The sequence below is a fragment of the Salvelinus namaycush genome, chromosome 9 (assembly GCF_016432855.1).
Source record: "Salvelinus namaycush isolate Seneca chromosome 9, SaNama_1.0, whole genome shotgun sequence".
NCBI classification, from domain to species: Eukaryota; Metazoa; Chordata; class Actinopteri; order Salmoniformes; family Salmonidae; genus Salvelinus; species Salvelinus namaycush.
In genome coordinates, this window is record NC_052315.1 from 47,989,327 (window position 1) to 48,111,162 (window position 121,836).

General features: G+C 44.5%; 2 protein-coding genes across 2 annotated transcripts; one reads left to right on the forward strand and one right to left on the reverse strand.

Moving 5' to 3' along the window:
- The first annotated feature begins 536 nt into the window (after positions 1-536).
- On the forward strand, positions 537-77,197 carry cttnbp2 (cortactin binding protein 2). The gene is made up of 22 exons (XM_039001582.1): positions 537-791; positions 6,429-6,536; positions 47,683-47,910; positions 51,395-52,850; positions 54,989-55,195; positions 56,016-56,115; positions 58,340-58,490; positions 59,480-59,710; positions 64,027-64,144; positions 65,752-66,045; positions 70,375-70,470; positions 71,376-71,455; positions 71,775-71,961; positions 72,446-72,613; positions 72,817-72,998; positions 73,214-73,398; positions 73,570-73,775; positions 74,447-74,629; positions 74,714-74,765; positions 75,271-75,382; positions 75,488-75,589; positions 75,760-77,197. Exons 1-22 carry the CDS (start codon positions 711-713, stop codon positions 75,997-75,999), a joined length of 4,767 nt encoding a protein of 1,588 aa, XP_038857510.1. The 5' UTR covers positions 537-710; the 3' UTR covers positions 76,000-77,197.
- A 650-nt stretch (positions 77,198-77,847) lies between these two features.
- On the reverse strand, positions 77,848-120,076 carry LOC120053520 (cystic fibrosis transmembrane conductance regulator-like). Its single transcript, XM_039000654.1, has 29 exons — positions 119,759-120,076; positions 118,965-119,075; positions 117,465-117,576; positions 115,861-116,076; positions 114,346-114,435; positions 112,273-112,436; positions 111,027-111,152; positions 108,013-108,130; positions 104,642-104,770; positions 103,518-103,610; positions 102,293-102,469; positions 99,807-99,998; positions 96,746-96,840; positions 93,577-93,663; positions 92,642-93,194; positions 91,995-92,255; positions 91,596-91,724; positions 90,005-90,042; positions 89,508-89,794; positions 89,190-89,269; positions 88,954-89,104; positions 86,349-86,576; positions 85,618-85,718; positions 83,113-83,340; positions 81,930-82,085; positions 81,748-81,837; positions 80,892-81,064; positions 79,562-79,667; positions 77,848-78,738 (listed from the first exon to the last, which is right to left on the reverse strand). Exons 1-29 carry the CDS (start codon positions 119,809-119,811, stop codon positions 78,523-78,525), a joined length of 4,560 nt encoding a protein of 1,519 aa, XP_038856582.1. The 5' UTR covers positions 119,812-120,076; the 3' UTR covers positions 77,848-78,522.
- Positions 120,077-121,836: the final 1,760 nt, after the last annotated feature.

The following is a 121,836-nucleotide window of genomic DNA, read 5'->3' on the forward strand; positions in this document are numbered from 1 at the left end:
TGACCTATCCATGCATGTAGCAATCCCACGGCTAGACATCTCACTTACAATGACAAGTCTATAGGCCTACCTTTAATAATTAAACACATTATAGGCTATAATGTATGACTGGCAGGAAAATCTAACCTGTAAAAGAATAGTGGGTATCCATTTGCTGGATATTTTATAATGCACTAGGGGGCCTATGCTATTCTGTGTAATCCGAATAGGCCTCTCGGCTTTGGCTGTTGGCTGTTGGCATGCAACAACAATAAATCCTCAGGTTTATGACTATGTGATTCACAAATCCACAGTCATGGGAAGGGTAAATAGGTAATTTAGGCAGTAGACACGGTGGGGTTCCTGTTCAGAAATAGGGCACAGCCTTGGCTACACTCCTATTTAGCTTTCAATCACTCTTTAACGACCGCGCAGCGCACCTCATTTCAAGTTGCGAACGCATTATTCGCATCTGGAATACGCCTTGGGTCCACGCCTACTGACCAATTTCCCCCTCTACCAACCTGCGTGCCCGAAAAACGCCACGGTCCGGTCTAGTCTAGACTGTCTCGTACGCGGAGGCACATTTTTCTCTCTTGTGTTATACAAATTTGAGGCTACAGTCGTATGTGAGATTTGCATTCAGCAGCGTAATAGTTAAAGCGGTACCGAATGCGTTGTTTTATGTTCTGTGTGGTGCCCTTACTCCAGCAGACCGCTACAGTAGGAAGATGGCGTCGGAGGGAGCGAGCGGGGAGCAGCCTCCTCCGGTACAAACACTGGCAACCACAGTGCTTGGAAGTGTCGAAGCGGTAAGACATTTTTATATTATATCCAGGTCTATATGTTTATATCGTTGGTTTCCCCGTTTTGGAATAAACTAAAGGGAATAAGGAATTAGGAAAGACGGCGCATTTCTCTACGAACCCGAGTGTTCATCTTGAAGCAACAGCAATATGTTATTCTTGTGAGAGCAGCAGAACAAGGGTTCTCTGATTTGTGTAGACACAGACTATACATATGATCAAAGGCTTTTATGGGAATTAAAATCCTATAGAAAGGCAAAGGAATTGGGTTTATCTATCACAAATAGGATAATAGCTCAAATGTTGTTACGGCACATATGGGGAAACGTAGTTAGGCTATAACGCACTGATTTGCGATGGTTACAAAGGGGGTTTCAATCTGTACTTACATTTGAAACACAATTTGGGCTATAGGTTTTCGCTCTCATTGTTGTAGGCCAGTCGTCTGAATAGATAACGAGCTGCTTTTGACATGGCTGTTCGATGCATAATCTTGCCCTATTTCAGTACGTCAACGCTCCAAATTGAAACAAAATATGTTGATTGCTGTGTGTCAGTGAGGCTTTGACGTGAATATATTGTTATCAGATGTAGCCTAGTTGGGCTCTTGTGTTTGAAAAATCTTGCCTTTACGGTTAAAGAGAGAAGGCCCCTAAATATCCTTTTGAGGACCCCAAACCTCTTACAATCTTCCATTAAGCAGCTCTTGTCTGACCACAAAGCATAGCCTATCTGCAGTCAAGAATAATGTTTCCTATTCTGTATAGGCCTACTAATACTTCTAGATTTGACCTGTGACCAATAGAACAATATTAGAAATGTTGAATCTCAGTGAAACTGTTTTGTTTGTCTGCAAACTCCCCACTAATCGGACTGAGCTGCAATTGTTTTTTTAAGCTCCTCTATCTGGGACTTCTCACATTGGTCCCTCGTCTCGCAGACAGGTTGCAACATGTGTGCCAGGGCACCGGCTTGCTACCCCTCTGTGCAAATGAATCAATCTTTTTCCCACCCGGAGGGGGCAATGCAACCTTTCCCTGGTTGTGGTATGCTTGGATGGTTCCATGTACTCTGTTCAGTCAGACCATTGCCAAGTACCTATTCTGCATGAATTTACTGACTGGTCAAAAGAAAGCAATCTCCCATTTGCCACTTGACTTTACCCTTAACTACATCATATACTACACTCGTGTATATGTAATTGAGCATTCCTATAGGACACAGGAAATATAAAGAACTGTTCTGGGTTTGAGGTTCAAAGGCTATTGAAAATATGGACTGTTCTTGCCTGGAAGATCCCAAGGGACAGCTGTTGAAATGGGAGGAAAATAAGATATGTGGGCGGTAGAAAAAGGCAAGAAAATCAAGGCAAAGTAAAATAGCGATGGAAAGGGGGCAGAGTGAGAGCAGAAAGAAAGCAAGCGAGATGGACGGAAGGAGAGCAGTGAGAGAAGCGGGGGGGGTATGTACACCAGAGACATGTCTAAATTGGTCTTAATTTCAGTGACTCAGCTGGCATAGCTCAGAGTACTGTGTTAGCCAAGCCAGCCCTGATCTACTGAGCGTGTTCAGTGCACACTGGGCTCCTTCCTTGCTGAACAGGTACCTCGACCGCAGCACAGCAACCAACCGTCCTCTCTGACTCGGCCATACATCTCTGCCTGTCTCTCTCACGAACCGTCTTCCCAAACATGCCAGGACAAGCCAGGCCAGCTAGCCTCTCTGTAGGGGGCTTCTGATTCTATGCCCCAGTTAAATAAAGCTCTTTGCATACCCCTGCAAGACCCTCCTTTGTTTGCTCTCGGCGGAGGAGTTTCTCTTGTGAAGGGTCCTTGAGGACCGGCTCACTTGGTTTAGAAAGGGGTCAGAGGGTGAAAAATGGTGGTGGTGTGGGGCTAGTCACCTCCCCCAATTCACCCTATAGCATTAGTTAGTACGCATACATTTTTTACTATTTGTTCTGTTGTACAGGGATGTGTAAGTTATTTGAATGTGGCAACTAATCCAACCTATTAGGCTATAGGACAGAGACATAGCAGTCGGCTCTCCCTTCCCTCCACATAGTGCAAATACACACTCACCCACACAGAACAGCTATTTTGAAACGCACGCCTCATGGAACAAATTAGCATTAGCTTCCCTCACCTGCTCACTGTGCAGAAATGCAGGAGGGTGAAATGCCACCCGAGCACATTGACGAAGACTGGGGGCTCACATGATAGGCTTTGGTTTGGATAGTGTCGTGCAAGCCTTCCGAGACTCCCAAATCCGATTCTCCAAATGGCTCACTGGCAGCACAGTGAGGGAGAATGCTGTGTGGGGTTGGTTGAAAATTGATTCACTTTTTTCTTCTTCAAGCTTTCAAATCGATCGCTGGATTCTTTCCTTTCAACCCCCTGCTGTCTTGATTGGTGCTGTTCAGAATGAAATAGAATGCCGTACTTTCTAAGGGCTTAAATCATACTGTAACCTGGTTTGCTTGCACTACTAGTTATTTGACAAATATGTATTAGGCTAAAACCTGTCTCATTGTTGGCCTATGATTTACGCAAAATTTGCCATAATGGTATCTCAAGCCCTATGAGTGTCTTGTCATCAAGACATAGTATTTGAATGCCCAGTATTTAGGACCACTTTGAACTACAACAGTTTGCTAAATGATCAGACCAGCTGGTTCCATATTCCATATTTTGTCCGTGATTTAAGAGAGGGCTTTGAAGGAGGCTGCTGGGTCAATGATGAAAAATTGAGAAACCTTGGCAGGGATTGAAACGTATGATAGTAAATCACGCATCTATGGCAGGGTGATCGAATGTCGTGAACAGGTACAAATGAATGTGCCTATGCGCAGATCGAATAGAACACTTGTGACTTGAGGCAAGGAGGTCGTCTCTCCCTCCCTCCAGATTATCTTTGGTTTATTATGTTTCATTGAACAAATAGCCGTGCAAAAAGGAAAGCTCCTCGGCTATAAATTAAATTGAAAAATGGAATTGGATGTGTTTCTACTAGAGGTTGACCGATTAATGGCCGATTAATCAGGGCCGATTTCAAGTTTTCATAACAATCGGAAATCGGTAATTTTGGACGCCGATTTTTCCCGAATTATTTTTATTAAATGTTTTTATTTAATTTTTTTTTTTTACATCTTTATTTAACTAGGCAAGTCAGTTAAGAACACATTCTTATTTTCAATGACGGCCTAGGAACGGTTAGTTAACTGCCTTGTTCAGGGGCAGAACGATAGATGTTTACCTTGTCAGCTCAGGGATTCAATCTTGCAACCTTACGGTTAACTAGTCCAATGCTCTAACCACCTGCCTAACGAGGAGCCCGCCTGTTACGCGAATGCAGTAAGAAGCCAAAGTAAGTTGCTAGTTAGCATTAAACTTATCTTATAAAAATCAATCAATCAATCATAATCACTAGTTATAACTACACATGGTTGATGATATTACTAGTTTATCAAGCGTGTCCTGCGTTGCATATAATCGATGCAGTGCGCATTCGTGAAAAAGGACTGTCGTTGCTCCAACGTGTACCTAACCATAAACATCAATGCCTTTCTTAAAATCAGTACACAGAAGTATATATTTTTAAACCTGCATATTTAGCTAAAAGAAATCCAGGTTAGCAGGCAATATTAACCAGGTCAAATTGTGTCACTTCTCTTGCGTTCATTGCACGGGTATATGCAACAGTTTGGTCCGCCTGGCTCATTGCGAACTAATTTGCCAGAATTTTACGTAATTATGACATAACATTGAAGGTTGTGCAATGGAACAGGAATATTTAGACTGATGGATGCCACCCGTTAGATAAAATACGGAACGGTTCTGTATTTCACTGAAAGATTAAATGTTTTGTTTTCGAGATGATAGTTTCCGGATTCGACCATATTAATGACCGAAGGCTCGTATTTCTGTGTGTTCTTATGTTATAATTAAGTCTATGATTTGATAGAGCAGTCTGACTGAGCGATGGTGGGTACCAGCAGGCTCGTAAGCATTCATTCAAACAGCACTTTTGTGCGTTTTGCCAGCGGCTCTGCTGTTTATGAATTCAAGCCTATCAACTCCCGAGATTAGGCTGGTGTAACCGATGTGAAATGGTTAGCGGGGTGCGCGCTAATAGCGTTTCAAACGTCACTCGCTCTGAGACTTGGAGTAGTTGTTCCCCTTGCTCTGCATGGGTAACGCTGCTTCGAGGGTGGCTGTTGTCGATGTGTTCCTGGTTCGAGCCCAGGTAGCGGCGAGGAGAGGGATGGAAGCTATACTGTTACACTGGCAATACTAAAGTGCCTATAAGAACATCCAGTAGTCAAAGGTATATGTAATACAAATCGTATATTGAGAAATAGTCCTATAATTCCTATAATAACTACAACCTAAAACTTCTTACCTGGGAATATTGAAGACTCATGTTAAAAGGAACCACCAGCTTTCACATGTTCTCATGTTCTGAGCAAGGAACTTAAACGTTAGCTTTCTTACATGGCATATATTGCACTTTTACTTTCTTCTCCAACACTTTGTTTTTGCATTATTTAAACCAAATTGAACATGTTTCATAATTTATTTGAGGCTAAATTGATTTTATTTATGTATTATATTAAGTTAATATAAGTGTTCATTCAGTATTGTTGTAATTGTCATTATTACAAAAAAAAAAAAAAAAAAAAATCGGCCGATTAATCGGCACCGGCTTTTTTGGTCCTCCAATTATCGGTATCGGCGTTGAAAAATCATAATCGGTCGACCTCTAGTTTCTACAAGAGAGGGTTTCTCTGCAGATGTTCTTGCCAAGTAACTTTCTCCCACCCAATCTTACCTCTGTGTATCTCTGCCTGTGAGGTTCTCTCATTTTCATTGTACACTTATATGAATTCAGTTCAGTTAAATTCCCAATATCTTCAAAGCTGAGGATGCCTAGACAAGTTCTTCTTATTCAATCAGGACAACGAGTCTTCAGTCTGTCATCTGTCAGTCAGTTTTTTACACTGTTGTCTCTGTCATGGAATGTAGACGAACCAGCCGCCGTTCCAATGTCTTCGCTCCTCACCATACTAGCTACCATTCGGATAAACCCAGGAGCAACGTACAGTCTGACATTTTCTTGTTTTAAGGATGTTTTATTTCGCTTTTTAAGGGCAGCAGTCAGAAAGGATGAAAAAGCTTTTTAATTGATTGAAGCAGCAGTAGAAAGTGGTCTGGTCACTCACAATTACCCTCATCCTCATTCTTTCTCCCTGTCCGTTCGCCCTGCGGGTCCGTCTGGCAAAATCAGCGTTTAATGATGTGGCTTAATGTAATTGGACCTTAATAGCCTCAAGGTTCGGCCAGACATTTTAGGTTTCATTAAGGTTATGAAACTATCTGAGGAATGAGTTATGTTTGTCATCATACAACTTGCAAACCCAACTGTTTTGTTGTTGTTGGTGGTGCAGTTTGCAGTAAGTTGGTGCTCTGAAGTTCTACGTATGTCCTTCTTTACCCCAAAATGTGGGATTTCCCAAGGATTAATAGAAACATGTTCTATAGAACATGGTGTCAAATTATTTCAGGAGAAAAATGTGTTCTAGGTATATTAAAATGTTTCGTATGTTGCAAATATAACTTATCTTTCTGTGTGTGCGTGTTGCAGAAATGTGAGTTTAACATGGATAATCTGAGCAAGCCGGAGCTCCTGACCCTGCTCAGCATCATGGAGGGAGAGCTGGAGGCCCGGGACCTGGTCATAGAAGCCCTGAGGGTGAGTCTGGACCACATACACACACACCTAAGTTTTCAGTACCCTCATGAGAAAATGCAATTGGGAATTGAACCGCTGTTACAGATGATGCAAGCTGTAGAAATCTATATGGACTTGCTCAATAGATATGCGGACTGTGATACGTCAGTGTTTACTTGTCAGCGATATGGATGAAGGATGCTATTTGTGTAGGCTTGTTGTTGTAAGGACCACTTTGACCAAAATCTGGAAGTTCTACAGTCAGGAAGAGGTTACTCTATTTGGATTGAGAAGGTTCTACAATACAGATGCGATGGATGATGTGGTTAAATTGGATGCAGACAAGGTGACATGGTGTCCGTTACTCTCGGTTGTGTGCCCTGGCATTGAGGTGACTATCTGTCCTGCTCGGGGGCTAAGTGGCGAGTTATTTCTGTGAGAAGAACCTTTCAGGACACTCTCCCTCTCTACCCCCCCCCCCCCCCCCCCCCTCTCTCTCTCTGCTGTATTTAGGTCAGAATCACACCACTGTATTTCGCTCGCTGCTCCACTTCGAGCTGTCCTGTCCTCTTAAACTTTTTTAATAGGTTTCTTAATGTTGAGTAGTTCTGGGACCAGGGCTGGAGATGGGATTGAGGCCAATCTCTTTTCTTAGCCGCTGGAAAGTGATATTGAAATCAGCACGTTGTTCTCTACTGGGAAGAAATGCGGTTTGTACTGTAGATATTGCAGTTTTTCTTTGATGTAGTGCGTTTTTTTGTTGTCCTTATCGACCTGACTGGCCTTGAACAGTGTTTTCTGGCATCTTTTTTTTCTTCCTTGTGTCTAGGCACTGGCTGTGCTTGGTTTGGATCTATATGGTGCATTTGGAAAGTATTCAGACCCCTTGACCTTTTCCACATTTTGATACGTTACAGCCTTGTTCTCAAATGTATAACAAACAAAAAAATCCTCATCAATCTACACACTACCCCATAATGACAAAGTGAAAACAGATTTTTTTTTAAACTTTTTGCTAATTTATATAAATGAAAAACAAATACCTTTTATTTACATAAGTATTCAGACCCTTTGCTATGAGACTTGAAATTGAGCTCAGGTGCATCCTGTTTCTATTGATCATCCTTGAGATGTTTCTACATCTTGATTGGAGTCCACCTGTGGTCAATTCAATTGATTGGACATGATTTGGAAAGGCACACCTGTCTATATAATGTTCCACAGTTGACAGCGCATGTCAGAGCAAAACCAAGCCATGGGGTCGAAGGAATTGTCCGTAGAGCTCTGAGACAGGATTGTGTCGACACAGATCTGGGGAAGGGTACCAAAACATTTCTGCAGCATTGAAGGTTCCCATGAACACAGTGTCCTCCATCATTCTTAAATGGAAGAAGTTTGGAACCAAGACTCTTCTTACAGCTGGCCGCCCGGCCAAACTGAGCACTTGGGGGAGAAGTGCCTCGGTCGGGGAGGTGACCAAGAACCCTGATGGTCACTTTGACAGAGATGGTTGTCCTTCTGGAAGGTTCTCCCATCTCTACAGCACTCCACCAATCAGGGCTTTATTGTAGTAGGCCTTTACTGTCGTGTGCCTTTTACCACTCCTCAGTAAAGGGCACATCACAGCCCGCTTGGACTTTGCCAAAAGGCACCTAAAGACTCTCAGACCATGAAAAACAAGATTATCTGGTCTGATGAAACCAAGATTGAACTATTTGGCCTGAATGCCAACCATCATGTCTGGAGGGGAAACCTGGCACCATCCCTACGGTGAAGCATGGTGGTGGCAGCATCATGCTTGTGGGGATGTTTTTCAGTGGCAGGCACTGGGATGCTAGTCAGGATCGAGGGAAAGATGAACAGAGCAAAGTACAGAGAGATCCTTGATGAGAACCTGCTCCAGAGCGCTCAGTACCTCGGACTGGGGCGACGGTTCACCTTCCAACAGGACAACGACCCTATGCACCTAGCCAAGACAACGCAGGAGTGGCTTCGGGACAAGTCTCTGAATGTCCTTTAGTGACCCGGACTTGAACATCTATGGAGAGCCCTGAAAATATCTCTGCAGCGACGCTCCCCATCCAACATGACAGAACTTGAGAGGATCTGCAGAGAAGAATGGGAGAAACTCCCCAAATACAGGTGTGCCAAGCTTGTAGCGTCATACCCAAGAAGACTCGAGGCTGTATTCGCTGCCGAAGGTGCTTCAACAAAGTACTGAGTAAAGGGTCTGAATACTATTTTTAAATGTCATATTTCAGTGTTTTATTTTTTTATGCATTTGCAAACATTCATAAAAAAACAGTTTGCTTTGTTTTTTATGAGGCATTGTGTGTAGATTGAGAAAAATACAATTGAATCCATTTGAGAATATGGCTGTAACGTAACAAAATGTGGAAAAAGTCAAGGGGTCTGAATACTTTCCAAATGAACACCCATCTCTCGTTCCCTCTGTTTCTCTCTTTCTCATTCTTTCTCTCTGGCATTCATGCTGGCTTTTAGTGTTCTTCCCGGCTCCCTCCCTGTGGAAATTATATCGCTGCAAAAAATAAATAAAGCCCTCTTTACTGTCGTGACGACTGTCCCAAACACAAAGACCCTACTTGTTCTCCCTGAGATAAGCCTGCTCAAAGAGGGAGGAGAGCGATGGATGGATGGATAGAGGGGGGGGGCTATACCCTGAGAGAAAGGGGGTGTTTCCCGTTTTGTTTGTCTGTTTCACTTGCTTTGGCGCTGTAAGCATATGTTTCCTATACCAATAAAGCCCATTGAATTGAGAGGAAAATAAATGGGAAGGGAAATAAAGAGTTGAGGACAGAGATAAGGGGCCCACATCTTGACGTCTTGAGAAGGTGAGAGGGGTGGAGAGGCTGACATCCTCTGTGAAAGTGGGATGGACTGTGTGCCAGAGAAGATTTGGCTGGCAAAATCCCCTCAAATCGCCAGAACGAACGGAGCCATAAAAAAAAGTGTCATCTGGAGACCAGCTGGCTAGAGCCATTGATATCACACAGTTAGACATGTCCTCTTCTTTTAAACCAACCACTAGTGCTGTGCCATTTAACCAAGATTTAGTTTTGTTGTAAACAACTAATTGACCGACGTCGGTTTAATTATCTGAATTTCGTTTATTTTTGTCTTTTTTTCCTGTGCGCTCAATGAGCACCACACAGTTTCTCTAGAGATCCACCAGATCCAGCCTGAACTGTGCGATGTAATAGGGAGTTGTAGTTTCCAGCAGGCCAATATTCTACATAGTTTAGGGCATAAAACGTGGTAATTAACTACAATGACCCTTGTCCGGTCTGCGTTTCTTTTACACGAAGAATCCAGGTGATATAGAGAGCAGCTGTATCTCTACCTGAAAGTACATGATCTAAGTGATCGATAGTTGGTATTCAGCAGTCATAAAAGTATGCCATATTTACTTTAAAGAACTACTAAAATAGTGATTTTTGTCAGACAGCGTAGGTAGCAGCTCTATAAAGATGATGACTTGGAATGAAATAGTCATCAAATAAAACAAATGTATTACACAACTGAAATATTTTATTAAAGTAATTTGAATAAGTTATTATTAAGTGATAAGCAGTAATGAGCATCATGGGACTTGTAGTAATTGTTTTATTCTCAGTTACAGCATTCAACGCACATAATGCATTGTAATAAAATCAACAACAAAAAATTGACAACCGTGATAATTTAAGAATTGAACCGAAACCAAACCGACCTCAAAAAGCGCTAATCGCTCAGCACTACCAACCACACTACGGTACAAAACACCAGACACCCCGAGCCACCCACTGTTCTTAATGTCGCCACACATACAGACCTCTGAAATGTTGACAGACTAAAGTGTGGTGGGCCGTTTGGCTTGGTATTGGCGTTTTGTGTTTGGGTGTTAAGAGGCTTTTGTGGCGACGACTAATTAGCATGTGGCTAAAACTGTCTGAGCCAGCGAATCAGTTTCATTTTAGAGAATAGAAGGGCTGTAAACAGATTAGCCAAACGAGACCAGTCACATGATTAGTGCAGCAGTACGGCAGAGCACTCTCATTCTTATGGTGGCTGAGCGTGTCTGTCAATGATCAACTGTCAACAACCAGGGTTTAGTAGCAGTTGGTCCGGGCAACCACTTAACCTAAGACTGGGTAATAAAACACAGTTCGTTAAAGGTGCAATATGCAGAAATCGCTCCATCATTTCCTGGTTACTAAAATTCTAATAGTTTGTCTAATTTCAGTTTGTGACAAAACAAGAGGTCATTGTGTAGAGAATCATTGTAACATCTAAACCGCTGTGAAATATATTTTCCATAACCCATAATATTTTATTTTCAGCTGTTTGAAGCTGGTATACAAAACCGAAAGTAAAATGCACTGGAAGCATACAAACGGTGCATATAGATCAGATCTACCACTTATTAGAGGCTTTCAATGAGAATGGCAGATCTATAACTCACATTTCTATGTTTTGGTCAGGCATCCAAAATGTGACATATTGCAGCTTTACAGTGGAAGCTCTTTTTTGGAGTACATAAATCTCCCATGGGGATGTTTGTTCATTTATAAAAATTCTAACTATATGGTGGATCCCCTGATTTGACCTATGCAATTGTTAGATCAGGGATTATTTCATGGAAGTAAGGAAGGAAGCATTTTATAGGCTAAGTATTCCATAAGGGCACAGGTCCAGCAGACCAGGCATATATTAATTCCACCCACTACTGACTTTGGTTCATTCTCTCGCATGCTCCCAACAACAGAGCTGCGTGTGATCTCTTGTATGAGTAAGATGCTATGATACCCTTATCCTTGAGGCATTATGTAGCCAACTTTTATGCATAGCAGGATGCCCCAAGCAAGTTTTATTTATTAAAAAAAATATATATATATTTAAGCCTTGAGACATGGATTGTGTGAGGGTGGTGATGATGGTGGTCGCTATTCAAAGCAGGGTTGTAACATGACCCAAAAATCTCCATGAGGACTCCATCGCCATGCGCGGGTGGGGGGGGGGGGGGGGTCTGGTTGCTATGTGGGCATCAGAGCCAGGTGGTTGGTTGGATGCTAATTTGCTAGTGTGGCGGAGAGAAGAGGGTTAAACTGAGACTTAAGACCAGCCAATGTAGACCAGCCTCCGTAGCCATCCAGTTATCTATATATACATACACCCGTCACTCTGCCTCTCCGGTGGATTTATGTAATACATTTTATCTCCATACAGGTTTCTGTTTCCAAAACTAGAATCTGTAGACTTTACCCTTCGACAAAGTGAAGTTTTTTTAAAAAATGTGTTTAAAATCTATTTTGACACTGATAGGGGTGGGGGATTTGAAGCCCTGTCAGACTGAGACAGGTTAGTCTCTGGAGAGAATGGAGTCTGACTGTGTGGTTGACCAAGTGTCTGTCTTGAAGAGGGTCAGTGCACACTGGAGTCGTCTCTCTGTCTCTGTGTCTCTGTCTCTCTCTGTGTTTTATGTTTTATTGTCACATACATTGGATAGGTGAAATGTTGTTTTACAGGGTCAGCCGTAGTAGTACCTTTCGGTTACTGGCCCAACACTCCAACCACTAGGCTACCTGATGCCTTATAACACAGAGGGATTGGAGAAGAGAGAGGGTTAGGAGGTAGGTCTTAGGAAGCTGCTCTCACTCTCTCTGGTGACTGGCGGGCTACAGGGTGAACTGTCTCCCGGATGATTGGATGACGCAGCACAGGCCTGTTTGATGTGCGTCAGGCATCACTCTAACGTTGCGTGAATGTGGTCGTTCCACCTTGATTGCCAAATGAAATGGGAGAAGAACACCGAAATAGCCCCCCTCTCTTTCTCAACCTGGCTTTGATGTCTGTCTGTCTGTCTGTCTGTCTGTCTGGGTTACTGTCTGTCTGGGTTACTGTTGGCCGGTAATTGCTGGTTTTTGTATTTTTTAATTTATTTTTTAAAGCCAATAAATAAAATGGTTGTCGGCCATATTGACCAGAAGAAAAAACTATCCCATTGCATAATAATGCTTTTTTTCCCCATTAATGGAAATACCAGTCGATGGAAATACATTTGACCGTCATGCTTATCGGTCTATAGGTTCATTTACATAATTTGGTGGAATTATATTGGGGCATGTGTATTTTCATTAGTCATCATGTATCTTATCACATACAGAGCCTATTTTGAGCGGAATATCACCTCCGCTCTAGATCCTCATCTCGTTGCTGCTCGAGTTAAACCTGCTTTTAGAAGCCCAGTCATTGTGCAGCAATTCTAAATGCAATCGCATGTTAACTGTTTTTGCTGGCCGCTAGGGTTGCAAAGGGTCGGAAACTTTCCGGTAAAGTTAAGCCCCGGAAATTTGGGGAATTTTGCTTAAATTCATCAAAAAAGTTAGCTTATAACAGTGAACCATTTTTTTGTGGGATACACAAGGCAATTCTAGGTCTTGTGGCATATTTTGGTTAAACTATCCCCAATTCAATGGAATTGCAACCCTCTGAATCCACAGTGCACTCTTCCATCACGTGTACAGCTGATTCTCAAGATCTTTCACACTAATGAGATGCTATTGAGCCCACACCACTACACTGTCTGAGCCAATGACTACATGCTTTCTGGGAAGTTTTGATTACCAAATCATATGTGAAGAATGCAACAAAGATGCAGAATCATCTGGCCAAGTGCATAAAGTTCCCTCAGCGCTCACAACAAGCAACCTCTGACAAAAGAATCAGATTTTTTTTGACTCGATGGAGGAACGTACTCAGAGAAATGCTGATGAATGTCTTATGCAACTGGTTCACCTCTGATTCTCACAGGCAATGTGTATTGGAAGAGATTTCTTTATGTTCTTTGCCCAGCATACACCCCTCCAACCAGACATGCTTTATCTACTCATTTGCTGGATGCAGAGTTCAACAGAGTTCAAGTGAAGGTCAAGCAAATCATAGAGAAAGCTAACTGTATTGCAGTCATCTCTGATGGGTGGTCGAATGTTCGTGGGCAAGGAATAATTAAGTACATCACCTCCACCCCTCAACCAGTATTCTATAAGGGCACAGACACAAGGGACAACAGACACACCGGTCTCTACATTGCAGATGAGCTGAAGGCAGTCATCAATGACCTTGGACCACAGAAGGTATCAACAGCCTGATCAACTCTATGCGAACTAGAGGTAAATGTTGGTCACACCAGATACTGACTGTTTTTCTGATCCACGTCCCTACCTTATTTTGTAAGGTATCTGTGACCAACAGATGCATATCTGTATTCCCAGTCATGAAATCCATAGATTAGGCCTAATACATTTATTTAAATTGACTGATTGCCTTCTATGAACTGCAACTCAGTAAAATCATTGAAATTGTTGCATGTTGCGTTTTATATTTTTGTTCAGTATAGTTACAAATTTAGAAAACTGTTGTACATTTGGTTAACTAAATAGTTAGAAGGTATCTAGCTGGCAAACATTCAGTTGGGAATTCCATACTGTAATTAGATCACCTGGCGTATGCTGCACAATAGTGAGTGACTCACAAGGCTCCGGTCTCTCACTGTTGTGTGCTTGTAAACAAACACCATGTGACTGGGGATTACGGTAAACTTTATAATAATGTGATGGGTGAAATGAAGAACAATGTTCTCACAAATTAAGTAGCTACAAATATTCTAATTCCTAAAATAATATCAGGAATAGTTTCAACGGTTTTGGAAAACCATCCCGTGGCTTTTTCCAAGTACCCTGGTATACAGTATACACCCCCCAAGCCTATTTTCATATCAACTTTCTTTCATTGTCCAGAAGCCAAAGGCACAATCCTAGTCATATTAGTAACCCATCCTAGTTGTTGCATCTTTAGATTCCCCCTCTTTCTACGCTTTTAACAGAGATTTTTTTCCTCTGTTACATATGGAACCGCTCACATCCTCTGCGCTGTTTAGAATGGTGTTTTCCTGCAAATTGCGTTTTGGCAAATGTTTGAATGTCATTTTTATTGGCAGCTTCATCACAGAAGTGATCTAAATGTTATTCCTGTCATTCTGAGCACCGTTGGTGGGCCACCTAATGGGTTTACGCGCCCAATGCATATGGGTCCGGTAAATTTCTCAACTGGCCGGTAATTTAAAATCTTGTCCAGCGCCACATTTTCCTAATGGAAACCCTGGTGTGTTTGTGTGTATGCTCTGTTTTTTGGCTGTGTGTGTGTGTGTTGCCTTTGTAGCAGTGCCCCAGGTAGGCTGGGTTCCCGAGTGGCGCAGCTGTCTAAGGCACTGCATCTCAGTGCTAGAGGCATCGCTACAGACCCTGGTTCGATTCCAGGCTGTATCACAACCAGATTTGGCCGGCGTAGGCCATCATTGTAAATAAGAATTTATTCTTCACTGACTTGTTTAGTTAAATAAAGATCAAATAAAAAAAGCCTAAGAGTGTGTGCCTGTTGGAGTTTGCAATGCCCAAGCCTGCGTGCACAGTAGGGGTGTGAAAGTTTAAATGTAAAAATATTTAAATAAGATTGGGTTCTGAAGTTGCGAGACATTGCAAGCCAAGAAATTGTGAGGTGGCCAACCTGACTTTTACTCTCTCCGTCGCTCGCTAACTAGCTCGCTATGAAAAATGTGTGTATTTTGTTCTCTGAAGTATGGAAACTAATTTGTCTCCTCCGTTCCAAAAATACTGAATCTTAGGAGTCTTGGCACTCAGAAATGGGAGTCGATGTGTAAGAAGTCAAGGAATCAATTCTTTTGGAGTCGATTCTCCACCGCTACGTCATTGTCGTTACCAGTTGGAAAAATGGCAGAGAAAGGCAAGCGACAGCAGCAATGTCCTGAATGGCAGTACTTTGAGAAGTTAAATGAGAAGGAAATGCAAACTTTGTGGGGTGGAATTAAGGTAGAGTAATGGTAGTACATGGGCAATGCTTAACCATCTGACAGAGCAGCTACATTGTGTATTTATGTGGAATTTTAAGAATTTTTCTTATTGTTTTAACGGAAAAACATTTTTTTTTGCTGTTTTAAACTTTAAAGGGATATTTAGGTTTTTAGCATGTTAGACCTCATTTTCCACATACTTAGTGTTTAATACTTAGTGTTTAAGCATCATCCAGACAATTGTTTAGGTCAGTTCCATACCTGAGATTTCTTTGGCTTGCATAGTTGCTTGCATGAGTCATGTAGTGGCCAGACTCACAATTTTTTTTAAATAATCTGCAAACATCCGCAATTGTGCTTTTGAAGAAAATGGACAAGCTACTTCAGCCGAAGTATGTTGGCAGTGTTGTTTTTCCTCTCTCCTGAGCAAGAAGTCTTGTGCTCAGGAGTAGGCGTGTCATCTCTCGCTTGTCAACAGAGCACGTGGCTACACATACAGGAATACGGAAAAGGAAAACAAGCTAGCTTGTAGCTAGGACAGGGATTAGCATACGGATAGCCTAGAGGTCACAAGCTAGGACAGGGATTAGCGTACGCATAACCTAGAGGTCACAAGCTAGGACAGGGATTAGCATACGCATAACCTAGAGGTCACTAGCTAGGACAGGGATTAGCATAGGGATAGCCTAGAGGTCACTAGCTAGGACAGGGATTAGCATAGGGATAGCCTAGAGGTCACTAGCTAGGACAGGGATTAGCATACGGATAGCCTAGAGGTCACTAGCTAGGACAGGGATTAGCATAGGGATAGTCTAGAGGTCACTAGCTAGGACAGGGATTAGCATACGGATAGCCTAGAGGTCACTAGCTAGGACAGGGATTAGCATAGGGATAGCCTAGAGGTCACTAGCTAGGACAGGGATTAGCATACGGATAGCCTAGAGGTCACTAGCTAGGACAGGGATTAGCATATGGATAGCCTAAATGACAAGAAGAAGCTATTTAGGTAGTTGGATTGCTGAAGTAGTAGTGTACTTATTCAGAAGTGTATTTTTTTACTAGTTGTATGTGTGTTTTACTTTTACACCAATAGAAAGATGCCCAGGGTCCCTGCTCATCTGCGTAAACGTGCCTTAGGCATGCTGCAAGGAGGCATGAAGACTGCAGATGTGGCCAGGGCAATAAATTGTAATGTCCGTACTGTGAGATGCCTAAGACAGCGCTACAGGGAGACAGGACGGACAGCTGATCGTTCTCGCAGTGGTAGACCACGTGTAACAACACCTGCACAGGATCGGTACATCTGGACATCACACCTGCGGGACAGGTACAGGATGGCAACAACAACAGCCCGAGTTACACCAGGAACGCACAATCCATCCATCAGTGCTCAGACTGTCCGCAATAGGCTGAGAGAGGCTAGACTGAGTGCTTGTAGGCCTGTTGTAAGGCAGGTCCTCACCAGACATCACCGGTAACAACGTTGCCTAAGGGCACGAACCCACCGTCGCTGGACCAGACAGGACTGGCAAAAAGTGCTCTTCACTGACGAGTCACGGTTTTCCCTCACCAGGGGGGATGGTCGGATTCGCGTTTATCGTCGAAGGAATGAGCGTTACACCGAGGCCTGTATTCTAGAGCGGGATCGATTTGGGGGTGGAGGGTCCGTGATGGTCTGGGACGGTGTGTCACAGCATCATTGGACTGCGCTTGTTGTCATTGCAGGCAATCTCAACACTGTGCGTTACAGGGAAGACATCCTCCTCCCTCATGTGGTACCCTTCCTGCAGGCTCATCCTGACATGACCCTCCAGCATGACAATGCCACCAGCCATACTGCTCGTTCTGTGCGTGATTTCCTGCAAGACAGGAATGTCAGTATTCTGCCATGGCCAGTGAAGAGCCCGGATCTCAATCCCATTGAGCAAGTCTGGGACATGTTGGATCAGAGGGTGAGGGCTAGGGCCATTCCCCCCAGGAATGTCTGGGAACTTGCAGGTGCCTTGGTGGAATAGTGGGGTAACATCTCACAGCAAAAACTGGCAAATCTGGTGCAGTCCATGAGGAGATGCACTGCAGTACTTAATGCAGCTGATGGCCACACCAGATACTGATTGTTACTTTTGATTTTGACCCACCCCCTTTTGTTCAGGGACACATTATTCCATTTCTGTTAGTCACATGTCTGTGGAACTTGTTCAGTTTTTGTCTCAGTTGTTGAATCTTGTTATGTTCATACAAATATTTACACACGTTAAGTTTGCTGAAAATAAACGCAGTTGACAGTGAGGACCTTTCTTTTTTTTGCTGAGTTAATTTACATGGTAATAGCCATAGACATGTTGTGTAATACATTTTGGTGTCATTATGTGTTCAGTCTTTACATGTTCTTGAGAATCAAGTGGTTCGGAGAAGCAGGTGTGTCCGTCCTCAGACTCCTTTTCTACGGATGGCCTCAACGACGCAGGACGGCATTACCTTTTCCAAGCTTCTCCCTTGAGTGCCAATTCCATCGCAATGCGAAACGCAACAAGACAGTATTGACTATGGAACAGGGGAAAAGATCAATAAGGGATCATTATAGGAAACAGATAATACATTCAAATTGGTATGTATACGTTATTGATAGCTTCAATTTGAACTGTTTACTTACTCTATGGACAGCTGTCCGTTTGGTCCCTCTGGACGTGGTCACTTTTTCTTCAGTTGATCTTAGGCATGGAAAAATGTTTCAATTACTCCTGGGTTGATAAGGGCTGGGAAATCTGCATGATCTGTCACACAGACGGTTGTGCTGTTAACGACATCATCAGTGTCTTCGGCAGTTAAGTGTTGGCATTATCAAGTCCCATGGGAACAGCAAACACACTACATTTCGGGTTGGTATTGCCTTGCATTTTTCTCCGATTTTTCACATTCCCACCACCAGTTCCCTGTCTCCGGACGCTGTTGCTGGTCTGCCGATCTGCCCGTCTCACCTGTTGCCATTTCCCACGTCTTCATCAGTATATTATGGCTCATATATAAATATGCTTCTCAATATGCTCATAATAGTGGAAATAGCCAAGTGCCCACATAGACATGAGATGGCTGTAGAGTTTCTTGTGGGGACGTTTTGAAGCATGTTATTTTGTCTGCCCACTACCACTATATGGCCCATGCAAGCAACTAAGCCAGCCAAAGAAATCTCAGGAATGGAACTCTGACTAAAACCACTGTCTAGATGATGCTTCAACACTAAAATAAATAAGTGGAAAAGGAGGTCTAACATGCAAAAACCCCGAAATATCCCTTTAAGAATGTTTTTCCATTTGTCACATCCCTAGTGCGCAGTATGGTATATTCCACAGAGTTATATGTTATGTGCGCACGTTGCGTGAGTGTTGAGTGGAATGGACCCTCGTTAGCAGAAGGAAATTAACCATACACACACACACACACACACACACACACACACACACACACACACACACACACACACAACACACTGTTAATTCACCGTGGGTGTTTTGCGGTGGGGTTTGTTGCTCGTGACAGAATGAGAGGAGCAGCTGCGAGCAGTTGTTACGTCACCAAGCAAGGACTGCTGTCGGCGTCGCCATGGATAAGAGGTCTGATGGGGGAGCGAGTCCGACAGAGAGAGGAGAGTGACAAAGTGAGATCGAGAGTCAGAAAGCCCAAGAGAGATGTTAGAGAGACAGACTGTAGCTGTACTCCAAATCTCTCTCTCTATTTTCTCTATCTGTATTTCTTTACCTCAACCCTTACCTATCTCGCTAGCAAAACGCCCCCTGTCATCTTGGGCTGGGAATAGCCAGGGAACTCACGATATTATCATAACACTTAGGTGCCGATACAAATGTATTGCTATTCTTTACTGTGACGTTGTTGTAATTTGATGGTCCAAACCCAGATAACATGCAAACCTTTGGCCGACCTATCAAGTTGCGTGGGGAATGTGTAGTTTGGAGAGCGTTTGCACATTGGGAAAATGTTGGTCGAGACATCAGAATAGAATAGACATCAGAATGTTGATGTCTGGTCGACGTATAAACGTTGTAAAACTGTAGAGTTTAGAATGTGGGCATTCTACATACATCTGCAAGACGTCTTGCCAACGAGTAAACGCTGTCTAAACTGTATCTTCCCAATGTATCCTGTATACATCATGCCTACATTGGGCAGACGTGTGTGTGTGCTATCTGGGAACATATTGCTCACTATATGTCTGTTGCAGAGAGCGCATGAGAAAATGATCAGTCATGGAAATGAATATGCTGAAAACATGTTGGCTCACTTTTTAAGAAGAGGAACAAGCTATAGGATGAATAATAGCAGAGTTTTGGAGCAGGTACAGTCGACTAGCGCAAACTAACGCTACCTAGCAACAACAACAAAAAAGATTCACACCCCTGGACTTTTTTCTCTCACACTTTGTTGTGTTACTGTCTGAATTTAAAATTGATTAAATTGAGATTTTTTTTTCTCACCGGCCTACACACCATAATGTCAAAGTTTTTCATAATTTGTAAAAATGAACTTAAAAGGAAAAGCTGAAATGTATTGAGTCTAACTATTCTTTCCCCTTTGTTATGACAAGCCCGAATACCCCCAGGAGTAAGAATGTGCTCAACAAATCACATAAGTTGCATGGACTTTGTTTGCAATAATAGTGTTTTAACATGATTTCCGAATGACTACCTCATCTCTGTACCCCACACATACAATTTATCTATAAGGTTGAGCAGTGAATTTCAACCACAGATTCAACCACAAAGACCAGGGAGGTTTCCAATGCCTCGCAAAGAAGGGCACCTATTGGTAGATGGTGTATCAATACACCCAGTCACTACAAAGATACAGGTGTCCTTGCTAACTCAGTTGCCGGAGAGGAAGGAAAGCGCTCAGGAATTTCACCATGAGGCCAAGGGTAACTTTAAACCGTTTTAATGAATGTCATAGGAGAACTGTAGTTACTCAAATAGTAACCTAAATGAGAGTGAAAAGGAAGCATGTACAGAATAAAACTATTTCAAAACATCCATCCTGTTTGGAACAAGGCACTAAAGTGATGCTGCAAAGAAATGTGGCAAAGCAATGAATTTTTGTCCTGAATACAAATAGTTTTTTGGGGGGCATATACAACACATTGCTGAGTACCACTCTCCATATTTTCAAGCATAGTGGTGGCTGCATCATGTTATGGGTATGCTTGTAATCATAAAGGTCTGGTGAGTTTTTCAGGATAAAAAAAACGGAATAGAGCTAAGCACAGGCAAAATCCTAGAGGGAAACCTGTTTCTGTCTGCTATCCACCAGACACTGGGAGATGAATTCACCTTTTCAGCAGGATAATAACTTAAAACACAAGGCCACATCTACATTGGAGTTGCTTACCAAGAAGACTGTGAATGTTCCTGAGTGGCAGAGTTACAGTTTTAACTTAAATCTGCTTAAAAATGTATGGTAAGACTTGGTTGTCTAGCAATGATCAACAACCAATTTGACAGAGCTTGAAGAATTTAGAAAAGATTAATGGGCAAATATTGCACAATCCAGGTGTGGAAAGCTCTTAGAGACTTACCCAGAAAGGCTTACAGCTGTAATCGCTGCCAAAGGTGATTCTAACATGTATTGACTCAGGGGTGTGAATACTTATGGAAATTAGAGATTTCTGTATTTAATTTGCAATCAATTTGAAAACCTTGATAACATGTTTTCACTTTGTCATTTTGGGATATTGAGTGTAGATGGAGGAGACAAAATTTATTTAATCTATTTAGATTTTAGGCTGTACATAACAAATTGTGGTCAAGTGGTATGAATACTTTCTGAAGGCGGTGTGTGTGAGTATACAGTTGAAGTCGGAAGTTTACATACACTTAGGTTGGAGTCATTAAAACTCTTTTCAACCACTCCCCAAATTTCTTGTTAACAAAGTATAGTTTTGGCGGTTAGGACATCTACTTTGTGCATGACACAAGTAATTTTTCCAACAATTGTTTACAGACAGATTATGTAACTTATAATTCACTGTATCACAATTCCAGTGGGTCATACGTTTACATACACTAAGTTGACTGCCTTTAAACAGCTTGGAAAATTCCAGAAAATTATGTCATGGCTTTAGAAGATTCTGATAGGCTAATTGACATCATTTGAGTCATTTGGAGGTGTACCTGTGGATGTATTTCAAGGCCTACCTTCAAACTCAGTGCCTCTTTGCTTGACATCATGGGAAAATCAAAAGAAATCAGCCAAGACCTCAGAAAAAAATTGTAGACCTCCACAAGTCTGGTTCATCCTTGGGAGCAATTTCCAAATGCCTGAATGTACCACGTTCATCTGTACAAACAATAGTACGCAAGTATGAACACCATGGGACCACGCCGCCGTCATACCGCTCAGGAAGGTGACGTGTTCTGTCTCCTAGAGATGAACATACTTTGGTGCGAAAAGTGCAAATCAATCCCAGAACAACAGCAAAGGACCTTGTGAAGATGCTGGAGGAAACAGGTACAAAAGTATCTATATCCACAGTAAAACGAGTCCTATATCGACATAACCTGAAAGGCTGCTTAGCAAAGAAGAAGCCACTGCTCCAAAACCGCCGTAAAAAAGCCAGACTACGGTTTGCAACTGCACACGGGGACAACGATCGTACTTTTTGGAGAAATGTCCTCTGGTTTGATGAAACAAAAATAGATCTGTTTGGCCATAATGACCATCATTATGTTTGGAGGAAAAAAGGGGAGGCTTGCAAGCCGAAGAACTCCATCCCAACCCTGAAGCACGGGGGTGGCAGCATCATGTTGTGGGGGTGCTTTGCTGCAGGAGGGACTGCTGCACTTCACAAAACAGATGGCATCATGAGGGAGGACAATTATGTGTATATGTTGAAGCAACTTCTCAAGACATCAGTCAGGAAATTAAAGCTTGGTTGCAAATGGGTCTTCCAAATGGACAATGACCCCAAGCATATTTCCAAAGTTGTGGCAAAATGGCTTAAGGACAACAAAGTCAAGGTATTGGAGTGGCCATCGCAAAGCCCTGACCTCAATCCTATAGAACATTTGTGGGCAGAACTGAAAAAGCGTGTGCGAGCAAGGAGGCCTACAAACCTGACTCAGGTACAACAGCTCTGTCAGGAGGAATGGGCCAAAATTCACCCAACTTATTGTGGGAAGCTTGTGGAAGGCTACCTGAAACGTTTGACCCAAGTTAGACAATTTAAAGGCAATGCTACCAAATACTAATTGAGTGTATGTAAACTTCTGACCCACTGAGAATGTGATGAAAGAAATAAAAGATGAAATAAATCATTCTCTCTGCTATTATTCTGACATTTCACATTCTTAAAATAAAGTGGTGATCCTAACTGACCTAAGACCGGGAATTTTTACTTGGATTAAATGTCAGGAATTGTGAAAAACTGAGTTTAAATGTATTTGGCTAAGGTGTATGTAAACTTCCGACTTCAACTGTATGTGTGTATCGATATATTGTCCAAAATAATATCGAACTAACTATCAATTTATTCCCTCATCACTACTCTCATCCCCGTTGTACTCTCTCGATCTGTCTCTGTTATTATCGCTTACTGAAGAGTGCGGGATAGCTCTGAGCACAGGGCCATGGTTCCCGATCGATGACTAGGCATCTGTGTGAGGAGAAAGGCCTGCCAGTGTGTGTGTTTGTGTGTGTGTGTGTTCCTCTTGGATATAATTAATTGAGATGTCTCCCACAGACTTTAGTAAGAGTAATTATGATGAATAATAGGGTTTTAGACTAGAGGAAGGTTAATGACAATGAATAATGACATAGAATATGATGACTTGTCATTCACCACATTTCAATTTCATCATTCCATTACAATTGAAAGAATGATTAACTAACTAAAAGGTGGTTAAATAATTATTCCTACAACAAGGCAATTCACAAACCGCAATGACAGCAGAGACACTCTGGCCAGCGCTGCCACAGACCCCAATGACTACTTAGATAGAACTTCTATCGTCACCCTGTCAGCAGAAATCAGACTGAGGCTAGCCACAATGGAAATAAACCGTCAGGCTTTGTGTTAATCCTCCATAATTGTTACGTTTATGTAAATGTCGTCTCCAGCTGGAGCGTCTTTATATGTATTTGAATTATCATATGAATTCAATCAAATCAATCAGTCCATGGGAGCTGTGGGGATGTGACTGGAGCAGTTGGAATTGGGAAACGCCCAGTGTGTGTGTGTGTGTGTGTGTGTGTGTGTGAGAGAGAGTGAGGCTGTGTGGGGATTGAGGAAGGGCCTGGAGGTGATGGGATGAGCAGTGTTTAAGTGCTGCTGTGTCTGTGCTGTATAAGGCCTGGCTGGCTTTCATTTGGACTGGTGCCCTGTGCCCCCCACAGCAGACAGTAATCCCACTACAGCCCTCTCAATGAGACACTCCGTACTGGACGGTGACACCTGGCCGCTGTCTGCTTTTATTACATATATGTAGTCATAGATCACCCCCACTACCGGCTTCCCAGACAGTGGTCAGTAAAGCTGTAGAGTTCGCTGCCACAATTCAAGGCAAGGGCTTAGCAATGTTAACGTAAGCCATTTTCAAATATTTAATCGGGAGGACTTGCCCTGTCCACCCCGGTAAACTGTTTCCTAGTTAAACAATGTCTGTGTATGTATGTGTGTGTGTGTGTTGTCAGTTTCATATCCACTGAAATTCATAAACTGTCTGTAATAAAACAACCAAATGAGGTTGTCCTCTTCTATATCTCTGTCTCAGTACAGTCCTGCCTTGAGGCTGGGGCTGCGTCTAGGGGTCGTCTGCCTTGTGAGGAGGGGAGGTCTAGGGGACTGTGTAGTAGTTATACAGCAACCGCTTTGTCCTATAGGAGAGGATAGCAGCTCTTCTCAACACTGGCTCTTCTGTTGTCCCGCTCGTGGTTACACTACTGTTAGCACTGCCCTCCTACCTGCTGTCAGGGGACACAGGGCTACCTACCTTTTTTAGGTTCCCACATTTGGAACCTGGTTAGGTCCCCTTAGTGTGACTCGGGGGGGGGGGGGTATTCTCAGCTGAAGAGCTCCAAAGTCGGGTAGCTCTGGTCTTCGAGGGGCCATTGGTGTCGCACGTTTGCCCTCTATTTCTCTACAGTAAAATGCCATCGCAAGTCAGTGTCATTCACAAGTTACTTCAATGCCGTAAGGACTTTCCTGGCCCGTCGCAGGCCTCTTCTGTTTCATTCTACTCCCAACATTACTTAACCACCCACCTCATCTAATTTATGGCCACATAGTGTCTTTACAGCCTCCCCTCAATCCCTCCTCCATTTGGTAGGTTTGAGTTGGCGGCAATATGCCCAGGCAGGGGACTTTAATTCAATCTGAATGGAGGTGGTTGTTTTTAAAGGATGCAGTGTGGGCTTATTTACAGTGTGTGCTTATTTTATTGGAACCCGCGGTATGTACACTGAGCTTCTGTGGGGAAGGCGAAAGCTGCATGGTTTAGGGAGAGGGCAGGGGGGGGGGGGTGTGTGTGTGTGTATTGAAGGTTTTTGGAAGGTAGTCTCTGAAGCGGGCGGGTGGGTTATGTACCTAGGACGGTCTGCTGTGTGTGTGTATTGAAGCGGGTGGGTTATGTACCCAGGGCGGTCTGCTGTGTGTGTGTATTGAAGCGGGTGGGTTATGTACCCAGGGCGGTCTGCTGTGTGTGTGTATTGAAGCGGGTGGGTTATGTACCCAGGGCGGTCTGCTGTGTGTGTTTAAAGGAAACCAGGGCTGTCAGTCTATATTTGGCGTAAATGCATGGTGATGAGCGGAAACACAGCTTCCTTGCGGTTTTGAGGTTAAACACTACGTTTGGTCCTCACTAAGAGACCAGAGGCAAATCAGCCCACTCAGACACACGCACAAACACCCACACATGAACACACACACACACTTTTTGAGGAGGTCCGCTTGACGTTCAGCCCTGTGTCGCCTCCAGGGAGTTAGTTAGTGGTTGTTAGTTAGTTAGCCAACATGAGTTTGACCGCGTGATGAACAGTGTGTGTGGTTGACATGATCTAGGAGGCCCCTGTCCAGACTGACCATTAAAGAGGAACAGAACATGTGTTTTAATAGGCGTGTGCGTGCGTGTGACTGGGCAATTCCACAGTAATGGAATTATGCTTTAACTCTGTTTTTTTTTCTTCACTTTAAAATATATGCTAAACAAAAAAACATAGATTTCAAAGTTGATGTGCAAGTACTACGTCTAACAATTTCCACAAAATGTACAAAAACAAATTCAGCGGATTATCTTTGCAGGTGCGAACTTTGGTAACGCCATGCGAGCAGATACCCATAGACTTCTAGTCATTGCACTAACGCTAGTTAGCATTGGCCGGTGAAACTACCTAGAACTTCCTTCATACTGGACACAGAGACCTAAAAATGGTTTCCACTAGTTCATCTGGCTCTGGGGAAGGGAGTATCCCTTTAAAAGATGTCTGCAGACAGAATGGAGTGTCAGCTATGACATGGCACCGTGAGTTTTATAAAAAATCTCTTTTTGGTTATTCAAGTACAGTAAGTGAAGTGGATTTACACTCGGTAACGGAATTACGTCATGGGTCCCTGGTCTGTACTACACAGAAATGCATAATTATGAATATGAATGTCATTCTCCTCATGTTTCACAAGTTTGGACAGCACAGAAGAGTATAGTGCAGTACAGCGGAGTAGAGTTCTGTGCAGAACAGTATGTTACAGTACAATATACTGTACTATACTCTACTTTTCTTTACTGTAATGTATTTCACTGTACTGTGCTATCCAAAATTGTGAAACATACGTCTGTGATAGGTTCCGATTTGGTTCGGTCTGTCTGTGGACGTTTACATCAAGGTCAAGGTGGACTGAATAAATGTCAGCTACCCATGGACGTCCGGTGCTCAGTGGGTGAGGATGCTGGTTACATTCAATGGAAAGACGGGGGGCTTATGGGTAGGTGTGCGTGAGAGAGTTTGATTGATTGATCGCTCTTGGTTTGACCAACAGACAAGGAAAACCATTATGAGCTGAACATAAGTATGCCACTGTAAGGGAGGACAGTAGCAGGTGACCGAAATGTATTTTGTGACTTATGATTTCCCATTGTAGCAAATTCAGTTTGGTAACAGAATTAAGCGTTTTAATCACTTAATAATTCATAAACAAAATTCATATCAGTAAAATTACTACAACTAATTGATAGGTCTACCATTTACTTGTTACTTCTGTGAACTTTCATTATCCTCCTCCCTCATGAGGGAGAGAAATTAGAAAATATCTGAAAGATATGTGGGTTTTTGGTCAGTATTTCTTAAACTTACAGAAGGTAAACAATTTCTCCAAAATAAAATATACAGTAAGTGTTGATATTAGTTGGCAGGGGTCTTTACGTCAACTTTTTATTGTGTTTTGATGTATTTCGGTTACCATTTAAGGCTTTTTCTGGTAGATGTTTTCTAAGACCCATTTTTCCATCTATTTATCGTGAAATCAAAGCCTTTTATGATTATGCCACATTTTTTTAACATGGAAAATGGTTAAAAAATGTATCTATGCCAAAAATATAGACTCTGAGCTTTCATTTGACACCCAAATTGATGTGCTCATGGGTCCTTTCAGATGGAAATGCCCGGTGTGGTAATTGACTTGTTGAAGGGTCAACAGCCACACACACACACACACACACACACACAGACAGACACACACACACACACAGTTTATTTGATTGAGTGGCCGGCCTCGCTCTCAAGCGCTACACACACACCAAATGAGGTGTAGATGTGTTTGTGCACAAGTGAATTGCATTGTCACCTTGTGCTGTATATTGTCAGTCCCCCGCCACTCTAAAACAAGTGCTAAAACCACAGCTGCCATTTTATCTCCTGTGTCTGGGACTGAAAGCAGCAGAGTAGTGCTGGTAGAGTGGGGTTCATTAAATGTCTGCTGTGCAGACTCCAGGCCATGGTATTTGTCATTGAGAACTTTAGCAGGGCCTACCATGCACTCAAGGCATATGGTTTATTACTCTGCCAACCTCAAACAACCCCCTCTCTTTCTCTTTCTCTCTCTCTCTCTCTCTCTCTCTCTCTCTCGCTTTACCACCTTCTCTCTGTCTCTGCCTGTCCTTTCTTCCCCAACCACCCCCATTTCTGTCCCTCTCTCCCTCGATCCACCTCCCTCCACCTCCCTTCCCTGGCATGTTTTAAGTAGTATTTCCTCAGGTCTGTGTTGTTGTTGGTGCTGCTGCTGCTTCTATTCAATGTGCTTTTCTAACAGCTCCTCTGTGTATTCAGGACAGTCTATGCAGGGGTCTGTCACCGTCTCGCTTGCTACACTCTCTCTTCCCATAGTCACCATTCCCTATTTTCATTGGCTAGCCATGGGGAGCAATGACCTTTGCCACCCACTCTTATTGGTCGGTCCTCGGTTGCGCTTGGGGTGTGTGTTTGGGTGTAGGGTGACCCGAGCTGCATTCAGAATGAGTGGCCTGATGTGATTTTTGCCAATTTGTGATATGGGATTACGTTTTGGAATGCATTCAAAATGGCACCCTATCCCCTACATAATGCGCTACTTTTGTCACACTTCAGTTCAGACCCACCCACATATTGTGCTTGAACATAATGTTCCATATTATTCGTGTTAAGGATGTGCATCTCTCCCTTTCAAGACGATTCGATACGTATCTAGATACACGGGCTCCGATACAAGACAGGAACGATACATTTTGAGAGACACCCAAAACTCAAAGTGCAGAATAATGACTGGCTGGAGCATAAACTCTTGTAACCCGATTTTGTAAGCTCTGATATTGCTCATATTTTTAATACAAGCAGTCAGTTGTCTGCCCTACATACACAAACATAAATAATTAGGATATCTTGTCTGATATATAAACCTGCAAACACAGAGATACAATAGGCGGAAATATCAACCATTAATACGTATGATGAATGGAAGCTTTATTTTTGGTAGCTGATTAATAGATAACTTTCCAACACACATTTGCTCTCATTCAGTGCTGGTCCAATATGGCTGCCATAATACCATTTTGATGGAGGTTAAATCACGTGTAAATATACATTTTGTAGATGAGAGGCATGGCCATAAAGAATATTTTGGTGTAAATCAATTTGATTCTGAATCCAATATGGCCAACATGATTACACTCAAACACCTTTGCCTGTATATAAGTTGCCCTTGTTTATTTTGTATTGTGTTATTCAGTATTTAAAACTGCATTTAAAAAAATGTCAATGAGTGTCACGGTTGTGTTGGTTCATTGTAGTGAACACCTGCCTTATGCACTTGTCATCGTGTGGTTGCATCCTTCCCAGATTTTCCTGAAAAAGCCATTTCAGCTCAACCTGAACAGCATAAGAGTGCACCAGAACATCCCAATGTGCATCACGAATGCAGTGAGCCAGCAGAAGGTCATGTTGGATTCAGGCAGCCATATTGGACGAGCCATGAATAAAAGCTCACATCTAAGTGATGAGGTACCTTGAAGAGTCCAGTCCTGGCGGTACAAGTTATACCAGAGTGGGGGCAAGTTGTAGAGCTAGGGAGAGGGTGTCAGAGTCCAGGGTTGAATTCGATTTCCTTTCGTTGGAGCCTCTGAGTTGCCTCATTGATCCTCAGAGGCTTGTGACTTGGAATACTTGGTGTTGCCATGCCAAGTAGTCTGCTGCCTTCTCTATGTCCAGGCTGTGTTTCAGTGTAGTTATGGCATGCATATTGGATTCCCAACATAGTTGAATTGCACAAAAATAATTGTGTACAGGTAATTTAAAACATGTTTTATATACAGGTGATTAAACCACAATTTAATGGTATTGTGGCAGCCATATTGGATTTTGGACGCCATATTGGAGTCAAATCTATCTTCATTGAAAGAGTAGGGGCTGAACAAATAAAATTCAGAGGCACCTTTGACTTGTTTTCCTTAGAGAGGACTTAGATTACAATAGCCACAACCTAAAAAAACATGTAACTGTACAATAGCCACAACCTAAAAAAACATGTAACTGTACAATAGCCACAACCTAAAAAAACATGTAACTGTACAATAGCCACAACCTAAAAAAACCCATGTAACTGTACAATAGCCACAACCTAAAAAAACATGTAACTGTACAATAGCCACAACCTAAAAAAAACATGTAACTGTACAATAGCCACAACCTAAAAAAACATGTAACTGTACAATAGCCACAACCTAAAAAAAAACATGTAACTGTACAATAGCCACAACCTAAAAAAAACATGTAACTGTACAATAGCCACAACCTAAAAAAAACATGTAACTGTACAATAGCCACAACCTAAAAAAAACATGTAACTGTACAATAGCCACAACCTAAAAAAAACATGTAACTGTACAATAGCCACAACCTAAAAAAAACATGTAACTACAGCACTGCATAAGTAAATATTTAGTTGACATTTCTGCCTATTGTATCTCTGGGTTTATATGTCTATATTTCCATGATGCGTTAAGATATCCTAATGTTGTTTGTTTGTGTAGGTAGGACAGACATAAGAGATGTAAAATATGGTTGTGTTTTGTTCTACCTCAGTTAGGGGTATCTCAAAAACTAAAGCCTTTTTTGAGGATTGGCCACTAGACTAATAATACACTGTCACGAACCGGCTCAAAGTTCACAACAAAAAGGGAGACAACGTGGAGATAAGGAATAACAAAATATATTTATTAACTGAAGTAAAGTAAATACAATTAACAATGGTGTGTGTAGTCAGTAATGTAAGTGAGTGGTTGCTTGTATAAATGTGATAATGAGGGGTGTTGAAAGGTGCCAACGCAAACAAACAAAAACAGCCACAAAAATGCTACAACCAAAATCTATCAGTGTGTCTGCATGGAGAGAGTCTCCTCAATGAATGGGGAAGAGGTGCATTTATCCTGGGACACACCTGAGCCAAGGTGTGTCCCATTTTGCTGACGACCCTCCCGGCTCCGCCCACCGACATCCTTTTAAGGAAAACAAGAGCATTGAGAGAGAATTCGTCAGACAGAGTGGGAGGGTCGTCACAACACACTCTGAGAATTTGTCCAAATATTTATGATGCCTTCAAATGGGGGGAGTCGGGTTCAAAATGATTGGCATCCTTGGTAAGGATGAGCAAAAAAGACTGTATAAAATATGTAATACAAATGTTGAGCTATATTCTATGCTCCATAAACTTAACAGTTTATTATTTTATACTAATACAATTGCTCAGAGAAAGAGATTTTGTACAACAAGTCATCTTTTTTTCCCTTAAAGATGGGGGTCAAAGTTATTGCCACCCCTGTTTTTCAATACCTTTCAATACCTCACCTTGCAAGGATAACGGCGCTGAGCCTTTTTCTAAAATGATTTATGAGATTGTATAATGGGAGGGATCTTAAGGTAAATTCACACACTACGGAGACTGAAGGTACAGAGAGTAGCTCAGTGTGGCACTGTCGTTTTTCGTCACAAAAGGGGGCGGCTTCTGTAATACGTTCCGGCATTCAAAGTACTTTTGTGCTACCTGAAAATTTGAGTGGAGCCGTATCATTCCTTCCGCAGCCTTGGGGGCAGTGTTGTCGCTTGGTTCCTTGATCTGATCTATAGGCTATATAGGTTATTCATCAAAGTAGCCTTTTTGCATTAATAACTTTTTGCATTAATAACCAAATATAAACTCAGCGACTGTTCAAACAGTAAACCAAACAAGAATCCACCCAAACAGGTATTTTGTTTTAGAAGTAATAACTGGTGATTCCAGGCTATTGTGAAATGGTAGAACCTGCTGTCGCCAATTAGCTTAGTCATGTGTTTTTTTTCTCTGTGACCAAAACATGATGTCGTTTTAGCTGTTATCGGAATGAATACACAAGCAGCATATCAAACTGGGATAATGGGCATATTTATAAATAAATAATAATAATCCATACAAATCTGATTATTTCAGCTAAAAAGGCTAGCTAGCTTGCTATGTTTTTAGCCAGGCTATAGCCTGCTAGCCAGGTCGCCAGCTAGCAACTACTAGCAAGTAAAGGCGACACTTCCTTGCTTTCACAAAATGAAATGACCAAAAATAATAATAATCTGAATGGGAGTGGGACCGGTGAGGATATCGTGTTACCAAAAGGTGTCCGCTGCTCCCAAAATCCCACTCCACCCGCACGCACGTAGATCAACAGAGTGAAGCTTGTAATAATCTTTAGACCATTCCTCCGTACAGAATCTTTCCAGATCCTTGATATCCTGCATCTGCCCACAATGGACTGCCCCTTTTCAATTCAAACCACCGGTTTTCAATGGGGTTCAAGTCCGGAGACTGAGATGGCTATTGCACATTTTGTGGCCAGTTAATCATTGCTTTGATTTTCATTTGTGCCTGGGAGTTATTGTCTTGCTGAGTGATCCACTTGTGGCCAAGTTTCAGCCTCCTGGCAGAGGCAACCAGGTTTTTGGCTAAAATGTCCTGGTACTGTGTAAAGTTCATGATACTGTTGAAATTGTTTATTTTTTTAACATTTGTACTTTCCTCCGACTCCGAGCTTCAAAATGGGAACATGAGGAAGTAATGCTGCTTTAAAAGTTGATACGTTTATAATCCCATTCAGGAGAAAAGGGCGTTCAAACATTTTGCTGTGATTTTCACACTTGCTCTACATTAATCCTTGGGAAACATAATATTTAGAAAAGGAATACTTTCACCAAATTACCAAAAATGATTCTTTAAACATATCACCAAGTTATCCCATTAGGTAAAACATTTACAGTATTAAATTGCCTATTGTTGTAGAATAAAGGTAACCTTTCACATTGAACAGCTTCGGTGCTGTTCTTTGTTTACACCAATTTAGCGTCGTTCACACCCTCTAATGCCTTAGACCCACCCATCTCTTAAAGCATTCACATTGAAATACATGCGACTGTGGCTATGTGCTAAAGCAGTGAGGTAGTGCTTCAAAAAAAAGATTTCAACAATAAAATAGTTTATTAACTTCCAAGTGCTAAAGATAGTAGCCTACAATTAGGAAAACTGTAAAACACATAAAGGCTTAAGTAAAAAGAATATCTAGACCTATATCATAAGATCATTTGAGTAACTTTGGTTCAGGTTATGATATGGACAAAGGAATCTAGCCTGAGAGCATATTTCTGTTCTGCCCTTTGGAGTAGGACATGTAATGTCGATGGCCTTTTCATTGCAGAAGTCCTGATCTTCTCAAAATGATATGTTTGCCGGGTTGTGTCCAGTCCGGGGGATGCTTTCACATCTCTGGGAGGAAGGCGTCAACATTGCACAGCAGCGGAAACCTGGTTCCATCTGAGTGAAAGCGCCTTGGCCACAACAACACCAGGCTCCAGACAATTCAAGCTGTAAAGGAGGAAAGCAGAAAATAAAGCCTTGCATACCAGCAATAACATTAATTGACCCCCAAGTTCAACCAATAAGCTAGTGTTAGCTAGTGTTGCTAGTTCACCATAGGTCACCTCCTTGTACTGGTGCCGCAACGAGCCATCTGTAAACAATGGCTTGTTGCTGGGTGAAGCAAGCTGTATGCAACTGTCTAGCTAGCTATATAGCGAACAATAGCTAGCAATCAAAATCGTATGTACATGTAGCTATCTTGGCATTTTACCTGTAGACAATCCAATATTTATATTTACAGGTTACAGGTTACGTACAAGTTTGTTATTAAGGCACATGAAAGTTCACACGGTCAAGAAGGCGTTTCTGCCAAAAAAACACATTTGAATGAAAACACTTTTTTTTAAACATTCAAATGCCTCTCCTGTGAAGTAGTGATGTGCGTCATACGCCAAGCTTTCTGTAACGGGTCACAAATAGCCGCATATCATCAAAGATCCACAACCATATTTTACAGTAGGTATTTGTATTTATTAAGGATCCCCAGTTGCAGCTACTCTTCCTGGGGTCCAGCAACATTAAGGCAGTTATATACAATTATAAATATTTCATGACATTACATTTCATAACACTTCACAACACAATAAGTGTGTGCCCTCAGGCCACTGCTACCACATATCTTCAATACAAAATCCATCTGTACGTGTGTGTAGAGTGCGTGTGTTAGCATGTGTGTATGCGTGTGCCTGTGTGTGTCTCTTCACAGTCCCCGCTGTTCCATAAGGTGTATTTTTATCTGTTTTTTTCCCCAAATCTGATTCTACTGTTTGCATCAGTTACCTGATGTGGAATCGAGTTCCATGTTGCCATGGCTCTTTGTAGTACTGTCCGAGCTGTGTGCTAGTAGCTTAAACAGACAGCTCGGTGCATTCAGCATGTCAAAACTTCTGACAAAAACAAGTAGTAATGAAGTCAAACTCTCCTCTACTTTGAGCCATGAGAGATTGACATGCATATTATTATTAGCTCTCTGTGTACATTTAAAGGCCAGCCGTGCTGCCCTGTTCTGAGCCAATTGTAATTTTCCTAAGTCCCTCTATGGCACCTGACCACACGACTGGACAGTAGTCCAGGTGTGACAAAACTAGGGCCTGTAGGACCTGCCTTGTTGATAATGTTGTTAAGAAGGCAGAGCAGTGCATTATTATGGACAGACTTCTCCCCATCTTAGCTACTGTTGCATCAACATGTTTTGACCATAACAGTTTACAGTCCAGGGTTACTCCAAGCAGTTTAGTCACCTCAATTTGCTCAATTTCCACATTCATTACAAGATTCAATCGAGCTTTAGGGATTAGTGAATGATTTGTCCCAAATACAATGCGTTTAGTTTTTAAAAAATATTTAAAATGCCACCCATTCAGAAATTAACTGCAGCTCTTTGAGTGTTGCAGTGATTTCACTCGCTGTAGTCGCTGACGTGTATAGTGTTGAGTCATCCGCATACATAGACACAATGGCTTTACTCAAAGCCAGTGGCATGTCATAAGTAAAGATTGAAAAAAGTAAGGGGCCTAGACAGCTGCCCTGGGGAATTCCTGATTCTACCTGGATTATATTGGAGAGGCTTCCATTAAATAACACCCTCTGTGTTCTGTTAGACAGGTAACTCTTTATCCACAATATAGCAGGGGGTTTAAAGCCATAACACAAGTTTTTCCAGCAGCAGACTATGATCGATAATGTCAAAAGCTGCACTGCTCCCACATTATTTTTATCATCAATTTCTCTCAGCCAATCATCAGTCGTATGTGTTAGTGCTGTGCCTGTTGAATGCCCTTCACTATAAGCGTGCTGAAAGTCTGTCAATTTGTTTACTGTAAAATAGCATTGTATCTGGTCAAACACAATTTTTTCAAAGGTTTACTAAGGGCTGGTAACAGGCTGATTGGTTGGCTTTTTGAGCCAGTAAAGGGGTTTACTTTACTATTCTTGGGTAGCGGAATGACTTTTGCTCCCTCCAGGCCTGAGGGCACACACTTTCTTGCTGGTTTAAATTGAAAATATGGCAAATAGGATTGGCAATTTCGTCCATTATTATCCTCAGTAATTTTCCATCCAAGTTGTCAGACCCAGGTGGCTTGACATTGTTGATAGACAACAATACGTTTTTCACCTCTTCCACAATCACTTTACGGAATTAAAAATTACAATGCTTGTCTTTCATAATTTTGTTAACTATTATTTCTGGCATTTGGTCGGCTTTTGTTGCTGGCATGCTATGCCTAAGTTTGCTATTCTTGCCAATTAACAAAATCATTCAAGTAGGTGGCAATATCAGTGGGTTTTTGTGATGGATGAGCAATCTTGTGTGTGTTCCGAAGCTTTTTACTATCATTCTTTATATCATTTCTTTGTTTCATAGTATAGTTTCTTCTTTTTATTCATTTTAGTCACATGATTTCTCAATTTGCAGTGCTTTTGCCAATCGGTTGTGCAGCCCGACTTATTTGCCATTCCTTTTTTGCCTCATCCCTCTCAACCATACAATTGTTCAATTCCTGTCTGTTGCAGATTTTCATTCTCCCAAGTCGTCCTATAATAATGTGGACTTATCTTCTGCATATGCATCTTTTTCGACGCAAAACCCACCACTGGTGTGCATGGCAAAAGAGCTCGATTTTCATGTCTTCTGACCCTTAGTACCATTTACAATCCAAGTGCCAATGACGTTGAGCAAACCCCAGGAATTGACATTTGTTGGATGACATGAAAATGGAGTTCTTTGGCCATGCACAACAGTGTGTGTTCGTCTGTGTCTTTTCTTGTATGTTCTTTGTGGTTAATTTTAGCTTGTGTTTGTACTCATACTGTATGTAAAGCACATACTTGTCTAAATACTGTTAGCCCCTTCCCAAGCCCTGGTATTCCATTACAGTAGAGGACCATTTTGACAAGTAGCCTCATACTTGTACCTATAAGGGACAAAACACATGACAGACAGGGAATACCAGAGATGCAGTACTTCACATGGAAAACACTTCCCCATCCCACCGCCATGGGGTTCTGAGCTTTCTATCCTTGTGGACCAGACCCCAACTTTGATATGTAACGAATAGATACAATTTGAGTGTATATCACATCAATCACAGGAGGTTGGTGGCAACTTAATTGGGGAAGACGGGCTCGTGGTAATGGCTGGAGCGGAATGAGTGGAACAAATGCGTGGTTTCCATGTGTTTGATGCCATTACAGCCATTATTATGAGTCACGTTGGTAGAGTTTAAACACCTGGTCGGTTTAAATATCATCGAGTGTAATTGTCTTTAGGTCAGCTGTTTTTTAGTTATGCCATTTGTGTTTCTTTACGTAATATGTAATTGTACTGTATGTGTGTCTATGGTTTTGTTCAATGTTGTGTTAGTGTATGTAAGTTGTTTTGTCTGAAACTTTGTTCCCCCGGCTGCTGTTGGACCAGTTCTCTTGAAAAGAGATTTTATCTCAGAAAAAAAGCTGTATAAATAAAGGTAAAATAACATTTTAATAAATAGAGCCGTCCTCCTCTCAGGAGCCTCCACTGACGTCGGTGCTATACCATAGCCTTATTTATGCATTGACATTTTGGGATTCCCCTTTTGGCACAAGCCTTCTTATAGCCTAAATGAGCACATTCTATTCAATTCACCCATTAGTCACATGAGTATTCGGTTTGCGGTTGGTTTTGGCCGAGAGAGCACTCATACCTGCTGGGTTGTTCTTGTTAGCCTAGCGCTGTTGGCATCTAGGACTGTAAATGCCGTTGTAGTGGGACCGAATTAGCCACTTGCACGTTCCCTGCCTGCCTGGCCTGCTGCTCAGCTGGTTATACAAGAGTGGCTTGGTTTGTCCCTAGCGGTGGAAGCTCAACACCAGCTAACGGCTAATGTAAATGTAATGTCACTGACTGTTCCTCTGCCGTCACGTCACCCTGAGGCAAGGCACACACATTTCAGCAGGATAGACTCTAAGCAAACATGCTGTGACAGAGAGAGCGAGCGGGGGGGGGGGGGACTTGGAGGCATAGAGAGAGACTGAGAAATGGGGAATGTTGTGAAGAATGGATGGGGTGACGATGGAAATGGAGAGAGCTGGAGATGGAGGGATGGAGAGTGTAGCTAAAAAAACGGCTATTCTAAATGGCAATACCATTTAGAATGGCTCCACTGTGGTGCAGCTGTATGTCATAGTAGAATATGACACACAGATAGAAAGTGGTTAGACTGGCCAGTCACTTTGAAACAGCGTTTAAAACGTAGATCTTTTCTCGAAGGCTTTCTGCAGGTGCAGTTGGTATGCTCTACTATAGGTTTGATGTTTTTTTTTAAGTGCTGTTGCAGATCCAAGGAGGATGTGCTCTGACATGATGTATAGCTGTGTTAGTTGAAAGACTTGATCCAATCCGACGCTACTGTTGCTGACACATTCCTATTGAGCAACACTTAAAACGTGAACAGATTCTACTTGTCTACCCATGTGTGAAAATCTCTGTTAAATCAGCCTTATATTCTCCGCTGTTTCCATTTACAGACCCCTGAGTCACTCCTCAAACAAATCTCCCTTTCCTGTTCTCTCTCTCTCTCGCTCTTTCTCTTTTCTCTCTCTCTCTGTCAGGCATGTGCTGGTAAATGTTCATGTGTTTATTGATCCCTCCAGCAAAGTGAAATCCCTCATGACTGCCATGTTTGGCCAGTGTTCTCTCGCTCTCTCTCTTGCTCTCTCGACTCAAAAGGCAGATCTGTGTCTATGTTACAGTAAGCTACCCAACATACTGGAAATGAGTAGCGATAATAATTTGATTCATGCTGTATGTGTGTGTCCGTCTGTTTCTGTGTCCGTGTCTCTCTCTTATCTAGATCATTACGTTATTCCCATACTGTTTTTCTAGTTGGTAAATTAGTGGATGACCTGTCTCTCTCTTGTTAGTAGAGCACAGACTGTGATGTGCACATGCACCCCCTCCATTCACCTTCCCTCTCATTGCCCAACTAATCATCAGCCTTGCTGTACATTTGAATCCATCTCCTACGATCCTTCAGGAAGCCCAGGTCTTTTCATATGGATATTTGTCTACCACAAGGCATTGCAGCACAGTGAAGGGTACGCCTCACCCCACTGAGAAGAAAAGGAATAGAGAGACGATCAGGATGAGTCACTCTTCTCTTTCGTTCTATTTATCTCTCCACCCTCTCCCTTCCATGAGGGAGGGATGGCCTCACCATGAAATATAGAACATATGGTAAATGGAGCTCTATTATTGTTCGTGTTACATGGGTTAAAAAGGAAAAGACTGGTATGAGAAGTGCATGTGTGGTTGAAAGACCTTTTCATTGAAGCAGGTATACTTCTTTGGTGGTACTTTTTGACAGTTGAGAGGAGTAGGTTTAGGTGGGTTTTTTTTGTTGACGCGTCATGACTTATGGTTGTTGATGTGGGGTGGGGTTCATCGTAGCGCCTGGGTGGGTGTGACAGATGGGAGAGAGAGCTGGGGGACCCCCAGGACCCATACTGCCCCGGGGGACCCCCTACCCCCACCCCCCTGGACACACACACACACAAGCGTACGCGCACACACAAGCGTACGCGCACACACACACACACTCTGGCCAGTATTCCAGTAAAGCCTCCAATATCCCAGAGCCCTCCGTATCTCTAGAGAACATAAATGTAGATAGCCTATCACGGCAAAGCTTTATCCTCAGTCATAATATATTCAGTTTGTCGTCACTAAGCTGACCTAGAAACTTAAATGAGGTGTTTTAGTGAATGAGAACAGGGGGAAGCAGGCATGCCAGTCGTGTGTGTGCATGTGAATATCAAAGGCAGGATCTTTAGATGGGCAGCTTTGAGGCAGAACTCTTGCATTCAGACATGCTTTTTTGTTAATGACCCAAACGCGTTTTTTTTACCCCTGGTTCTTGCAAAGAACAAGCTAGTGTGTGTGTGAGAAGAGAGGCAAGGGAGAAGGCCCCGTGGAAGTCTTTAAATACCACAAAGAGCTCGCTGTGTCTGATTTTAAACGGTCCTATACACACCCACACACAGTCGACAAAAACCTCTCTCACGGCTGACCTTTCGACCTTGGCCCCTGCCGCATATGATTCCAACCGGCCATTATTCCGGGGTCCTTGATGACAGAATTTCCCAATCCCAGGGTTGTCCTTCTCTCTGCCTGCTAAAAAATATATATATATATATATATTCCCCCCCCCCTGGCCCCACCATCACACAAACCCACTCTAGTAGCCATGTAACTAGTCTACTAATTCCCCTCAGCTTAACTCATCCTATCTCGCAAGAGGCGAGCATTAGCAGCAATAGTGTCAGTTTGTTTAGCCAGGGGTTGGAGGTGTATGGGGCCGTGGTCGGACTATGGTGGGCAATGTTGATCTGGAGCCCCTGTGGCTGAAATTAGGAACTTGTGGAGCAGTCGACGTATTGACCTAGCTATCATTGCACAGGTGAGGTTGCACATAGAAATGTAACATGTAGAGATGGTGACGCGAGTCTTTATTGCTACGTAACAGAGACGTCTCTGTTCTACATAATGCATTCCTATCTGCCTCTTGGAGTTTTATCTGGGAGAGCAGCAGAGCACCAGACAATAGCTGAGTGTCAATAATTGTCAGGGCCCTCCTTGCCTCTCAAAGTTAAATTATTTTTCTATGAGGAGTTGTAGAGGAAAAGATAACATGTACATTTATTAAATCCTTCTAGATTTAGGTAGCCTTCCCCTCTGCACATATATATACATGTATTTTTCCCCCTGTAGCTGTTAGAGATATTGATTTATGCATTAAGGCCAGATTGACACTGCCTCTAATGTAAAATTCAGATCGTCATGAATACACAATTAATGGGTCTTTGAATAAAATATGATCCTTTTTCTCAAGACCAGCTTTGAGTGCTCTCTTTTTCTCTCTTTCACTCTCACTTTATTTTATCACACCCGCTTCCTTCCGCTGCCACTCTCTTGCTCTCTCGCTGCCACTCTGTCCCCTCTCCCCCCTCTCCCAATCTCCCGCCCTTCCTCCCTTCTCTCGCCCTCTCTTCCCCTCTCCCTCCCTTTCTCTACCCCCCCCCTCTCTCCCTCCCTTCCCCTCTCCCTCTCTCCCCTCTCTCCTCCCCCCTTCTCCGCTCTCTCTCACCCCTCCCTCTCTCTCTCCCTCCTCTCCTCCTCCTGACTGTGCTGTTTCTCTGGCTGCGTTCCCTAAACCCTCTCACCCAGCTATGCATGCCTGTAAAGGTCGATGCTAATAATACTGACTGGGGCCTTAGTATACACACAGCACTGGCAGTAAATATACTCTGATGTTACTGCAGTCTTACTGGTGAATAAAACACTATGAATATTGAAATACTCTGTTAGTAGTAGGGCTACATGGATACACTCTGAAATAGACTGCCTATACTGTTAATACTTTCAGTACAGTACTGTGCCACATACATACATACATACATACATACATACATACATGCATATATGCATGCATGCATGCATACATACATACATACTAGAGGTCGACCGATTAATCAGAATGGCCGATTAATTAGGGCCGATTTCAAGTTTTCATAACAATTGGTAATCGGCATTTTTGGACACTGATCATGGCCGATTACATTGCACTCCACGAGGAGACTCCGTGGAAGGCTGACTACCTGTTATGCGAGTGCAGCAAGGAGCCAAAGTAAGGTGCTAGCTAGCATTAAACTTGTCTTATTAAAAACAATCAATCTTAACATAATCACTAGTTAAATACTCATGGTTGATATTACTAGTTTATCTAGCTTGTCCTGTGTTGCATGTAATCGATGCGGTGCCTGTTACTTTATCATCGAATCACAGCCTACTTCGCCAAACGGGTGATTTAACAAGCGCATTCGCGAAAAAAGCACTGTCGTTGCACCAATGTGTACCTAACCATAAACATCAACGCCTTTAAAATCAATACACAAGTATATATTTTTAAACCTGCATATTTAGTTAATATTGCCTGCTAACATGAATTTCTTTTAACTAGGAAAATTGTGTCACTTCTCTTGCGCTCTGTGCAACAGAGTCAGGGTATATGGAGCAGTTTGGGCCGCCTGGCTCGTTGCGAACTGTGTGAAGACTATTTCTTCCTAACATAGACAGCCAACTTCGCCAAACGGGGGATGATTTAACAAAAGCGAATTTGTTGCACGAATGTACCTAACCATAAACATCAATGCCTTTCTTAAAATCAATACACAGAAGTACATTTTTTAAACCTGCATATTTAGTAAAAGAAATCCAGGTTAGCAGGCAATATTAAACTAGGGAAATTGTGTCACTTCTCTTGCGTTCATTGCACACAGAGTCAGGGTATATGCAACAGTTTGGGCCGCCTGGCTCGTTGCGAACTAATTTGCCAGAATTTTACGTAATTATGACATAACATTGAAGGCTGTGCAATGTAACAGGAATATTTAGACTTATGGATGCCACCCGTTAGATAAAATACGGAACGGTTCCGTAATTCACTGAAAGAATAAATGTTTTGTTTTCGAAATGATAGTTTTCAGATTTGACCATATTAATGACCTAAGGCTCGTATTTCTGTGTGTTATTATGTTATAATTAAGTCTATGATATAATATTTGATAGAGCAGTCTGACTGAGCGGTGGTAGGCAGCAGCACGCTCGTAAGCATTCATTCAAACAGCACTTTCCTGCGTTTGCCAGCAGCTCTTCGCTGCGCTTCAAGCATTGAGCTGTTTATGTCTTCAAGCCTATCAACTCCTGAGATTAGGCTGGTGCAACCGATGTGAAATGGCTAGCTAGTTAGTGGGGTGCGCGCTAATAGCGTTTCAATCGGTGACGTCACTCGCTCTGAGATCTTGAAGTAGTTGTTCCCCTTGCTCTGCAGCTTTTGTGGAGCGATGGGTAACAATGCTTCGAGGGTGGCTGTTGTCGATGTGTTCCTGGTTCGAGCCCAGGTAGGGGCGAGGGGAGGGTCGAAAGCTATACTGTTACACTGGCAATACTAAAGTGCCTATAAGAACATCCAATAGTCAAAGGTATATGAAATACAAATGGTATAGAGAGAAATAGTCCTATAATTCCTATAATAACTACAACCTAAAACTTCTTACCAGGGAATATTGAAGACTCATGTTAAAAGGAACCACCAGCTTTCATATGTTCTCATGTTCTGAGCAAGGAACTTAAACGTTAGCTTTCTTACATGGCACATATTGCACTTTTACTTTCTTCTCCAATACTTTTGTTTTTGCATTATTTAAACCAAATTGAACATGTTTCATTATTTATTTGAGGCTAAATTGATTTTATTGATGTATTATATTAAAATAAAAGTGTTCATTCAGTATTGTTGTAATTGTCATTATTACAAATAAATATAAATAAATCGTCCGATTTAATCGGTATCGGCTTTTTTTGGTCCTCCAATAATCGGTATCGGCGTTGAAAAATCAAAATCGGTCGACCTCTAATACATACATACATATATATACAGTTGTCGGAAGTTTACATACACTTAGGTTGGAGTCATTAAAACTTGTTTTTCAACCACTCCACAAATTTCCTGTTAACAAACTATAGATTTGGCAAGTCGGTTAGGACATCTACTTTGTGCATGACACAGGTTATTTCACTTATAATTCACTGTATCACAATTCCAGTGGGTCATAAGTTTACATAATCTAAGTTGACTGTGCCTTTAAACAGCTTGTAAAATTCCATAAAATGATGTCATGGCATAAAATGATGTCATAGAAGCTTCTGATAAGCTAATTGACATCATTTGAGTCAATTGGAGGTGTACCCGTGGATGTATTTCCAAGGCCTACCTTCAAACTCAGTGGCTCTTTACTTGACATCATGGGAAAATCAAAAGAAATCAGCCAAGACCTCCAAGTCTGGTTCATCCTTGGGAGCAATTTCCAAACGCCTTAAGGTACCACGTTTATCTGTACAAACAATAGTACGCAAGTATAAACACCACGCAGCCGTCGGACCGCTCAGGAAGGAGACGCGTTCTGTCACATAGAGATGAACGTACTTTGGTGCGAAAAGTGCAAATCAATCCCGGAACAACTGCAAAGGACCTTGTGAAGATGCTGGAGGAAACAGGTACAAAAGTATCTATATCCACAGTGAACGAGTCCTATATCGACATAACCTGAAAGGCCACTCAGCAAGGAAGAAGCCACTGCTCCAAAACCGCCATTAAAAAAAGCCAGACTACGGTTTGTAATTGCAAATGGGGACAAAAATCGTACTTTTTGGAGAAATGTCCTCTGGTCTGATGAAACAAAAATATAACTGTTTGGCCATAATGACCATTGTTATGTTTGGAGGAAAAGGGAGACGCTTGCAAGCCGAAGAACACCATCCCAACCGTGAAGCACGGGGGTGGCAGCATCAGAGGAAAATTATGTGGATATATTGAAGCAACATCTCAAGACATCAGTCAGGAAGTTAAAGCTTGGTCTCAAATGGGTCTGACCCACTGGGAATGTGATGAAAGAAATTAAAGCTGAAATTAATCATTCTCTCTACTATTATTCTGGCATTTCACATTCTTAAAATAAAGTGGTGATCCTAACTGACCTAAAACAGGGAATGTTTACTCGGATTAAATGTCAGGAATTGTGAAAAATCTGAGTTTAAATGTATTTGGCTAAGGTGTGTATGTAAACTTCCAACTTCTACATACATACATACATACATACATACATACATACATACATACATACATACATACATACATACATACATACATACATCATAGGGAGTGTTAAACATCTGGCTCTGCTAGGAAATACCACAGGCATGCAGGAATATCCACCCGCAGTCAAAACAACTGATCTTGGACATAATAAAAAACACCTTATCCTGAAGTACACCAGGGAGCAAAACTGTTGTCCCCCTGTACAACTTTCCATCAATAAATCTCCCCCGACTGTCATTTCCACACTAATAATATTTTTTCCTACGCATATTGTTTCCCGGTGTACTATGTACTTACAGTATCGGGGAGGTATTTAAGTATCCATTCTAAATGACACTACAGCCATGATAACGGCACATTTGTCTTCAGCATTTGTCAAACGACATCCAGTAGAGAGTATCAATAGGACCAATGAGGCCTTGAGGGGCTCGGAGACTGAAGGCTGATGAGCTCTCTGAGGATCTAACCGGTCGCTCCACCATCCCTCTCGTCACGCTATACTGGCCCTCTCAACCACAGAGGCGTATTAGTGTGACCCCCACCCCTCCCCCTTCCTGCTCACCAGGAAATAGATGGCTTTCCATTTCCTGCAGGACTTATTAGAGCGCAGCGCTCTTTTTCCTGATTCACACTGTAGGGCCGACCCTATGGTGTAGTGTGACGCGGTCTTGTTTTGTGCACTGTCCTCTTCCAAGTGTTCCAACCTGCGCGTATACAAAGCTGTCGACCTTGCCCTGTTCCTTAATAAATAGTATACTTATTAACGACAGAAAGCATTTATTAAGCACTTATGAATCATTAATTAACAGTAGAAAGGGTCTGCCTCTGGTGAGGTTATCTGCAGGTCATGCGACGCTTACTAGCCTGTGCTGGTCTGGCCACCCTGAGGTAGCCATTTCCTCTCCTCTCCAGTGTAAATATTATTGGATGGATACCCCCCCCCCCCCCATCTCTCTCACAGGGAGCCACGGGCTGTTTATTTGTTGAGGTAAACAGAATTTTCCGCTTGTTAGTTACTTAACGTGCCCTAGAGTTGTCCTAAGAGCTCTATGTTCAGTAGAGTGTACTGGCATCAAAACACGGAGTATCGTAGAGTAGAATGTCCATGTATTTACCTGCTAACTGGCCACATCTATCCTCTTTATACAAACCAGATGACGAGTCAGAGTAGGGCTGGACGGGACACCATATTTTACGAAATACCGGTATTGATGCACGGACCGCTTTTGTTTTTGTTTTACTTTTTTTGGTGTGTTAAATGTGTTAAATGTGATACGCCGCGTGTAAAGTCCATTTTTATAGTTTACTTTGCTACCTGAGTCATCTCTCTCCGCTCTCTCTCTCCATGCGGCTATCCACACAGACCTAGCCCCGCCCCCTGTCACTCAAGGAGCGCATTTGTAGTTCCTCCACCACGAGACACTTGAGTTCAGTCTCTGCGTGGTTAATGCAGCACATACGACAATGTTGATGACAACGATGGCGTTTTCACTTTGCTTTTTAATAGAAGTCCACCTTCGTTTTATAATTACACTATTAGTTTGTTTCTTACATCGGAATACCACTAGTTTGTCTTAGTGAATTGGGTCTAAATCTCGTTAGAGGCTAATTCTAATCGCTACTGCTAATCGCAAACTAGCTAATAATTGTACTGAGTCAGAGCGAACATAACTAGCCACATAGCCTGATAATACCAGTGATGGTGACCTACACCTGCGTGTTTTTTGTTTGACAGTACATTCTAAATCAAAGGAATACGCGAAGCAAGAATATGTTAGCTACATGAAGTAGCTAAGAGAACATTCAATGTATATAAAGATTATAGGGTCTTCTAGGAACACTTGTCAACCCTTTGGTTTCTACTCAGTCACAATAACTCCCTGGCATTTTCATTTGTTGTAATGTCAAACACTGTATCCAAAGTACCCAATATTATATTCTAACTATAGAATTAGAATAATCATTCTATTTCCATGATACCAACAGTTCACCCAAGTGTTGTGCTCTAAATCAAATTGCAAGGTTTGGTTCAAAATAAGGCCTAGATTGTTTGCCCATATCGTGTAGCCCTACGTGGGAATGATCTCAATGAGTGCAGGGAAATGCAGATGTTTATGAAAATGCTGAAAAGTATTTTTGAGATATTTTGCCCATATCGCCCAGCCCTAAGTCAGAGTCTCCTAATAACCCCATGTTGAGACAGTCTAAACGTCTGTCTGTCTGTGTGTCTGTGTGTGTGTGCGTGAGTCAAGCGTGTGTGCGTGAGTGAGTGGAGTGAGGTGGGGGTCTGTGTAGATCCCCTGCAATTATGTATGAGATTTGTGAAAGCCCAGTGGAGAAGACCAGATGTCTGTGACCTCACTGCACCCTCCACATCCATACTGATTTACACATTAGGGAAAAGATCTGAATCGGGATGCCTTTGTAAATGCAGCCTCATACACACTTATCTTCAATGTCCCACACCCAACTCTCTCTCACTTGCTCTCTCTCCCCTCTTTCTTTCTTATCCCTCTCTCATCCATACTCTCTCTCGCTCTCTCCATTTCTGTGGTATGTTCACAGTTAACGGTCAGAGTAATGGGAGCTACCTTTGAATGTTTGGGGATCGCCATCAATCTCTGCCCTGCTCCTACCCTGTGTGTGTGTGTGCTCGTGCGCGCATGTGTAGCAAGGCTATGCAGTAGTTTGTTTATGTGTGTTCAAAGTATTCCTATTTAATGCGCGTGTGCGTTCTGTGAATTTCATCTCCTTCTTTGGCGACGCATCGGTCACAAGAGCACAGTAGCTAGCCACCCCCCAGGAACACATTATGTGTCTGTTCTCTCACCTCTCTTTGTGTGTGTGTGTGTGTCTCTCTCCGTTTCTCACTCCCCTTCTGCTTGATTTCAAGACCAACTGTCATAAAGGATTCCTTTTTCCTTGTGCCCACAGAACTCAATGTCCTGAACATTGAACACTGTGAATGTAGCACTGTAACATTGTAGAGGTAGCTTCATGTTCAGCCCTAGCCCAGGGGAGATCCCATTTTCCTCCCAACAATGACGGAATGTAGGGTTTCGGCTTCTCTCCAGGAATGCACAGTAGGGATTCGTCCTTAAAACTGTCCGCGTTTGACCATTTAGTTCCTTAACCCGGGGTTTGGTTTGAAGTGGTTTACGGCCTGTGATCCTTTGGTCACTGGCTCGTGAGCTCAACGATCGCGTGGTCAATTATTACGTGGTCAATGGTGTCCACAGTTACCCGGAGGCCTAGATGATAATAATGGTTACAGTAGCTTAGCGTAGCTGCATTGGCTAACTTACACTTACTCATAGCAGTGCCCCAAATTCACCCACCGGTGCTCTTAAGTCTTAAGACTCTTGCCTGATACCAAATCATGCCGGTGCATTAAAAGGTACTTAGGTGCCTGGGAATCTATCCCCAGTTATTGTCTGCCCATTGTCCTATCTATCTGCCCGTCTGTGTTACAACCACCCAGGATATTACTAACAGATTACACCATTTCCCCTGCCTCTCGTCTCCCCATGTAATCTAACAGACATCATGGCTCCTGTAGCAGTGAGTGGTTGGACAGGAGAGTGGAGCTTAGGAATTGGCCCACGCCAGAGAGGGCACAGTGGGCACAGCATGACCGTCTGGACTTGCCTTTCCCACGACCCGCAGTGCTGGGCTGAGCTAAGACTGGCCAGAGTGCAAGTGAAGGGGCTGAGCTGAGACTGGGTCCCATCAATAACATGTATATGGGTCTAGGACAGGGGTGGACAGTTCTTTAACTTGTAGAGACCCTGCGTGTGCAGGCAATTAGTAACACTTAGGACCACAGGCATGCTAATCAATCAACTCGTATAGTAATCGTCAAGCGTGTACCTAGCTAATGCCCTTCGGCTTTTAAGGATCAATTGGTTGTACAAATCAAATGGTCACAGACAGAGGAATCGCAGAATTCCATCAATCTGGCTCTGTGTATCTCGCTCTCCCTGTCTCTCTCTCTCTCTCTCTCTCTCTCTCTCTCTCTCTCTCCCTCTCTCTCTCTCTCTCTCTCTCTCTCTCTCTCTCTCTCTCTCTCTCTCTCTCTCTCTGTGTGTATACGAACGTCATTCTTGGTCGGTGACGTACTAAACGTAACCCTCTCTCTCTCCGTAGGCGCGGCGGAAGGAGGTGTTCCTGCAGGAGCGTTACGGCCACTTCAGTCTGACCGACCCCTTCCTGGCCCTGCAGAGGGACTTTGACTGTGTCCCCGGGGTGGACAAGGAGCGCCGGCCGGTGGGCTCCAGCCCCATCGCAGTCCTGGAGGCTGTCATGGCCCACTGCAGGAAGATGCAGGAGAGGATGTCAGCTGAGCTGGAAGCTGCCGAGAGCAGACAAAAGAGGGTAGGGTATGGGAGGCTGTGTGTAGACAATACTATAATATGATAACCGTGTGTGTGAGATGCATTTGAAGTTGCTTTGCCATATTTGGTTAATGTCAAGTGTGTGAATGTGCGTGCGCGTGTCAGAGAGCAAGTGTGTGTATCTGCTGTACCTCTTACTCTGTCCCTGGACTATGTAGGACTGTCTGTCTGATTTAACTCCACCATGGCCAGATGTGTTCCGTCTCTGTCCTGTTTCCCCTCTCTCCCTCTCCGTGTGCTATTCCAGCAGAGGTAGTGGGTGAGGGATGGAGTGGGTGAGCGTAAGGGTGTGTGTATGGGAGGTTGGCAGGGTGAGTGTGAGGGGGATGGTGTGCGTGGCAGCGTATAATTTTCTATGGTTCGATAGAACGTTGGTGTGTGTGGAATGGGGCTTGCCTGGGAGGAAGGGCGGGGTGTGTATGTGAGAGAACTGCTTTCCTTGTCCTACTCCTGAACCCTTCCACCAGTCACAGAGCCAGCGGAGACCGAGATTCTCTCCAACCGGGCTTGTGTGGCTGCGGAGACACCTCTGTTAGCCAGCACTGTGCTGTGTGCTCCAGATAAGCAGTGAGACACAGCCAGCCAGCCAGCCAGCCAGGCCAAGACTGGATAGCAGCCAGGGGATGATGTGGAGAGAATGGAAGAAGGGGGAAGGTAGAGTTAAAGAGAGGTGATTGAGGAGTATTTAGAGGATCCTGTTCCGTACTAGCTAATTCCGTTGCAAAACATTTTGCTACGGTGTGCCCTACTCAACATGACCCTGCTGTTTGTGTTTAGCCACTGAGACACAATGAAACCTGCAGCCGCTCCATTTTGACTCAATGTCACTACAGCAGCACAGCATGGAGTCCAACACACTTGAAGCTCTTGGCTCATTTTCCCAATACCCCCCTCCCTCACCCTCCCTCCCACTCCTGGAATAAACCACCTCCCCCAACCTTCTGCCTTTGTCACGGTGACAGGCCACACGATTGTCTGGATGAAGCTAGCTGTTTCATCTGCCACAAACCAGAACACGACAACAACGAGAACGCCAAACAAATCGTTATCGCTGGTCTGTGAATAATAACATACTGTAACATAAACAAATAAATGAGAAACAACTTTTTACCCTATACTATGTTCACGCCGACCCCATACAAAGTCACGTTTCTCTGCGTAAGCGTCTTGAGATATTAATGGGTTTTAAAGCCAGCTGAAAGGCCTGGTGCCATTCATCCGTATGTAACACTCCGCTCACCTGCCTGGCAGAGTGTAAGGCTGTGTGCGTACTGGCATAATGCATTATGAATGAGTCACTAGGAACAGGGCAGGGTCCAGTACATGAGGTGGCTTGTATTGCCAGTGAGGTGTACACATCGAGTGGACAATACAAGTAAATCAAATGATCCTTTAGGGATAATATAGACTCTACCCTAACAGGACCCGAATCCTAAATGGGAGAAATGAGTGTTTCCTCATGGCAACAGATCTCACCGTAGTACAGACGGCACAGTTGGAAGTGCTTCATTTCAGTCGGATGTCATTCCGTTGCTATTCAGCTTCATGCCGTAGGAGCTATTCAGCTTCGTAGGAGTGACATAACAGGGACTCAGTTGATCAGCCCGAGATGTGTGTTCGTTCCAATGGGGATTACAAGGGGTCGTGTCTGGGGGTGGGTAGCAGGCAGGCATAGTGGATATCAGCCTCATTGTTTGGGCTCGTTAGAGCAGCGGGGCAGGCAATCGCTCGGAAAGCCCAGCTAAGCCTGTACCCTCGCTGCCAACGCACAGCTAACAATAGCCGCCACGCTCCAGATATAGTCGCCCGGGGTTGACAAGTCATCGAAATTCAATCAGATGTTTGAAACGTTAGATTCCATCGTCCATTTTTCCCCCCGTGTGTGAGCGCCGTTCTTCCAATAACTGCTCTGTTGTGTGTGTGTGTGTGTGTGTGTGTGTGTGTGTGTGTGTGTGTGTGTGTGTGTGTGTGTGTGTGTGTGTGTGTGTGTGTGTGTGTGTGTGTGTGTGTGTGTGTGTGTGTGTGTGTGTGTGTGTGTGTGTGTGTGCTATTTTGCATATTGACTGTTTCTGTGTAAATTAGGTCTTTTGCTTTCTGAATTATGATTAAATCAATATTCTAAAATGGAGGACTGTTATTGCTGAATTCAAACGGGTCTGTTTTGTATTCTGTGGTCTTTTAGGGAGAGACCGACAATACCGAGGTCATTTCAACATGGCTATTTTGCGCTGTTGTGTGAACATGGAGAGGAGAAATGTTCCTCATTCTTGTTCAGTTTGTTGAGCACTACGATTCACCTTGTCCTTTTGAACATACAATGTCAGCTTGCAGTTGTTGCCAAGTGGCGTTTCCTGAAAGGTTTGTGGCTCTTCAAGACCATCGTAATGCCATTGTAGGCGTTGTCGTGTTGTCACATCTTTGGTTGTCAGGCCAGGTTGGTTCAGGAAATAGTTTCAACAAACGCGAGGAGCCTAGAGAGCACCTCCACAGTTCATAAAGCGAACATATTGATTTCAGGTGATGTGTGTGTGTGTGTGTGTGTGTGTGTGTGGGACGCAGGCTCTACGTGGTGTATGTGACGTGCCGTAGATCTACTGTATGTCATGTGTCGGCGTGAGTGTGACATGATGTACACCGAGCATACAAAACAACACCTACTCGTTCTGTGACAGACTGACCAGGTGAAAGCTATGATCCCTTTATTGAGTTCACTTGTTAAATCCACTTCAATCAGTGTAGATGAAGGGGAGGAGACGGGTTAAAGAAGGACTTTTTAAGCATCGAGACGATTGAGACACGGATTGCGTGTGTGTGCCATTCAGAAGGTGAATGGGCAAGACAAAAGGTTTAAGTGCCTTTTGAACAGGCTATGGTAGTAGGTGCCAGGCGCTCCGGTTTGTGTCAACAACTGCAACGCTGCTGGGTTTTTCACACTCAACAGTTTCCTTTGTGTATCAAGAATGGTCCACCAACCAAAGGACATCCAGCCAACTTGACACAACTGTGAGACGCATTGGAGTCAACAGGGGCCAGAATCCCTGTGGAACGCTTTGACACCTTGTGGAGTCCATGCCCTGACGAATTGAGGCTGTTCTGAGGGCCAAGGGGGAGGGTGCAACTCAGTATTAGGAAGGTGTTCCCAGTGTTTGCTATACTCCGTGTATGTTTTGCAAAGGATATACCAGATATGGGTAGTAGATGTGTGTGCTTGATATCTGTGATGTTTGGTGTAGGTGTGATCTGACCGTGTGTGTATGTCGTTACGCAATTGTGTGAGTGTGTGCAGATAACGTGTGTGATTTGAGTTTCCATGTTTGAGATCATTTGTACAGTTTGTGTTTGGGAGAGCGGTGTGTTGTTCGGTCTGTGTGTCTGACAATACAGTGTGTGTGTGTGTGTATGTTTGTGTGTTTTTTTTCCTAAACGACATCTCCCCTGACTGCCTTGTGGTCTCTGTCCCTCAGCTGCAGCTGGAAAAACTGCAACTGCAGAGTCTGGAGCAGGAGCACCGTAAACTAACCGCCCAGCTGAAGGACGAGCGGGAGAAGAACAAGCACATCGTGATGATGCTGGTGCGGGAGTGCAAGCAGCTGGCCACGCGCGTGGTGGAGGAGTCGCAGCGCTTCGACGAGATCTCTGCCCGGCTGGACGACGAGGGCCGCTCGGCCGGGCGGCTGCAGGAGGAGCTGACGGCAGAGAGGCAACGCGGACAGCAGCTGGAGGCCAAGATGGAGAAGCAACTGTCAGAGTTGGACACGGAGCGTGAGCAGCTGCGCGCCAGGCTGGGCCGAGAGGAGACGGAGAGCCTGAGCCTGCGCCGGCTGGTAGAGCAGCTCAGGACTGAACAGGGCGGTAAGGACGGCCAAGATGTTGAAGACGGTAAGGATGATAAAAGGGTCTCGGCCCAACCGGGTGCTGCTGCTGTGGATCCCACCGCTGCCACCAACACGCCACCGCCCAAACCTACGGTCTCTGTTGCCGTGGCCACGGAACCCGTCATATCCCGGACGGCTTCCTGCCAAACAGATCCCGGCCCTCCAGAGGCCGAGGGGCAGAAGAAGCCGAGCCCCCTCACCATCCCTGTCAAACCCACTCCCACCAACTACGCGGGCCTCAGCCTGCCCAAGACGCCCAGCGCAGGCCGGGGGCTGGTCCACAGTAGCTCAGGAGGACTTCCTCAAACGGGGGAGAACGGAGCAGAGGGCCAGACGCCCCACGGGGGACTTCACTCCCCAGCCCCCACTCCAGCGCTGCCCACGGGGGTGAGCCCTCGCGTCCAGGCTGCCCGCTACAAGTTCCAGGAGCAGGACCAAAATGGCACGGCCTCCCACAGCAGCCCGCCGTCCCGCGACCTCTCCCCCACCAACCGCGACAATTTTGCCGCCAAGCAGCAGGCGCGCCACACCGTCACGCAGGTCCTCTCGCGTTTCACCAGCCCCCCAGCAGGGGGCCCCAGCGCCCTCCGTCCCGGCCTGCCCCACTCCACCTCGGATGGGGGCCCCTTCCCCGGCCGCCTGGGTCACCCCATCGGCCTCAAGTCCCCCACCGTGGCCAGGATCGACCGGGGCAACCCACCCCCCATCCCACCCAAAAAGCCGGGCCTCTCCCAGACCCCATCCCCTCCCCACCCACCCATCAAAGTGGTGGGGGACAGCAGCCGCTCTCCCGGGGTGGGGTTAAAACCCGCCACGCCCCAGCTGCCGCCCAAACCTGCCCTGGACCTGGTCCCAGCCCTGACGGCGTCTCAGGTGGGTGCCTGCCCCCCCGCGAGGGGGCCGCACCAGGCCGCATGTGCAGAGTGCCCCCCCACCAGCGCTGCCATCACTGTCAGTAGCCCCTCCTCCATAAATCCCTCCTCCTCCACTAGCGCTCCATCCCGTAGCCCCCGTGCCCCAGGCAGCCCCCTGGCAACAGCATCAGGTAAAGGGGCACCACGCTCCCCCTACCGCTCTCCCCCTACTGCCTCTACCTCTCCGCTCCAACTATCTTTCCAATGCTAGGTTAGCCTAGCTTAGCGCAGTGTTCGGGATATAGGGAACCTGCTTTAACCACAGGAGTCCAGAGGAGAACACAACAGAGCAGGGTCAGTCAAGTTTAGTTCTTGTCCCTCCCTGGCCCTAAACCATTGCTTGAGACCTGATCTCTCTGTACGCATACTTAATTCTCTTCCCACTCCTTCAGGAGCCTGTCGTCTCCCTGCTTCTCCGTAGACCTAATCTGACACGTTATCCCCTAGATAGCAGCTGTAAACAGACCAGTGACAGGCTAATATCACGTGCCTAGATAAAGGGTCAGATGCTAGGCTAGCTTGCTCCGGCTATAGGAACTAGGAGCGTTACTCCACTGTTTCTTGAGGCAACGAGGTTTTGAGGTTAGTTTTCCCTGTCCAAATAGGGTGTGTAGGGTTCCTATGAGTAACCCTCCTCTCTGAAGCTGATGCCAGTGGCTGCTCTCTCCCCTCGTCCCCTTCATCATCCACCAGCATGATACCTGTGACCCTTGACTCTTCTTCCTCTTCATCACTCCACCCCTCCCTGCACACTTCCTGTCTGCACATTTCCTGTTTTCCCTCCACTAACCCCTCCCACTGACCATTCCATTTCCCTTCCTGTGTCAACTCCTGCACTCTGTTTTGATGTACCTATTATATGTATGTTGACAGTGCTATGAATGTTGATGCTGGTGTGCTTAAACTACTACTTCTTGTTTCTACCGCAACGTGTGTTTATTGTCGCAATTGGTTGAAAAAAGGTTTTCCAACAACCATTTTCCAAGCAATCAAGTAGAGAAGTTGCGCGATGCAAGTCCTGTTTTTTGTCTTTTTGGTTTTTAATGTCAATCTGAGAGAAGTGTTTTCGCACCACGCTGACCGAAACGAACTAGTAATGGTGCTCGTTAGTTTTTAGTACAGGTTTCGTCGTTTTCTTTTTGACATCTGCCGTATTCTATTCCCCACATTACTTCATGAAGTGATACGTTTGCTTTTTAGGTTAATGGTCCTGTTGTCAGATCACCAAGTCACAGTTTTGCTGAGTTCCAGTCCCAAGGTTTTTGTTGTTTGTTTTGTTTATCCAAGTCAAATTTGTCTCAATGTTTCAGTATGTTGAGGAAATTGTATCATTTCCAAAACGTACTTCTATTTAAGACTATATTACTATACAACGTCTGACTCCACAGCGGTGAGACAGATATTTTATTTTCGACTCAGAAGACCAAACTAACCAGCCGACGTATTATCACCAGTAGTGGTCTCTGTTACCCGTCGTCTTGGAAACGGCGACTGCTGATATACTTACCTCCTCCCCCTCTCCTTTTCAGTCTATCAGACAAGGGTGTGCTCGAAAGGTCTTCAGCTCGCTTTGCTCCACACCGCACACTTTTTTTTAACCCGTTTGTCCCGAGGAGTGTCAAATAACCCACGGCGTCCCTTTTTTGTAGCGCTGTAGCTAACAACGGCCTTCACCTTCCCTTCCACCCCGTCTATAAGGCAGAGTTTTTAGCATTTTACAGCACAGTAGATTAGAGCTGAATAATATTAGGCCTATGCTGTTTAGTTGCAAGTTAAAAGTAGGCTTTTCTTTCTTTCTTGTCCTTTACTGAATCGTGTTATGGTTTCTTCTTTACGTTTTTCTTTGCTCACACACATCCTGCTAAGTAACACTGTCGTTGACATACTAAATGGTTCGTGCACAGATGAGGGTGGTGTGTTGATTGACATTAAATACACGCGTGAATGGGGATTGTTGTGGTGGTTGGTTGTGCGGATGGATGGATGATGGTTGAGATGACAAAAATGCCCTCTATCCTACACCTGGGTTCCATGACTAGTTCACCTGTTCTGAAAGGCAACTTATTCTATGTCGTGGCTTACTAGGTCATATGTAGCAAAGGGAACAAGCTCTTTAAATTCACTCGGTTATCAATAGACTCATGCTTTCCCTTTTGAGCTGTAACTAGACTAGTCTTTGTGTCGTGGAACTCCACAGGTGTTGTCCCTCCCCCTCTTCTTCCAGCTTCCCTGTCATGTTAAACCTTGTGTCCCCTTTAACTCCCATTAGGCTGGTGTCCCTCCATAGTCCCCTCGCTAACCTGCGGTGGGCCCGTTGCCCTGGACGACGGGCGCCCCCTGCTCCTCCAAGCTGCTTCCCAGGGAAATGTCACTTTATTGTCAATGCTGCTTAACCGAGATCCAACGGATAATATTAGTCACCTTGAAGACCACCCAACCTCCGCCTTGTTCTCTGCTGCTCAGAACGGACACACAGGTACAGTCATCCATCATTTTATGGCCACACGCGCCGAATGCAACAGGTGTAGACTTTACCGTGAACTGCTTACTTACGAGCCCGTTCCCAACAATGGAGAGTTAAAAAGTAAGAAAAATATTTGCAAAAAAAGGAAATAGTTACACAATAAAACAATAACGAGGCTATATACAAGGAGTACCAGTACCGAGTCAATGTGCAGGGTTACGAGGTAGAGGTAATACACTATGTACATGTAAGTGGAGGTAACTAGGCAATCAGGATAGGTAATAAAAACAAAGCAGCAGCGTATGTGAACGTGGGTCTGTGTGTGTGTGTGTCATTGTAGTATGTGTGAGTGTATGGGTAGTCTAGTGAGTGTGCATGGAGTCAGTGCAAAAACATATATGATACACACCTGAAGATATTCAAATCCGTTGATTCATTTTAGTCAATACAGTTATTATCATTGATATGAAGCACAGAATTACTGTAGATAGACAACATGGGAATTGTGGCCTCGAGGGACAGCAATCCCTGCTCACTCAAGTTTGTCAGATAAAGCCCTTGCTGTTCCACTCTTAGGCAATAGACACACACACACACACACACACACACACACACACACACACACACACACACACACACACACACACACAATACCTATTGCAGCCAAGATTTGAAGCCTTTCTTTCACGTTTGATAGTGTTCTGTCATTCAATGGTTGTTGATCCGCAAACAGTGCTAATGTACAGAGGCGCAAGTAAAACCCGTTTAAGTTAAAGGAAAGGACAGAGAACTGAGAAATCAATGGTTGTTTCTCTCTCCCACCCTCTCTCAGACTGTGTTAAGCTGCTGCTGACTTCAGGGGTGTCTGCTGATGTTTCTGATGAAAACGGATTTACGCCTTTACACTTTGCCGCCGCGTTCGGACACCACAGGTTGGTGCACAACGCACACAACCCCTATTCTTACATCAACCTGTCTCTAAAAACAGTCACTGCTATATACCGCACCCCCCCAATATCTGGTTCCACACAGAGCCACTGGCAGTAACTGTCGGCTCAGTATTTGGCACGCATACAAACTGACAGATATTGTGTCTCATATGTATAACACACAGCAAACTGTCAAATCCTGCGCTAAGCGTGTTACATGTCATCGTGTTACTTACTGTACATGTTAAATATAGTATCCTCTCAACTATAGTGCCTTCCGTGTTTGGATGGACTTGGCGGCTCAGAGTAAAAGTTGCCTTTACGGCACAGATCTAGGATCAGCTTACCTGCCCCGAATCCATAATGAAATGTGGAAATGTATGTTTCAACTTCATATTCATCTTCTCCAGCACCACCCCAACGTCAACATATGTGAAAAATGGTGCGTTTCTACGTTTTGTTGTAAAAAAAGATCGAGGAAGATGACATCATCAACCAATTAGTAGACAAACCCTACACATAATTGGTTATAATTACACGATGCACACCGATGTCATTCGAAACACTTATCTTCCTTACTGCTAAACATAACGTGCAATTTTCACATATGTTGGGATGCTGCTGGAGATGAATATGAAGTTGAACAATTTTTAAATGTGTCTTTAACCTCAACGGGATCGGTGCCCCCCCCCCCCCCCCCCCCCCCCCCCCTGCTGGATGGTTGCGCTAATGTGATTAGCATGAGGTTGTACGTAACAAAACAAAAAATCACAGGACATAGACATATCTATGGGCAGAAAGCTTACATTCTTGTTCATCTAACTGCACTGTCCAATTTACAGTAGCTATTACAGTGAAAGAATACCATGCTATTGTTTGAGGAGCACAATTATGAACTTGAAAATGTATTAATAAACCAATTAGGCACATTTGGGCAGTCTTGATACAACATTTTGAACAGATATGCAATGGTTCATTGCTGCCATCTAGTGGCCAAAATAAAAATTTTGCCTGGGCTGTAATAATACATTATGGCCTTTCGCTTGCATTTCAAAGATGGTGGTTAAAAAAAAAAAAAATCTTTGTATTATCTTTTACTAAATCTAATGTGTTATATTCTCCTACATTCATTTCACATTTCCACAAACTTCAAAGTGTTTCCTTTCAGATGGTATCAAGAATATGCATATCTTTGCTTCAGGTCCTGAGCTACAGGCAGTTAGTTGGGTATGTCATTTTAGGCGAAAATTGGGAAAAAAGGGTCCGATCCTTTAACAGCTTTTAATTAGGGGTTTCCCACCCCTGGTCTAGGGGCAGTTGTAATCTTCTACTTCTCTGGCGCCCCCCTGCGGACACCTGCAGAGTGACGTGAGACAGGAGCAGCTGGGGATGTCCTGTCCTTTATGTGAGCTGTGCTGGGCACACATCCAGCCCTGCCCTATACCATCCTCTGTTGAGTGTAGAGGCATCCTGAGTAAAGTAGCCCTGACCTAGGAATGAACAGTGGTGGCTGGTTGGAGGCGGTATAGGAGGATGGGATAATTTTGAATGGCTGGAATGGAATAAATGGAACGGTATCAAACATATGGAAGCCACGTTTGACTCCGTTCCATTTATTCCATTTCATCCATTACAATGAGCCCGTCCTCCTATAACTCCTCCTACCAGCCCCCACTGGAATGCATGTTACCAGTGCTCCAGTAAACGTTTTGAGACAGTGAAACACCACTCTGTGTGAGTGACTGTCAGCGTGCCGATCGGCTACCCCCACTATTAATACTACTGTGATCAGATATTACAACACTGCACATTCACCAGCTGGCCAGGGCTAATACGAACACGCACACATTTGAACACGCACACACGAACGTGAACACACACTGACCTATGTCTGCAATACAGAAAAAGGGTGACCGTTTGACAGCGTAGAAATGTTACCATAACTTTTAAGTTTCACAGAGTTTCACTACCTCTATGGGGCTGTTTCCCGGACAGAGTTTAATATAAATCAGGACGAAGATAATTCTACTTAAATTAATCCATATAAAAAAATGTGTTCTAGACTAGGGAGTCCCAGACTAAAATAAGGACTAACCAGTTCATCTTTGTGAAGCCAAATGAAATGAACGATGTGCGCTTGGTACTGACGTGAGGATGCATCAAAAACCACGAAACCGCCCCTGTGTGTGTAATCTGACCTCTTCTCATGTGTATGTCCCATGTCCAGGTGTGTGGAGGCCCTGGTGTCTGGTGGGGCTGATGTGGATCATGGGGCTGTGGGTGGACAGACCCCTCTGTTCGTGGCCAGCGGAGCTGGCAGGCTGGACTGTACCAGAGCCCTGCTCAACGCCGGGGCAGACCGCTCACGATCCACCACCGTAAGTCCCCAACTGGCGCCAGATGTCCTCACCCGTGCCTCATTGTCCTCCCCTGTCCTACATTTCTCCTATTTTCAGATGGTCCTCAACTGGCCCTTATTGTCACACTCAGGACTGAGATCATTTGACTTTTTTCCCCCCAGTCAATCAAGATCACAGAAAGCTCATTGGGTTTTAATGTCTGATAGGCGAGTCGTGGCATGTAGTCAGTCCCTAGAACACATACGCTTCTAAACACCAAGGGAATTCACTTTTCACATTTGCATCACAACACATGGAGCTTCACAACATGGCATAGGAGCAGAAAGCAAGAGATCAGAGCCTTTTAGTCAGATCATTTAAAATACTTTTTTAATTTTATTTAACCTTTATTTAACTAGGCAAGTCAGTTAAGAACACATTCTTATTTACAATGACGGCCTAGGAACAGTGGGTTAATTGCCTTGTTCAGGGGCGGAACGACAGACTTGAACCTTGTCAGCTCGGGGATTCGATCCAGCAAAACGCTCTACCTGCCGATCAGTGTTTCACTTATAGATTTCCTGTATCTTTAAAGCAACCATATGGGATGTGACTAATTACTCACGGTATTGTTGTTGCCAATTATTTATGAATGTGTTTTGCTTAGTTGTGTATTTAGACAGCTATGTCTAAATGTCTTGGTGACGCCCCTCTGTGAATAGCCACCGTGTTGTCCCGAGGGATACTGCGTACAAATGAAGCTCCACTGGGCTATTTTGGTCAACATCACATTTGCAGAAGTCATATTAACCAATATTTCACAGAAAGTATTTCCAATGTTGTGTGCATTTTAAATTGGAACAGCTTGGAGTGTGTGCAGGTGGCTTATGTCTTTGTGTGTGTGTGTGTGTGTGTGTGTGTGTGTGTGTGTGTGTGTGTGTGTGTGTGTGTGTGTGTGTGTGTGTGTGTGTGTGTGTGTGTGTGTGTGTGTGTGTGTGTGTGTGTGTGTGTGTGTGTGTGATCCACAGGACAGCTGCACGGCTCTCCACGCAGCGGTTAGCTCGGGACATGTGGACACTCTGCGTCTTCTCCTCTGCCACCCTCCCCCTGACCACACACACCATGACCCTGACCACAGCCATAGCTCTGAACATAGCCCTGGTCCTGCCATGGTCCCGATCCTATCCAGCACCTTGCTGAACCAGGCAAACTGTGAGGGCTGGACCGCTGCACACATCGCTGCTGCCAGGGGCTTCAAGGTACTGGGACATGACTCATGTACTGTAAGCCCACAGCAATGTAGACCTACTGTATGTATGCACATAGACACATTGACCATATTCTTCCATTTGTTAATTGGAGACAAACAAAAATGCACATGCTTACACATATCGTAGCTGTGCAGAATCCCCCCCCCCCACACACAGTTCTACTAAATGTAACTGCTGCATTATGGAGTGAGGTACTTAACACTTTCTGAATAAAAAAATATATAATCCCCATTAAATATTGACTCAATTTTAGCACGTTGTATAATTGTATCGTGACGGACAAGAAGTCAATGTCATCCGCCAGTTTGGATGGGAAATACCGTTTTCAACTTTGTCAAATATAAATAAAACTATTATTTGAAACGACCCATGCTAACATTTTTCAACCATATACGGCCTATTTGTGTTTTTTAAATGATATTGTTAGAATAATAATGTTTGAAAATAACTCATTTACAAATACACTTGCATGAAATGATCCTCTATCAAACCAGCATCTTTCAAAGGTACCAGCCCCTCACAATCCACCTCCTAAGCTCCTGTATTTTTCACCATGGATTTCATGATTGTTTTTGTAAAGTCCTCTTGCATATTCAACATTAGTTGGAGAGTATGTTTAAGAAAATGATACCCCCTGTTTTATACTCTAAACACGGTTCTCTAGAATTGACCAATGCACAAATCGTTTACATTGTATCCAAGATCAAAAGCCCTATTTATGAGATTGGGCCATTGCTTTTCGGAAGAGATTTACTTCGTGAACATTTCAAATGAATAAAATCTGAACTTTTTAAAAACTGTACAAAAAAAGGAACACTCACCTGTGCAAAGAATGCTTTCTCCTCGGTCTTGTGGTATAAATATTGTCTTTATGCGTGTAATCCCCGTCCAAGGGGTCGGTGTTGTAAATTTATGTAGATCAAAATCCACATTTGACATTTTGAAGGGGACCGACATGTTTGAGCAGTCATAACGGACGTTGGCGCCATTGTAAAATCAATTGGAAAATGATCTTTGTACAAGCAAGAATTGGAGAATGCATTGGTTCTCTTTTGAAATGTGAATCAATCCAGCAACAATTGTGACAAGTTAATTTAGACCGCACATAAACAGGGATTTAAAGACTGGAAAGAGGAATCCTGAAGTGGGCGGGGTTTGTATGTTGCTTCACACAGACACATACAGTGCCTTCGGAAAGTATTCAGACCCTTGACTTTTTCCACATTTTGTTACGTTACAGCCATATTCTAAAATGTATTAAATTGTCCCCCCCTCAATCTACACACAATACCCCATAATGACAAAGCAAAAACTGTTTTTTAGAAATGTTTGCTAATTTATATAAAGAATTATAATAAATTAAATCACATTTACATAAGTATTCAGACTCAGTACACTGTTGAAGCATCTTTGGCAGTGAATACAGCATCGAGTTTTCTTGGGTATGATGCTACAAGCTTGGCACACCTGTATTTGGGGAGTTTCTCCCATTCTTATCTGCAGATCTTCTCAAGCTCTGTCAGGTTGGATGGGGAGCGTCGCTGCACAGCTATTTTCAGGTCTCACCAGAGATGTTTGATTGGGTTCAAGTCCGGGCTCTGGCTGGGCCACTCAAGGACATTCAGAGACTTGTCCCGAAGCCTCTCATGCGTTGCCTTGGCTGTGTGCTTAGGGTCGTTGTCCTGTTGGAAGGTGAACCTTCTCCCCAGTCTGTGGTCTTGAGGGCTCTGGAGCAGGTTTTCATCAAGGATCTCTCTGTACTTTGCTCCATCCATCTTTGCCTCGATCCTGACGAGTCTCCCAGTCCCTGCCGCTGAAAAACATCCCCACGACATGATGCTGCCACCACCATGTTTCACAGCAGGGATGGTGCCAGGTTTCCTCCAGACATGACGCTTGGCATTCTAGCCAAAGATTTCAATCTTGGTTTCATCAGACCAGAGAATCTTGTTTCTCATGGTCTGAGAGTCTTTAGGTGCCTTTTGGCAAACTCCAAGTGGGCTGTCGTGTGCCTTTTTGCTGAGGAGTGGCTTCCGTCTAGCCACTCTACCATAAAGGCCTGATTGGTGGAGTGCTGCAGAGATGGTTGTCCTTCTGGAAGGTTCTCCCATCTCCACAGAGGAACTCTGGAGCTCTGTCGGGTTCTTGGTCACCTCCCTGACCAAGGCCCTTCTCCCCTCATTGCTCAGTTTGGCTGGGTGGCCATCTCTAGGAAGAGTCTTGGTGTTTCCAATTCAAGACCTCACGGCTTGTTTTTTGCTCTGACATGCACTGTCAACTGTGGGACCTTATATAGACACGTGTGTGTCTTTCCAAATCATGTCCAATCAATTGAATTTACCACAGGTGGACTCCAATCAAGTTGTAGAAACATCAAGGATGATCAATGGAAACAGGATGCACCTGAGCTCAATATAGAGTCTCATAGCAAAGGGTCTGAATACTTATGTAAATAGGATATTTCTGTTTTATTTGGCTTTGTCATCATGGGGCATTGTGTGTAGATTGCTGAATTTTATTTAATCCGTTTTAGAATAAGGCTGTATCGTAACAAAATGTGGAAAAATTTAAGCAGTCTGAATACTTTCCCGAATGCTGTGTGTGTGTGTGTGTGTGTGTGTGTGTGTGTGTGTGTGTGTGTGTGTGTGTGTGTGTGTGTGTGTGTACAGTTGAAGTCGGAAGTTTACATACACTTAGATTGGAGTCATTAAAACTCGTTTTTCAGCCACTCCACAAATTTCTTGTTTACAAACTATAGTTTTGGCAAGTCGGTTAGGACATCTACTTTGTGCATGACACAAGTAATTTTTCCAACAATTGTTTACAGACAGATTATTTTACTTATAATTCACTGTATCACAATTCCAGTGGGTCAGAAGTTTACAGACACTAAGTTGACTGTGCCTTTAAACAGAATGGACAATTCCAGAAAATGTTGTCATGGCTTTAGAAGCTTCTGATAGGCTAATTGACATCATTTGAGTCAATTGGAGGTGTACCTGTGGATGTATTTCAAGGCCTACCTTCAAACTCAGGGCCACTTTGCTTGACATCATGGGAATATCAAAAGATATCAGCCAAAAATAAATTGTAGACCTCCAAGTCTGGTTCATCCTTGGGAGCACTTTCCAAACGCCTGAAGGTGCCACATTCATCTGTACAAACAATAGTACGCAAGTATAAACACCATGGGACCATGCAGCCGTCATACTGCTCAGGAAGAAGACGCGTTCTGTATCCTAGAGATGAGCGTACTTTGGTGCGAAAAGTGCAAATCAATCCCAGAACAACAGCAAAGGACCCTGTGATGATGCTGGAGGAAACAGGCACAAAAGTATCTATATCCACAGTTAAACGAGTCCTATATCGACATAACCTGAAAGGCTGCTCAGCAAGGAAGAAGCCACCTCTCCAAAACCGCCGTAAAAAAGCCAGACTACGGTTTGCAACTACACATGGGGACAAAGATTGTACTTTTTGGAGAAATGTCCTCTGGTCTGATGAAACAAAAATAGAACTGTTTGGCCATAAATGACCATCGTTATGTTTGGAGGAAAAAGGGGGAGGCTTGTAAGCCGAAGAACACCATCCCAACCGTGAAGCACGGGGATGGCAGCATCATGTTGTGGGGGTGCTTTGCTGCAGGAGGGACTGGTGCACTTCACAAAATAGATGGCATCATGAGGGAGGAAAATTATGTGGATATATTGAAACAACATCTCAAGACATCAAGGGTCTTGGGTCTTCCAAATGGACAATGACCCAAAGCATACTTCCAAAGTTGTGGCAAAATGGCTTAAGGACAGCAAAATTGGAGTGGCCATCACAAAGCCCTGACCTCAATCCCATAGAAAATTTGTGGGCAGAACTGAAAAAGCATGTGCGAGCAAGGAGGTCTACAAACCTGACTCAGTTGACTCACCAGCTCTGTCTGGAGGAATGGGCCAAAATTAACCCAACTTATTGTGGGAAGCTTGTGGAGGCTACCCGAAACGTTTGACCCAAGTTAAACAATTTAAAGGCAATGCTACCAAATACTAATAGAGTGTATGTAAACTTCTGACCCACTGGGAATGTGATGAAAGAAATAAAAGCTGAAAGAAATAATTCTCTCTACTATTATTCTGACAGTTCACATTCTTAAAATAAAGTGGTGATCCTAACTGCCCTAAGACAGGGACTTTTTACTCTGAGTAAATGTCAGGAATTGGGAAAAAACTGAGTTTAAATGTATTTGGCTAAGGTGTATGTAAACTTCCGACTTCAACTGTGTGTGTAATATATATCATACTGTTTTGTGTCAGGACTGCCTGGAGGTGTTGTGTAGCCACAGTGACCAGGACATCGAGAGGAGGGACAAGTGGAACCGCACCATCCATGACGTTGCCACCGACGACTGCAAAGACTTACTAGAGAACCTATGTGAGTACCAGCACCATGGTGTGTGCACGCTTGTTTTTGGTTCCAGCCTAGCACCTAATTCAACTGTGGCTCTTCTGTGTTTGAGTTCTCCATCCCCCTTTTCAGTCATGTGGAAATATGTCATTGGCTTCCATTACATGGGATCAAACATTGTAATAATACTGCACCCGAACAAAAATATACACGCAACATTAGCCCCTAATCTATGGATTTTACTTGACTGGGAAGACAGATATGCATCTGTTGGTCACAGATAACTTAAATAAAAGGTAGGGGCTTTGATCAGAAAACCAGTCAGTATCTGTTGTGTTCACCATTTGCGTCATGCAGTGTGGCACATCTTCTTCTCTTAGAGTTGATCAGTTTGTTGTTTGTGGCCTGTGGAATTTTGTCCCACTCCTATTCAATGGCTGTGCAAAGTTGCTGGATATTGGCGGAAACTGTAACACACTGTCGTACACGTCGATCCAGAGCATCCCAAACATGCTCAATGGGTGACATGTCTGGTGAGTATGCAGGCCATGGAAGAGCTGGGACATTTTTCAGGAATTGTGTACCGAATGGGGCCATGCAATATCATGCTGAAACATGAGGTGATGGCGGAGGATGAGTGGCACGACAATGGACCTCAGGATCTCGTCCGGGTATCTCTGTGCATTCAAATTGATGAAATCCAATGCAATTGTCCATAAATTATGCCTGCCCGTACCATAACCCCACTGTCACAATGGGGCACTGTCCACAACGCTGACATCTGTAAACCGCTCGCCCACACGACTGCCATCTGCCCAGTACAGTTGAAACCAGGATTCATCCGTGAAGAGCACACTTCTTCAGCATGCCAGTGGCCATCGAAGGTGAGCATTTGCCCACTGAAGTCGATTATGACTGCCGAACTGCAGGTGAAGACCCTGGCGAGGACGACAAGCACTCAGATGAGAGTCCCTGAGATGGTTTCTGGCAGTTTGTTTTTTTTACCCCTTTTTCTCCCCAATTTCGTAGTATCCAATTGTTTCATCGCTGCAACTCCTGTACGGACTCGGGAGAGGCGAAGGTATAGAGCCGTGCGTCCTCCGAAACACAACCCATCCAAGCCGCACTGCTTCTTGACACAATGCCCACTACTGCCAAATTCTCTAAAACTACGTTGGAGGCGGCGTATGGAGAGAAATTAACATTCGATTCACTGGCAACAGCTCTAGTGGACATTCCTGCAGTCAGCATGCCAATTGCACGCTCCCTCAACTTAGATATCTGTTGAATTGTGTTGTGACACAACTGCACTTTTACAGTGGCCTTTTATTGTCCCCAGTACAAGGTGCACCTGTGTAATGATCATGCCGTTTAATCAGCTTCTTGATATGCCACACCTGTCTGGATGGATTATCATGGCGAAGGAGAAATGCTCACTAACAGGGATGTGAACAAATTTGTGCATGTGGAACATTTCTGCGATCCTTGGTTTCAGCTCATGAAACATGGGACCAACACTTTACATGTTGCATTTTTCTATTTCTGTTCAGTGTAAAACAAATTATCTCTCTCTGCCTCCCCCTCTCTCTTTTTTATTGTTCTTTTATGCCCCACTCTCTCCCTCCCTCCCTCAGACTCCTACAGGGTGTTAGTGTGTGTCCAGTCTAGTGGCTCAGGAGAGCCCATGTGTCCACTGGAGGTGTTGAAGGATGGGGTGTGTGTGAGTGTGCTGGGGGGTGTGTGTATTCACCGGGCTACGCGCTGGGCCGAGCTGAACTACGCCCTGGGCCAAGCCTTGACCTCCCACCTCCAGCTGCTCTGTGGCGACACCAACACACACCAACACACAAACCAGCCCACCAGAGATGACACCCACCAACACACACACCTGGGACTGACCCCCGCTAGCATGGCCTCCATCCTCATAGGTAAGGAGCTGTAATGGTTGTTGTGCAATTGATTTACTAGTTAGCTTATAATAAATACCGATATGACTTTAACACCTTGCCTTAGCTAGTGGTATGTTTACCGAAGTGTAACCTAGCCTGCTGTCTCTAAAGGATATCCCAAACAGAGAGCATGCACCTGGTTGCTGTTGCAGGCAGCGATGCAGGGCCTTGTCTGTTTCTTTAAGCCACATCTCCCAACCTGAGCCAAGTTTACAGAGGTGTTGCGGCCTATTTTGTGCGACAATGTTCCAAACACCTGCTGCCTCTGAACGCCTCCCGACCGCCCCCCTGGGTTCAAGTTCGAATTTCCCTTAGTCAGCATGAGGGAATGGATGGCACCCAACAGGAGACCGACGACTCCCTGCTGAACTGAATCGCTTTTATGAATCTCTCTTATTCTCAACAATGAATCGCTATTACAGTAGGAGTTCATTCCAGGGGAATCTCTATGGAAAGTATGGTTCTTAGACAAATGGTTTTCAAATCAAATGTTATTTGTCACATGCGCCGAATACAACTGGTGTAGGCCTTACAGTGAAATGCTTACTTAAACAACAATGCAGTTTAAAGAAAAAAACAAGTGTTAAAGTATTTACTAAATTAACTGAAGTAAACAATAAATTTAAAGAAAAATGGAAAAATAACACATAATTAAAGAGCAACAATGACAGTAACAAGGCTATATCCAGGGGGTACCGGTACAGAGTCAGTGTGTGGGGCCACTGGTTAGTCGAGGTAATTGAGGTAATATGTACATGAAAGTAGAGTTAAAGTGACTATGCATAGACAATAACAGAGAGTAGCAGCAGTGTAAAAATGGGGGGGGGTCTGTTCTGGTTAGCTGTTCAGGAGTCATGGCTTGGGGGTTGAAGCTGTTAAGAAGCCTTTTGGACCTAGACTTAGCAGAGAAAACAGTCTATGACTAGGGTGGCTGGAGTCTTTGGTAATTTCTAGTGCCTTCCTCTGACACCGCCGGGTATAGAGGTCCAGGATGGCAGGAAGCTTGGCCACAGTGATTTACTGGGCCATACGCACTACTCTCTGTAGTGCCTTGCGGTCGGAGGCCGAGCAGTTGCCATTCCAGGCGGTGATGCAACCAGTCAGAATGCTCTCGATGGAGCAGCTGTAGAACTTTTTGAGGATCTGAGGACCCATGCCAAATCTTTTCAGTCTCCTGAGGGGGAATAGGTTTTGTCATGCCCTATTCACAACTGTCTTGGTGTGTTTGGACCATGACAGTTTGTTGGTGATGTGGACATCTCCTCCACTACAGCCCCGTCGATGAGAATGGGGGCATGCTCTGCCCTTTTCCTGTAGTCCATGGTCATCTCCTTTGTCTTGATCACACTGAGGGAGAGGTTGTTATCCTGGCACCACACTGCCAGGTCTCTGACCTCCTCCCTATAGGCTGTCTCATCGTTGTCGGTGATCAGGCCTACCACTGTTGTGTCGTCGGCAAACTTAATAATGGTGTTGGAGTCATGCTTGGCCATGCAGTCATGGGTGAACAGGGAGTACTGGAGGGGACTGAGCACACACCCCTGAGGGGCCGCCGCGTTGAGCATCAGCATGACCGATGTGTTGTTACCTACCCTTACCACCTGCGGGCGGCCCGTCAAAGTCCAGGATCCAGTTGCAGAGTGAGGTATTTAGACCCAGGGTCCTTAGCTTAGTTATGAGCTTTGAGGGCACTATGGTGTTGAATGCTGTGCTGTAGTCAATGAATAGCATTCTCACATAGATGTTCCTTTTGTCCAGTTGGGAAAGGGCAGTGTGGACTGCAATAGAGATTGCGTCATCTGTGGATCTGTTGGGGTGGTATGCAAATTGGAGTGGGTCTAGGGTTTCTGGGATAATGGTGTTGAGGTGAGCCATGACCAGCCTTTCAAAGCACTTCATGACTACAGATGTGAGTGCTAAGGGTCGGTAGTCATTTAGGCAGGTTACCTTGGTGTTCTTGGGCACAGGGACTATGGTGGTCTGCTAGAAACATGTTGGTATTACAGACTCGGTCAGGGACAGTTTGAAAATGTCAGTGAAGACACTTGCCAGTTGGTCAGCGCATGCCCGGAGTACACGTCCTGGTTATCCGTCTGGCCCTGTGGCCTTGTGAATGTTGACCTGTTTAAAGGTCTTACTCACATCGGCTACGGAGAGCGTGATCACAGTCGTCGGGAACAGCTGGTGCTCTCATGCATGCTTCAGTGTTGCTTGCCTCGAAGCGCACATAGAAGTAATTTAGCACGTCTGGTAGGCTCGTGTCACTGAGCAGCTCACGGCTGTGCTTCCCTTTGTAGTCCGTAATAATTTGCAAGCCCTGCCACATCCGACGAGCGTCGGAGCCGGTGTAGTAGGATTCAATCATAGTCCTATTTTGGCGCTTTGCCTGTTTGATGGTTTGTCGGAGGGCATAGCGGGATTTCTTATAAGCGTCCGGGTTGGAGTCCCGCTCCTTGAAAGCGGCAGTTCTACCCTTTAGCTCAGTGAGGATGTTGCCTGTAATCCATGGCTTCTGGTTGGGGTATGTACGTACGGGATGACATCATCGATGCACTTATTGATGAAGCCATTGACTGATGTGGTGTACTCCTCAATGCCATCGGAAGAATCCAGTAACATATTCCAGTATGTGCTAGCAAAACAGTCCTGTAGCTTAGCATCTACGTCATCTGACCACTTCCGTATTGAACGAGTCACTGGTACTTCCTGCTTTAGTTTTTGCTTGTAAGCAGGAATCAGGAGGTTAGATTTATGGTCAGATTTGCCAAATGGAGGACGAGGGAGAGCTTTGTACGCGTCTCTGTGTGTTGAGTAAAGGTGGTCTATAATGATTTTTTCCCCCCTCTGGTTGCCCATGTAACATGCTGATAGAAATTAGGTCAAATGGATGTTAGTTTCCCTGCATTAAAGTCCCCGGCCACTAGGAGCGCCACCTCTGGATGAGCATTTGATTAGCTGCAGGTGAATCACCGGCCCTTTCTAAATTTCCACATAATTATATCTTAACTATTTTACTTGGACATTTAGGAGTAAATGGCAAATGAATAGCAGGCCGTAAAATAAAAGGTAACAAACGTTTTTTGTGAGGATGAGTCCCCTTATGAGTAACTGTCAGTAGGGTTTAGTTATGTTTTATTCACATTCACAGCTTAAAAGCTGAATTTCAGTGACTGTTGGATGAATCGTTTTGGAATGAATTGACTCCTTCATAGATGATTATTGACATCAGGGCTCGTTCCAGCCACCTGGCTTTGCAGCTGGTTTAGCAAAGGTTACACTCACACAGACACACGCAAACATGCACGCCCACTCTCTCGCTCTCTCTTTTGTTTCTGTATCGCACATCCACCACACATTGCAGCTCTGTTGGATGGCACGCATCCCTGGGTCCTGTCCAAAGTTGTGATCGGGCCAAGCTGGAGAGGGCTGGAACATGAGCCTAATTGAGCTTGGCCCGACCACACCACATTCACACAGAGCCTGCCCAGAATGAACACACACACTCCAAGGAGGTAATTTCCCAGTCACATTGTTAGGACAAACTCCCTAACGTGTGTCCCGTCTACTATGAATGACTAATCTCGGCACCCGAGAACCAAATCAACTATTACATTTTTAACATGTTAATGTTAAGTCTGTCACAAGAGACTAACGAATGATTGGCTTGGTACATGGTCTGAACCGACTTAGTGAAGTCTAGCCTAGCCAGGGGACAGATGAACCAGGCTGAGCTCAGACAAAGGAAAGGCAAATGGGTCTGTCCTCTGTTTAACACGTCAAGGTGAAACCGTCAGTGGGAATTATGCCGACCCACCCGCTTTTCCAAAAACTCAAGGACGAGAGCGCAAGGGAATCTGCGGTCAAGGGAGGGATGAAAGCGAGAACGAGATCAGTGGAGACTGGGGATGCATTATGGATGAGGTATGGAAAGATAGAGGAGGAAGGAGAGCGGGAGGGGGAGAATTTGACATATTCAGGGAAATGTCTGATTTCTGTGTGAAGATCAGCGCCCTCAATGGGTTTTGGGTTCGTCTTTCTTTTCACCTCTGAGGGAGTGTGTGCGTGGGTGGGCGCAACACCGTGTGTGTGCTTACAGAACCTTTAACGTATTATCAACTGTGTGAACGTGACGTTGACGTAAATTTGTCTAGACATGGCTACAGTGTGTCATTTTTAGGTGACGTTTGTATGCTGTATTTGTTGTTGGTATGCAAATGTCTGTGCCTTTTAGTATAGCATGTATTGTATGTGTCTTCAGTGCAGTGTGTGGTGCTGTTGTTAACATGTCACTTTGTCTTGTTGTTGTAGGTGACACTGTGTGGTTGCCAGGTCAGGAGCTGCCTCTGTCTCCATGGGACCTGGTCAGGAAGCCACTGAGCCAGCACATCACCATCAGACTCAAAGGTACCAATCTGGCAACCCTGATCATCTTGGAATACAGCTCTCCTCTTTTCTTTTTTCTTCTCTTCTCTTTTCTCCTCTGCCATGTGTGTGTGTGTGTGTGTGTGTGTGTGTGTGTGTGTGTGTGTGTGTGTGTGTGTGTGTGTGTGTGTGTGTGTGTGTGTGTGTGTGTGTGTGTGTGTGTGTGTGTGTGTGTGTGTGTGTGTGTGTGTGTGTGTGTGTGTGTGTGTGTGTCAATACCCACTGCCAGTGTATTGACGCGTTGCCAGGGAATCTTTAGCTAGCTTTTTCTCTTTCTGCTGTGTTTATATAGATGGGTTGGTTGTTTAACAACAAAACCGACGCGTGCGCAACTATGGGGCGAAACAGACCGGGTGGGCTTAGACTGTATTTCGTCTCCATCGATACATTTGCACAATGAGCACTTGTTGTCTCAAATACATCATTACAGTTTGTTGGTTAGCTACGTATTAGCATAGACGTGACATCAATCAAAACACCTCAAAACAAGACATGGTATCAAGAACAAGATAAAACGAGCTGAAACGAGCCACCTACGAGTCCCCACATGGCAGATTCTAGTCATTATTCCTAGCCATCTGGCCATCCAGCCTTCTGCCCTTTTGAAGCGCGCGCATCATTTTTTTCGTGACGTTGTCAGCTCTATTGCCAGGCTCATTTCCAGTCGGCTTAGAACAGTGTGTTTTGACAGCGCAGGGGAGATTCCTCTAGTTTTGACACTGAAACAGCGTATCTGAAGCTCAGAGCACAGTTAAACTCTCAGGAGGATATTCAAGTGTGTGTATGTGTGTCTGTCTGCCTGCGTATATCTATGCGTCTGGGTGTGTGTGTGTGTGTGTCTGTGTTATGATTGCTCATTTCCATGTGGGTTTTGCGTTTCTTGACAGGTCTGTCAGAGTCGTGTCTGGATGAGCTGGCCCTGGAATCTCTTATCCCCCTTCAGCTGCTGCAGAACTACGTCCGCCTGGTACACACACACACACACACACACACACACACACACACACACACACACACACACACACACACACACACACACACACACACACAAAAAGGAGAAGAAGAATATTCATATCATTATATGGATTCCCAAAATAGGTCACTTGGATTTTGGGTCTAGTATTTTTATGCATGTTAGTATGCCCTCTACTGGCCACATCTCCTTTAGCATGAGAATGTGGTGACTGTGTGTTCCTGTGTCCCCCATTTCTGCCTAAGTGTGTCTCAAACCGCTTGGAGCTTATTGTGTCACTTTGTTATATTCTCTTCCACTCATCCCTCTTCAGGTGGAACAGTACCGTAACATTATCTTCCACGGGCTGGAGGGGAGCTGTCAGGAGTACCTAGCCAATCAGATCTCCCGCTGCATCAAGACCAAGCAGGAAGTGTTGGGTGTGGCCTGTGACATCATCAGGGTGGAGGTAGACAGGAGTCTGACTAAACAACAGCTGTTGGACACCTTCATAACTTGTGGTAAATGCATATAAATCACATTCCACTCTTACTGGATTGTTCTATGTGTTTAAGCAGTAAGGCCCGAGGGGGTGTGGTATATGGCCAATATACCGCAGCTAAGAGCTGTTCTTAGGCCGGACGCAACCAGCGTAATTAGAGCAGTAAAAATAAATGTTTTGTCATACGCGTGGTATATGGTCTGATATACCACGGCTGTCATCCAATCAGCATTCAAGGCTCGAACCACCCAGTTTATAATATAGCAACATAGATATACCTGCCTTGTTTCTGTTCAGGGAGCTTGGATTGTGTGTTTATAGAATCTACAGCTTGTGATTTTCCCCCTTTTTTTCCTTCTCTCCCTCTCACTGTATTTGATGTGTGTATTTTCTGGATTTACAGGGCTCGTTTGAAAAAGAGACCTTGGTTTCAACATGACTCTCTGTCTAAAATAAAGGTTCAATGAAATACAAAATTCAAATTGTCCCTCGTCTCCCTGCAGGGTTCCTGGTCCCAGTAGGTGGTGTGTCGCTGTGTAGCGGTAGTAGTAGGGTGGGGCGGTGTGTGGTGGTGGTGTTGGAGGGACTAGAGAAGGCCCACTCTCTGACTGAGCTGCTGGGAGACCTGTGTGAAGGCCTGGAGAACCGTGGCACGGCCTACCTACTCCACGGTGAGGCCCACTGGATATAGACTGGCCGACTGAATGAATAAATAAATGAGAGTAAATAAGTGTGTGGGGGGGGGGGGGGGGGGGGGCGAGTGAACCAGCGAGTGTGTGAGTGAGCGGATGAACTGTGAGGGAGTGAAAGAATGAATAGATGACAGAATGAACATGTGTCTAACTACCACCCCCAATCATCATCCACCCAACAGGCCAGATGGGCCCGCACCACTTTCAGGAGGGAGGTTTTCTGATTGGCACGCTGTCCAAGTCCCGCCTCAAGGGCTCAGAGCTTCGCCTCCAACAGCACTTCCGCTGGGTAACGCTGCGCTGGGACTCGGAGCCGCTGCACGGCCTTCTGGGAAGGCACCTCCGCAGGAAGCTGCTCCACAAGGTCAGTCACAGGAACACACTGCTCCCTTAAGGAACAGACCTAGAATCATTGTATCCATACCTCGATCCGCTAGGGCAGAAAACACAAAACGGACCTTAGATCATTCATCTTACTCGCGCAAGTGGGGGCCAGCCATCTTGGCTTTCTCGGATAAGATTGGAAATATAGTGATGTTCTGGAAAGCTGGGCTTTCCCTTAACACTCTCTCTCTCCAGACGCAGGGGGGTGGCAGTGGTCAGGCTCCTGAGGGCCTGCTGGAGAGGACGGTGTGCTGGGTGAGCTGTGTGTGGCAGCAGCTGAATGCCTGTCTGTCCCGCCTGGGGACCCACGAGGCCCTGCTAGGACCCCAGCTATTCCTCTCCTGCCCCGTGGTGCCAAACAACACACAGGCCATCGTCAAGTATGCACCTGTGTGTGTGTGTGGAGGGGGTCTGTGTGCAAACTTATGTTTGAAGCTTAATTTAAGTTAGACTATGTTTGACTGTGTGTGTTTCTGAAGCAAACTAAGGTGATAGGGGAGCAGCAATATTCTGTGTTGTTTCTGTATTTCTTTCCCCGTGTGTTCCTCCAGGTGGCTGGCCCGGCTGTGGAACATGGTGGTGGTCCCTCGCGTGGAGGAATCCATCGTCTCCCGGGTGACGGTAAAGCGCTCCTCCGGCCAGCGGGTGTCGCCTAGCAACCTGTGCCTGAGCTCGGGCCAGCAGGCGGTGGTCAAGGCTGCCCTCAGCATCCTGTTAAACAAGGCCGTCCTGCAGGGATGCCCACTGCCACGTCACGGTGGGTACACACTTCACTATTGCCTGACAACTCACCCTGAATTTCATTCCGCTGCACTATGGGTCGCTACATGCGTTCACTCGGAAACTGCCATCCTAGAAGTCATTTGTGAGTCTTCAAAATGAGGGCCGTTGTACGAAACAAATTCATCAGCGATTGGATTGTTTCCAACAACTCTAACCAATCAGTGTCTCAAAGTTGATCATGTCATCATGTAGGCCGGCTCTGGCCCAAGCCATCGGTTTCTGGGACCAATCAGAACGGTCAAAATGTGTTTTGCATTCTAGAAATCGTCAGGGAGGGAGGAAGAAGAGGAAACGTCAGTTGGCCCGAGCGACGTGTATGGGTAGCCAGGCAAAAATTCACATTATAGGGCCAACCCGAACTGAACTGCGCTGAACTGTGCATACAACTGCGCTGTATGTTCTTTTCACGTTGTCATTTCCAGCACGGGTCCAGCAACTATGGTGGATGCGTTACCAGGCCAGCTCAGTACAGCTCGACTTGCTTGGATGGGTTTGTCCCCTTTTAATGTGAATCAGGATTGTATTTGTCTTATCTTTTTTGGATGGATGATAGGTAGACTGGTTGGCTACTTGTTTGCCTGGTTGGGCGGGAGGTAGATGAATAGTGTAATACTACCTAATGTTAATGTGTCTTTCCCTCATCAGAGATTGACAGGCACCTGTTGGAGTTCCAAGGCGGGACCTTCCCTCTCGCAGCCATTGGCTCCTGTAAAGGAAGTGGTGGCAGGAAGGGGCGGGACAGCGGCATGTGGAGACGAGCTAATACCAGCCCACGAAAGAAGGGGAGCCCCACCTCCAACTGGACCTGTGGAGGTTCTCTCAGAGAAGGTAATGATGAAGCAGTGTTTTCCCCTACGATTCCTGTTAGAATAGCCATAACGGATATTCATGTTGTCCTTTTGTTGCCCGCAGGGTCATTGTCCAACACGGATGTCCGCTTTATCACCAACGGCAACGCTCCAAGGTGAGTGACGTTAACCTGAGATGTTTATTTGACACTATTGGGAAGTGTCCATTTATTAATGTTTTGCAGTAAAATGGGTTAATGTGACGCCGGCTCTAGTATGTTATTTAGATCATGTGATATGCTGTGTTCAAGCCTCTAGGAGACGTGATAGAATAGAGTATTGCTGAGAGCATCCAGCAGGGGTCAGTGTGTAGTTTTATCTGAGTGCGTACTGTTGTACTGTACTGTGTGATTGTACTGTGTGTTTGATTGTACTGATGTTGTACTGTGTGTGGGATTGTACTGATGTACTGTACTGTGTGGGGTTGTACTGTACTGTGTGTGGGATTGTACTGTGTGTGGGATTGTACTGATGTTGTACTGTACTCTGTATGTGTGTGTGTGGGATTGTACTGTTGTATTGTGCTGTGTGGGATTGTACTGTGTGTGGTATTGTACTGATGTTGTACTGTACTCTGTGTGTGTGTGTGGGGTTGTACTGTGTGTGTGTGTGTGGTGGCAGTGTTGTAGATGTGGACCCTGTGAGTCTGTCTCTCTGCTCTGACGATGAGACTGATCTGATCAGGGAGCTGCAGACCATGTGCTCCAGCAAGTCAGAGCCAGACATCAGCAAGGTAACGCTCACTCTCTCGCTCTCGCTCTCTCACTTTCGCTCTCTCTCATACACACACACCATGAGGTTGACGTTTTCCGCCGGCTGTATTTTTCCTGCGTTGCAGATTGCTCGGTCCAAGGAGGACTTCATTGTCTTCTCTGGCTCTCCAAGTGGACAATCGCCCCGCCGGAAGACCGACCATGAAGCAACCGCTCGACCACAGACGGTGAGTCAAACCGCGCTTAAAGGCTCTAATTAAAGGCCTAGCATTAACACACGTATTCAGTTCAGCTCATCACGTGCAGGGCTAGAACAAAACTGTGAACTGTCTGGTGGTCCCCCAGTAGCGAGATGAGCAAGTGTTTCCCAACAGTCTGTCTGTCTCCCCCTTTACAGACCGGCAGCCGTCACTCCACTCCCAGCCCCGCCCCAGGCAGCCCCGCCCAGGCAGCCCCGCCCCAGGCAGCCCCGCCCCAGGCAGCCCCGCCCCAGGCAGCCCCGCCCCAGGCAGCCCCGCCCCTAGCAACGAGAGGCGATCAGCGTCCCGGCCCAAATCTCAGCTCCCCGTCCCCAGCAGCAGGGGGCCGCAGCCACGAGCCAACAGCAGCAGTACTGCACCACGAACACCCACTATGACCGCTAACCGCAACGCGACCAGAACTGAACCAAGCAGCAGCAAAACAAGGCAGGCCCCAACCAGAAACAACAACAACGTCAACGAGAACAACCAACAACACGAGGACATTTGGATCCTACACCAAGACCTGCATGAAAACAACAACAACAACATGAAGTAGTAGATGAACTTCCTCCTCTTCCACCTTCCTTCCTTTCCTCCCACCTCTCCGCTGTTATATCCCTCCATGTTGTAGTTAGGTTTACCACGGCCTTTTAGTATTTGTACTTGTTATCCGTACTTGTTAAACTGTATAACAATTGTGTACTTGGGGACCATAGTTTTATGATATTATACAGTATTGAAAGAAGTAAAAAAAATCAATTAAAAAAAAGAGACATTTCGCAGGGAATTGTGTCAGAAGAAAAAGAAGACAGGATTTACCTTTTGCGGTGAAAGTGTTTTGGATCAAAGAAAAGAAGCAGGCAGGTTGTTTTTGCAATTAGGTATTTTCTAATATTCAAGTGTTTTATGTTTAAATAGTTGCAAGGTTGGTTTAAATACTGTTGAAATTAATCAGGGTTTTACCAAATATTTGTAAATAAGAATTAGTAACTTTAATGGTATATAGATTGGTGTATGTGGTATTATGCTTGTACAGTAAGAACTCAAAAACAAAAGCTGAAGAAAAAGAAAACATGTACATATGTTTGTAATGATAATAATATGTGAATTTGGTTCATAACTTTTCACTTGTTTCAAAGTGAATGGAATGTGGCAATAAGTACATGGAATTGCAAACACAGGAAATTTTTTTGCTTTTGACGGTAAGCCATAAATAAATCAATCAATCAAGTTTATTTTATATAGCCCTTCGTACATCAGCTAATATCTCGAAGTGCTGTACAGAAACCCAGCCTAAAACCCCAAACAGCAAGCAATGCAGGTGTAGAAGCAAACTACCCACAATTCTGCCCACGAGTCATGGTTCGATTAATCCATACACTAGGTGGAGCCTGATACAAATTTCAAAGCGGCATGGTTTGTTCGCTTTATTTTGTTCAACATGTTTTTTTTTTAATGAAAAGTGTTATTTTGAATGGCCATTGTTGATAAATGTACAGGAGATATTTTAGTCAACCTTTGGTGTTGATCTGTATGATCGCTGTCTGAAGTAATGTCCTGCTTCCTTTAAGAACAACCATTAAAACTGCACTGTTAACCCCACCAGTCCACCTCATGTCTTCTTACACCAGACCACTGGCCTGGGTACAGTATGTAGGACCTTCAACTGAGAATGTAAAACAAACAGCTTATGAATGCACTATGAAGCACTACATAGAGGCTTCACAAACAATTTCTAAGGGAAGGCGGTAACACTTCTAAGAATGCAGGTGTAATTCTCTATAACTTGGGTCAAGTTAATGAGAGACATTTTTCGAATTGAAAACCACCTGCATTTACAGGGGGTCTTCAGGACAGGAGTTGAGAAACGCTGTCTTACCAATGACCTCGTCTTTTATCAAAATCGTTTTACAGGAAATATAATTGTTTGAAATCAGAATATTCTAATGGAAAAACAAAACAATTTATACATTTTTGGACCTGCGTCTCTTTCCGATGAATAAGAAAGAGCTTTTCTTACACAAAAAAATTGGCTGTAGTCAGTTACATTTCAAGGTGTCTAACCAGTAACCACGGTACCATATTTTATCGTATCGTTATAAAAACTGTTGTCTAATATCACTAAGGAGCAATGTGCCAAATAAAAAGACCAGAAAGAACACAAAAATATTTAAATTCCAGAAGTACAAGAGGGAGCTTGACAAATCACATTTGAAAAAGCGTAAAAAAAATAAAAAAAATGAATGCAGCATTTGATAATTTATTTTCCTTGCTATTAACCTACCATGAAAAAGTGCCTCTGGTTTCTTTAAAGTGCATACAAATAGAAACACTTGTCCATAGCATCACCCACCATTCATTCCTGTTTTGTGTATTTATAGCTTTGAATATAAGTTGCCCTGCGGCACACTTTTCCTTCCAACTCCTAACAACCATTGGGAGGGAAACAAAACTGACCTCAGATCAATGTCATCCTACTCTGTATTTACAGGCAGCTTTTGAGTATGCTTCTTACAATCTTGCTTAAAAAGTGTGGCCTTATATACTCAAACAAAACTGGCATTCCAATGTTTTCAAAGTGAAACAAATCTCACTCTGGAAACACCAGGATGGTGTCTTTTGATTGAACAGAGCCCTGCGTGTACCAATAAGGACCGACCACATCTCACATTCACACTCTTATCATCTAGACTAGAGGCACTTGGATGAGTCAGCAGCGCATCTTTCCACGATTCCTTGCAACCTATCTCCTTGCCTCCTCAACCATATCGGAGGAGAAAGTTCAAGGTCCCTCAGGCCTACTTTTCCAATGTGTTTTGACAAGGAGTCGAGGAGAGAGGATGCAAGGCAACGAGGAGAGTTTCATCGAGAAAGAGCATTCCAGTAGACAAAATGGCGTCCAGTTAATCCGGGGCTCCTTAAAGATGCGTGTTCTGGACCTCGTCCTCAGCCACCTCCTGCAGGGCGGTGATCTTGGGCTGCTGGGATTGAGGGGGTCGCTTGCTGGAGTTGAGGCGGTGCAGGGGGAAGAGTTTGAGGCGCTCAGCAGCACTCATGGCCTGCTTCAGGTGGCTGGTCCCATTAAACAGCTTCTGAATGGAGTCATACCTCTTCATAGAACTGCCCTCGATCATCTGGAGGGAGAGAGGAGTTGGTTGGTTCCAATAGCTCAGTGGGTTAAACTCAACTCTTGTTTCACTCAAACCTATGCAAACCACAGTAAAACGGACGATTTGGTACAACGAAGGGTTAAAATGACACTAGGTTGTGTAATGCGGATAGAATGACATGTTGAAGATGCTCCAGTGTCAAGCACCCAGCATCATGCCACTGTGCCTGCATTGTCACGCTATCTGCTTGTGTGAACACAAACACAGGTCACTTGTACAGGGAGCGTGTACCAACACGCACAGCCGACACCATGCCATGAGTCATGGGACACTGTAAATCAAATGTGTTGTTTACAGTGAGGCTAACAAATGGGGATGCACTGATAGAAGATCTGAAATGGAGGATATTTATTTTTTTAAGCTGGTGCTCTATTCTCACTTCCAACTCCAACAGGGAAATACCAAGGGCTCTATCCAGTGTTCCCCAACCCTGGTCCTCCTCCAGTACCCTCACCAGAACACATTTTCACGGTAGCCCTGGACAAACACACCTCATTCAACCTATTGAGGGCTTGATGATTAGTTGACAAGTTGAATCAGGTGTGCTTGTCCAGGGTTCCAATAAAAATACCGTTGGGGGTACTGGAGGACCAGGTTTGGGAAACACTGCTCTATTCAATCTGTATCGCTGAAGAATGTATGTAAAGGTCATTTCCTATTGAGCAGACTATACCGTGAATGCATTATTTGCTAATAGAGCCCTAAATTATTTTAATAGAAGAGATAGGCGGTTAACAAAGGGTAACCCAATGCTTAAAGGGAGATAGGTGTGTGTGTGCACGCTAACCAGGAAGGACTGGCACTCCAGCAGTGGTTCCACTCTGTGTTCTGACAGTATGACTGTACAGTTGGAGAACGACTGTTTCAGCGTCTTCCTCAGGACCTGCAACGTTCTGTGAACCAGAAACAAACCAAAACACAACCATCAGACAACGTTCTTCAGTCAACCATACACAAACCAGAGTACACTCAATTAACCAGAGAGTTTAACAATAGGCCTGCATATATACACACACACACACACACACACACACACACACACACACACACACACACACACACACGCCGTCTCTCATTCTCCCTTTACGTACAAACTCCTTCCACTCTAACTTCCCCAATGTGCACTTACTGCTAAGATTACTCTGAAGTAGACCAGTGTCATCAACCACCACTAATTCACTCATGACAGGCACCATTTAGCTTAAAGACCTGTGTCTTTACGTGTGGTTACACCCATTCTGTGCAAACACACACAGTCAAAGACTTACAGTAAGTCCTGGAATTGTCACCATATGCAGCGAGACACTTAGGCTGTGTTTACACAGCCACCATAAGAACCCAATCTGATTTTCTTTCTATATCCAATCTTTTTTTCTGAACGTCCACACTGTTTTACATGTGATCCATATCAGATTTGCACATTCACACGGATGCAGCCTCAGAGGGGTGGTTGTCATTGTAATGACTGGTCATGGGCAACAACAAAAAAACACTTCAGAGCAAACAAATCTGTTTGAGCGTCCAGACAGAGGTCGCATATGGAAGATCAGGTTTGTATCAGGATTCAGATCCACATACTGTATGGAGGCGGTATGAATCGGAAGTCAAAGGCTGTGTTTACACAGGCAGCCCAATTCTAATCTTTTGCCCAACTATTGGCAAAAGAGCTGACCTGATTGGTCAAAAGCAATTCATGGAAAAGATCACAATTGGGCTGCCTGTGTAAACACAGCCCCCAAAAAATCTGATTCCATGTGGGGTTTTTTCGTTTCTGATTACACATTAGCGAAAAGATCAGATAGGTATCAGATATGCAAATAGTTGGCAAAAGATCTGAATTGGGCTGCCTGTGTAAATGCAGCCTCATACACACACCAGAGGAGGCTGGTGAGAGGGAGACGGCTCGTAATAATTAATGGAATGGAGTGAATGGAATAGTATCAAACACATGGAAACCAGGTGTTTGACGTGGTGGAGACCATTCTATTCAATCCGTTCCAGCCATTACTCATTTAAAGTGCCACTAGCCACCACTGGTACATACACTTATCCTCCATGTCCAACCCCAAATCCAACACGCACTCTCTTGCTTTCTCTCGCTCACTCTCTCCTCTTACATGGGGTCGAGGAATGAGCTGGGTTCGTCCAGTAGCAGTATGCGGGCCTTGCTGAGGATGGAGCGGGCCAGACACATGAGCTGCTTGTGTCCGTTACTCAGGACGTAACCCCCGTCCTCCAGCTGGAAGTCCAGCTTGTCTGGGAACTGCTCTATCACGGACTTCAGACCCACCTGGACGACACATAGAACCGGAAACACGGAGGATCTCAATCAACCAATCAATCAAACCAAATAAACAATCAACCAATCAAATGAAATGCACTGACTCAATGGACTACAACGGACCTCCGTTAGCAGGGCAAAACAGGCGACATGGAGTCTGATGTGGATTTCAGGTTAGTTCTACCACCGTCATTGTAAGCCAACGCAAATACAGTGCGTGCGTTAGGAGAGCAACTTCACATGAGATATGGTCACAGGGTCAAGCGAAGCAGACTTGCATGTGACTCCTGTTTCCCGTCTGGCTGTGCTTACTATGCAACTACCAGTATGGTGTGGCTATGGTGGCACCGTCACTGCCCTGCTGACACACACGAACACAGCAGCACCTTACCATCAGCATAGCATGTCAGAACGAGGTTACTACAGTATGGTAGGAAAGGGGTCAGCGGGACTCTGCAGTGTACAGACAGAAGGACGGACAGACAGACAGGAGAAAGGTGAAGAGAGAGGGAGGACAGTGATAGAGGGGACCTGTTGTGGTTGAGGCTAGAGTTAGGGTTGAACCGGGATGTGGATATAAAGCTAGGGTTAGGGTTGAGGCTAGGGTTAGGGTGGAACAGGGATGTGTACATGAAGCTAGGGTTAGGGTTAGACCGGAGACCAGTGTGACCGATGTGAATGTCGTGTCTCACCTCCTCAGCCACCCGCCACAGTTCCTCGTCACTGTAGCGAGCGTGTGGATCCAGGTTCATACGGAATGTACCAGTCAGGATGAAGATTTTCTGTCAAGAAAATCAGATTAGGGCATACATTCACCATAGCCAAATACCATTGAACATCTGAGCACTAAGTCTAGTTGTGGGGTGGTATTTACCTGTGGCACCACGCCGAAGGCTTTCCTCCAGGTCTGTAGGGTGACAGAGTTCCAGGAGACCCCATCGATGGAGATCTCTCCGTCTGTAGAGGCCAGCCGCAGGAGGGCAGAGAGCAAGGTGCTCTTTCCTGAACCCGTCCTCCCCAACACACCCACCTACACACAAAGCAATGAACATCCACCCGGTTAAAATATCCTCCTACATTACCGACACAAAGCAACACAGTATTCAGATTATGTCCCTAAAATGTAGATCAAAATGTAGAATACAGATCTTGAGCCAGCCTTTTTACCATGATAAACCAACACTATGTGGAACGGGAGACCACTGTAGAATTAGTAATGGGGAGAAGTGAACTACATGTAGTTCAACCAGTAATTGAACTTGCAGTAGCTTGGTGGTAGTTCAACTAAACTCAAATCTAGGTAGTGTTTTCAGTAGTTAATTGCTTTTTGTTTTGCAGAGCTAAATACTGGAAATACAAAAATAAGAGACGATATTGGTGAAATAGGCCAGAATTTCCTTTATTTTTCAGCATCAGACCTGCCTAATTCTCACTTAAAAGGATAGATGACACGTTCTGTTTACATCTGACTCCAGATCTGTTCTTCGGATTGTTATCATATGACGTTTCAGATTTAGATATGACAATTTTCCAGGAAGTAGTTTTGATGTAGTGAACTACTTTTTCAAAGTAACTGTTGTTAAGTCAACTATATTTTTCTTAAGGGTAGATTTAGCGTAGCTTAACTTCTTTCAGTGAGAAGTAATTGGTAACTTGGTAAACTATATTTTCAGAGTAGCTTCCAAAACACTGTGTAGAACCACTCTCCCACAGGCCAGAGCGTCAGTGACAGTTAGGCCATTAACGGGAAGCTTTAGCTAATGGCTAGGGCGGTAGGCTAAAGTGCTGACACTAAGATAGTCTCCCTCAGGCCTCGTTACTAGGGGCTGTATCTATCCTAATTACCTCTCAAGACATACCACAGGGAGTCTGAGTCTCTCTAGCCTCCTAACAGCCCGAGAGAGATTCATATGCCGAATGCCCGCCTGAGAGCAGGACCATCAGCCCCTCATCAGCCGCACGCACGCACGCACGCACGCACGCACGCACGCACGCACGCACGCACGCACGCACGCACGCACGCACGCACGCACGCACGCACACAGAGAGTGACCTACACTCTGTCCTCCTTCCACAGTGAAGGAGAGGTCCTGCAGGACGGAGCGTCCAGCCTCTGTGTATTTGACGGTCAGTCCTTGGACGTCCATGTGGCCCTGGTTGGGCCAGCAGTCTTGGGCGTGGGGGTTGTCGATCACCAGGTCTGTTCCTTTACCACTTCCACCGCTGGGTCTGGGCTCCTCTTGAGGCAGGTCGATGAACTTGAAGACCCGGTCTACCGATCGCATCTGGGGGAATAGGGGATAAAGAGATACGAGAGATAGGAGGGAGTTGTGTGTACGTGTTGTGCACATGTCATGAGAGAATAACAAACAATCTGTAAATAAGTATATGTGTGTTACCTACTACCCTGCAGTGTGTGACGGTATATTTGAGTAGTGAGCCCCCCTCCCTGGTTAATGAGTTCTATTCCCACACAGTAGTGTCAGTCAGTCTGGCAATAACAGTGAATGTTTCCTCTCGCTCTGTGAGCACTAGGAGAACTACATGTCCTGCACTGTGATTAGAAGAATCACTGAGCCTGAACGCAGCTCATTTCAACAACAACAATACATACAGTGGGGCAAAAAAGTATTTAGTCAGCCACCAATTGTGCAAGGTCTCCCCCTTAAAAAGATGAGAGAATCCTGTAATTTTCATCATAGGTACACTTCAACTGTGACAGACAAAATGAGGGGGAAAAATCCAGAAAATCACATTGTAAGATTTTTAATGAATTTATTTGCAAATTATGGTGGAAATAAGTATTTGGTCACCTACAAACAAGCAAGATTTCTGGCTCTCACAGACCTGTAACTTCTTCTTTAAGAGGCTCCTCTGTCCTCCACTCGTTACCTGTATTAATGGCACCTGTTTGAACTTGTTATCAGTATAAAAGACACCTGTCCACAACCTCAAACAGTCACACTCCAAACTCCACTATGGCCAAGACCAAATAGCTGTCAAAGGACACCAGAAACAAAATTGTAGACCTCCACCAGGCTGGGAAGACTGAATCTGCAATAGGTAAGCAGCTTGGTTTGAAGAAATCAACTGTGGGAGCAATTATTAGGAAATGGAAGACATACAAGACCACTGATAATCTCCCTCGATCTGGGGCTCCACGCAAGATCTCACCCCGTGGGGTCAAAATGATCACAAGAACGGTGAGCAAAAATCCCAGAACCACACGGGGGGACCTAGTGAATGACCTGCAGAGAGCTGGGACCAAAGTAACAAAGCCTACCATCAGTAACACACTACGCCGCCAGGGACTCAAATCCTGCAGTGCCAGACGTGTCCCCCTGCTTAAGCCAGTACATGTCCAGGCCCGTCTGAAGTTTGCTAGAGAGCATTTGGATGATCCAGAAGAAGATTGGGAGAATGTCATATGGTCAGATGAAACCAAAATATAACTTTTTGGTAAAAACTCAACTCGTCGTGTTTGGAGGACAAAGAATGCTGAGTTGCATCCAAAGAACACCATACCTACTGTGAAGCATGGGGGTGGAAACATCATGCTTTGGGGCTGTTTTTCTGCAAAGGGACCAGGACGACTGATCCGTGTAAAGGAAAGAATGAATGGGGCCATGTATCGTGAGATTTTGAGTGAAAACCTCCTTCCATCAGCAAGGGCATTGAAGATGAAACGTGGCTGGGTCTTTCAGCATGACAATGATCCCAAACACACCGCCCGGGCAACGAAGGAGTGGCTTCGTAAGAAGCATTTCAAGGTCCTGGAGTGGCCTAGCCAGTCTCCAGATCTCAACCCCATAGAAAATCTTTGGAGGGAGTTGAAAGTCCGTGTTGCCCAGCAACAGCCCCAAAACATCACTGCTCTAGAGGAGATCTGCATGGAGGAATGGGCCAAAAAAGCAGCAACAGTGTGTGAAAACCTTGTGAAGACTTACAGAAAACGTTTGCCCTCTGTCATTGCCAACAAAGGGTATATAACAAAGTATTGAGATAAACTTCTGTTATTGACCAAATACTTATTTTCCACCATAATTTGCAAATAAATTCATTAAAAATCATACAATGTGATTTTTCTCATTTTGTCTGTCATAGTTGAAGTGTACCTATGATGAAAATTACAGGCCTCTCTCATCTTTTTAAGTGGGAGAACTTGCACAGTGGGTGGCTGACTAAATACTTTTTTGCCCCACTGTACACATACCGTGCTTCTACACCTGCATTGCTTGCTGTCTGGGGTTTTAGGCTGGGTTTCTGTACAGCACTTTGAGATATCAGCTGATGTAAGAAGGGCTATATAAATACATTTGATTTGATTTGATATGCACTCACACACACACTGGAGAACTGAATATCTTCTTACCGAAAAATAAACAAGTAGAGTATCCCGCACAAGCAAAGCCAAGGAGATTCATATTTCATTGAGTGTGTGCTTGTGTTACTGATGACTGATCACTGGTAATGTGGTATGTGAATGCAAATACAAGTCTATTTGCCGTGATGCTAGTGATGATTGATCAAAACTGTGTGTGTGTGTGTGTGTGTGTACATACCAGTCCGTCCACAGTGATGCTGGTAATGACAGCCCATTGGAACGTCCCAAGGATGAGCATGGCTAAGGCTACGATGATGCCAATATCCCCAGGCTTGTCCTCTGTGGAATACACACACATTATCAATGGGCAGTCAGCAGTCACACACATTACCATTTGGCAGTCAGCAGTCACACATTATCAATTGGCAGTCAGCAGTCACACACATTATCAATTGGAAGTCAGCAGTCACACATTATGAATGGGCAGTCAGCAATCACACACATTATCAATGGGCAGTCAGCAGTCACACACATTATCAATGGGCAGTCAGCAGTCACACACATTATCAATTGGAAGTCAGCAGTCACACACATTATCAATGGGCAGTCAGCAGTATCACAAACAAAGTGTCACGCATGCACTCACACACTGGTAATAGCACACTTCATTTGGGTCCTGACGTTATACACACACAAACGCACAGATGTCAATGAAAGTGAACGCTGTCAAATTACCTCTAAATTCACTCCCAACATTAACACTGGGTTTCCATTGAGACATTCTCTGTCACAACACTACAGGTGCATGCAAACGTACTGGCATTTATGCAGGTCTAAAGTAAATATGTGTACATGCAATGCAACCTGCATCTCCTAACTATGTCCCAAACTTATTTGTAAGCTGTCAAAATGGTGTGTGTGTGTGCGTGTGTGTGTGCGTCTGTCTGTCTGTCTGTGTGTGTCACTCACGGTTGGTTCCCACGGCGATGAAGACTGCGGCGGAGAAGAAGAAGACGAAGATGATGTCACAGCGGAAGAGGAACCATCGCAGCGTTGCGAGGTAGTGGAACCAGGTGGCCGTGTGGGTGTTCAGGGCCTTGTGGAACAACGTCTCAAAGTAGGACTGACGACCAAACGCACGTATAGTCCACAGACCCTTCAGAGAGATGATGAGGTGGGAGAATATAGGGCTACGGGCTGGGAGGAGGGAGAAAGACAGAATGAGAAAGAGAGAGATAAAAAGAGTGTGTAGAAGAAGAAAAACAATGTATCAAAGGGGGAGAGAGATAAAGAGAGGAGGCAAGTAGAGAGATAACGAATGGAGAGAGGCAGGAAGGGGGGAGAGAAGAGAAACACAGAAGCATTAGTCAATCAGTCACAGGAGGTCCGACATAATATCTATGTACTTCTTCACCAAAACGCATGGTTGATGTGGACTTGTTGACGGAATTTCAATTCACTTCCTGGCCCCAACCCTGACTTACAGTACGCCACATAAGCTAGAAAACATCAGAGTTTGCTGTTTCAGAGGGGGCATGTTTATGTAAGGAGTCACCAAGAGTCAAAAGTGTACCATGCTTCAAGTCTATGTGCCGGGGGTCCTGTGTGAACTTAAGTATGCTCCCTCTAATTCTCTCTCCCTCTCTCCCTTCCCTCCAGGATGACCTGAGCCCTTGGACCATGAACCCTCAGGATTACCTGGCCTGATGACTCCTGGCTGTCCCCAGTCCACCTTGACTTGCTGCTGCTCCAGTTTCAACTGTTCTACCTGCGGCTATGGAAACTTGACCTGTTCACCAGACGTGCTACCTCGTCGCGGACATGCTGTTTTCAACTCGCCCTCTCTCTCGCTCTCTCTCTCTCTCGCTCCCTCTCTACCGCACCTGCTGTCCCGACCACCGAATGCTTGGCTATGAAAAGCCAACTGACATTTACTCCTGTTGTACTGACCTGTTGCACCCTCTACAACCACTGTAATTATTAGTTGACCCTGCTGGTCATCTATGAACGTTTGAGCATCTTGAGGAACAATATAGCCTTAATGGCCATGTTCTCTTATAATCTCCATCCGGCACAGCCAGAAGAGGACTGGCCACCCCTCAGAGCCTGGTTCCTCTCTAGGTTTCTGCCTTTCTAGGGAGTTTTTCCTAGCCACTGTGCATTGCTTGCTGTTTGGAGTTTTAGGCTGTGTTTCTGTATAAGCACTTTGTGACATCTGCTGATGTAAAAAGGGCTTTATAAATAAATGTGATTGATTTGATTGATACGAGACAGTGTCACAACAGTTAAAGAGCACACAGTATTTTCTCATGCCACATTGTATAAAACCAAGGCTCTTGTTATGAGATTAACCTTGACGTTTCTCCTGCACAGACAGTAGGAAATACAGATCAGTTTCGTGATTTACATAAATCCACTGAAAACCCACATGAACACGGTTATATTAACAGGATTCCACTTTTCATGTAGCCTCATTTTGACCAGCTAATAGCCTAACCACCAATCAGGCAACATTTTGGACTAAACGTAAAAATTCTGTTGCTGCTGGATAATTTGCTACGACAATACAAATTAAGATCCTACACCTGTATCTCTTGTAACAGTCTGACATGGACAGACAGGCAGGAAATTGACTAAATGGAAGGAAGGAATGAAGCTGACAGCCTCTCTGCTCTCCAGTGGCTTTGATCACAAACAGGTGAGTGAAACCCTCTTTCTTAGGGGTGTTATATGAATCTACGTCGATGTATATGGATCTTTAAGGGCCTCTTTCCGCTAATAAAGGACAAATGTAGAACATGACAGACATACATGAGAATCTGCGTGTGTTTTGTCCATAGGGGACAGGAAGAGAGTCTGTGTGTGTTTGTGCGTTTTGTCCAGGAAGGAATAGTTACAGAGAATGTGGGTGTTTTGTTCAGTCGTGCGTGTTTTGGGAAAGGAAAGGGAAAGGGGGATATCTAGTCACTTGCACAGCTGAATGCATTCAACTGAAATGTGTTTTCCGCATTTAATCCAACCCCTTTGAATCAGAAAGGTGCGGGGGGCCTTAATCGGTGTCTACGTCATCGAAAAGTTGTCGTTCGGGGTTAACTGTGTGTTTTGTCTAGTTGTGTAGTGGGAAAGAGTTTTGTCCTTTTGGGGACAGTGAGTCCGTGTGTGTTCAGTGAGGGACAGTGAGAGAGCGATGCCAGGATGGAGCCAGAGGAAATCCCTGATCAGATTTTCACTCCGACCCCTTCGTGCTCTCCATGGCTGCGGGAAGGCCTTGTTGTTGCCATCGGCGACACACTCGGAATGACAGGATCAGGAGGAGTAATGTCGGAATGTCCCAAGCCCCGGCACGGACACACACACACACACTTCTTTCTCACTATGTAGGTTAGGGGGGAATGTATAACCCTTACTTGCACAGTACAATGTAACTTCTGGAATAGTTCCAAAAGTGTAAACACTGCCCGTCTTTCTCGCCAATCAAGACGAATCACGCACACCTCCAGTATTTGAGAGTTCTCCATCCCCAGCCCCAGGTTAATCTGTCAACAGCCCCATCCAATCCCCCTCCCAGTCTCACCCTCAGCCTCCAGTTGTTTGAGCTGCTGTCCCGTATGCAGAAAGTACTTCCTCAGAACCACGAATATGACGGCCAATGGGATCGCGGCAATGAAGATGTACGGCCTCATGATGGACACAGTAAATATGGCACCCAGCACGATCAGAGTTAACTAGAGGGAGAGAATATGAAAAAGTCACAGAGAGAGAGAGAGAGATAGATTGAGACTGAGACGGGCAGAGCAGCCAGTCACCTACCTGGATGAGGTCAAACAGTGCAAGGGGAAGCATGTCGTCGATGGTGGCCATGTCTTTAGTGAACCTGTTCATGATCCGACCTAAAGTACAGGGCAGAAAAACACACGCATGGAGAATTGACTGCCGCTGGTATTCCTACTGACTAACTGAATGGCTGACAGACTGACTGATTGATGTATAGGCTGTGAGATTGCGTAGACAACTGACTGATAACTTAGCCATTAAAGTGTTCAGATACCGGTAGATGCATGTACACTATGTATCTCTAGCTGATACATAATCCTTGGTTAAGCCAGGGGTTTCAGCAGCGGCGCTCACCGGTCTTCATAGTGTTGAGTACGGCCATGGGGGCCCTGAGCACAGCGGTCAGCATCTGTTCATGCAGCCTCTTGGACACGGTCAGTAAAGTGTGGACCAATGGCAGGCCTCTGAAGAACCCCAGCGCCAGAACGCTCTCCGACGTCGCCACGTAGATGTAGATGATGTAATAGGCACTGGTCGGCGTAACGATGACTGGCTTTTGGGCGGCGGGTGACGAGGCGTTGGCGTGTTGCTGGTCTACGTAGTTCGGCGCCGACGGGTTGGCCTCCTCTGTCCAGATCTTACTGGGAGGGAGAGAAGAAAGCACAATGGTTACAATGGTGTCTGAATGGTGGTCTTTTGTTTGAGTACTGCACTTTGTATTGGGGTGTTTATATGTTATCAGGCTGATCTTGGTGTCTTGTGGTGGATACTACTTGTTCACAATTGATTGTAGGCTGATCATCCTAGAGCCTTGTGATGAATATTACACGTAAAAACAGATAACAACTTACTCTGTGATAAGAAATATCCCCAGGACAGAGCCAGCAACCTACAACACACGATAAACACAGTTAGACTGAGGGTGGCACCTTGCATTGTAATTATATTGTCAATAGGCAATATAATTAGGCAATTATGATCCAACAGAGACCCTGTAGTAGAAAGAGGAGGAAGGGAAGCGCTACTAAGGTACACAATAGTACATTTTGGGACACAGAAGGTGCTCTTTGGTAAAAGGGGTGAATTGGTCATCAAAAGAAAGGAGGACCAAGGCACTCTTCATATAATTAATTAAAATGCCTTTATCTGTATGGCATGTTCAATAGAAACAACGTTTTAAAAATATAGCATCTTCCTTCTAATACAGTATTGTTATGGGTTAATATAGCATCTTCCCTCTAATACAGTATTGTTATGGGTTAATATAGAATCTTCCCTCTAATACAGTATTGTTATGGGTTAATATAGAATCTTCCCTCTAATACAGTATTGTTATGGGTTAATATAGAATCTTCCCTCTAATACAGTATTGTTATGGGTTAATATAGAATCTTCCCTCTAATACAGTATTGTTATGGGTTAATATAGCATCTTCCTTCTAATACAGTATTGTTATGGGTTAATATAGCATCTTCCCTCTAATACAGTATTGTTATGGGTTAATATAGCATCTTCCCTCTAATACAGTATTGTTATGGGTTAATATAGAATCTTCCCTCTAATACAGTATTGTTATGGGTTAATATAGAATCTTCCCTCTAATACAGTATTGTTATGGGTTAATATAGAATCTTCCCTCTAATACAGTATGGTTATGGGTTATTATAGAATATTTCCTCTCATACAGTATTGTTTGTTTAAGGCCAGGCACAACACTCTAATAGGGCAATTTTCTTCCCCTTAATCATATTACACTTTTTACCAGTTGAATGTAGACACAGATATAATACTTTTTTGCACTACAATTTTTCAGAAATATTTTATTAAAATTAGCAAATTATGTGATTTCTCATTAAATATGCACCTATCTGCAATTCACGCATATCCACTTTTTCCAGACACTGGATGAAGTCAGCCTAAACATTTTGGTTTAATTTTGTTTGGACATTCCATGACCGAACTTATACATAGCAGATTGTGGACAAATACTTTTTCATCTTTCTATCTGTAAAATACTTAAGAAAGGTACGTAAAATATTGGCCATATATCACAAACCCTCGAGGTGCGTTATTGCTATTATAAACTGGTTACCAACAAAATTAGAGCAGTAAAAATAAATGTTTTGTCATACCAGTGGTGTACGGTCTGATATACCATGGCTGTCAGCCAATCAATCATAAAGGGAAATAATGCCTGATCTAGAATGCCCTTCAAGCAAATCAGAAACGAGTATTCAACAATGGCGTAGCATAATATAATATATATACAGTATATAGTTCCACTCCATTGCACATTATCCATTGTAAATTGTTTATACATCCGTATCATGCATAAAAGGTGACTCTGATTCTGATATCCTCTAATACAGTACTTTTATTGTTTAGTATAGTATCTCCAAGACAGGGATTATCTCATGCTATCATTTAATACCGTTTCTTTACCTCTACAGCGAAGACGAGGAAGATGAAGATGAGGACGTAGACGAGGTTCCTGTTGGTGAAGATGTAACGCAGGTAGGTCTTCCACGACGTCGTCTCGAACACGTTCTCACGCTCGTCTGCAAAGCATTGCTGCAAACAGACAAAAGATGCGTGTCGAATGAAATGCTCAAACCTGGCTGTTCTTTGTGTTTTATCTTCAAATGTCTCTATTCAAACTTTGTTTTGAAAAAGGTGGTTCACACACTGGTGCACTTTCTGTGACGTACCCTGGGCTATTCCTTGACCCTAACCCTAAACTTAACCCTTACCCTAACCTCCATGTGCTCATGAAGACCAGCGGTTACAGAGGAGAACATCCAACCTGCCTTGAACCCGACCAGCTCCCTTCACTGAACCTACCTCCATGTCCTGCTCGTCCACATCCTCGCTGATGTCATAGACACTATCTTTGGACAGGCGTCGTGCGTAGATGTCCAGCTCAGAGGCCAGCTCGCACTGCGGCGTGATGGACAGCTTCTTCCTGAAGGACGTCTGGAGCTGCTCCCTCCTGCCCTCCCCCCGGGCGTTGGTGATGAACTGCAGCACAGACTGGCGGCGCTGCCCGCTCAGGTGCTGCAGGCCATGATGGTACTGGTTCCCCCGCGGCAGCGACTCTTCAATCTATGATAAATAATAATATAATATATGCCATTTAGCAAATGCTTATTAGCAGATGCACCTCATTTAGCAGATGCACCTCATTTAGCAGATGCACCTGCAATCAAATCAATGGATCAGTCAAACGCACAGGACACAGCATAGTAGTGTACACAGTGCAATGAAATGCTTACTTGAAATGCAAGCTCTCCTCTCAAACAGTAGAAAAACAGCACAATAAGAATACTTTGAGCCGGTTTCCCAGACACAGATTAAGTTTAGTCCTGGACTAAAAAGTATTTTCAACAGAGATTCTCCATTGAAAGCATTGCTTTGTCCAGGACTAAGCTTAATCTGTGTGCAAGAAACCTCCCCTCAGTCAAAGAAAATAAGTAGAGAAGCAGCCTCACCTGATCGTCCTCGGGCACCACTGAGAACTTCCTCTCTGACAGCTCTCGCACAGCATCCTCGATAGTGGTGGACCCGGGTGGAGGAGCCTGGGCTTTCTGTGGCCCCGTACCGATGAAGGAGAATTTACGGGCCGACGCTAACGGATTAAGGATAATTGACTGTTTACGTTTTTCCGCTGCTGTGAGACCGTCGCCCCCGGCAACGGTGATGGCTTGAGGGCCATTGTTTGTACAGATGATCGGTGGCGGGGGCTGGCGGAAGGACTGGTGGATGGGTTCGGGGCCACGGAAGACGGCGGATTCATCGATAGAGACGCGTCGGAGGGTCTCGGTGAGGATGGAGCTGCGGCGTTCGGCGTTGATGTTGTCGTAGGCCCCCAGGCCCAGGAGCAGGGAGCTGAAGTCTGGTCTCTTGGCCTGCAGCTCGGAGAAGGAGCCGTAGAAGTAACACACGCCGTTGTGAAGCAGAAGGATCTTGTCCGCTCTCTTCAGGTGCTCCAGCTTACTAGTGACCACGATACGAGTCTTGGAGGACATCAGTTTACACAGACACCTGGCAGGAGAAAACACATGTATCCCAAGTTTAGTTTATCAAACTTTACTTTAGGCATTTCTGTTCAATCATGTGCTTGCCCTCATTTCTGGGTGGGAAGATGCTGATAACACAAACATCAGAAATTAGATCAAAGGTCATGAATGTCAGACAGGAAGTTACATTCCCATGAAAAGCCCTTTGATCGACCAAAATAACGTTTCACCAACTAACCCAAGTTGTCAGGAGGTCAAACACAACAAGAAAGACACAACCTTGACCTTAACCTTCTCTCCTCTCCTTAACCATTCACCCTGCTCATTCCACCCAGCCCAGACCAACCCTCCCCCATCCTCCAGGCCCCGGCCAATATGAAAGCCTCAGTGTTGAGCCACAGACAGACCTCTCAAAGATCTCTTTCTCAGTCACAATGTCCAGGTGGGTAAAAGGTGAATCCAGTAGGTAGAGGTCGGCTTCTTTATACACAGCTCTGTAATAGCCCACACAAACACACAGAGAAACACACACACACGGAAACGTGAATGGAAAAAAAGTCATAAATTAAATAGGCTTTTAAATGAGGAAGTTAAGTCCCTGTGGGATTCAACTCAGTTTAAGTGATACATTTACTATGACATTATAACCAAACTGACAATTATGTATTTTGTTAAGTGGGAGCAAATGGGCACCCAATACAATAAAACCAATAAATAATGAATATGTCGGAACATTGGAATATACAGTACCAGTGAAAAGTTTGGACACACCTACTCATTCAAGGGTTTTTCTTTATTTTTACTATTTTCTACATTATATAATAATAGTGAAGATTTCACAACTATGAAATAACACATATAGTAACTAAAAAAAGTGTTAAACAAACCAAAATATATTTTATATTTGAGATTCTTCAAAGTAGCCAGACTTTGCCTTGATGACAGCTTTGCACACTCTTGGCATTCTCTCAACCAGCTTCACCTGGAATGCTTGTCCAACAATCTTGAGCACTTGTTGGCTGTTTTTCCTTCACTCTGCGGTTCAACTCATCCCAAAACATCTCAATTGAGTTGAGGTCAGGTGATTGCGGAGGCCAGGTCATCTGATGCAGCACTCCATCACTTTACTTCTTGGTCAAATAACCCTTACACAGCCTGGAGGTTGTGTAAACAAATGACAATAACACTAAGCGCAAACTAAATGGGATGACATATTGCTGCAGAATGCTGTGGTAGCCATGCTGGTCACAACTCCTCCTCCATGCTTCACGGTGGGAACCACACATGCGGAGATCATCCGTTCACCTGCTCTGCGTCTCACAAAGACACGGCGGTTGCAACCAAAAATCTCAAATTTGGACTCATCAGACCAATGGACAGATTTCCACTGGTCTAATGTCCATTCCTCGTGTTTCTTGGCCCAAGCAAGTCTCTTCTTATCATTGATGTCCTTTAGTAGTGGTTTCTTTGCAGCAATTCGACCATAAAGGCCTGATTCATGCAGTCTCCTCTGAACAGTTGATGTTAAAATGTGTCTTTTACTTGAACTCTGTGAAGCATTTATTTGGGCTGCAATTTGAGGCTGGTAACTCTAATGAGCTTATCCTCTGCAGCAGAGGTAACTCTGGGTCTTCCTTTCCTGTGACGGTCCTTATGAGAGCCAGTTTCATCATAGCGCTGACCTTCATGTCTTAATATAATGATGGACTGTCATTTCTCTTTGCTTATTTGAGCTGTTCTTGCTATAATATGGACATGGTCTTTTACCAAATAGGGCTATCTTCTGTATACCATCCCTACATTGTCACAAGACAACTGATTGGCTCAAACGCATTTAAAAGGAAAGAAATTCCACAAGTTGACTTTTAAGAAGGCACACCTTTTAATTGAAATGCATTCCAGGTGACTACCCCATGAAACTGGTTGAGAGAATGCCAAGAATGTGCAACGCTGGCATCAAGGCAATGGGTGGCTACTTGAAGAATCTCAAAAATAAATATATTTTGATTTGTTTCACACTTTTTTGGTTACTACATGAATCCATAGGTGTTATTTCATAGTTTTGATGTATTCACTATTATTCTACAACATAGAAAAAAACAAAGAAAAACACTTGAATGAGTACTGTAGGTATGTCCAAACTTTTGACTGGTACTTTACATTAAGATGTAATGTGTAGTAATGAAGTTAGGTTGAGGCTGCAGAAGCAACAGAAATAAAACAAATCAGATCATAGAACACCACAGTTACAGGAGCTGAACTAACAGCCAAATGAAAAATGAAATATTGATTCGGTAGTAATCATCTTTTTCATAGGGCATTATGACCATTAGGATGCACTATCCATGCATACATACACTGTCCCATAACAGCAGTCTCGTGTGCAAAACAACACCAGATGCATTCTGCCTTCAATAGTATCAAAATCAAATCATGCGCCGAATACAAGTGTAGACCTTACAGTGAAATGATTACTTACAAGCCCTTAACCAACAATGCAGTTTTAAGAAAAATAAGTGTTAAGTTAAATAATTAAAGAGCAGCAGTAAAATAACAGTTGTGAGGCTATATATACAGGGGGTACCGGTACAGAGTCAATCAATATGCGGGGGCACCGGTTAAGGTAATTGAGGTAATATGTACATGTACTGTAGGGGGGCAATGCAAATTGTCTGGGTAGCCATTTGTTTAGCTGTTCAGGAATCTTATGGCTTGGGGGTAGAAGCCTGTTTAGAAGCCTCTTGGACCTAGAGTTGGCGCTCCGGTACCGCTTGCTGTGCGGTAGCAGAGAGAACAGTCTATGACTAGGGTGGCTGGAGTCTTTGACTATTTTTAGGGCCTTCCTCTGACACCGCCTGGTATAGAGGTCCTGGATGGCAGGAAGCTTGGCCCCAGTTATGAACTACCCTCTGTAGTGCCTTGCGGTCGGAGGCCGAGCAGTTGCCATACCAGGCAGTGATGCAACCAGTCAGGATGCTCTCGATGGTGTATAACTTTTTGAGGATCTGAGGACCCATGTCGAATCTTTTCAGTCTCCTGAGGGGGAATAGACTTTGTCGTGCCCTCTTCACGACTGTCTTGGTGTGTTTGGACCATGATAGCTTGTTGGTGATGTGGACACCAAGGAACTTGAAGCTCTCAACCTGCTCCACTACAGCCCTGTCGATGAGAATTGGGGTGCGCGCGGTTCTCCTTTTCCTGTAGTCATGTCACATTCCATTGACATTTCCATTTTAGAAAGTGCCTTAAGTATCGGAATACACACCCTCCATGCATACACATAACAGCAGTCTCATGGGCAAAACAACACAAGATGCATTCTTCCTTCAAGAGTACTATGTCACATTCCACTGACATTTCTGTGCTATAGCATTTCAAAGCCATAACACGAGTAATGACTTTAATAAAAATCAACCACAGTGGTCTGCCAAGTACCGTAGGTTATATATCTTCAGTGTTGAATGAGTGTTGCCACAGGTCGTACACGCTGAGAGACAGGTGTGTTTGTGTGTGGTGTGTGTGTTTGTGTGTGGTGTGTGTGTGTGTGCGTGCGTGCGTGTGTGTACCGGTACGTACCTGGCCAGGCCTATCCTCGCCCTCTGACCTCCACTTAGGGTCACCCCTCCCTCCATAAGGGGCGTCTTGTCTTTCTCCGGCAGCAGAGCCAGATCCTGAGGGGAGAGCAGGGGAGGGTTCGATAAATGTTTGAGACATAGACATGCACACCCACACACAAAAACAGAAACATGAAAGGTAGGGGAGCTGGAATGTCAAAGCACTAGTAAATGTATCGGGGAAAACAAAGAGAAAAGTTCAGTGTTAGTAGACATAACAGACTGAAATGGCAGCTACAAAAATATAAACAAACAGTTCGTTTATGTCGTTTACTCCTGAAAGGTTGTTAACAAACTGGGCACTGAGTCAGTTCAACATCCCCTAGTTTTTCCGTGTTTAAATGTGAAATAAAATAACCTGGGGCCTGGTTAAAAGATGATCTACAGTACTGTGTGACAGAGTTTTGCAAATCCAATTGCAATTTCATATTGGTATACAGCTGCAAAGCAATCAAATCACATGTACTTAAAGCTGCAGTTACGGCTTTAAGTACAGTAGCTGAAAGACAGAAAGGTGGAATTTCAAAAGTCTAATTCCACCACATCAAACATACCAAACAAGATACACTGAAACATCGAAAGAGTATGAAAAACTTCACAAATGCCCACTAAAAAACAACTTCTCATTCAGAAAACAGCCAATATGGCATCGATATGAGTCAGAAACATGTACTCTATTGTCAAAATTGACTACAAAGGTTAAATAGGATTTTTTGATAAAATATTGTTTTGTGAGACTTGTGGTTGTGACTGCATCACAACGTAAATGAAGGTTGGGTTCGTTTCAAGTCTGCCCACAGCAGGCAGCGCACAAGTAATCATCAATTTGGAGTGCAGCTGCAAGCAACCCGATCATAACGCCTGTGGTAATTTGGATTTACTATGGGACTAGTTAGGGATGATCGGTTAATAACACAATGTACATGGGACAATATGTTAAAATGTCAATGACTTAAAAACCTCAAACAAAATATTAATTGTAGAAACTCATATACAAATATTGAAAACATTTAAGGAGAAAACTAAAAGGTGTGAACAAAATATTGTCTCATTTATATTGTGTAATAATTTATTGATGGCCCCTAACTAGCCCCGGAGATAGTCAAACCAACTTTGCCACGGTTGCACATCAGCTGGCTGAAGCTAATTGGCAAAATAATTTGTCTAACTATTCCCACCTGCGAACACACACCCAAGACACCCACATCAAACCACACCCCGAAACCAACTCACGTTTGAATTCAGTCATGGCCGCTAGCATTCATTTTCTTAATGAATCAAATCTAAAACGAGGCCAAATCAGGAAGTGCAGTCGCCCTTTAAATGCTAGATGATTTCAAACACAAATGTCTGAAACATGTAAACCAACATGTGAAAGAATTAATTTAGTCATACCTCCTACCTTTTTAAACGCTACTTCTGCTATCCAAATGGAAGGCATTGGGAATTAAGTTAAGAGGTTGTTTAACAGGTCGTAAAACACAGCGAGTGGAGAAAAGGCACCTTGTGTGTTTCACACTGACAAAAAAAGCGTGGCTAGCGCTACAAGCTAACTATTCTTCTATTCTCTCACCATAAACCTTGGTTCTGGGTGCTGAGATTACAAGCTAGCTAACTGTTAACATGCAAAATGATTGAGGTTTACAAGAAACAGCCCACCCATGATCATTTTCTGGTCCTAGGAGAGGCAAAAATAGACTGGAGCATGATCACAAGCCCACTAAACACAGTCTGATACGTCTGGGAACACAGATGTCTTTCACAGATGTCTCTTTATCCTCCCCGTCTCAGACCACGTATACCATATTGCTTTTGTCATATTCTCGTTGACAGATGGAATATTCATGACTCCTCTGAAGTCACTCAGTTGTTGAGAGTTTGGATGCAGGTGACAGTGACATACGAGTTGAAAGGTCAGGTCCAAAGGTGCTCATTGTGAGCTGTCAAAGGGTTAAAATAGGTGCATACGGTAGTGTTTACTTCAAAACAGGCAACGGCACACTTAGGCCTAGCACCTACAGTGGAGCTGTTCCATGACGTCTTTTGTAACAGCCTTTTCCCAATGCAGCGGTTTACTTAGCACTTATTGGGGGGCGGGCTGGCGCAGACTTCAAACAGTGCCTCAAGAGGCCTCAGGTAACACACCATCCAAATGATCTGCGCCAAATCATCAATACCCCCAGGGCATGAGCGGTGCCAGTGTGCCACTAATCATTTTCACGCCTTCTCAGTGGTCTACATGTAAAACCAATAAATGCTACTGTGTAGTAGTTTTCTGGTCAGGTCATGTGCACAGAGAGAGACAGAAACACAGATTGACAATGAATGCTCTAGTCTAGTCTAGTCTACATCCATGCTTGTGACTGAGCAAGCTGATATTCCGTCCCAATGACATAATGTGGGGTGTCCATGGCAATGGGAGTGTCAGGGACAGTAATCCAGTGACACGGCCACATCTGCCGAGGCAGCAGTCTAAACGTACCGCACAACACTCAACACTGGGGCTCCACACAGGGACGGAAGGGTGTGTGTGTGTGTGTGTGTGTGTGTGTGTGTGTGTGTGTGTGTGTGTGTGTGTGTGTGTGTGTGTGTGTGTGTGTGTGTGTGTGTGTGTGTGTGTGTGTGTGTGTGTGTGTGTGTGTGTGTGTGTGTGTGTGTGTGGGTGTGTGCGCAAACTGGAGAAATATGACATCTCAACTCCTCACAAAGGCTCCTGGGTAGACAGCCAGGTGGAACATATGAGTCAAGGGGGGAAAAGAGAATAGGGCTAGGAATGAGAGATTAGCAAGAGAACATGGGGAGGTAGAGAGAGTAGAAGAAAAAAAAACATCAGGTTAAAAGAGGGGAGAAAAATATAAAAAATTCACGTGGACGGAAATAAAGCAAAGACAGAGGAAAGCAGAAGTAGAGAAACATCCAACACGACAACGTCAAAGACCATACCTGAGACCAAAACAATTCTAACCAAGCTAACAGCCGACACACAACATGACAGAGCGACAGCATATTTCCCTCCACCGTACCTCCTCCAGCTGACAGGCCTTGATGACAGAGGTGTAGCGGAACTCGTCGTAGGTCAGACCAAACAGGATGTTGTCACGGATGGTTCCGGGCATGATCCAGGAGGTCTGGGGGGAGAAGGAGATCCGCCCACTGTGTCTGATCTTCCCCTCTGACGGGACCAGCTCCCCCAGGATCATCATCAGCAGGGAACTCTGGGGGGGGGGCACAATATCCGAAGCGTCGAGCACAATAAATGTGATGGGGTAAAATTGTGTGTGCAATGTTGATTTTTGGGGAAGTAATTCCCAGCACCATAAAGGAGATAAGCTCGGTGGTGTCTGTTAATCCTGTTGTAAAGGGAAGAAATGTCAGAACACCTCTGAACACTATGGAGTAAAAATATGCAGAGAGGGGAGAGACACTGTATATGTGCATCCCTAATCTATGTACAACATTACGCCCTGTAGAGAGAGGAATAATAATGTATTCTATGATATGCTATTCACTTCAGCTCACCGGGGAAGGGGTGGCGTGTAACTGTAGGTAGGGGGGCAGACACTAATCTCCAAACCTCGGATTGACTGCACTTATAGCACCAGTAGAGGTGGAATTGAGGCATAGACACAAAGTGAGATATTTATAATATTACGTCTTTCACTTTGTCTCAACATGTAATATATCTCAATCACATGAGGTTGGTGGCACCTTAATCGGGGAGGAGAGGCTCCTGGTAATGGCCCGGAGCGGAATAAGTGGAATTGTATCCAATACATCAACATGGTTTCCATGTTTTGTTGCCTTTCTATTTGCTCTGTTCCAGACATTGACACCGTCATAGGATATCACCTTTCCAACAACTCAGTTCATCATATTTCTGCCCTGCTTGAGCTGCCCCGGTCAACTATAAGTGCTGTTACTGTGAAGTGGAAATGTCTAGGAGCAACAACGGCTCAGCTGCGAAGTGGTAGGCCACACAAGCTCACAGAATGGGACCTCTGAGTGCTGAAGCACATAGCGCGTAAAAAAACGTCTGTCCTCAGTTGCAACACCCACTACCGAGTCAAAACTGCCTCTGGAAGCAACGTCAGCACAAGAACTGTTCGTTGGGAGCTTCATGAAATGGGTTTCCATGGTCGAGCAGCCGCACACAAGCCTAAGATCACCATGCATAATGCCAAGCGTCGGCTGGAATGGTGTAAAGCTTGCCGCCATTGGACATTGAAACGCGTTCTCTGGAGTGATGAATCCCGCTTCACCATCTGACAGTCCAACGGATGAATCTGGGTTTGGCGGATGCCAAGAGAATGCTACCTGCCCGAATGCATAGCGCCAACTGTAAAGCTTGGTGGAGGAGGAATAATGGTCTGTGGCTGATTATCATGGTTCGGACTATGCCCCATAGTTCCAGTGAAGAGAAATCTTAAAGCTACAGTGTGCTTCAACTTTGTGACAACCGTTTGGGGAAGGCCCTTTCCTGTTTCAGCATGACAATGCCCCCATGCACAAAGCAAGGTCCATACATAAATGGTTTGTCGAGATCGGTGTGGAAGAACTTGACTGGCCTGCACAGAGCCCTGACCTCAACCCCATGTAACACTTTTGGGATGAATTGAAACGCCGACTGCGAGCCAGGCCTAATTGCCCAACATCAGTGCCCGACCTCACTAATGCTCTTGTGGCTGAATGGAAGCAAGTTTACGCAGCAATGTTCCAACATTTACTGGAAAGCCTTACCAGAAGAGTGGAGGCTGTTATAGCAACAAAGAGGGGACCAACTCCATATTAATACCCATGTTCGACGAGCAGGTGTCCACATACTTATGATATTTGATACAATTCCACTCATTCTGCTCCAGCCATTACCACGAGCCCGTCCTCCCCAATTAAGGTGCCTCCTGTGTCTCAATAATATTATTAAGACACAGTATGACCCATTGAGACATGAGGAGCCCACACTCCATCCACCCCTGTCATTGTTCCCAGACAGTGAGAGTGGTCCAATAGCTTTCCTGAGCCTGTGGATCCTTAGTAAAGGGACGCTACAGTGTAACAGTGTATATTGAAACACACTATGACATAGCGAGATATGAGAATCACACTTCAGCTGCATCACATCAGAGTGCACACTCTGTTGTGATGTTCTACCTGCTACACGGCAACCAAACCATTTTAATTCACAAGATAGAATGAACGTGCGTGCATCAGCCATCAGCCATCAAGAAGCCTCCGTGATTCTTGAGCTTGGACGCTGCCATTGGAGGCGACCAACTCAAGCAGCATAGCAGCTTTCGACGATTTAAAAGTAAGCATTCCCTCAATGGCTGATGGCCGATGGCAAAGCCGGACGCCCGACGGCTGTGGCGTAGCAGGGCCGTTACAGGGACTGCAGTTGGCACATTTACAGAAATGTTGATTCATGTACATTGTTCCTGCCAATTCAAATAAACAAAGGCCCAGACCTTGTCCGCCCAGCCCAGTGTTCCCAGACAGTGAGTGGTAGTGGTACCTTCCCAGAGCCGGTGGATCCAGCCACGGCCAGCATCTGCCCCTTCTCCAGGTACAGGCTGATGTTCTTGAGGACGGGTGTGACGTACAGGTTTGTGAAGAACAACCCTGCGTCACCGTTAGGGTGGCCGTTAGCCTTGTTCTCCTGCTTAATTTTCTCAAAGAGCTCCCCGATACCCTGGGGGGGGGGGGAAGAGAGTAGGGTGTGAAAGAGAGATGGGGTAGAGAGAGAGAGAGAGAGAGAGAGAGAGAGAGAGAGAGAGAGAGAGGGTGAGAAAGAGCTTTAAATTACATTGAATTTTCTCTCATACAATATGACTAGACCAGCTTGTCTGAAAAAGTGAGCTCACGTGCATACAGTTCTGGCTGTAATAGGAATACTAATTGGGCATAAAGTGGAAAACAGACTGGTGAGAAAATGCTATGATGAAGGCTTTACGCTGAAATGCGTCAGCCATCCGGCCGAGAACATTTTCAATATTCTGGGAATCACTGAGAAATAGGAGACTCTTGCCAGTATATTACTCAAATGTAATTATTGCCCCCTAATCCATCAACATTTCTATTGAAATCAAATCACTGGTGAGAGTGAGACGTCTGTAGGAAAGTGGTTCGCAAACTGTGGGGCATGCCCCACATGGCAAAATTGCAATACAATTAGCTTTAAACCTGCAAAATGATCTCTCTGCCGAAAAGAGGGGTGTGAATAGTTTGTATCATGAACGGTGCTTGTGCCCATTGAAATAGATTTGCCACACGTGAGGGGGGGGGGGGGGGGGGGGTGGCTGAGTGGTTGGTTTGTTTAATCATTGACCTGGGTGACATTTTATGGGGTAGTGATTTTCCCAGCATAGAAATGGGTTGGGTTTAGAATATTTACCACCGTCTAGCATAGCATTGCTGTTGCTTATCTAAATTAGTGCAGTGTCTGAACACAAATGATTTTCTGCCTACTTGGGATGGTCATAAAATGTATCCATAAAATGAAATATACTGCCTGTGACATTTCAATCTGATAATGCTATTCTGTGGTAATGAATTGCCTGTTTCCTAGATAGTAGTAGGATCATTCTCAGGAAGAATAGAATGCATACATACACCTGCACGCATGCGCACACACACACACACACACACACACACACACACACACACACACACACACACACACACACACACACACACACACACACACACACACACACACACACACACACACACACACGTACTTCATCCCAGGAGGCGGTCACGTTCACCAACTCTATCTCAGTGGTGGTCAGGTTGTACTCCAATACTTTGTACTCCTCTTTGCAGAGGTACTCCTACAGGATAGACAATGGATAACAAAACAAGAACATTATCTTGGCAACAACAATTCAGGTCAATACACACACACACACACACACACACACACACACACACACACACACACACACACACACACACACACACACACACACACACACACACACACACACACACACACACACACACACCCTTATTCTGGGTATGAATATAAACAGTAGTGTAAGACGAATGCAAAGCATGTGCTGTCCGACTGTAGTGTTCTGTACAGTATAAAGACAGAATAGACAGCATGTTCAGGAGACCGAGAGGAATTACTGATAAGGTTGATACAACAACTGTACTGTGATGGCCTTTTTGGCTGAGGATGACATGTGTGTCTGTCTCTCTGTCTATTTCTTGATGTGCCTTACGGCAAGGCGGTGTGAAGGGCATGTGTGTGTGTCGGGGTGCAGTCGGGGTGGGGAGGGGGGCTGGGCGTGTTTTGGATTCCAGATGTTGGACTGAGAAGATGAGTCCAAATAATCATGTACTCAAATACTCATGTATGTGAAGCCAGGTCTGGTGTGAGTATGTGGGTGTGTTTGTGTAAGCCAATTCGTGTGTCTTCTTCAGACATGACGACAATATCTTACATAACCAGCAAATGTAAAAAATGTTTTAAAAAATTGCTCATTAACAAGACCAGAGTTATCATCAACCTATGTTAACAAGCACTCCTCTCCCCTCCACGTCCTCTCCTCAAGTCTGTACATTCCACAGGCAAATGTACATTACATACAGTATCAATGACTACAACAGGTACTCCTCCAACCCAACCCCATCCAATGTCTTCATTTAGTTTTCCCCCAATCCCAACCATTACAGCCCTCGATCAGACTTCACCCAAGTAAAATGCCCAATTCGACAATGACTCAAAGTTCCACTGTACTGTACCACATCTAGATGAACCTTCAAATCCCATCCATCCTTCTCCCCTCCCCCTGTCCTTCCCCCATTTCCCACTCCCTCATTTCCTCCCATGCCCATGTACACAAAACCGCCTCACCTCTATCTTTGTGACCAGCGCCAGCGTGTCGTACCACATCTGTATGGAGCCGGGCAGCTGTCTGGTGAGGGTCATACGGAGCACCATGCAGTAGGAGGCAGTGGTGAAGATCCGCCTCAGGATAATGCCCTGTAGAGATCAGATTGAGATTGTACTTCATTAATCCCCATTGGGAGTATTCCACAGATTTCTAACCTCAATGTCAGAGTTTAACCTCAATGTCCAGCACAATGTCAGAGTTTAACCTCAATGTCCAGCACAATGTCAGAGTTTAACCTCAATGTCCAGCACAATGTCAGAGTTTAACCTCAATGTCCAGCACAATGTCAGAGTTTAACCTCAATGTCCAGCACAATGTCAGAGTTTAACCTCAATGTCCAGCACAATGTCAGAGTTTAACCTCAATGTCCAGCACAATGTCAGAGTTTAACCTCAATGTCCAGCACAATGTCAGAGTTTAACCTCAATGTCCAGCACAATGCCAGAGTTTACATACAGTGCATTCGGCATGTATTCAGACCCCTTGACTTTTCCCACGTTATTATGTTACAGCCTTATTCTAAAAAGTTTTTCCTCATCAAATCTACACACATCCCCATAATAGCAAAGCGAAAACAGGTTTTTTGATTTTTTGGGGGCAAAAACCCCCAGAAATACCTTATTTACATAAGTATTCAGACCATTTGACCATTTCAGACCATTTGCTATGAGACTCGAAATTGAGCTCAGGTCCATCCTGTTTCCATTGATCATCCTTGAAATGTTTTTACAACTTGATTGGAGTCCACCTGTGGTAAATTCAATTGATTGAACATGATTTGGAAAGGCACACACCTGTCTATATAAGGTCCCAAAGTTGACAGTGCATGTCAGAGCAAAACCCAAGCCATGAGGTAGAAGGAATTGTCCATAGAGCTCAGAGACAAGATTGTGTCGAGGCACAGATCCGGGGAAGGGTACCAAAAAAATACCTGCGGCATTGAATGTCCCCAAGAGCGCTGTGGCCTCCATCATTCTTAAATGGAACAAGTTTGGAACCACCAAAGGCTATTTGACCAAGAAGGAGAGTGATGAAGTGCTACAACAGATGACCTGGCCTCCACAATTGGGTTGAGGTTGGGTGATTAAGATGATTTGGCATAAGTTTGATCGCAGAGTGAAGGAAAAGCAGCCGACAAGTGCTCAGCATATGTGGGAATGCCAAGAGTGTGCAAAGCTGCCATCAAGGCAAAGGGTGGCTCCTTTAAAGAATTTCAAATAAAATATATTTAGATTTGTTTAACATTTTTGGTTACTACATGATTCCATTTGTGTTATTTCATAGTCGTGATGTCGTCACTATTATTCTTAAATGTAGAAAATAGTAAAAAATAAAGAAAAACCATTGAATGAGTAGGTGTCCAAACTTTTGACTGGAACTGTAAGTATTCGACACTTTGCTATGAGACTCGAAATTGAGCTCAGGTGCATCCTGTTTCCATTGATCCTCCTTGAGCTGTTTCTATAACTTGGAGTTCACCTGTGGTAAATTCAATTGATTGGACATGATTTGGAAAGGCACACACCTGTCTACATAACGTTCCCACAGTTGACAGTACACGTCAGAGAAAAAACCAAGCCATAAGGTTGAAGGAATTATCCGTAGAGCTCCGAGACAGGACTGTGTCGAGGCACATACCTGGGGAAGGGTACCAAAAAATGTCTGCAGCTTTGAAGGTCCCCAAGAACACAGTGGCCTCCATCATTCTTAAATGGAAGAAGTTTGGAACCACCAAGACTCTTCCTAGAGCTGGCCGCCTGGCCAAACTGAGCAATCAGGGGTGAAGGGCCTTGGTCAGGGAGGTGACCAAGAACCCGATGGTCACTCTGATAGAGCTCCAGAGTTTTTCTGTGGAGATGGGAGAACCTTCCAGAATGACAACCAGCGCTGCAGCAGTGCACCAATCAGGCCTTTATGGTAGAGTGGTCAGACGGAAGCCACTCCAGAGTAGAAGGCACATGACAGCCCGCTTGGAGTTTGCTAAAAGGCACCTAAAGGATGAGAACCAAGATTCTCTGGTCTGATGAAAACAAAATTGAACTTTTTGGCCTGAATGCCAAGTGTCACGTCTGGAGGAAACCTGGCACCATCCCTTCGGTGAAGCATGGTGGTGGCCGCATTATGCTGTGGGGATGTTTTTCAGCGGCAGGGACTGGGAGACTAGTCAGAATCGAGGCAAAGATGAACGGAGCAAAGTACAGAGAGATACTTTTAAAAAATTATTATTTACACTCATTATTATTTTACCCTTTTTCTCCCCAATTGGTAGTTACTGTCTTGCCCTATCGTTGCATCTCCCGTACGGACTAGGGAGAGGCGAGAGTCGAGAGCCATGCGTCCTGCGAAACACAACCCTGCCTAGCCGCTCTGTTTCTTGACATACTGCTCACTTAACCGGAAGCCAGCCGCACTATTGTGTCGGAGGAAACACCATACAACTGGCGACTGTGTCAGCATGCATGCGCCCGGCCCGCCACAGGAGTCGCTAGAGTGTGATGGGACAAGGATATCCCGGCTGCCAAACCCTCCCCTAACTCGGACGGCGCTGGGCCAATTGTGCGTCGTCTCATGGGCCTCCTGGTCGCGGCCGGCTATGTGACAGCCCGGGATCGAACCCGGGTCTGTAGTGATGCCTCAAGCACTGTGATGCAGTGCTTTAGACCGCTGCGCCACTTGGGAAGCCCTACAGAGAGATCCTTGATGAAAACCTGCTCCAGAGCGCTCAGGAACTCAGACTGGGGCGAAGGTTAACCTTCCAACAGGACAACGACCCTAAGCACATAGCCAAGACAACGCAAGAGTGGCTTCGGGACAAGTCTCTGAATGTCCTTGAGTGGACACTCCCCATCCAACCTGACTGAGCTTGAGAGGATCTGCAGAGATGAATGGGAGAAAATCCCCAAATGCAGGTGTGCCAACCCAAGAAGACTCAAGGCTGTAATCGCTGCCAAAGGTACTTAAACAAAGTACTGAGTTAAAGGGTCTTTTGTTTTATAATTTTTTTTGCAAAATAAATGTTAAACCAGTTTTTGCTTTGTCGTTATGGGGTATTGTGTGTAGATTGATAAAACATTTTAATCCATTTTAGAACAAGGCTTTAATCTAACAAAATGTGGGAATTCTTTCCGAATGCAGTGTATGTGAAAATGGTGCACTTCTATGTTTTGAAGTAAAACAGATAAGAAAATGTCCTTTATTAATCACCAAGGGGAAATTCATTGGTCGTACTTCGTCATAGTAAAAAACAAACAATACAAATACTCACCACATAAAAAACATCACAAGTCAATTAAAATGTATATAAATATATAAAGGCCAGTGGAAAAAGTACCTTGCTTAGGGCGTGTGGCACAATGGCTGACACAATGACCAGGATGGCAGAGAAGAAGTAGGAGGCGCTGTAGAAGTAACGCAGAGAACCAATCTTCCTCGTCAATGACATCTCATCCCTGTAAGAGGTGGGGGGGATTAATTTTATTTGTTCGGTTTTATCATTGAAAAAACAGTTTACGCCAAATTTGGACTAGACAAGGAAGCCAAGGTCTTGACGCAGAGGCGTCAATAGGTGGACAAACATCAACAGGGGAATCCAATTATGCATTTAGGCCCAATTCACCCAAATCAGACAGGGATTAAACATTGAACATCGGCAATTGACTCAAGGATTGACTAGACTACACAATGTCCGTTGGTCTTGTGAGCACCTGTGCTGTTGTATAGGCTTCCATGCTATGTGTTACTGTGCACTTGTTTTACGGTCTCGTCCCGTGTATTATTTAGAGGTTTACACCTCGCTCTTTTGTTTGGGTGGAGAAAATAAAAAACCCTATTACGTATTCCTGCACTTGTTTCCGATCATTATACAACGTGACATCTACTGGCAAGTCCTTTTCAACCCTTGTCATATTAAAACGTATCGATGCTCATCGGACATTGGACATAAACATTACACAACAAGTTAGAAATCGCAAATTGAACAACGAGTGATTTGGAAGGAGTCAGTGGCTAACTGCAAGCGTTACAAATCAATCCCTTTTTTTGTGATGTGTGGTCCAAATCTGGGTTTATGTCACGCCTGCTCCCGCTCTTCCTCTCCGGTGCTCGAGGGTGCCAAGGCTGCCCTTCATTACGCATACCTGTCACCGTCATTACGTGCAGCAGCGCTCATTGGACTCACCTGGACTCCTTCCCTTTGTTGATTGCCCCGTCTATAACTGTCTGCTCCCCTGTTTGTTCCCTGTGTCAGCATTAATGTTGTCATGTGTCCAGATGCTGTCCTGTACTGTTCCATGTCCGTTTTCATTAAATGTTCACTCCCTGTACCTGCTTCTCGTCTCTACCAGAGTCGATCCTGACAGTTTAAAGGTATATTTTCCCAGCTTAAAAGGATAAACATTCATACACAACACCTTGGGCCAGAAAAGGTTCAATACATTGGCCATGTTGTTAAGCCACCATGACTTCTGCTACGTTCAAAACAACTGGAAACTCGGAACTGGGAAATCTCAGACTTCAGTAAGTTCAAGACAACTGGGAACTCGTAAAACAACGAGCTCTGACTGGGAAAATACATTTTGACTGGACATCCAACTCGGATTTCCAAATCCAGACAGAGGAAGAACAATGATTCCAAGCACCACCCTCCTTTTGAAGCTTCCAGTCTGTTATTCGACTCAATCAGCATGACAGAGTGATCTCCAGCCTTGTCCTCGCCAACACTCACACCTGTGTTAACGAGAGAATCACCGACATGATGTCAGTTGGTCCTTTTGTGGCAGGGCTGAAATGCAGTGGAAATGTTTTTTTGGGATTCAGTTCATTTGCATGGCAAAGAGGGACTTTGCATTTAATTGCAATTCCTCTGATCACTCTTCATAACATTCTGGAGTATATGCACATTGCCATCATACAAACTGAGGCAGCAGACTTTATGAAAATAATATTTGTGTCATTCTCAAAACTTTTGGCCACGACTGTATGTAAACTTCTGACCCACTGGGAATGTGATGAAAGAAATAAAAGCTGAAATAAATAATTCTAATGGTAGTTTAATAGTTTGAATGTATTTGGCTAAGGTGTATGTAAACTTCCGACTTCAACTGAATATTGACGAAGTTCGTCTTAGCTTGCTCATTAATGTCCTAATCGAAAGTACGGACTGCCTCTTAGCCGGTCATCGCTCCCTTATGCCATAGTTTGTACATCTCATTTGTAAGTAGAAACCACGTTTGTTAAAGCAAGTCAGCCAGATCAGCTATGTTTTTCAAAAAGCCAGTAAATGAGGCTGAATGAACTGTTTAGCTGCCAGATGAACTGTTTCGCTCCGCTGATAGCCAGATTTACTGGTGGTAAGGATTCACTCCATGGTGCTGAAAAGAAAGCTCTGCTGTTGGGACAGCTTTACGTAGGCCCTAACAGTTTGTGGGCACCGTTTTGTCACCGTTATAGTGCGATTAATGTATTGTTTAATATTGTGTTGTGTTTTGTTTTTTAGTGGCTTTAATGGCCTTTTTTTTTGCCGTTTGCCCCACCACGATTTACATTCTAAAATCAACACTGGTTATATAGCGAGTGTGCCCACTTTGGTATTGGCACGTGCCCTTTAGTCAACATCTCGCAGATACAGTGTGGGTAGAATCTATATAATGAGATTATTATGGACAAAAGAGCTAGATTATTTTTATTTGTCAAACGGCAGTCAAGCATCGACCATCATGTCACCAGAATAAGACCCTCGACATTTATTGTAAAGTGACACAATGTGAGCCCAATGCGCGCTAATACTGTGGCACCATGTAGGATGACCATGCTGGGCTTGGTGTGGGCTAGCCCGTGCTGGGCTTGGTGTGGGCTAGCCCATGCTGGGCTTGGTGTGGGCTGGCCCGTGTTGGGCTGGTGTGGGATTGGTGTGGGCTAGCCTGTGTTGGGCTTGTTGTTGGATAGCCTGTGTTGGGCTTGTTGTTTGATAGCCTGTGTCGGGCTGGTGTGGGCTAGACAGTGCCCACCTTGCCCACTGAATACCAACATGGGGCCAATGGAGTCATGTTTGCTGAATTGCCTTAAAAAATTGCTCGTTAGGTCACTTGGCTCTGTTGATGTACAGCAAGTGTCAAACTCATTCCACAGAGGGCCCCACGTGTCTGCAAGTTTTCATCAACCCTTGTATTCGATTGATGAATTAATGTCACTAACTAGTAAGGAACTCTCCTCACCTGGTTGTCTAGGTCTTAATTGAAAGGAAAAATCTAAAACCTGCAGACTCTCGGCCGCCGTGGAGTATGACACCCCTGATGTACAGTATTAGGTTGTAGTTAGGTTATGGAGGGTTTTGTGTGTGTGTCTTACTGTCTGATGTTCTTGATGATGGTCTCCATCACCTCCTCCCAGCCGTAGGCCTTCACTGAGTGGATGTTCTCTACGATCTCTGAGGTCAGAGCCAGGCGACGACTGATCATCCCTGCTCTTTTCTGCCTGATTATAGGACCCCCCCCCCCCCCCCCCCCCCCCACACACACACACACACACACACAAACACACACACAAACACAGAATAAGACACGTACGTACGCACACATACACACACCAGATGATAAAATGAATTTCCAAGTTCAGAGAGATGGCTAGGCATAAACATCCAAACTTGATGGGTCTGCGTATTAATTAACAAGATTTATTCCTGGGTAACAAACGTTTTTGTGCCGAAAACACTGTGGTGTTATAGGTGTCACGTTCATGGGCATGTCACAGCAGTGTGTAGGAGGGAGATTCCAAGATGTGGGAAGTGTGCAGGAGGATGCGGGACAGAGGAAGGTGGTGGTTTTGGTGGGAACAGTTGTCAACTGTAGGGGTGCCCATGTTGCTGGGGATCAGAGGGGTCCGGTTCGAGAGAGGCAGGTTGAGGTGGCCAGAGTCAGAGTAGTGCAGAAGATATTGTATGCTGAGGCAGTGAAGAAAGCAGAGGAAGGTGGATTAAGGGTGAGGGATTCTGAGAGGATCCCTGTGAATAGTAGATCTGTGCCAGAACAGAAGGATAGGCCAATGAGTGATATATGTTTCAGTAAGGTTGGCTTCTTAGCATTCAATAGCAATGGATATCAATTGTACCGCAGAGATGGAACGTAAGTCACAGAAAATAGATGTTGTGGTGGCAGCTGCAGAGAAGTACTTGGTGGTACGAGATTTGACTTCAGAAGAGTTACAGGGTGTGTTGAGTGGTAGTGTCCCGTCCACACTGGTCGTAGGCCTGGGGTAGGGTCAGATCGAGTTACAGTAGTGGAATAAGGTCGTTTGCCCTTTCCCATTTTGTATCCCAAAGTTGAATGGATGTATATTGTAGTTCAGTTGGGTGGCGCTAATGCAATATTTTGGATGCCAACCGCCATTAAACTCCACCGAAGAAGAAGACTTTCCAGGCAGTGGGAAAAAAAACTTGTCAGCATTTATCAGTTTCTTTCTGTTATCTGTGTGTCCAATATCAAACGTGAGTAACCCACTATATTGATTACATTTTTCTTTCTATTTTGTGTCAATTGATGTGCATTTAACAATGCAATGTTGCTTATTAGTGGTGGAATGTTAGTCCAGTACCTACCTGTGAGGCCCCATCTTCTGTGAGAGGCAGGCCTGTATGATGCCCAGCAGGGTGAGGGCAGCCAGGGCACAGAAACCATTGACCTCTATCAGTTCCCAGATCAAACCCACACACAGGATACACTGCAGAGGGGTGATCCACACAAAGTGGGCCAGGCCAAGGCTCTGCAACACACATGAATGTATGAAGAGAGATGCAGGGACACAATTCTGTTTGTAAGCTTTTAAGTGATACCAAATTCAACAGTGACGAAGACATGGATGTCTTATGGCATGGTGGGTTATGCAAAATGGGTCAACTTTGAGCACCTTTATCTCCTGAATGTTTTTGGTATTCAGGTCCAAAAAGCCACTTTCTGACCACTTCTTCCATGGGTGAACATGTATGGAAAGTTTTGTTTAAATCAAAAGGGATGCTGTCAAAAAGTGATTGAATTCAAATTCAAATGAGAAATAAGCTTTTTGTGTGTATAGAACATTTCTGGGATCTTTTATTTCAGCTCATGAAACATGGGACCAACACAATGTTATGTTTATATTTTTGTTCAGTGTATAAACACAACATGCAAAGTGTTTGTCCCATGTTTCATGAGCTGAAATAAAAGATCCCAGAAATGTTCCATACACACAAAAGGTTTACATCCCTGTAAGTGAGCATTTCTCCTTTTCCAAGATAATACATCCACCTGACAGGTGTGGCATATCAAGAAGTTGATTCAACAGCATGCTCATTACACAGGTGCACCTTTTGCTGGGGACAATAATGGCCACTCTAAAATGTGCAGTTTTGGCACACAACACAATGGCACAGATGTCTCAAGTTTTGAGGAAGCTTTCAATTGGCATGCTGACTGCAGGAATGTCCACCAGAGCTGTTGCCAGTGAATTTAATGTTAAATTCTCTACCATAAGCCACCTCCAGTGTCATTTTAGAGAATTTGGCAGTACGTCCAACCAGCCTCACAACCGCAGACCCCTTGTAACCACGCCAGCCCAGGACCTCCACATCTGGCTTCTTCACCTGTGGGATCATCTGAGACCAGCCACATGGACAGCTGATGAAACTTGGTTTGCACAACCGAAGAATTTCTGCACAAACTACCAGAAACCGTCTCAGGGAAGCTTATCTACGTGCTCGTCGTATTCACCAGGGTCTTGACCTGACTGAAGTTCAGCTTTGTAATCGACTTCAGTGGGCAAATGCTCACCTTCGATGGCCACTGGCACACTGGAGAAGTGTGCTCTTCACAGATGAATCATGGTGTCAACTGTACAGGACAGATGTACAGGGGGGAGCGGTTTGCTGATGTCAACATTGTGAACAGAGTGCCCAATGGTGGCAGTGGGGTTATGGTATGGGCAGGCATAAGCTGTGGACAACAAACTCAATTGCATTTTATCAATGGCAATTTGAATGCACAGAGATTCCGTGACGAGATCCTGAGGGCCATTGTCATGTCATTCTTCCGCCGCCATCATCTCATGTTTCAGAATGATAATGCATGGCCCCATTTCGCAAGGATCTGTACACAATTCCTGGAAGGTGAACATTTCCCAGTTCTACCATGGCCTACCACCAGACATGTCACCCATTGAGCATGTTTGGGATGCTCTGCATCGACATGTACGACAGCGTGTTCCGGTTCCACCCAATATCCAGTAACTTCGCACATCCATTGAGGAGTGGGACAACATTCCACAGGATAAAATGAACAGCCTGATCAACTCTACAGTATGCGAAGGAGATGTGTCGTGCTGCATGAGGCAAATGTTGGTCACACCAGATACTGACCAGTTTTCTGATCCCCACCCCTACCTTTATTTTTAAAAGGTATCTGTGACCATCAGATGCTTATCTGTATTCCCAGTCATGTGAAATACATAATTAGGAATTTATGAATTGATTTAAATTGACTGATTTCCTTTTATGAACTGTAACTCAGTAAAGCCTTTGAAATTGTCACGTTGCGTTTTTATTCTTTTGTTCAGTGTAAGTAAATTATTTGGGTCCTTAGTTCTCATCCATATTGTTGAGGTTAGGGTTAGTACAGCAGATGAGTTGGGTGGTTCTTACCTCATCCAGCTTGTTGAGGTGGGCTGACATCAGGCTGACCAGCTGACCTGTGCTGATCTTGTCCAGGACTCGGCTGGACAGCTTCAGAGTCTTGGGTGTTGAAGGTCAGGGGTTAGGACGGACACAAAGGGTTAAAAACGTGTGACACAGGAAAGGCACTAAGAGGATGTAGCAGCTACATAGCTGACCCTCACAACAGAAAGTGGCTACACTGAAGAGGGTGATGTGGATCTGCATGCATGCCTAGGTGGTGGCATGTCAGATGCACACAAACACACACCACTTCCCCCTCCCACACACACCACTTCCTCCCCACACACACCACTTCCTCCCCACACACACCACTTCCTCCCCACACATGCCACTTCCCCCTCCCACACACACCACTTCCTCCCCACACATGCCACTTCCCCCTCCCACACACACCACTTCCTCCCCACACACACCACTTCCTCCCCACACACGCCACTTCCCCCTCCCACATACACCACTTCCCCCTCCCACATACACCACTTCCTCCCCACACATGCCACTTCCCCCTCCCACACACACCACTTCCTCCCCACACACACCACTTCCTCCCCACACACACCACTTCCTCCCCACACACACACCACTTCCTCCCCACACATGCCACTTCCCCCTCCCACACACACCACTTCCTCCCCACACACACACCACTTCCTCCCCACACACACCACTTCCTCCCCACACATGCCACTTCCCCCTCCCACACACACCACTTCCTCCCCACACATGCCACTTTCCCCTCCCACACATACCACTTCCTCCCCACACATGCCACATCCCCCTCCCACACATACCACTTCCTCCCCACACACACCACTTCCTCCCCACACATGCCACTTCCCCCTCCCACACACACCACTTCCTCCCCACACACACCACTTCCTCCCCACACATGCCACTTCCCCCTCCCACACACACCACTTCCTCCCCACACATGCCACTTCCCCCTCCCACACACACCACTTCCTCCCCACACACACCACTTCCTCCCCACACACACCACTTCCTCCCCACACATGCCACTTCCCCCTCCCACACACACCACTTCCTCCCCACACATGCCACTTCCCCCTCCCACACACACCACTTCCTCCCCACACATGCCACTTCCCCCTCCCACACATGCCACTTCCTCCCCACACATGCCACTTCCCCCTCCCACACACACCACTTCCTCCCCACACACACCACTTCCTCCCCACACATGCCACTTCCTCCCCACACACGCCACTTCCCCCTCCCACACACACCACTTCCTCCCCACACATGCCACTTCCCCCTCCCACACACACCACTTCCTCCCCACACATGCCACTTCCCCCTCCCACACACACCACTTCCTCCCCACACACGCCACTTCCCCCTCCCACACACACCACTTCCTCCCCACACACACCACTTCCTCCCCACACATACCACTTCCTCCCCACACATACCACTTCCTCCCCACACACACACACACACCACTTCCCCCGCCACACGCACCTTCTTATAGATGAGGCTGAAGAGAGCGATGCGTATCTGCATGCCCAGGTGGTGCAGTCCAAAGATGGCTGGCTGCAGGAGCAGGAAGCGAGCGACGAAGAGAAGACTGAGACCCAGGGCCAGATAGTAGCCCTGCTCCCGCTCCGGGGCATGAAAGGGGTCGAACGAGCCAATGATACGACCCAGGAGCTGGGGCTGCACTGTCTTCGACGCCTCCTGGAAGAAAAGAGAGAAAAAAATATATCTATCATGCTATAATGATCAGTGTGTTCCTGAAAATCTGTAGTAGCCTGTATAATGAAAAAAGTATCCAATATGGGGGAGGGGTGCGGGGAGAAAAGGTTGCCCTACAAAACTGAATTTGGTGGCACTTTGATATCATGATCTTAATGATATACCTTGATACCTCTACTCTTAATCTCCCATAAGCCCTGAACTGATGGGCATTCCTAGAAGGTTCCATGGGGATCACCTCACACCACCAGGTTACGCAAGACCTGCTGCTGACGTCAAACTTCCTCACCGAGCGGAGGAAACTGGGATACTCACACTGCAGTGAAACATGCTTCTTCTCCATACTATGGTCATGCCGCTAATTCACTAGTAAGTACCACACACGTACAGGACAGAACAGGCTAACAGCTAGCCTAGGTTGCGTTGAGTTCAGTTCCATTCCAGTTCCAATTCCCTCCAATTCACAAAGTGAATTTGAACTCAGTTCATGTGTTGAAGGAGAAACTGAAACTCATTGACAAATAATCCGGTTTTTCTATTCTAGAATTGGAACGTCCATTCCCTTCCTGAATTGAAATGGAATTGACTGCACACACAACCCTATCAATAGCATTGTCAAGTGTCCGTGTGCAGCGGTTAGGACGGAGTCAGGCGCAGGACACAGAACTGAGTAAAAACGTACTTTACTCGAATAAATCACAAACGAATTCCATACAGGGAAAAATATACCAGTTCGACACAAAAGAGCGACCACTTAACAAAGAACAAACACGCACAAAACCATGTGGGAACCAGAGGGTTAAAAAGGGAATAAATTATAACGTAACGGAAACCAGGTGTGTACAATCAAGACAAAACAAATGGAAAAAGAAGCATAGATCGGTGGCGCATTAGAAAGCCAGTGACGTCGACCGCCGGACGCCGCCCGAACAAGGAGAGGCACCAACTTCGGCGGAAGTCGTGACAGGCATAACACCTCTGCTGTCACAATATATGATATATTCTCATATGAGAGATACTGTATGAGAGACAGATGCATTTAAAAGTAACATAACACTATAATAAGACCCAAAAGGCGACCCACATTTTAAATACAAGGTTGTTCATCATCTGGTATTGTAGTAATAAAGTATGCAGGCCTTTATAACAATCGTGGCCGACTCCGGTTGTGGCGAGCTCACAATGTGTGCAGGCTTTTGCTCTAGCCAAGCTCCAATACACCTGATCAAATAGATTGTTATTCGGTTTTATATAGAGTTTGACTAATGTGGGTTAGTTAGACTAGAGAAACACATTTATTTTTATTTTTATAACTGCAACCGTAACCTGCAACCAGGACACCTGTGCTTTATGTGGAGAGATGGACTCACCCCAAAGTACAGCAGGATTCCGTAGAACACAAAAGGCCAGAGGAAACAACGGGAGAGCGCCCGCAGGAGCCGAGGCTTCTTCTTGGCCGATGCCACTTCTCGGTCCCATTCTCTACACCAGGAAAACAGAGCAGAGAAGTTAGAATCTATTAAAAAAAACACACACACATTGGCTGACAGCAAAAGTAAAGTAGGGGCACATTGTTCAGGGCACTGGTGTATAACCTGGGCACTTTGGCTGACTTATTAAACGGAGTGCAGAGACCTTGACGAACGAGGGAGAAAAAGAGGTAAGAGAGAAAAAGAGAGCGGAGGGAGGGAAAAAAGCAGAGAGAGGAGAAAAAAAAGGTGATGAGAGAGAGAGAGAGAGAGGGACAGAGAGAGGGTAAGAGAATGTGTGGTTGCACATGATAGATGGAGGGACCTTCCCAACCTGTTAATTCAAGGTAAAGTTCAAATTCCCATGCAGCTACCAGCAGAATTTGGCAGATTAAAAAAGATTCAGCACCCTCCAGACATCTGGCCCTTTCAAAGGTCAACTTTTACACCCATTTAGAGGGCCGCTGGCACACTTTACTGTGACACTACCCCTACCCTCACCCCATAGTGGCCCAGCATGGTACATGGTTGTGTGTATTTCGTTTTGGGGACAAAAACACGCGTGACATATAACAGGTAGCCTAAGATCCTTCCCTTTTTTTCTTTCTACAATCCTTTCAAAGGTGTGACATTTACACACATTACAGAACGGGGACAGAGCAGAAAGGACATACAGTGAACGGAAAAGGGAGAGACAGAGAAAGGGCCAGAGAGATTGAGAGGAGAAATTGACCGAATGAATTAGAGAAAGAGAAAGAGAGTGGTGAGAGGAATGAGAGAAAGAGAATGAGATTGAAAAATAGGAAAAGTGCATAGAGATTGAGAGAAGAGAGAGCGAAAGCAGAGAGAGTGAGATTGAGAGAAGAGAGGGCAGTACAGAGAGGGCCCAGCCTGCCCCATCCCGTCTCCGGTGTGTTTGTTTGGGACATGCCAAGGTTTATGTTTGCCTGCCCACCTCCAACCAAAGGCCATCCCATATTTTAGGTTAGCGTGGGTCATCTAGAATTTCCAGTTCCTTAGCTAATCATGGCGATCATTGAATGGGGGTTATAACAGTAAATATACTTTAGCCCGGAAGGGCAGTAAGAAACATCCATTCTCAACTCTCTCAACTCAACAAGACAACAACAAAGGGACCAACAACACCAACAGGATCACTTTGATCTATTGTTATAGCCTGGGGCTGATCCTTTATGACATTTGTTTGTGTTCCATATCATTGAAATGGCTGGAATCAAATTTGGACAGTAGTTAAAATAGGAAATCAAAGTACAGTATGTGCGAACATGTGTGTAATAAAAAAAGAAAGTCATTTAGAATTTAGTAACTTCCAAGGATGCACAGGTGTGTTCAACACGCCTTAAATGTTCATAAAAGGGAGACACTTTGGCTGATACAAACCTTTCTAGTCGTTCAGAAAGATTGTCTGCGAGATCAAACGATGGTGCTTTATAGATATCTGTCAAATCCAACTTCTTTCTGAAGCCCTTCCTCAACAGTGGAGATGTCCACCTGCAAAACAACAGAATGGATGGGTATGGGAGGTTTGGTTGGTAACAAGTATAGAATATAGGCTACTTCTGAGGTACCTACAGTAGACCAATCTCCTCTGAAGTTGACCACAGATAAGCCTACCCAAGAACTTTTCATACATTTTATTAACCAAACGCCCATGCAGTCATATAGGGTGGCAAAATCATACAGCAATATATCAGCAGCATGCATGTAGCAGGAGAATTAGGCCTAGGTCTACAATTTAGATAGCTGCATAATTTGTAAAAAAAAAAGAAAAATAAGAAATCCTAAATCTGTTACATAATGAGTTTTGAGACTATATATGTATTTAACGGGCAGGACAAATGACGAGAAATGTTCAGTATCATTGACTCATTTCATACAAAAATATCATAATTGAAAGATGGAGCGCAAAGGGCTGCTGGAATTTCATCTCGGAGCAAAACACAAAGAAACTGTCCTTGGAGTATTTTTGCACTTTCGTTTTTAGCATTTACAAGAATCTACTAAAAGTCAACATTGAAACCTTTATAAAATAATACGATTCCTGTGACCTGACTTTCCGGAAAACTGACTCTATCCCCCTTCACAATAGCGCTCTCCATAATAGGTAACAGCCTCTGGCAAACCATTGAAGTGTTTATTTACGACATATATGAAGAAAACATATCATTCCTTACCAGAAGAAATATTTGGAGAGGAAGTTTGCATCTTCCACGGGTGACTTCTGCATCCTAAGAGCACCGCCAGTTTTATTTCACTGCACCTGTGTCCTATCGCTTCCCTTTTTCTCGAGGATGACCGCTAGTTCTGTTCTGACTGTCCCAGCTTGTGCCGACTGTAAATGCGCAGGGCAGAGCTGATGTCACTGGTGTGAAATTGTCTCCAAGCCGGGGCTGCGACCACTATCCAAACAACTATCACACAATGCAGAGCACACAACACAGACCGCAGCAAATGGGCTGTCTTGTCCTTGCCTTGATCCCGACAATGAGAACACGTTGGTTAGCGAGAGAGTATCCTTTATGGACTCTCCAAACATCCCGGAGTGCGTCATTTCCACACTGACAAGCCTCTTCAAAAACTTACACGGGTTGCATATTGTGGCAACCCAATTTGCGGAGACATAAACTACTACATCTATAATGGCGCACCAATTTTTAGCAGGCAGGTTTCAAAGAAATCACCTCTTCTGCAATTATGTCAATTTATTTGAATCAAAAGGGTATGTGATCTCATTCATTTGTTAGAATGAATATGTCCTTCAGAAAACCCAGTTACATCACCTGGGCTCCAAGCAATGTATCAGAATAAGATTAGATGGTGGAGTTAGTCTGGAGAATATGAAAGAAAAAGTAGCCACTGTCATGGCATCTTCTGGTCTGTTCCATGAAATGAGTCCTTTTGCGTCCTTTTTTATTTTAAATAGAAATTGTGCATCAATATTGCATTTTAAAAGGCTGTTATATTAAATTAAGTGCACTTTAATATAGACCACTTGGAAAATTAAATGAATCATATATTTTTTAATATGAATAAAGACATTCAGCGTTTTGACATTTCCCTCTGTGCACTCTTCTCCAAGCGTTCTCCTCCAAGTTATCACTATCATTGTACAGCTCTAGTCATTTCGTTGATTTGACAAAGTCATTTCTGGCAACTATTATTTATTTAACGTGTGATTAATAGTGATTAATAAAAAGGTAAAAAAAAAAAACGTTCCCTCATTTTAATGTCAACCCTGTTATGTGACCTGAACTCTCGTTTTAATATTTTGAAACTATTAATTAAAACTAAAACAAAATCAAAAGAAAAATGTAACCTCTAATAGTCAACTCATTATGTAAAATAATGTAAGCTGGTTCTACTATTTTTGGCAATTGTTTGTTGTTATATGATGGAAAACAGAGTGGGTCAAGTTGGATTTATGGCTGATTTAAGATGAAATTGTCAAACCTGTTATGGTCAACCCTGTTACTTTATTTGGCACTTAATAGGCACTTACTATAGTTAAAAACATTTGAATTAACCTCTTGAGATGGGAAAACAATGTTTTTTATTAAGTTGAACATGTGCTCTTCATGGCAGAATGTATACTGAACAAAAATACAAAACGCAACATGTAACTTTTTCAAAGACTTTACTGAGTTACACTTCATTTGAGTAAATCAGTCAATTGAAATACATTCATTAGGCCCTAATCTATGGATTTCACATGACTGGGAATACAGATATGCATCTGTTGGTCACAGATACCTTAAAAAAAAGGTAAGGGCGTGGATCAGAAAACCAGACAGTATTTCGTGTGACCACCATTTGCCTCGTGCAGCACGACACATCTCCTTCGCATAGAGTTGATCAGGCTGTTAATGTGGCCTGTGGAATGTTGTCTCACTCCTCTTCAATGGCTGTGCAAAGTTGCTGGATATTGGCGGCAGGTGGAACACGCTGTCGTACACATGGATTCAGAGCACCAAAAAAATGCTCAATGGGTGACATGTCTGGTCAGTATGTAGGCGATCTAAGAACTGGGACATTTTCAGCTTCCAGGAATTGTGTACAGATCCTTGTGACATGGGGTCGTGCATTATCATGCTGAAACATGACGAGATGGCGGCGGATGAATGACAGGATCAGGATCTCGTCACGGTATCTCTGTGCATTCAAATTGCCACCGATAAAATGTAATTGTGTTCATTGTCCGTAGTTTATGCCTGCCCATACCATAACCCCACTGCCACCATGGGGCACTTTGTTC

Bases quoted from the DNA above. Each gene is read 5' to 3' on its own strand.
- cttnbp2 (XM_039001582.1), top strand. From the start codon at position 711: ATGGCGTCGGAGGGAGCGAGCGGGGAGCAGCCTCCTCCGGTACAAACA. The intron at 56,116-58,339 runs GTTGGTGCACAA...TCCCATGTCCAG, and splicing joins GCCGCGTTCGGACACCACAG to GTGTGTGGAGGCCCTGGTGT. The intron at 72,614-72,816 runs GTGAGGCCCACT...TCCACCCAACAG, and splicing joins CACGGCCTACCTACTCCACG to GCCAGATGGGCCCGCACCAC.
- LOC120053520 (XM_039000654.1), bottom strand. From the start codon at position 119,811: ATGCAGAAGTCACCCGTGGAAGATGCAAACTTCCTCTCCAAATATTTC. The intron at 111,153-112,272 runs GTAGGTACTGGA...TCCTATAATCAG, and splicing joins CAGAAGATGGGGCCTCACAG to GCAGAAAAGAGCAGGGATGA. The intron at 83,341-85,617 runs GTATGTACACAC...CTATTCCCCCAG, and splicing joins GCATCACTGTGGACGGACTG to ATGCGATCGGTAGACCGGGT.